The sequence below is a fragment of the Rhinolophus sinicus genome, linkage group LG03, assembly GCF_036562045.2.
Source record: "Rhinolophus sinicus isolate RSC01 linkage group LG03, ASM3656204v1, whole genome shotgun sequence".
NCBI lineage: Eukaryota > Metazoa > Chordata > Mammalia > Chiroptera > Rhinolophidae > Rhinolophus > Rhinolophus sinicus.
This window is the reverse complement of record NC_133753.1, coordinates 110,433,914-110,578,092: the sequence shown is the minus strand read 5'-3', so window position 1 is coordinate 110,578,092 and position 144,179 is coordinate 110,433,914. Positions and strand designations below refer to the sequence as shown.

At 44.1% G+C, this 144,179-nt stretch overlaps 1 protein-coding gene across 1 annotated transcript; it reads left to right on the top strand.

Moving 5' to 3' along the window:
• The first annotated feature begins 85,533 nt into the window (after positions 1-85,533).
• On the top strand, positions 85,534-142,330 carry MYH16 (myosin heavy chain 16). The gene is made up of 44 exons (XM_019718314.2): positions 85,534-85,652; positions 87,884-88,156; positions 90,555-90,698; positions 92,987-93,143; positions 93,774-93,801; positions 94,116-94,212; positions 94,847-94,939; positions 95,478-95,541; positions 95,907-96,005; positions 97,463-97,566; positions 98,294-98,432; positions 98,802-99,070; positions 100,693-100,863; positions 102,275-102,457; positions 104,121-104,247; positions 105,068-105,126; positions 106,024-106,111; positions 106,473-106,590; positions 107,719-107,839; positions 109,853-109,989; positions 111,357-111,438; positions 113,540-113,713; positions 115,121-115,348; positions 116,358-116,462; positions 118,475-118,561; positions 118,779-118,924; positions 120,050-120,140; positions 120,597-120,653; positions 121,355-121,441; positions 123,203-123,448; positions 123,655-123,772; positions 125,017-125,144; positions 125,691-125,887; positions 127,167-127,299; positions 128,356-128,572; positions 129,305-129,441; positions 129,534-129,637; positions 131,920-132,112; positions 133,064-133,267; positions 134,252-134,377; positions 136,380-136,550; positions 137,152-137,352; positions 138,411-138,636; positions 141,916-142,330. Exons 2-43 carry the CDS (start codon positions 87,947-87,949, stop codon positions 138,609-138,611), a joined length of 5,841 nt encoding a protein of 1,946 aa, XP_019573873.1. The 5' UTR covers positions 85,534-85,652; positions 87,884-87,946; the 3' UTR covers positions 138,612-138,636; positions 141,916-142,330.
• Positions 142,331-144,179: the final 1,849 nt, after the last annotated feature.

Genomic DNA, 144,179 nt, shown 5'->3' with positions numbered 1-144,179 from the left:
AAATCAAGCAGTGAGAATAGTGAGGGGGCTGGGTAGGCAGATGGAAATGAGGTGCACTGGGTCAATTTAGAAATGAGATTGGGTGGTTATAGGAGAGTCTGGAACACTAGACTAGTCCTTTAAAATCTGATCCAAAAGACAATAGTGACTAATTATTGTTCTTGAGCAAAATAGAATTATAAAAGCTATTTTTAGGTGAATAAATTAATGTGGCTAGAAAGACTAAGTTAGACAAGTCAATTATGATTGTTTTACAATAAACAAAAAAGAATGATAAAGGGCTAGAACAATATGGTGGCTCTAGATCTGGATAGAAAAGTCATAGACAAGGTACAATTTAGAGAAGGAATTGGAGATAATCTCTAATCACAGATGCACTGGCTATTGTCTAATTTGTTTACTTTTATGGAAAATCTTTTCATTTTGCTGATCTTCTTTGGAGCTTACCCCAAAAAAATGGATGAGGGAAAGGGAGATATCTCGAGAGATGTGAAGAAAAAGTATCAGAGATTGAGAAGTAAAAGAGAGTTAGATGTACAGGGAGAGAAAAATATCAAGACAGAAGTGTGAAAAAGCATAGAAAGACAGAGAGAGGCAGAAAAGTGGTGGAGAGGAGAGTAAGATTTTCTTACCCTTCCTCCTCACCCTACCCCCTCCTCCTCCCCCCCCCCCCCGCTTTTTCTGCCCAGGACCTCTGTACAGTTTCTATTTCCTTTTGGGACTCTATTTGTATCTGATACATAAAGATCAGATATACCATTCGAACAAATTGATACCATGTGTGATGAAAGGAAAGTTTCTAAGATAGCCATCACACGCTGAATTTTCCTCATTCCCAGAGATGGGGTTTCAGCTATTGTCTACTATTTGTGAATGTTCTTGTCTTACTAACATCTCTGCGACCAGCAGGCAAACCTCAACTTTTTCTCTTTAAGCCCAGAAAATCGTGTCTTCTGATGGCAGATGTAAAAAGAGCTGAATGCTGCTCCTGCCTCTGTCGAAGGCTGAGGCAGGGACAAGACCAGTTTAATCTGGATATGCCAGTACCTGGTGCTGTTAGAGGCTTTACGGATCCCAGAGAGGTTTCAAATGTACCTGTGGGTTCATTGGATGTAATCCCCTATATGGTAGTAAATTAGGGACTTCATAAATCTACTTCATCCCACTGAGGAAACTGTAGTACAAACATCAAGTACTTTATTCCAAATACTGAAAAAACGAATAGACGGTGCATGGGAGTCAGAACTGGAATCTTGCCAATCTGATTGGAGTCAAGAGCGCCTGCAGTATCACATGAATGAGGGTATGACCTATATGGTAAAAGAGGTGGCAATGAAATGAAGCAAAAGTACCATCTTGGTATAATCATAATGAATTTTTGTCTTTATTTGGAGTTTGAAATGTTGCTTAAGTACAAAGGTAGCATTTTCCTTGTTTAATGTCACTTCATAGTCAGTATAAGTCATTTAAAAATGGTTTTGTTTACATTTTGGTCATCACTGTTCATTATGAATAAGTCTATAAATTGATTTCTTCTAAAATTGTGTTCCCTTTTGAGAAATTAAGAGTTGCTTTCATTTTTACATGAAGCTGTCACAAGATATAAATCAAATACCATATTCTCTATGGTAAAAATAATATTTATTAAACACTTATATTCCATGTAGGCATTGTGTGTATATATATATATATACACACACACACACACACACACACACACCAGGGGTGCCAAAAAAATGTATACAAGTGGACACTTTGGTCAATGTTGCTCAAGCAGTAGTTTGCCATAATCAGAAGTGTCTGGACGCTAATGGTAACCACTTTGAGCACCTCTTGTAACTGCAGAAGTCAAACGTGACTTGTATTCATCGCTTGTTATCGGTATATATAGAATATTACAATTTTAATACAGTTTTCCTTTCTTAAGATGTGTATACATTTTTTGGCACCCTCTGTATATATTTAACATTTAGCATATACATATATTTAGTATATGTGTGTGTGTTTGTGATATATACATATGAATATATAGCCTCAATTATCATTATAATCCAATAAAATAGGTTCTATCTTCTATTATTTTACTTACCAATGAGAAAAAGGAGGCAAAAAGGTGTCATGAACCCAAGTCACAAAGACATTAACTCATAGAGCCAGCCAGTCTGACTCCAGCATCAAAGATCTTAATTATTTCATTTACCTAAAATGTAGCATTTTCTTTGAATTATATATTGTCGTGCTGGTTTTCTTGATAAAATATTCTCATTCTTTCTTCTTTTTTAATATCCTGGTAGAATAGTTGGCATTGTGATTTCTGGGACAAAAGAAAAATCTGTCCTGCTAAAAGATTCTATTTCTAACCAACTGGATAATCTGAAATTCCACACATGAGAGCTTGAATTATTTTATCCTTTATCTTTGAAATACCAAAAACATTGTGGAACACTTTAAATTGTTTCCACTTATTTCAGATAAGTTTTAGGAACTTTTTCCACAGGTTCTTTATGTGGGAAAGGAAGGAAAGCATATGGGAGCACCGTGCACTTGCGATATCTCATTGAGTAGGAGGAAAGGGAGAATGGGGAATGTTTGCTTATATCTCGCCCTAGCTTTGTCTCTGGCTCTCTTATAAACTCATTCTAACACTGTGTAATTGTGTCTCCTATATGCTAAGGTTTACTCATTAGTTTGGCTTCTCAGTGATCTAATATATTTGCCTTCTACTGCTTTGCAAAATGCTCCATAAGGCTCTTATAACTGGAAATTCCAGGAGTCATCACAAAGTGCTTAAAAATTACTACATGTTTAGAATAATTTTAAACTGGATTTTTAGGGGTTAATTTAAGAAGTTAAAACTAATTTGCTAAAACTGAAAAGTAACATTTAGATAAATAGACGTTGAATGCAGTAAAAACATCATCTACAACAACCTTAACTCAAAAAATCTTCAAATATCAGAAAGAAAGAAACAAACAAAAATCAGGAAAGCAAATATAAGTCAAATATATCAATTATGAAACATATAATTTAATGGATGGAATATCTTTATTAAAGACAGAGACCTTTAGGTTTAGATTTTAAAAGGCCATCTACATGCTGTTTCTAAGAGAAGCATGTAAAACATAAATGAGCATAAGTAGTTACACCCATGTAAACTAAGAAATGACAAACATAAAATGAGTGAAAGTGAAAACTTTAAGGCAAAAATCATTCATTGAGACAATGAAGCAAAGCTACCAAAAAGATATGTGTCAGAAATACTTTTGTACCTAAAATACCTTTGAAGTTCATGAAGCAACTTGAACTAGAGAAATTAACAGTCACTATGGGAAGTACTAACACACATTTTCTTTAGGAAAAAAAAAACAGGTAGACAATAAAATAACTGAGGATTTACAGATTTCAAAAATATAGTTAATTAAGAAGTTTAATACAGCAACAAAACCTAAAATTGAAAAATGTGCTGGTCAGCAAAAGATATCATCTGTCAAATTTAGAAAATTGGCTTGAAGAAAATGTTTGCAGCATGAATAATAAAGGAGTAATAGCTGTAATATTTAAAAATCTTTTGAAAATCAACAAAACAGGGAAATATAAAGCAAAATTAAACAACCCTGAGATAAAACTTAATTATTTTATTAAAGATTAAAAATGCTTATAATAGGTAGTGTTATTAGAATGTGGGGAACCATGTACTTATAGACATTAGTAGAAACATTATTTGTAAAGTATCTCAGCAAACATTTGACAGCATTCTTATTTAATTCTGTCCCACAGATATGGTCAAGTATTTGTCAAAAGGTTACTGTCCAAAGGTGTTTGCTTTAACTTTATACAAAATGCAAAAATATGGTAATAAAATATGGAAATTGACAGGGGAAATACTAAAAAAAAGCTATGACCATCCTAAACATGATAAAGAACAAGATAGATCTTTATGAACTGCCATAGAAAAGGTTCAATATTATTAAGTAAAAAGAGCACAATTCAGAAAAAAGGATACAGAATTAATATTTAAGAAAACCTCTAATAATGTAAAGATTTTGTAGGGTGGACACTTGTCTTATTAGGGAGACCACTTCATGAACGGTGTAGATGCCTGATCACTGCACTGTACACCTGAAGCTGAAGCTGAATAATAATGAATGTCAATTATAATTTAATGTATATGTAGTCGCAGGATGTGGAGTACAGCATAGGGAATAGAGTCAATGGAATTGTAACAGCTATATGCAATATCAGAGGGATAGTAGATTGCGGGAAGGGGGTATCACTTTGTGAGGGATGTAAATTGTTTTGTACACCTGAAACTAATTAAAAATAGTAAAAAAAGAAAACCTCTAAATGCATACATGTAAATGTGTTCACACATATCCAGAGACATAAACATATAGATGCAGACAGGGAAGAAGGTCCACAGGGATACACTCACATTAACACTGTTTCTATGTTGACAGGAAATGGGAATATAAAGTGTATGGGCAAGGACTTTTATTGGTATTTTCTTTAAAACTTTTATATTACATTAGTTTTACAAGTATATATGAATTCTGTAAATAATCAAACTAGGAACTAAACTGCATTTTGTGAGCATTGAGCATTCAAAAAGAAGTCCCTCTTTTTATTTTGACATTTAAACTTTTCTCTCAATTAAAAATACTTTTATAGATATATTCTACAAGTGTGTAGAAAAAAGGAGCATCTGGTTCACCTTCATTTTGGACTAACAGCTACATCATTTTCCAGAAGATTGAATCGGTTCTTATCACACTATATGAAGAGCTGTAATTTCTCTAGAAGACTTCTTGGACTTTCCATATACTTATACCAAGTAGCTTCTTATAATTGATAATCAAACAGTGACAAAAACGTTTGAAGTTCTTTATCACACCAAGTCTTTTGAACTGTGTCTTTCATTTACTTGCCTATGAGGCTATGTTTTCTTTGAATCTTTCCTTATTTTATTTTTTGCAGTTACATTTATTTTTTTCAATTACAGCTGACACTCAATATTTTAGGTGTGCAGCATAGTGGTTAGATATTTATATAATTTACAGTTATACATAATTATTACAATATTATTGACTATATTCCCTATGCTGTATTCTACATCCCCATGGCTATTTTGTAACTGCCAATTTGTACTTCTTAATCCCTTCACTTTTTTTCACCCAGCCCCCAACCCCCTTCCCATCCAGTAACCATCTGTTCTCTGTCTATGAGTCTGTTTCTGTTTTGTTTGTTCATTTTTTTTGTTCTTTAGATTCCACATATAAATGAAGTCCTATAGTATTTGTCTTTGAGTTATTTCACTAAGCATAATACACTCTAGGTCAATCCATGTTGTTGTAATTGGCAAGATTTCATTCTTTTTTTATGGCCAAGTAATATTCCATTGTAAATATGTATTACATCTTCTTTATCCAATCGTCTATTGATGGACGCTTAGGTTGCTTCTATATTTTGGCTATTATAAATAACACTGACAATGAACAAAAGGATGCGTGTATCTTTTCAAATTAGTGTTTTGGATTTCTTTGAATAAATACCCAGAAGTGGAATGACTGGGTCTATTTTTAATTTTTTGAGGAATTTCCATACTGCTGTATGGAGCATCTTTTCATATGTGTATTTGCCATCTGTATGTCCTCTTTGGAGAAATGTCTATGTAGGTTCTTTACCAGTTTTTTTAACTGGGTTGTTTTTTTGGTGTTGAATTGTATGAGGTGTTTATAAATTTTGGACATTATCCTCCTACTAGATGTATCATTGCCAAATACGTTCTTCCATTCAATAGTTGTCTTCTGTATTGTCGATGACTTCCTTTGCTGTGCAAAAACTTTTTAGTTTGTACTCCCATTTATTTTTTCTTTTGTTTCCCTGCCTGAGGAGATATATCAAAAAGTATACGACTAAGAACAATGTCAGAGAGTTTACTGTCTATGTTTTTTTCTAGGAGTTTTATGGTTTCAGGTCTTACATTTAAGTCTTTAATCCATTTTGAGTTTATTTATTTTATATTGTATAAGAAAGTAGTTTAGTTTCATTTTTTTTGCATGTATCTGTCCAGTTTTCCCAACACCATTTATTTATTGAAGAGACTGTCTTTACCTCATTGTATTTTCTTGCCTCCTTTGTCATAGATTAATTGACCATATAGATGTGGGTTTATTTGGCGGCTCTCTATTGTGTTCCATTGATCTATGTATCTGTTTTTATGCCAGTACCATGCTGTTTCAATTACTGTAGTCTTGTAGTATTGTTTGATGTGAGGTAGCATGATCCCTCCAACTTTGTTCTTCTTTCTCAAGATTGCTGTGGCTATTTGGAGTCTTTTGTGGTTTCATATAAATTTTAGGATTATTTCTTCTAGCTCTGTGAAAAATGCCATTGGTACTTTGATAGGGATTGCACTGAATCTACAGAAATCTTTGGGTAGTATGGACATTTTAACTATATTAATTCTTCCTGTCCATGAGCACAGTATGCTTCCATTTATTTGTATCTTCTTCAGTTTCTTTCTTCAATGTCTTATAATTTTCTGAGTACGGGTCTTTTACCTCTTTGGTTAAATTTATTCCTGGGTATTTTATTTTTCTTTTTGATGCAATTGTGGGATTGTTTTCTTAATTTCTCTTTCCGATAGTTTGCTATTGGTATATAAAAATGCAATCAATTTCTAAACATTAATTTTGTATCCTGCTACTTTACTGAATTCATTTATCATTCTAAGAGTTTTTTGGTGGAATCTTTAGGATTCTCTATAGTATCATGTCATCTTCAAATAATGACAGTTTTACTTCTTCCTTTTCAATATGGGTGACTTTAATTTCTTTATTTATTGTTTCAGATCTTATATTTAGGTCTTTGATCCATTTTGAGTTAATTTTGGTATATGGTGACAGATAGCAATCTAGTTTCATTCTTTTGCATGTGGCTTTCCAATTTTCCCAGCACCATATATTGAAGAGGCTTTTCATTCTCCACTGTATGTTTTTCGCTCCTTTATTGAAAATTAGTTGCCCATATATACGTGGGTTTATTTCTGTGTTCTCAGTTGTACTCCATTGGTCTGTGTGTCTTTTTTTCTGCCAAAACTATATTATTTTGATTATTGTCACTTTGTAGTATAATTTGAAGTTGGAGTGTGATACCTCTGGCTTTGTTTTTTTTTCTCAGGATTGCTTTGGCTATTTTGGGTCTTTTGTGGTTCTGACAAATTTAATGATTTTTTTGTTCTATTTCTTTGAAAAATGTCATTGGGGTTTTGATGGGGATTGCATTAGATCTGTAAATTGCTTTAGGTAATATGTCCATTTTAACTGTGTTGATTGTTCCAGTCAATGAACATGGAATATCTATTTCTTTGTGTCTTCTTCAATTTCTTTCAAATCGTCTTGTAGTTTTCAGTTTATAGGTACTTCACTGCCTTTGTTAGGGTTATTTCTAGGTGTTTTATCTTTTTATTGCAATAGCAAATGGAATTGTTTTCTTCATTTCTTTTTCTGACATTCTATTGTTAGTATATAGGAATGCAATGGATTTTTGTACATTGATTTTGTATCCTGCAACTTTATTGTATTTGTTTATTGTTTCTAATAGCCTTCAGGATTCTTTATATATAGAATCATGTCATCTGAAAAAAGTGACAATTTTACTTCTTCATTCCCAGTTTGGATATCTTTTATTTCTTCCTCTTGCGTGATTGCTATAGCTAGAACTTCAGTATGTTGAATAGCAGTGTCAAGAGTTGGCATGTTTGTCATGTTTCTGATCTTAGAGGAAAAGTTTTCAACTTTTGACCAGTGAGCATGATGTTAGCTGAGGGTTTGTCGCATATGATCTGTATTATGTTGAGGTACATTCCTTCTTTACCCTTTCTATTGAGAGTTTTAATCTTAAGTGGATAGTGTATCTTGTCGAATGCTTTTTCTGCATCTAATGATGTGATCATATAATTTTTATCTTTGTTAATGTGGTCTATCACATTGATTGTTTTGCATATGCTGAAACAACTTTGAGTCCTGGAAATTAAGCCCACTTGGTTGTGATGTATTATCTTTTTAATGTATGGCATTTGATTTGCTAGTATTTTGTTCAGGATTTTTGTGTCTATGTTCATCAGGGATATTGGCCTGTAATTTTCTTTTTTTGTGTTGTCCTTGCCAGGTTTTGGTATCAGGGTAATGTTGGTTTCACAGAATAAGTTAGGAAGTATTTCCTGTTCTTCAAATTTTTGGATAAGTTTGAGAAGAATAGGTATTAAATCTTCTTTGAATGTTTGGTAAAATTCACTAGTGAAGCCATCCTGGTCCTGGACTTTTGTGTTTGGGGAGGTTTTTTATGACTGTTTCAATTTCCTTACTATTAATTAGTCTATTTAGGTTTTCCAATTCTTCATGGTTCATTGTTGGAAGATTAAAGATTTCTAAGAATTTGTCCATTTCTTCTAGGTTATCAAATTTGATGGCATATAGCTTTTCATAGTATACTTGTATAATCCCAGGTATTTCTGTGGTGTCGGTTGTAACTCCTCTTTCACTTCTGATTTTCTTTGACTGTTTTTTCTTTTTACCTTAGTCTAGTCAGAGGTTTGTCAATTTATTTATCTTTTCAAAAAAACAGCTCTTTCTTTCATTAACTTTTTTCTATTGCTTTTTTTCTATTTCATTTAATTCTCTAATTTTTATTATTTGCTTCCTTCTACTGACTTGGGCTTCATTTCTTCTTTTTCTGGTTCTTTAACATGAAATGTTAGATTGTTTATTTGAGGATTTTCTTGTTTCTTGAAGTAGGCCTGTAATGCTATAAATTTCCTTATTATTACTGCTTTTGTTGTACCGTAAAATTTTTGATATGTTGTATTGTCATTCTCATTTGTCTCTATGTATCTTTTGATCTCGTCTTCTATTTTTTATTTGACCCAGTATTTGTTCAGTAGCATGTTGTTTAATCTCCACATTTTGTGGTTTTTCCAGCTTTATTTTCTGTAGTTAATTTCCAGTTTCATACCATTGTGGTCAGGGAATACACTTGTTATTATTTCAGTCCTCTTTAATGTATAGAGACTAGTTTTGTGCCTCAATATATGGTCTATCCTTGAGAATGTTCCATGTGCATTAGAGAAGCATCTATATTCTGTTGTTTTGGAATGGAAAGCTCTATAAATATTGATTATGTTCATTTAGTCTAATGTGGCATTTAAGGCTGTTTCCATATTGATTTTCTGTTTGGATGATCTATCTACAACTGTCAATGGAATATTTAGGTCTCCTACTATAACTATATTTTTGTCAGTTTCTTCCTTTAGGTCTGTAGTAATTGCTTTATATATTTCGGTGTTCCCAGGTTGGGTGTATATATATTGATAAATGTTATGTCTTCTTGGTGTATTGTCTCCTTTATTATATGAGCTCTGACAATTAAGTTTGCCAACTCGCCACCATGTGCTTACATTGGCAGCACTGTACAAGAGCTCAGTAAGGGTTCATAACCTTGGTATATCAGTGTCTCACAGCTGTGTTTGTGCTGATATATGGTGGTGTCTTGCTGAGTGGCATTCATTATTGCATGTTTTTGTGTGCCGTCATGAGAATGTCTGAGCTTGAATTAGAGCAACGAACAAACATTACATTTCTTGTTAAACTTGGCAAGAGTGAAAGTGAAATCAGGGACATGTTAGTCCAAGTTTATGGGGATAATGCCATGAAGAAAATGTCAGTGTACAAATGGATTAAACATTTTTCTGAGGGGAGCGAACACATCACTGATGGAGGTCAGGGTGGCCAGTAATGAGCAGAACTGACAAAAACATTGCAAAAATTCATCGAATTGTGCACCAAAATCATTGGCTGACTGTGAGAAGCATAGGAGACCAAAGAACATCAATAAAGACACAGTTAGGAAAATCTTAACTGAAAATCTTGGCATGAAAAAGGTGTGTGCAAAAATGGTCCCGAAGGGGCTGGCCTGGTGGCTCAGGCGGTTGGAGCTCCGTGCTCCTAACTCCGAAGGCTGCCAGTTGTATTCCCACATGGGCCAGTGGGCTCTCAGCTACAAGGCTGCCAGTTTAATTCATCGAATCCCGCAAGGGATGGTGGGCTGCACCCCATGCAACTAGCAACGGCAACTGGACCTAGAGCTGAGCTGCGCCCTCCACAACTAAGACTGAAAGGACAACAACTTGAAGCTGAACGGCACCCTCCACAACTAAGATTGAAAGGACAACAACTTGACTTGGAAAAAAGGCCTGGAAGTACACACTGTTTCCCAATAAAGTCCTGTTCCCCTTCCCCAATAAAATCTTCTAAAAAAAAAAAATGGTCCTGAAGGAGCTCTTGCATCACGACAATGCACCAACTCACACGGCACTGTCTGTGAGGGAGTTTTTAGTCAGTAAACAAATAACCGGATTGGAACACCCTCCCAACTCACTTGATCTAGCCCCGAATGACTTCTTTTTTTACCTGAAGACAAAGGAAATATTGAACGGAAGACATTTTGATGACATTCAGGACATCAAGGGTAATATGACGACAGCTCTGATGGCTTTTCCAGAAAAAGAGTTCCAAAATTGCTTTGAAGTATGGATGAGGCAGTGGCATCAGTGCATAGCTTCCTAAGGGCAGTACTTCAAAGGTGACCATAGTGATATTCAGCAATGACTTAGCACTTTTTCTAGGATGAGTTCGCGAACTTAATTGTCAGACCTCTTAAAATGTCCATCTTTGCCTCTTGTTAACTTTTTAATCTTGAAATCTATTTTGTCTGATATGAATATGGCTACAGCTGATTTTCTTTGGGTGCCATTTGCATGGAGCATCATGTTCCACCCCTTCACTTTGACCCTATGTTTGTCTTTGTAGCTGAGATGGGTGTAATGAAGACAACATATAGTTGGGTCTTATTTTTTAATCCATCCTGCTACTGTGTGCTTTTTAATTGGTGAGTTTTGTCTATTTACATCTAGGGTAATTATTGATATGTGAGAACTTTCTATAGCCATTTTGTTTTGTTTTCTGGTAGGTCTCTCTCTGTTGTTTATTTTCCCTTGCATTTCTGTTATTTTAGTTAGGTGGTATTCTATGATTTTTTTCCCCTCTGTTTGTTCTTTTTTTATGTTATGTATCTCAGTTCTTTTTTTTTTTTTTTTTTTTTAATTAAATTTATTGGGGTGACAATTGTTAGTAAAATTACATAGATTTCAGGTGTACAATTCTGTATTACATCATCTATAAATCCCATTGTATGTTCATCACCCAGAGTCAGTTCTTCCATCACCATATATTCGATCCCCCTTACCCTCACCTCCCCCCCCCCCGTTACCCTCTGGCAACCACTAAACTATTGTCCGTGTCTATGAGTTTCTGTTTCTCATTTGTTTGTCTTGTTCTTTTGTTGTTTTTGGTTTATATACCACATATCAGTGAAATCACATGGTTCTCTGCTTTTTCTGTCTGACTTGTTTCGCTCAGCATTACTCTCTCAAGATCCATCCATGTTGTCACAAATGTTCCTATATCATCTTTTCTCACTGCGAATAGTATTCCATTGTGTATATGTACCACAACTTCTTTATCCATTCATCTATCGAAGGACATTTTGGTTGTTTCCATGTCTTGGCCACCGTAAACAAAGCTGCAATGAACATTGGAGCACACGTGTCTTTATCTCTAAATGTTTTCAGATTTTTGGGTAGATACCCAGGAGAGGGATTGCTGGGTCATATGGCAATTCTATTCGTAATTCTTTGAGGAACCTCCACACTGCCTTCCATAACGGCTGCACCAGTCTGCATTCCCACCAACAGTGTATGAGGGTTCCTTTTTCTCCACAACCTCTCCAACATTTGTTACTATTTGTCTTGTTGATGATAGCCATTCTGACTGGGGTGAGGTGATATCTCATTGTGGTTTTGATTTGCATTTCTCTGATGATTAGTGATGTTGAGCATTTTTTCATATGTTTATTTGCCATTTGTATGTCCTCTTTGGAGAAATGTCTCTTCAAGTCCTCTGCCCATTTTTCAATTGGGTTGTTTGTTTTTTTGTTGTTGAGTTGCATGAGTTCCTTGTATATTCTGGATACTAGCCCCTTATCGGAGGCACTGTTTGCAAAAATCTTCTCCCATTCAGTTGGTGGCCTCTTTATTTTGTCAATGGTTTCTTTTGCTGTGCAGAAGCTTTTAAGTTTCATATAGTCCCATTCGTTTATTTTAGCTTTTACTTCCATTGCCTTTGGAGTCAAGTTCATAAAATGCTCTTTGAACCCAAGGTCCATAAGTTTAGTACCTATGTTTTCTTCTATGCAGTTTATTGTGTCAGGTCTTATGCTTAAGTCTTTGATCCATTTTGAATTAACTTTGGTACATGGTGACAGATAGCAGTCCAGTTTCATTCTTTTGCACGTGGCTATCCAATTCTCCCAGCACCATTTATTGAAGAGGCTGTCTTTGCTCCATTGTATGTTTTAGCTTCTTTGTCAAAAATTATCTGTCCATATTTATGTGGTTTTATTTCTGGGTTCTCAATTCTATTCCATTGGTCTATGTGTCTGTTTTTCTGCCAATACCATGCTGTTTTGATTATTGTGGCCCTGTAGTACAAGCCAAAGTCAGGAAGTGTGATACCTCCATTATAGTTCTTTTTTCTTAAGATTGCTTTGGGTATTCGGGGTCTTTGGTTCCAAACAAATCTGATGATTTTTTGTTCTATTTTTTTAAAATATGCCATTGGGATTTTGATGGGGATTGCATTGAATCTGTATATTGCTTTGGGTAATATGGCCATTTAAACTATGTTGATTCTTCCAATCCATGAGCACGGAATGTCTTTCCATTTCTTTGTGTCTTCTTCAATTTCTTTCAAAAATCTCTTATAGTTTTCAGCATATAGGTCTTTCACATCCTTGGTTAAGTTTATTCCTAGGTATTTTATTCATTTTGCTGCAATTGCAAAAGGAATTGTTTTTTGTATTTCTTTTTCTGAGATTTCATTGTTAGTATATAGGAAGGCAATGGACTTTTGTGCGTTGATTTTGTAGCCAGCAACTTTACTGTATTCGTTGATTGTTTCTAATAGCTTTTTGGTGGAGTCTTTAGGGTTTTCTATATATAGCATCATGTCATCTGCAAAGAGTGATAATTTAAGTTCTTCATTCCCAGTTCGGATGCCTTTTAATTTTTTCTCTTGCCTGATTGCTCCGGCAAGGAACTACAACACTATGTTGAAAAGCAGAGGTGATAGGGGACAGTCCTGTCATATTCCTGAATGTAGAGCAAAGGGCTTCACGTTTTCTCCATTAATTATGAGATTAGCAGAGAGCTTGTCATATATAGCCTTTGTTATGTTAAGGTATTTTCCTTCTATACCCATTTCATTAAGTGTTTTAATCATAAATGGATGTTGTATCTTGTCAAATGCTTTTTCTGCATCAATTGATATAATCATATGATTTTTGTCCTTTATTTTGTTTATGTGATGTATCACATTGATGGATTTGTGGATGTTGAACCATCCTTGTGCTCTGGGGATGAACCCCACTTGGTCGTGATGAATAATCTTTTTAATGCATTGTTGTATTCGATTTGCTAGAATTTTATTTAGGATTTTTGCATCGGTATTCATTAGAGATATTGGTCTGTAGTTTTCTTTTTTGTGCTGTCCTTACCAGGTTTTGGTATCAGGGTAATGTTGGCCTCATAAAATGAGTTAGGGAGTACTGTCTCTTCTTCAATTCGTCTTGTAGTTTTCAGTTTATAGGTACTTCACTGCCTTTGTTAGGGTTATTTCTAGGTGTTTTATCTTTTTATTGCAATAGCAAATGGAATTGTTTTCTTCATTTCTTTTTCTGACATTCTATTGTTAGTATATAGGAATGCAATGGATTTTTGTACATTGATTTTGTATCCTGCAACTTTATTGTATTTGTTTATTGTTTCTAATAGCCTTCAGGATTCTTTATATATAGAATCATGTCATCTGAAAAAGGTGACAATTTTACTTCTTCATTCCCAGTTTGGATATCTTTTATTTCTTCCTCTTGCGTGATTGCTATAGCTAGAACTTCAGTATGTTGAATAGCAGTGTCAAGAGTTGGCATGTTTGTCATGTTTCTGATCTTAGAGGAAAAGTTTTCAACTTTTGACCAGTGAGCATGATGTTAGCTGAGGGTTTGTCGCATATGATCTGTATTATGTTGAGGTACATTCCTTCTTTACCCTTTCTATTGAGAGTTTTAATCTTAAGTGGATAGTGTATCTTGTCGAATGCTTTTTCTGCATCTAATGATGTGATCATATAATTTTTATCTTTGTTAATGTGGTCTATCACATTGATTGTTTTGCATATGCTGAAACAACTTTGAGTCCTGGGAATTAAGCCCACTTGGTTGTGATGTATTATCTTTTTAATGTATGGCATTTGATTTGCTAGTATTTTGTTCAGGATTTTTGTGTCTATGTTCATCAGGGATATTGGCCTATAATTTTCTTTTTTTGTGTTGTCCTTGCCAGGTTTTGGTATCAGGGTAATGTTGGTTTCACAGAATAAGTTAGGAAGTATTTCCTGTTCTTCAAATTTTTGGATAAGTTTGAGAAGAATAGGTATTAAATCTTCTTTGAATGTTTGGTAAAATTCACTAGTGAAGCCATCCTGGTCCTGGACTTTTGTGTTTGGGGAGGTTTTTTTATGACTGTTTCAATTTCCTTACTATTAATTAGTCTATTTAGGTTTTCCAATTCTTCATGGTTCATTGTTGGAAGATTAAAGATTTCTAAGAATTTGTCCATTTCTTCTAGGTTATCAAATTTGATGGCATATAGCTTTTCATAGTATACTTGCATAATCCCAGGTATTTCTGTGGTATCGGTTGTAACTCCTCTTTCACTTCTGATTTTCTTTGACTGTTTTTTCTTTTTACCTTAGTCTAGTCAGAGGTTTGTCAATTTATTTATCTTTTCAAAAAAACAGCTCTTTCTTTCATTAACTTTTTTCTATTGCTTTTTTTCTATTTCATTTAATTCTCTAATTTTTATTATTTGCTTCCTTCTACTGACTTGGGCTTCATTTCTTCTTTTTCTGGTTCTTTAACATGAAATGTTAGATTGTTTATTTGAGGATTTTCTTGTTTCTTGAAGTAGGCCTGTAATGCTATAAATTTCCTTATTATTACTGCTTTTGCTGTACCCTAAAATTTTTGATATGTTGTATTGTCATTCTCATTTGTCTCTATGTATCTTTTGATCTCGTCTTCTATTTTTTATTTGACCCAGTATTTGTTCAGTAGCATGTTGTTTAATCTCCACATTTTGTGGTTTTTCCAGCTTTATTTTCTGTAGTTAATTTCCAGTTTCATACCATTGTGGTCAGGGAATACACTTGTTATTATTTCAGTCCTCTTTAATGTATAGAGACTACTTTTGTGCCTCAATATATGGTCTATCCTTGAGAATGTTCCATGTGCATTAGAGAAGCATCTATATTCTGTTGTTTTGGAATGGAAAGCTCTATAAATATTGATTATGTTCATTTAGTCTAATGTGGCATTTAAGGCTGTTTCCATATTGATTTTCTGTTTGGATGATCTATCTACAACTGTCAATGGAATATTTAGGTCTCCTACTATAACTATATTTTTGTCAGTTTCTTCCTTTAGGTCTGTAGTAATTGCTTTATATATTTCGGTGTTCCCAGGTTGGGTGTATATATATTGATAAATGTTATGTCTTCTTGGTGTACAGTCCCTTCACCATTATGAAATGTCCATCTTTGTCTCTTGTTATCTTTTTCACCCTTGAAGTCTGTTTCATCTGATATCATTATGGCTACACCTGATTTTCTCTGGGTACCATTTGCTTGGAGTGTCAATTTCCACCCTTTCACTTTGAGTCTATGCTTGTCCTTGTAGCTGAGATGTGTCTCTTGGAGACAGCATATGGTTGGGTTTAGTTTTTGATCCAATCTGCTACTCTGTGCCTTTTATTGGTGAGTTCAGTCCATTTACATTTAGGGTGATTATTGATATGTGAGGATTTCCTGTCATTCTATCTTTAGTTTTCTGGTAAGGCTGTGTCTCCATTGTTTCTTTTGCCTTTGTTGTTTGTTATTTATTTGTGTGGGTGGGTATTGATGTTTGTTTCTCTGTTTCTTCTTTTTCAGTATATATTTCAATTCTGGATTTATTTTGAGTGGTTACCCTTAAGTTTATGTAAAAGAAAGTTTGATATTTAGAGTATTCCATTTTCTTCAGCACGCTTACTTTCTCCATTCCCATATTCCGTTCAGGCCTTTACTCTCCCCTTTTTGAGTTTTGGTTGCCACAAATTGTCCCTGTTGATGGTGGTCGAATAGCCTCCTTTAGTATTTCTTGTAGTGCAGGTCGTGTATTAGAAAATTCCCTCAGCTTCTGTATGTCTGGAAAGGTCTTTATTCCTCCTTCATATCTAAAGGATATCTTTGCTGGATATATTATTCTTGGCTCATGATTTCTCTCTTTCAATAGTTTGAATATTTGGTTCCACTCCCTCCTGGCTTGTAGAGTTTCTGCTGAAAAATCTGATGATAATCTAATGGGCTTTCCTTTGTAAGTTACCGTCTTCTTTTCCCTGGCTGCCTTGAGGATTCTTTCTTTGTCGTTGATTTTAGACAGCTTCAATACAATGTGCCTTGGAGAAGGCCTGTTGGGATTGAGGTAACTAGGTGTTCTATTTGCTTCTTGGATTCGAGGGTCCAGTTCTGTCCACAAATTTGAGAAGTTCTGATCGACAATTTGTTTGAATATATTCTCTGTTCCCTTCTCTCTTTCTTCTCCTTCTGGTATGCCCATTATTCTTATATTGCTCTTTCTGATGGAGTCAGAAAGTTCTTGTAGAGTTCTTTCATTTCTTTTAAGTCTCAAGTCTCTTTCTTCTTCTCTGTGTCATTTCCAGGTTTCTATCTTCGATGTCACTGATTCTTTCCTCCATCTGGTCAACTCTACTACCTAAGCTGGTTATTTCATTCTTAATTTCTTCTATTGAGTTCTTAATCTCCAGAAATTCTATTTGGTTCTTTTTAAGATTTCAATCTCTTTCGTAAAATGCTCATGCTGTTCTTTGATTGAGTTTCTGAGTTCCTTTAACTGCCTATCTGTGTTTTCTTGTATCTCGTTGAGTTTTTTCAGAACTGCAATCTTGAATTCTCTGTCATTTAAGTCACATATCTCTGCATCTTTAAGTGCCTTGTCTGGAGATTTTTCACTTTCTTTCTGAGCAATCTTGTTGCCTTGGTTATTCATGGCGATTATTGGTTTACTATTTCTCTTCCTAGACATCTACAGGAGTGACTTCTGCAACAGGTTGATAGAAAGCGGTCTTTCTTTTGTTTGCCAGTACTTGTTGGTAGAATGTTTTATTATTTCTCCAACTGCAACTTAGTTTTCTTCTCCCACACGGTAGTGCTATGTTTTCTCTGCACTATTCCAACTTCTCACACAATGGGGGATTCCCTGGGAGACGGGCTTCTCCTCTGTTAATAGTTCGTCTAGGTCACAGGGCGCAGTGTCCTGGTGGGTATGCGGAGAGCTTTGATGTTCCAAAGCTCTTCCAGCTCCTGATTCAGAGCCCGTATGTTTCAGCAGTTCTGTTTACTCCTGCAGGGATCCGCCCAGATAGGTGGGGTCAGGCGGGGTGAGTTGTGAGAGGTGGCCCAGAGCAATGGCGGCACCACCACCACAGCCGTCCTGCTTCCACAGCTCTCTCCCTTTGCTGGAACTAGTTGGGCTGTGAATTTGTGTTTGCAGTCCACAGTTCTCAAAACAGCAAATTTTCTGTTGTTTTGATCTGACACTGCTACTGTTTCGCTTCTAGCACCGGGCAGGTGGGGCGGGCGAGCTCTGGGAGGGAGGGAGGGGCGGCTAGTCTCAGTGCCTAAGGCTCCGCTTCTCTGCTCGGCAGTGCGGGCTTAAACCACCGCTTTTCAGCCTTTTTTCCTCAGTCTTTTCTCCAAGGTCTCTGCCGTGAGCATTGGGTTCAGCCGTGTTATATGCTGTCCCCTCAGTCCTGTGGAGCCCTGGCGGAGCCCTAGCTGTCCGAGTTCTTCCCTCTCCCGCAGCTGCGTTAGTTCCGGGCAGCAGCAAGCTCGGAGCACTGAGCTAGGTCTGCGTCCCTGCCGCTGCTCCTCTCCGCACTTCTCCCTTTCCTCCTCCCTCCACTCGCGAATCTCCCACCTGTAGGTGATTTCAGTCGGTAGTGGGCCTCTTCGTGTTGCCTGTCTGCTGTGCAGGGAGTCCTTTGTGGAGTTTTTGTTGTTCGATTTTGTAAATTCCAGGGAGCTTTACAGAGGCTCACCTCACGCCGCCACAAATTATCCTTTTTATGCTGTGAGTTCATTTCCAAATTGCAGAAGCTATAGTCTTTTCTTAAATGCTTTTACTTTTTTATTTAATGTTATATTTGTTTAATATCCTATTTTGAAGAAGTGTTGTAATTTCCTGCCTCTGTCTGTCTGTCATCTTAGTTGTGTATCCTTTTGTCTCTCTCTCTTTTTTTTCCTTCAGATGGAAGGGCTCCTTTCAGCATTTCTTGTAATACAGGTCTCATGGTGGTGAAGTCCCTAAGCTTTTGTTTGTCTGGAAAAGCCTTTATTTCTCCTTCATATCTAAAGGATAACTTTGCTGGATATATCATTCTTTGCTAGCAATTCCTCTTTCAGTATTTTGAATATTTTATTCCACTCTCCTAGCTTGTAGGATTTCTGCTGAAAAATCTGATAATTTAACGAAGTTTCCTTTATAGGTTACAATCTTCTTTTCCCTGGCTGCCTTGAATTTCTTTGTCATTAACTTTTCACAGCTTCAATGCGCCTTGGAGGTCTTTTTGCATTGAGCTAATTAGGTGTTAGGTTAGCTTTTTTGATTCATGGGTCTACCTCTTTCCATAGGTTTGGGAAGTTCTCAATGATTATTTGTTTGAATAGGCTCTCTGTTCCCATCTCCCTCTATTCTCCTTCTGGTATACCCTTTATTTTTATATTTCTCTTTCTAGTGGAGCCTGATAGTTCTTGTAGTTCTTTCCCTTTATTTTTACTCTCAATTCTCTCTCCTCTTATACCTGAGCCACTTATAGATTTCTATCTTCAAGATCACTAAACTCTTTCATCTGGTCTGCCCTATATCCTAAGCTCCCTAATTCATTCTGCATCTCATTTATTGAGTTCTTTAGCTCCAGTATTTGTTTTTTGTTTTTTTATAGTTTCAATCTCTTTGGTAAAGTACTCCTTTTGTTGATTTTATTCCTGAGCTCATTGCACTGCCTTTGTGAGTTTTCTTGCATCTCATTGAGTTTTTTCAGGACTGCCATCTTGAATTCTCTGTCATTTAAATCACAATCTTCTGTGTCTTTGAGTTTATTTTCTGGAGATTTTTCATTTTCTTTCTAAACTAACTTGTTACCTTGGTTGTGTATGGTACTTGATGAATTATTTTCTCTGCTGGGGCATTTGAGGGATTGAAATCTTTTTAAAGTGTGGTTGCCTTTAACTGTTTAGCAGTTAATAAGTACAGGTCTTTCTCTTGCTTTCCAATAGATGGTGCTATAATACAGTTTTTGTTTTCTCTTACCTGCACTACTGGGACTTCTGGGATCTCTGCGAGGCAGTGTCGCCCGGGCTGTGAAAAATGTAATCCATGTTTGATCAGCACCAACATATAGAGTTGACCCATCTTTGACTCAGCTTTGTGTTTTCTCTTTCTCTGTTCAACTAGCCATTAGTGATGTCCAACCCCCAGAGATTATTGGCAGAAGACAATAGTCACTAGTACAATAGAGGTAGATGACATGGGGACAGGAGGTCTGGGATAATTTTCTGTAATTTACTTATGTCCTCACGCCTAATCCCAAATGTATGTATGAATCCTGCCACACAATCAGTAGCTGCTGTGCCCACCTAAGGATATATGGTCATGTAGACTTAAGAGCTCACAATTTGTGACTTTGGTGCATAGGCATTGGTGTCTCAAGACCAGATGCTCAGTCTCTACCAGGGCCTAGTAGTATGCCAGGAACTATTTTCTGGCATAGCTTTGCTTCTAAGTCCTGGAGGGGTGTGCAAATGTCCTATTGTGGCATGCCAGAGACTCCATTTTACATTGTCATCTATCCTTAATATGTCTAGCACCATGGGAAATTCTGGGTCCTGTGGCCCCAGGGGCATCCCACTTGTACTGCATAGACTTCCATTGCTCTGCATCCCTCTCAAAACTTGCAGTAAAAAATAGATTGGAGCAGTATTCTCAAGGCATACATAACACCTCCAAAACATGAAGCAGATTGCCAAGCTCTTTCTTAGTGATAGGTGATATGAGGTGCTCTTGACCTTAAAGGTAGTGTCACAATATAACCAAGACATTGAAGTTATTGAGAATGTAGCTGTCTCTGTTTTACCCAGAATGCTGTATTATTGTGATTAATTATCTCCATCACAGGTGACTTTTGGAGCACTCTACTTGCAATGCCCTACTACAATAGCTCTTATTACACAGGACAAGGAACCAATGTGAGAGTTCTGCAAGATCCTAAGTATATCCATCCTGATTAGACATTCAGAAAATGACCAGCAGGGGAGTTTTGGCATCCAGTGGCCTCATTATGAGATGAAGCTGGCCAGGACTTTATTACTTGGCCTCCATATACCCTTGAATAATAGGGGGGCTATGACAGCATTTGGGGCCCTTTAGTATCAGTGATAGATCAGATCCTGTATACAAAAGCTTTGGAAAGATCTAGACACTTTTTCCAGTATTCAGTTACTTGGTAAGTGATCATCAATCCCCTTTTATAACGATGCCCACTTTCATTAGTATTAGAGTCTATCCTTAAGCTTTAATCCTCTCTTGCAATCAGTGAACAATGGCTCTGAAACCTGCTCAGGAGTGGAAACTGAGCAAAAAAGGCATTGTGATTCTTTCTATTAGGAGAATGATATCAGCCTGTATATAATAAGAAACAACCTTCTTGGTTTCCCATCTGTCTTGCCCTTGTGTTTATTAGCCATCATCATGAATCTCCATGGGTCAAACAATCTGGCCTTGCTGCCAGCTCCAGTAATTACATCAGACTTGAGTTTTTTTTATTAAGTACTGTTATGTGGCCTCTTCTATTCCAGAATCTTCTCATCTCAATTGTCAGAGATCCCAGTTCTGTCACACTATCCTTACCATCAATTTTGTCCAGCAGAGGACAGCCATTACTAAGCTCAATAATGCTGTGACCCCTTCATTAGCGTATTTCTTTATGTGTTAGTACAAGGCGTGTTCTGCTTGTTCTCCTGGTGAACATGGTCATTTGATGTTCTTTAGTCTTACATAGTAGATCCATTCAAGGATACTGCACCTGTGAGCCTTTCATTCCCTTTGCCAACAATGCCAAGGCAGTTCTAGCACCTTTACCTTATCAGAACCCCCTTTAGGAGTTGTTGCAAGTACATTGTTTCTAAGTCATGGCAGCATATCCTCGATCAGCAAACTCCATTATTCAGCTATATATTGTACTCCCATTTAGTCCCCTCAGGTCCCATTCCCAGGCATATTCTCTGGGTTCCTTGTGGAACCTATTTACCAGGTCCTGCAGATTCTTATATAAATAATCCCTTTATCTTTTGGTAGGGTCAGTATTTTCCCAGTTGGGCTATGCTCAGGTTTTGATCCTAGTGTTGGTATATTAGCCAGGAGAGGTAAGGCACATTTTGAGGCTACTTTCTTACAAGACATGTGCCTCAACTGAGGCTTATCCATGCAATGTAGTGTGTGTGTGTGTGTGTGTGTAGGAGGGGACTGCCTGCAATCTCCCAGCCTGTTGTTTTGTCAGCCCACCTGTTCCCCTTAGTTAAAATTCTTGAGATTATATGGGATTGGCCCAGCCCCAATTTATAAAACTCTCTAAGTCAGGTATGACCAGGAAGGCATAAACTTGACATGTGGACTCAACAGTTCAGCAGAAAAATGTATACGAAAGCTCAGTTCTAAAGAATTGGGCGTTTTGGCTTGGCTAGCACCTTGAAAGCCTGAGACCATTTCACAATGCAGGCACACCTAGAAGCTCCTTTTAACTACTGTACTGAGGTAAAGGGAGCAAAATGGGGGATGTTTGATGTTTCTATTCTTTCTCCGAGATATTAGTGCTTGGTAACTGTGTAGGTTCTGGGGTTTGTTCTGAGTTCTAAATCATGCCTATCATTTTTATTCTGTGTATTAACATTAACAAAATGAAAAGCCAGTGAAAAAGACTTTGAAGTAACTTCCAACTAGGTTTATAATGCTTGAATGACCTTACGGTAAAACAGCTTTTTTTTTTAATTAAAGTTTATTGGGGTGACAATTGTTAGTAACAGAGCTTATTTTTAAAAATACTTTTGAAGTAGTCATAAAACAGATTATTTTTTTCTTAATTCCTCAGTCTTTTTGTGTTGACCCATTCTTTTTGGTTGTGAACCACATTTAGCAGTTTCTCAGTACACCTGGCACCAGGAGGCAACTTGTAAAGTGGTAAAGAGTCTGAATAAGAAACTGTGTTTTATAAGTTCTTGAGCTATGCTTTGCCTTTGACCATCTGGGATAAAACAACAGATAGGTCCTGCAGTCAAGGAGAGAAGTGCTTTCCAAGTGAAAAACAGGAAACCTGGTACACATAAAAACCATACGGAATAGAAATACCAGAAATCAACTTTACAGATGAATTTTAGCTTATTGATAGAGTTCCACTTTTTTCCCTTCCTGTTTTTTTTTTTAAACTTTTTAAAATTTTATTTTAAGTGTGTTTTTCCAGAACCCATCATCTCCAAGTCAAGTAGTTGTTTCAATCTAGTTGTGGAGGGTGCAGCTCACAGTGGCCCATGCGGGGATCGAACCGGCAACCTTATTGTTAAGAGCACCGCGCTCTAACCAACTGAGCTAACCAGCCGCCCCTTTTCCTGCTGTTTTTAAGGTGACTAGAATATAAGTAATCCAATTGAAATTCAAAACTAAAAAGCAAAATTTTTCACTGTCTATTAAACAATAATTGGATGGTCAATTTTAACTGCTTGTTTACTCTCAAACTTCATGGCAGATGACAGCCCTGATAGTTTCTCAGCAGTTACCTATTAGAGCTCCTTCTGGTTAAAAAAGTGAATGCATTTAAAATCAAATTTCTTAGTTTTCATTTTCTTCTCTAGTAATTAAAAGATGGTATTTGTATGTCCTTAGACCAAGTGTCATTTTGTAGAGTATAAATACTTATCTATTATAGAGATGATATAACATCTACAGAAATTCCTCAATTTAAAGATTTTCAATATATGTATATTTATTTTTAAACTATACAACATATAGATATATAGGTACAACCTAGGGGAAGAAAGTCTCAGCTTTGGAGGTAGACAAATTTTTTTAAATCCCAATTCTGGGCTAACAGAAAACTACACTGCTAGCATTCTATTTAGAAAGAAATGTATGGAAGAACATCAAGCCAGGTATTTAATATGCTCAAGGCAAGGAGAAGTTGTCATTGTAAAACTCTCAGTATTTGTGATATACCTGAAGACAGTCCATCAGAGGTGGCTCAATCTATGGTTTAAAGGAGTACAAATGAGTGATTTTTACATATGTTATTGTCTATGCCCGTGGTTGTCAAATATTTGGTCTCAGAACCTCTTTACACTCTTAAAAATTAATAAAGACCCAAAGAGCTTGCTTTTCAAATGGGGTGGGGATGGGGGTACAACGCAGACCAAGAAAGCATATGTTTATCTCACAGAGCTGGGGAGTCTTGAGCACACCAGACTTTGGGTCTCCTGAGTATAGTCTCCTGCTGACACACCCTGAGGTATTATTATTCTAGTCTCAGGAGTTCAATTATTCTAGTCTCAGGAGTTCAATTTAGAAGAATGGATGAACTATAGGGCTTGAGGAAGAGGCCAGATTGCCAGGCAAGAAGTTCCCCTGAAGGTAAGGAAATGGAACCTCTTATAGAGGGGCAAAGATTTGCAGAGTGAAGATTAGAAACAGAAGTTACCTCTGACAGACCCTCAGACAGAAAGGTAAAAGCTAGAAAAGGGAAATTGCCCATATTTTTTTTGACTCCCCAAAGAGTCATATTTGAGTTTTAAAAGTATCTCCTTCCTCCTACATACCTTTGTTATAATACTTTGTCAATATTCCTGCTTTTTCAGTAAAGTGGATGTTTCAATACGTTGAGAATGAAGTTCAGGTGTTGAGAGAATTGGCAGCATCTTCACATTTCCCTTTTGCCGAGGTGGGCATGGCAGACATAGTACTGTGTCAAGGAGAGACAGCACTGATGATTCCTGCAAACTCTGTACAGTGATCAAAAAGGAAGAGCTGGCAGCAGTGGGGGTGGTGGAGCACTGTCATGGGGATACTTAATAGTGCATGGGAGGCAAACCCTCTTCCTTTTTCAAATAAACCAAAAGAGAATGACCCCTGACAGATGAGAAGAGGAGCCAGGAGGAGAGCATGCTAGTGCTTAAAATTGTTTTCACTGTCATTCTCCTTAAAAAGTGACTTCCTTAGACATGTGCTGGTAATACAACTAAGTTTGAGAACTCATCCTAGAAAAAGTGCTATACACCTCATTGCTGAATATCACTACGGTTACCTTCAAAGTACTCCCCTTGGGAAGCTATGCACCGTCGCCAGCACCTAGTCCACCCTTCAAAGCAATTTTGGAACTCATTTCCTGGAATGGCCATTAGAGCTGTCGTCGTATCAGACTTGATGTCCTGAATGTCATCAAAATGTCTTCCTTTTAATATTTCCTTTATCTTCAGGTAAAGAAAGAAGTCATTGGGGGCCACATCAGGAGAGTAGGGAGCGTGTTCCAATACAGTTATTTGTTTCCTGGCTAAAAACTCCCTCACAGACAGTGCCGAGTGAGCTGGTACATTGTCATGATACAAGAGCCATGAGGTGTTGGCAAAAACTTTAGAGCATCTTAACTTTTTCACACAGCCTTTTCAGCACTTCCAAATAGTAAACTTGGTTAACTGTCCAGTTGGTGCAACTTCATAATGAATAATCCCTCTGATATCAAAAAAGTTTAGCAACATCATTGCAACAAATTTTCTAACTTAATTGTCAGAACTTTGTATCTTGGCAGTTCAAATCAGTGTTATTTATTGGCCTTTAATGCAGATCTGAGACCCACAATATTGAACAATATGAAAAATCTAGCATGGTTTTGAGGGATTTCTCTTGCATCTAATTTTCAATTGATTGTCCTTTTTCAACTGTCCATTGAAATGCTTTGGTCTCTCAATTATAGATCTATTGAAATGACAGATAAATTTGTTCAGTATCTGGGTTAATAAGAAAAATAACAGAGCTACTGATCAAACTATTTTAAAAACTCTAATTTGTGAGCTAGTTCTTTGTTCTTTCCTAGGAACTGCCCTCTATCTTCGGTTAAAGGCAATGTGATTGATAGATATAAGGATAGCTACCCTAACATTTAATAGTAATAATGTTAATTTATATTAATTTAACATAAAGATATAAATCTTTAATTTACTAAATATATTTACATGTCCTTTTTAATTAAAGGAGAGTGTCTGTAGGTAACACTCACTGTCAGGAAACATTCTATACCTCATTCAGTACCAATCATTCAGGTCTTTCATCTCTCTAAAAATGTACTTACTAATCCAGCTGGCATTTGGAACAGATACTATAGCCACAGCAGTCTAGTGCATTCTGTTGTATCTATTAGTCTTTTATGCAGCAAGTTTAAAAATTTGCTAAAAAGAAAGTATTCTTTACATGTAACTGAAGTATAAGTCATTTATTTTGATATTTCAGGGTGCATACAATTTAACAATTCTCCTATGTAGAGTTCCATTTTTAATTTTAAAATGTTGTTTCAGACTACCGTTAGAACTTCTTTTTCCACAGCCTCACTCACTCTATTGGTGCCCTCTTGTACTTCTACTACACATGGTATACGAATAAGTGAGAACGATTTCTTTCCGTTCCCCTTCTTTCCAGTGATCCATAGCAGGAGTTAATCATAAAACAATGGTCTCTTTAACACTGCAAAATACTTTAATGAGTCAAGACCATTCAAAACTTCAAATCCTTTTTCAAATGATGTATAGTATAAATAAAAACACTCAAGACTACATAGATGGCAGGATCACGTTCGTCACCCATTATTAAAATTCTTCACCAATTCGCAGTGCTTAGTGATGACATTCAGTACTTCCTTTATTTTCACCAAACTATGTACAAAAGCTTTTGCTGTGAGATTTTAATTAAGCGATTAGGAAACCAAGCTAAAAGCTGCCATACTTTCCCTCAGAAAGGGGAATATTATTAATAAAGTCTTAGATATATCAAAGATGAAGAATGATTACCTTTCATGGAATCCTCTGTAGCAGTTTAAATAACTTTTTCTCCTGTAAAGACTAAAATATCACAGGATGTTGAAAGTTTCTTCACTGTTCTTTGAGAGAAAAGCGGGAAGCAGAAAAGTATTAGCAGAGCAACTAAAAATCATACTAATACCATGTTAATAGTTTATCAAAATGATATTCCTGCAATTTGGACATGTCTATAGAGTTATCAGCAAAAAATATCTACTTAGAGTGAGGGCTGATTTTGTCTAAAATCTCATGAAGTTTTTTGGGGTAATCTAAGCATAATTGTTAAGAACTAATAAATTAAATAGAATTAAGTAGAATAAAAGGTTTTTAGGTGAAACTTTTAGCAATATTCTAATTGTACAAGCTTTGTGAAAAGAAAACTTCGGAAAATTTTTAATGTGTGGTCAAGCTGGCTAAGATTAATAATGGATCTAATTATGTAAGTTGATTTAAATATCAAAAGTAAGCTGATGCAAAATTAGAGTTTGTTTCTCTTGCTATCTGCTAAACAGACTAAGCTTTCTTGGACTGTAAGTCTGCTCCTGATAAGATATTGACAGCTATGGATAGATCATCCAAACAGAAATCAATAAGGAAATATCAGCCTTAAATGACACATTAGACCAAATGGACATAATCGACATTTATAAAGCTTTTCATCCCAAAACACCAGATTATACATTCTTCTCTAGTGCACATGGAACATTCTCAAGGATAGACCAAATTTTGGGACACAAAACTAGCCTTAATAAATTTAGGAAGATTGAAATTATATCAAACATATTCTCCAGCCACAATGCTTTGAAATTGGAGATCAACTGCAAAAGAAAAGCAGAAAAAAACCCACAAATATGTGAAGATTAAACAACATGCTACTAAAAAACAACTGTGTCGAAGAAGAAATAAAAGTAGAGATCAATAGATGCATACGCCCAATAAACTTTAACTTAAAAAAAAATGGGAAAAAATGCATAGGAACAAACAAGAATGAAAATACAACATATCCAAAATTTGGGGGTGGTGCAAAAGTGGTAATGCGGGAACTTTGTATCATTACAGGCCTATCTCACAAAACAAGCAAAATCCCAAATAAACACCCTAACATTACATCTTAAAGAACTGAAAAAACAAATGAAGCCCAAAGTAAGTAGAAGGAAGGAAATAATAAAAGTTAGAGCAGAATTAAATGAAACAGAACAAAAAGACAATAGAAAAAATTAATGCAAAAAAGAGCTGGTTCTTTTAAAAGATCAATAAGGTTGACAAATCCCTGGCTAGATTCACTAAGGAAAAGACACAAACATCAGAAATGAAAGAGAAATTATGACAGATACCACAGAAATACAAAGGATCATACAAGAATGCTATGAAAGACTACATGCCACCAAATTCAATAACCTAAGAGAAAACGGAAAAGCTCTTAGAAATATATAACCTTGCTAGACTGAATCACGAATAACTGGAAAATCAACAATAAGGAGATTGAAAGAATCATCCAACACCACCCCAAATCAAAAGTCGAGGACCAGATTGTTTCACTAATGAATTCTACCAAACATTCAAAGAGGCTCTAATACCAATCCTCCTCAAACTCTTCCAAAAAATTGAAAAACAGGCAATACTTCCTCACTCATTTTATGAGGCCAACATTAACCTTATACCAAAACCTGGTACGGATAACACAAAAAAAGAAAAGTACAAACCAATATCTCTGATGAATACAGACATAAAAATCCTAAATAAAATACTAGCAAATTGAATACAACAATACATTAAAAAGATTATACATCATAATCAAGTGGGGTTCATTCCAGGGATACAAGGATGGTTCAATATCCGCAAATGGATCAATGTGATACATCACATGAACAAAGGATAAAAATCGTATGATCATATCAATAGATCAAATGCAGGAAAAGCATTTGACAAATCATAACATCCATTTATGATTAAAACACGAAAATAAAATGAATATAGAAGGAAAGTACCTCAACATAATAGGCCATATATGACAAACCCTCAGCTAATATCATACATAATTGTGAAAAACTGAAAGCTTTTCCTCTAAGATTAGGAACAATACAGGAATGCCCCCTCTCACCACTGTTATTCAATGTAGTATTTGTAGTCCTTGCCAGAGCAATCAGGTAAGAGAAAGAAAAAAAAGGTATACAAATTGGCAGTGAAGAAGTCAAATTGTCACTTTTTGCAGATGACATAATTCTGTACATAGAAAACCCTAGACTCCACAAAAAAAACTATTTGAAACAATAAACAAATACAATAAAGTTGCAGGATACAAAATCAATGTACAAAAATCCATTGCATTCCTATATACTAACAATAAAATATCAGATAAAGAAATGCGAAAAACAATTCCTTTTGCAATTGCAACAAAAAGAATAAAATACCTAGGAATAAACTTAAAGGTTGTGAAGGACCTATATGCTGAAAACTATAAGACATTTGAAAGAAATTGGACACACAAACATACACACACACACACACACACACACACACATACACACACACAGAGAGAGAGAGAAATTGAAAAAGAGAAAGAAGTGGAAAAATATTTCGTCTTCATGGATTGGAAGAATCAACATACTTAAAATGGCCATATTACCCAAAGCAATATACAGATTTTATGCAATCCTCATCAAAATTCCATGATGTTTTTTTAAAGAAATAGAACAACAACAACAAAAAAATCAAATTTGTTGGAACCACAAAAGACCCCAAATAGCCAAAGCAGTCCTGAGAAAAAAGAACAAAACTGGAGCTATCATACTCCCTGACTTCAAAGTATACTACAAAGTGACAATAATCAAAACAGTATAGTATTGGCAGAAAAAAGACACACAGACCAATGGAACAGAACTGAGAGCACAGAAATAAACCCACATGTATGTGGGCAACTAATTTTCAATAAAGGAACAAAAAGCATACAGTGGGAAATGAAAAGCCTCTTCAATAAATGGTGCTGGGAAAATTGGAAAGCCACATGCAAAAGAATGAAACTAGACTGCTATCTGTCACCATATACTAACATTAACTCAAAATGGATCAAAGCCCTAACTATAAGACCTGAAACAATAAATTGTATGGAAGAAAGCAGAGGTACTAAATGTATGGACTTTGGTTTCAGAGAGGTTTTCATGAATATGTCCTCAAAGTCAGTAAAAGTATAAGCAAAAATAGATGAGTGGGACTATATATCAAACTAAAAGGCTTCTGCACAGCAAAAGCAACCATCAATAAAACAAAGAGGCAACCAACAAAATGAGAGAAAATATTTGTAAACAATATCTCCGATGAGGAGCTGATATCCAAAATATATAAAGAATTCATATAATTCAACAACAAAAAAGCAAACAATCCAATTTAAAAAATGGGCAGAGGACCTGAACTGACAATTCTCCCAAGAAAATATACGAACGGCCAACAGATATGATGAAAAGATGCTCAACTTCACTAGCTATTAGAGAAATGCAAATCAAAACCACAATGAGATACCAACTCACACCTGTTGGAATGGCTGTTATCAACAAGACAAGTAATGACAAGCGTGGGAGAGGTTCTGGAGAAACAGGAACACTCACATACTGCTAGTGGGAATGTAAATTGGCACAGCCACTATGGAGGTTCATCAAAAAAGTAAGATTAGAATTACCATATGACCCAGCAATCCTCTTCTGGGTATCTACCAAAAAAATCTGAAAGCATTTATCTGTAAACATATATGTACCCCTATGTTCATTGCAATATTATTCACAGTGACCAAGACATGGAAACAACTGAAGTGTACTTCAACAGATGATTGGATGAAGAAGATGTAGTATAAGTATAAAATGGAATACTGGTCACAAGAAAAGATAAAATACTGCTATTTGCAATAACATGGATGGATCTTGAGAGTATCATGTTAAATGAAATAAGTCAGACAGAAAAATTCGAGAACTATATGATTTTACTCGTATGTGGGATATAAAACTGAAAGCAACAAATGAACACTCATAGATGCAGACAACAGTTTAGTGGTTACCAGAAGATAAAGGGGGAGGTGGGTGGTAGAAGAGGGTAAAGGAAGTCAAATCTATGGTGACAAAAGAATTGACTTTCGGTGGTGAAGACACAATGCATTCGTATATATAAAGGATGTATTATAGGATTGTACACTTGAAACCTATAGTTGTACTAACCGATGTCATCTCAATAAATTTAAAAAATGATATTTTAACAAGTTTTCTGCCTAGGAAACAAAGGTTGTTTTATCAAAATAACTTTGTGTTTTATGTTGTCTTAATCACGTCTTTGATTACTTAAGAAACTGAATCTTCTCCATAGGAAAGCTAACCTTTTAGGAAAAGGCAGCAGCAACAAAATGAAGTCCGTTCTACTTCAGCAAAAATGACCCCTATTTGCCAGACTTTTGCCATCCTGATGTCCTTGTAACATGGCAACAGTCTGCTCCTGAATCAGGGAAATTATGATGGGTAAACAGTGGCTGTAAATTAAATGAATAGTTCGGGCTATGGGAAACCCAGTTTGGCCCATGGTTCTCCCTGGCAAACCCCATTTTTCAGTTTTTTGCATTCCTTCACTCACCATAGTGCATTTAAGCTGGGATTCATTCAACTGCCACTTGGTATGAGTTATCAGCATGTTTTTGTTGTTATGTGTATATTTTCTGGATGAGTTGAATCCTTCCTGTGCCACAAGGCCGATGCCCTCACAATGATAAAGAAGCTGTTAGGAAATGTGTTTCCCAGTTGAGGGGATACAATAGCTTCCAAGTGCTCCTCAGCTATTTACCGTAGCCCCACCATATGCCATGGGATGGTGGCTCAGGACTGTCACTGTTTTCCTTCCCAATCTCTATGAAATGGACTCATTTTACTAATGACATAATGTTAACCTGTGAAGATTTCCCTCTGCTACAGAAAACCCTGAAGGCCTTGTTGAACCACCTGCAACACAGAGGATGGGCAGTAAATCCACAGAAAATTCAAGGACCAGGCACCACAGTAAAGTTCTTGGGAGTCATTTAGTCAGATAAGACCCATGTTGTCCCTGAGACTGTCACAGACAAACCTACCTCATACCAAAAAATGTGAATGAGGTATGGGCTTTTGTGCAAGTTTTGGGGTACTGGCAAACATTTATACCCCATTTAGTGCAATGCTTTTGCCCATTATATTGCCTACTTAAAAACGGCCATATATAGGACTGGGGAGACAAACAACAGGCTGCCTATGAGAAAGCAAAAATACTGGTCCAACAGATTAAAGACTCTCCCAGATGGGGTTGCCATTTGAATTAGATGTTTCATTTACCCTGGAAGGCATGGGCTGAGCATTACGCAAAAAACACCAAAGAAGAGAGTTCCTCTTGGATTCTGGTCCCAATTGTGGAAAGGGGCAGAAATCAGATACACCCCAATAGAACAGCAATTATTGCCAGTGTATACACTGCAAGTAGAGCCTCTTCCCATGAGCAGCCAGTTACAGTAAGAACTTCCCTTCCCATCAAGGAGGGGATCGACAGGCATGTGCCCCTGCCCTGCCTCTGCCAGGGCTCAGACTCCCGCACTCACTAAATGGCATGGTCACCTCCAGCAGAGAAGTACTGCCCTCCAAATGTGGCTGCTCCTATCCCTGTGTCAGGCCCTGCAACGAAAGAATAGGGGTTCTTCCAGCGACAACCTGGTACACCAATGGCTCCATTCAGGGTAATCCATCCACCCACTGCAACTACGTGGATGGAAACAGGAACAAACCACAGTTGTCAACTGGCTCAATTAAGAGCTGTCTGGTTGGTGATCCCACGTGAACCTTGGCTGCTGACCCTTATACCGGCAGATGTAAAGGACTGCCTTTATGGCTTGGACAATGGGAATGGAGGGGTGAATGACTATAACAGACCTTTATGGGGACAAGAGATGTGGAAAGATATTTGGACTCACTTGCAAGAGCCCAAGGCAGATCTTGTTGTCCCTGCCCCTAAGCTGTCTACACCTCCAGGTAACCAGGAGGCAGGTGCCTTGGCAAAAATACACACTTTAGCAACTGACCTGTCAGTTAACACTGCAGATTGGTAAGCCAGAAGAGGGGGCACTGTAGTGCAAATAGAATGGTGCAGACCTAAGGAGGCAGGGCTGTCTTTAAAATACAGTGACCTGGTCACTACAGTTATGGAATGGAGGTTCTATATCCCATATAACCCACAGGCAGCTGGGTCGGTAGAATGGAAAAATGGTGTCCTTTAAACAACAAAGTTATTAACTGGAAAACCTACTTTGGCCGGGTGGACAAAGGTGGGTTCCCAAGTATTAATATATTCAAACGACCAATCCGTGGGGCCTATTGCTCTATATGCCAGGCTGGGAATTCAGACAGAGGCATCCAGTGCAGTAAAGTTGTGGAAAACAAAGGACACAGCAACAGTCCCCATGCTTGCATGGGCCATCGAGCTTTGATAACGAGGGCACCAAGCTCTACTGTCTATGGAACACGGACCATTTACTGGAATACACAATGGGACCGTCTGCTGGGATGAGTTGGTACTGCATGCCCTTGCGTGGGGAAGAACTGCTCAGTCTGGCGGGCCCCTGTCATCCTAATGCAGTCGGGACCATGGAGACAGGCTATATATAAAGCAGTACGTGCACCATTACAAGAGGGGAGGAGGTAGGAGTGCTGTTCTGGCGTATTCCTTCCCCTGGCCAGAGTCGCATGGTTGCAGCTACTTTAACATCTAAAGATCAGGCTACAAGTATACTTTTCAGAGACTCTGCTAAATGTTTCTCTTTCTGATCTTAGAAAAATCATGCTGTTCCTGCGCCATCCCATTATGGAAGGGGGAGGGCACCTATGCCATATCCAAACTGAATGCTGTGTTTTTATACCAGATAAATCTGCTACTATTTCTTACTTATTCACACATATGAAAACTGAAGTAAATGCCTGAAGTGATCTGACCCAAGCTTAGGCCACCTACTAAACCACTAGTTTAGAGCCTGAAGGGCATGACGGGAAAAAATTGTTACTAATATTTGGATGCTTCTTTTGCTTCTTTTCTTTTGTGTGTCTGTACTGTTGCTGCAGACGGTCTCCAATGTGGCCAGTTAGCAGCTAAGCATGCCACCTCCCTGCTACTGAAGCCCCTTGCTGACCATTTGGCACCTCACAGAAGAGAGGGGGCATGTAAGATTCTAAGAAACAGTCACAGGGGAAGGCTGTTCCATGGAAAGACCACTCTCTGTCCCTCAAGCTGCACCCAGGCCAGAATAGAGGTTGCTTTCCACAAACCTCCCATAGAGACTGTCTGATCATAATTGAGGTTCATTCTGACATAAGTCAGTACCCCCCTCCCTTGCCTCCTGCTATGTGCCAGTTCCTAGAACAGGCCGCTGTTTTGACCTGGTCAAGCATATAATTTTCTGTACCTGGTAGCATTTACGTCCTAGTAGCCATGACTAACCCCCCCTTACCCTACATAATACTTTGGTGCCTGCCAAGCGGCACGGGGATCCATTTTGTCTTGCAGCCGCCCAAGACACACCTCAGACGTAAGTTTCCCTTAATAAACTCCATTACTTACCAGACTGGAGTGGCCAGCCTCTTTCTTCAGTCTAGGGAGGGAGATTTTCAATCTTGGGGATTTTCCCTGGGCCTCCATGTATGAGCAAGGGTCCAGGCTATCTCCTTCTAGCTGGAGGATTGGGGTGCATGGGGAGCCGGGGCAGCATGCCTGCATCAGGGGCCACCTGGCTCCGGTGAGCCAGGCCTATGATGACGATCCCCTCAGTGCAGAGAGAGCATCTGGAAGAACAAGGCGAGACGTGTAACCAAGTACATATTGCGACTTTTATCAGAGTGGAAGGTGACAATCACAGCCAGGTCTGTGCCTCCCAAACATTAGTCGTGCTATGCTGAAAGCTCTCTGGAAGCCAGGAACAATGATGACACTCATGACTCTCATTAATTCAGCATATCCAGGGCTGTCTATATAGCTTGGAGGTACTTGCCCGCCTCCCAAAAATTCTGGCTCGAGTGAGATAGAAGTCAAAGAACATCTTTATCCAGAAATGATGCTGTCCCTTTTATATGCTTACAGTGGGAAAACTGCTAAATTGATTGTAGTGTTTATAATGAATTTATGTTTAGCACCAGTGTCAAGCCTGCATATTAAATTGGAGCTAATGAGAATCCGATGGCATTTGTTGGTGTATTCACAAACCCCCTCTCATTAACACTGAAGATCTCTAGGATAGGTCTATAATTGGGCTCAAGACAGCTGTCCTAAGAGGGCTGACTGTGGATTTATTTTGGTTTCTCTGCACTGCAGTGGCAGCCCAGTGCAGCCCATCAACAGTTCTAGAGTTTTCCTAGCCTATTATGCTAAGTATCTGCTATTCAAGTGAGAGGTGGAAACAGTGCTATAGCCAATCATAGCCTTACCAGGACTGGAAATTTGGCCCCAAAGCCCCACGATAATTTCTTATATTCTCTTCACATCCTCCATGCCCCCACCTCTATCCCCACACTAACCTTGACATCTGAGGAATACTATGCTAATCTTGAAATAAATGATCACTAAGGTTTGCATAATATACATTATTAAGCATAGAAATCGAAAGGGGCTCCCACATTTTAAACTACATTTTCAAGAAGTATATTATATAAGAACTGTTTTGTAACATAGCAAAGTGCTAGATATTTGTTTTACTTTCTGTTCACCTATATCTGAAGTAGTCTTAAACAACAAACTGGGGAGAAAATAAAAGGGAATTTCCTTATATACCTGAGTAAATACCCAAATGTTACACTGAGCTTTACATTAATATACACACATCCTGCATCAGCCAACTCATTAACATCTACATGCATAGACCACTAGAAGGCTACAGAAGAGTAGTTCCCTGGGTGGAGGGATTATAGAGAACAGCAGAGGCATGCAGATGATAAGCTTTGCTCTATGTAAAGGATTAGACATGACTGTGAAAGAGCTGGGGGTGGGAAAGAACAGAACTTGCTAAAGTGAATATGATTCATAGACTCTAACCTGAAGGCTCACAGAAAGACAGACGGGACCTGGAACATTTACCGAGACACTGATTTCCAAGCAGGTCATGAGCTCAAACAGGCTGGGCAGACCCCTCGTGTCAGGCACTTGGCACTCATGGCAGCCATCGGTGAGGCAGGACAGGACCTAGCAGGTGTCTTGGTGCTGGAAGAAGATGGACATTTGCTTCACTACTTTTTCCCAAGGTTATACAGTACAGGTTCTTGTTTCGGCACAGGCTGGACAAGGTCCACATGATGTTCCGCAGAAATGTCATCTGTAACAAGGAGACTGCTTCCAGCATCAGGTGCAAAGAAATGTGAATGGCAGTGTGTCCTTGCCATCTGTGATCAATATTACCCATCAGTGTGAACCTCAAAGCGTTTGAGCTTCAAACAGGCATTTGTCCTAGGTAGTGATATATGCAAGGGACACAGAGAATGAGCTTTATCTTTCATATTCAAATGTTAGGTGGAGGTTTCCCTATGTTCTTCAAAACATCCTTCCCACTTGACTCAATTGATGACCTAATTTCATTTTGCACTGGCAAAACAAAGGTGAAGCAGGAGTTACTTTTCCTGCCCATCAGTCTGTAACCAGCATGCCTTAACCACATTTCTGATCTTCTATTCAAGCGTCAGTCTTCCTGCCCCACGTCTGGATCCCATTACTTTTTGCTTTTAAAGATTCTGTCCCCAGGATCACCTCTCCCCCCTGGATCACTCCCACCAGTTTAGAAACATACTCTGACCTTCCACCCTTACCCTTGGCACCTCTCCAGTCATCAGCCCACTGCTATTTTTCAGAGTCTATCATCAACGAGGCATCATCGACCCCATTTGTTCTACTTCTAGTCTGGTTCCTGCCCCCACTTCTTTGTAGTTAGTGATGAAATCAGCTCCTTCCAAGTCACCAAATCCCACAGCTGCTTTCCCGTCCTAAGTCACTGTCCCTCTCAGCTGTTTTAGTAGCCAGTCATTCCCTTTTGAAAAACCTCTTCTTGGTATCCATGACACCAAACCTAGTTTTCTATTGCCAAGTGGGCTAATTCTTCTCAGTCTTCTCGGCAGGCTTGCCTGACTTCTGAAGTCAGAGCCCCCAGGACTTGGTCCCAGGCTCTCCTCACAGTCTAGGTCAGGGGTTGGCAAACTTTCTGTAAAAGACCAGATAGTAAACATTTTCAGCTTTGTGGGCCCATAGGGTCTATTACAACTAGTCAACTCTGCCCTTGTAATACTACAAAAGCCTCAGACAATATGTATATAAATGAATGGTCACAGCTATGTTCCAATAAAACTAACCAAAGCAAGTAGCTGCTGGCCAGGTGGGCTTTGCTGACCCTGCTCTCGTTGGTCTTGCCCATCTGGATGACACACGTGTGCACAATCACCTAAACCTGTACATGCATCTACCTGAAGTTGCTGAAATGGTGCCCCTCGCTCACTTCAACTTAACATGTATGAGTGAGGCGGTCACTGCTCCTTCCCTCCATTTCTCTAGAAGGACAGTCATCTTAACAACCTAACCCAAACCTGGGGTCCTCCTCGTTGGTTTCTGTGTCACTTCCACGTCTAGCACAGCAGCATCCAGGTCCATCTGCTTCACCGTCTCCTTCTGCTATAATCCTACAAGCAAAAAGAAGCGTCTTTCTGAAAGATCAGGCCATGACACTTCCTGCCTCGAAATCCTCCAAAGGCTTCCCTTTACCCCCAAGATGATGTCTAAGCCCCTTGCCATCTTACACTGCTCTCTCCTTGCAAATTCCCTTAGTCATGTCAGCCTTTTTCTGCTTTAATGATGTCAGGTGTTCTCCCACCTTGAGTGCTGGGTGTGTATTCCCTTGGCTTTTGGAAGCTACCTTCTCTTCATTTTTGTTTGAAGCAAAGGTAAAACCCAAATTTAATTCCTAATCCAGGGAGTCCTCTGTTGTTGCCACATAAATCAACTTTGACCCTAAGCTTCAAACCTAGAGCCTACTACCCAGGAACAGAGCTGGTGAACCACTACTTCTGTCTGTGCCCTTGAATGGAGAGCTTAGTCATCTACTTTTGCAGGATTATAGGCTTAGAAAAAATTTAATGGACCCTCTCCGATGCCCCCAAAAGAAAGATAAGAACCCCTGCCCTGAGGACAAATTTGGATCAAACTCTACCCCAAGTGATATTCAGTCCTAGGTCTTGTTTATAATTGCTGTCATAAGAGACCAGGCAGCAACCACATTACCTAGCATTTATTTAGAAGTACTTTCCCCATTTCCCAACTTTAGGAACTTGTTACCTAGCTAGGTTTTCAAGTTTAAAGACACTCACTGTTATGGTTGATGAAACCGGGGCCAACAGATGTGGGATGGCATTGCTCAAGATCATGATGTCTCTGAATTCTGGACTGTCACCTACAAATGGATAAGAACCTGACATTCAAAGGGGGAACAAAGAGAATCCTGGGGTGGGTGACTAAATTTTTAAAAGTCTGTGCAAAGGGCCAAAACTCATTCCTGGGTTGAGCAAATCCTTAGTACAGTCATGAACTAAATGCTGGGTCTTCAACATGTCAGTTGGGTGGATAGACCTGATGTGAAAAACAGGCACCTCACAGCATCAATTGCTATAGCAGAGTCTGTGGATGCATAAAGGAGCCAGCCAACTGGGCCTCCAGCATTTCACAGCATGGTTCTCAGGAAGATTAAGGCCACTGCAGGGAGAAAAAAAAAAAATTGTCTTTCCAGAAGACATTAGCATGGGGCAGGAATTTCCAAACGCAATTCAGAACACAGGCTGGAAGATGGATAGGTGCTAGCCATCAGTTATCTGCTAGTTTGGCTAGAATACCAATTTTGTAAGTCTTTTGTAACTTACTTTAATTCTTCAGCCATCAGGCAAGGCATAAATTACATTATACCACCCAATTTTGCCCGTTCCTTGCTGAACCAAGCAAAATGAGAGGCAAAGTCTCTACAATAGGTGCTTTACTTCTGCAAGCATTTAAACAGCCGACTTATTTTATATTCTGTTTGCTAATCCCAATATCTGAAGTCCTTGGAGGTCTAATCATACTATTTGTTTCTGCTGACTCAGTCATGGTGGGTTATTGATTCTCTGAACTTGAAATTGCTAATATTTGGCTTATCTTAACTTGTCAAAATCTTGCAAGGCCCAATTGAGTTTGTTTTCCCCAGAAAGCATTGTATTTGTATTCAGCCAGGAATCCAGGACCTTCCCAACCTGCAGCACTAACTCCTCAGCATGTGCTTTTCTGGACCACACAAGGAATAGAGCATCGGGTCTCGAATCCAACAGGCCAATCTTAAGATTGCACTTTTAGGGGAGACTTTTTCCTTCAGCTAAGGCAAATCGTTGTGTATGTTCCCTTGGCAACTTCCACTGGAGATAGAGTTCTTTTAGGGTCCTGGGTTATGTAAGTTTCTGTCATAAACCCTCACACTACATGGGCCAAAGATTTGTCTTTTATTCCTGAAGCCATTAAAACCTAAGGCTGTAAGACGCTGGTATTGGCCGGTGTCCCTAAGCAGCCTGTAGCTTTAGCACATCCTGCATCATCTGGTTTCAGCTTTAATTTCTGGCCTCTGAACTTGACTCTAAATCTTTAAAAAGTCTGTTGTGCTTTTCCCAGCATTTTTAGGTATTCATACTTAGAGGACTGAGTCTACACTAGTACTCAAAGAACTCCCATAGCATGTCACGTGTCTGGCCCATTGTTTTATTAGCCCCCCCCCCCCCCCCCGCCCCGAGGAACCAGGCTCATCGGCTATATTACCAAGGGTCCACAATGCCTGTTCATACCCAGTCATATGCAGGGAAGACAGGAACTCAACCAAGGGCTGGGTGGCCCCCTTTCCACAACAACTCAAGTCTGCTTCAAAACCTCTGAAGTTATGTTGGTTAGAGCCCAGGCTGCCTCAAACTTCATTTCCAGGCTGGTAGAGTTCTGAACTGATGACTTCAGAATTCCACCAGCCTGGGAATGAACCTGCTTCAATCATTTTTAGAGGAGGGTTCCTTTCCCAGGATAGTCTTTTCCTTTGCAATGGAAAAGAAAAAACAAAAAACAAGTCATGTGCAGCAGGTATTAAAAATCCCCTTTACAAATGTTCTTGGCATTCCTAACTATCAAACGAGACAAACAGCTGGGCTAAGAGCTACTTAATATTCTAGAGTTTGGCCTATAGTGATTTGCAGTGATAAAGCAACATTTTTCCCTTCAAGTATTATCTATCACTGAGATTCCTGTAGAGGCCAATTTAAATTAAGTAATTCATCTCTGACAACACTTAGATTCCTTAAGTTGCTCAAGGACAGTATAGAGGAGATATTTAGTCTCATTTTTGGATAGACTAGCCTTTTCTTATATTGTGTGGGCATTTTTCCACAGCCAAAAAGCCAGATAGTCCACTTGACCTCATTTCTAGCTTTGAACCTGTAAATAGCAGAAATCTGGTGGTACGTGGCTGCCTGGGTGGCCTGGAAACATAGGTCTGGATCTGAGGCATTCACACCGTTGATTATTTCTTGCATGGTGAGGCTGACCTACAAGGAAGGAGAGGTGCATTCAGGTCAGTCTCTGCCAAAAGGAATTGTGAAAGTCATCTAGTCTAGCCATCTATCTGATTAGAACAGGCTGGCTTGAAAAGCATGTCCCAATCTGCACGTTGGTCTATATTTGGGGAGGGTAGAACATTTAGTGGTCTTGTAGGTCTCACACATATATGGATACTCCCCACACTCTGGAGGAGAGATAATTCCTAGTATCATTTGGATTCCCAGCACCTTTATCTAATGCAGCAAGAACATTACTGCATACTGCATACTGTTTGCTAGTGAAGATCAGCAAACTGACAGAGTAATAAGGACCTCCAAAAATTCCCTCCTCTACAAAATCAACAAGAAAACCTACCAAAATAGCCATAATCACCTTTTTCAGAACTCTAGGAACTGACGAAAGGCTTGCAGCAATTTGTTTTATTCAAGCCAAAAAGAGTTTATTCAAGAAAACTGTCAGATTTCTGGTCAAGATGGCAGAGTAGGTAAATGCTGTGCTTGCCTCCTCCCATGGTCACAGCAAAATTACAACTTAATTATAGAGCAACCATCATTGAGAACCACCTGAATACTAGCTGAACAGAATTCCTATAACTAAGGATACTCAGATACAGAAGCCACATCAAGACTGGTAGGAGAGGCAGAGACACAGGACAGGCAGATCCCATAGCAACAGTGTGGCAATTAAGAATCAGGAGGGATATCTTGGCTGTGGAGGTCCCTCTGAGGAGAGAGGGGTAACATTCCCACACCAGGCTCCCCTACCTGGAGCATTAGTGCTGGGAAGAGGAATCCCCATTATATCTGGCTGTGAAAATCAGCATGGATTTTGTCCAAGAAAGACAACAGGCTGCTAGAGACCGAGGTGCTGCAGGGGCCATGCACAACTCATTCACAAACTCACTCAATCTAAGTTTCAGCACAGGGGAAGGAGCTCAAAAAGTGCCAAGGACATATGGGGAGGAACTAAGTTGACTAATTTCAGGGTGAGGGCTGGAGGGGCAGGGGTCAAGGCAACTCTATCTGTGGACTGAAGTGCTGGCAGGTGCCACTGTTCCTTTATTGAATTCTTCTCTCACCAAGTTGGCCCGACCTAGGTGACCACCAAATCTGAACTAGGCTAATACCATTCACTCTGCTCTGTTAATCCCGAGATTCCACCTCACCCAACTCATCCATCTGGCCTGAGCCTATTCCAGTGGCTCCCCAAAATAAGTGGCTTGCCTCAGCTCATGCTGTGGACTTTCCCAAAGTCTCTTAAAGGTCCACAAACCCCAAACAAGCAGCAGTCACCCTCAACATGTCTTGTAGCTCTTGCTAAGTTGCCCAAGCCCAGTACAAGCAGCAACTGGTCTCAACTTGCATTATACCTCCCATCAGGTGCCCCCAAACTTGGCATAAGAGGTGGCAGTCTGGCCTGAAATGTAGTTACAGCTAAGTGGCCACAAGCCTGGTCTCAGTTTATATCGTGGTGCCCACCAAAGGGTCCCAAGCCCCACAGTAACAGTCAGCCTTGGTTCACAACATAGCTTCTCCCAAGCACCTCCAAGCCCAGCACAAGTGGCAACCAACCACAGATCACTTTGTCACCTCTACCAAAAAAGCCCCAAGCCTGGCATAAGCACCAGCTGACCTTGGCCTGCACCAGAGCCCCTCCCAAGAGGCTCCAGAACCAACACACCTAGTGGCCAGCTTCAGACCACATGAAAGCACCACCCGACCAGCTCCACAAACAACACATCTTAAGGGTGAACACTGTTGGCACCAGAGCCCTGCTTAAGTGACTCCTGATCTGTGGAGTCTGCCCCTGCACAACAACTCGTCTTCTGTAGTCATGGCCGGCCCTCAGAACCAGTCAGCCTGAAGGTCAAATCCACTCCCTGGCATGCCAACCGCAACCAAGGCTCAACCACAACAGGCGGGCACACACAAGCTGCACAAGGGACACCCCTGGAGCATCTAGCTCAGGTGACCAGGGAGACTGTGCCACTGGGCCCAGAGGACACCTTCTATATAAGGCCACTCTGTCAGAACCAGGAGACACAGTAGATCTACCTAATACATAGAAACAAATACAGGAAATCACCAAAAATAAGGAGACCATATCATATTATATATATGTGTGTGTGTGTGTGTGTGTGTGTGTGTGTGTATGTATGTATATGTATAAATATATACATATATATGTGTATATATAAATATATATTATACACATATATATGTATGTATATATATATATATATACACACACACTCACACACAAAATTAAAGAATAGGATAAAACTCCAGAAAAAGAACTAAGCAAAGTGAGAACAAGCAATCTACCAGAATGCAGAGTTCACAACACGTTATAAGGATTCTCAAAACACTGGTTACAGGAAGAATAGATGAAGTCAGTCAGAACTTCAACAAAGAGGTAGAAAACATAAAAAAGGAGATAGAAAACATTAAAAAGAACCAGTCAGAAATGAAGAATAATTGAAATGAAGAAAATATTAGAGGTGGGTCCATGATGGTAGCATAGGTGGATGCTGAGCTCACCCTCTTCCAAAAACACATCGAATGTACACCCATATTTAGAGCAATTCCTCCTGAGAGACAATTGAAAAAGCTTCTGAAAAGCCAACTGAACAGCTTCTGCACAATAAGAAAGAGGGACCGCATATGGAAAGTCAGGGAACCACAAGAGCTCTCCAGGAGCTCAGGGGAAAACTCAGGACCAGAGGAACTGCTGGGCACCATTGTTTATGTTTCCCCTGAGCATGGATAGCAGGCAGGAGCTCCATCCATGTTCTCTGGCCAACCTGCAGGGTGTGGTGGCATGTCCCCAGCCACCACTCCAGGACAGAGATCCAGCAGAAACAGGAGGGTGCCATAGCATGCATACAAAGGGATTGATCCAGTGGGTAGAGCAGGGTGCTGCTTCATGCACCCACTGGGCAGTGCACACAAGGGCTTCCCTGCCTGGAGAGAGTATGGAAGTAGCAAAACATTTCAGTACCTGCATGCAGGACTGCCCCATCCAAAGAAAGTGCAGAGGTAGTGGGGCCCTGCTGCATGTTCACATGGGACTGCCCCACCCAAAGAAAGCGTGGAGCTAGCCAAACTTTACAGCACCCATATGCAGGGCTGACCCATGCAGAATGAGAGGGGTTCTGCTGTGGGCTCACAAGGCTGCTCCACCTGGAGAAAGGGTGGAGCTAGTAGGGCACTGAGAAGCAGGCACATAGAGCAGCCCCACACAAACTGTGCTCTAACTGCAGACAAAGCAACGGCATGCACACAATGCTGCCAGTATGGAGTAAGAGGGGCACAGTTGAGCACACAAGGAACTGCACTGCCTAGTAGAGTGAGGCTGTGTGTGTACATAGGCCTGCCCCACTTGGAGAGAGGGTACAACTAGTGAGGCTGAGACACAAGCACCCAAAGCAGTCTCACCCAGACCCCACTTTGCTCACAGAGAGTTAAAGTAATGGGTACCTAGCATCCCCGTCTACATCAGGCAGCCCCACCTGGATTAGAAGGGCAAGGAAATGCACACACGCACCAGGCTGCCCCACCTGGAACCCATTCTTTCAGGCCAGGCGCACATCAGCCACGGCACCTGCCTATCCTGACTACAACTGGCCTGCCAAAACTATTCAACACACAGTCTACACAGAGACCACTCTTTCAAGACTGGGAGGGACAGCTATTCTAGCCAACTCATAGGAACAAATACAGAAAGTCAAACAAAATGGGGAGACAGACGGCTATGCCCCAAATGAAAGAACAAGAAAACACCCCAGAGAAAAACACTAGTGAAACAGAGATAAGTAATTTGCCTGATAAAGAATTCAAAGAAACAATCATAATGATGCTCAGCAAACTTGAGAGTACAATAGAGGAACTCGGAGAATACTTCAGCAATGAAATAGAAAATGTAATAAAGAACCAATCAGACATGAAGAGTACAATAACAGAAATGAAGAATAAATTAGGAGGAATTGACAGATTAGTTAATGCAGAATGGATTAGCATCCTGGAAGACAGAATAGTGGAAATCACCTAATCAGAACAGCAAAATGAAAAAAGAATTTTTTTTAAAATGAGGTTAGTATAAGAGATCTCTGGGATAATATCAAGTGCCCTGATATTTGCATTATAGGGATTCCAGAAGGAGAACAGAAAGAGAAAGGGGTGGAAAGAATATTTGGAGAAATAATGTCTGAAAACTTTCCTAATCTGGGGAAGGAAACAGATATCCAGGTGCAGAAAGCACAGGAGTTCCAAATAAGATGAACCCAAAGAGACGCACACCAAGACATATTGTAATTAAAATGTCAAAAGTTGGACAATCTTAAAGGCAGCAAGAATGAAACACATCAAGCCACATACAGGGGAAACCCATAAGGCTATCAGCTGATTTCTCAGAAGCAACTTTCCAGACCAGAAGGGAGAAGCAGGAGATATTTAAAGTGCTGAAAGAAAGGCATCTAAATCTAGAATATTATATCTGGCAAGGTTACCATTCAGAATTGAAGGAAAGATAGAGTTTCAGAAACAAGCGAAAACAAAAGGAGTTCACAACCACTAACTCATCCTTATAAGAAATGTTAAGGGGCCTTCTTTATGCTGAAAAGAAAAGGCCATAATCTGAAATAAGAAAATACAGAAAAGAAAAGAAAAAATCACTGGTAAAGGCAAATATATAATAATCACAGTGAATCCACTTAAAAAGCTAACATAAAGATCAAAAGACAATAGTAGCATAATTAACTATAACTACAATAAATAATCAGGGATACACAAAACAAAAAGACATAAAACATAATGTCAAAAACATAGAGTGGAGGGGGTAGTAAAAATGTACCACTTTTAGAATGCAATTAAACTTAAATGCCTATCAGCTTATACTGCTATAGATATAAATGGACATATATACCATGTTTCCCGAAAATAAGACCTAACCAGACCATCAGATCTAAAGCATCTTTTGGAGCAAAAATTATTATAAGACCAAGTCTTATTTTACTATAATATAAGACCGGGTCTTATATTAATTTTTGCTCCAAAAGACACATTAGAGCTAATGGTCTGGCTAGGTCTTAGTTCTGGGGAAACACGGTATGAACCTCATGATAACCATAAACCAAAAATATACAAAAAATAGAAAAGAATCCAATTAAAACACTAAAGAAAATTAACAAATCAAAAGGAAAGAGATCAACAGAAGAAGGAATAAATAACAATAAAAATATCCAGAAAACAATTAATAAAATGGAAATAAGCAAATACCTATCAATAATTACTCTAAATGTAAATGGACTAAATATTCCAATCAAAAGACATAGGGTAGCAGAATGTATGAAAAAAAAAAAAAACCTCAAAAGACACATACAGACTGAAGGGATGGAAAAAGATGTTCTGTGCAAAAAGAAAAAGAAGTGAAGGGATGGAAAAAGATGTTCTGTGCAAACAGAAATGAAAAAAAGTTGGAGTAGCAATATTTATATCAGACAAAATAGACTTTAAAACAAAGAATGTAAAAAAAAAAAAAAGCCAAATAGGATATTACATAATCTGAATGCGGTCAATCCAAAAAGAGAATACAACAATTGCAAATATCTACACACCCAACATAGGATCACCCAAGTGTATACAAAGCAAATGTTAATGGACATAAAGAAATTAACAGTAGTACTATCATAGTTGGGGACTTTAATACTCCACTTACCTCAATGGACAAATCATCCAGACAGAAAGTTAATAAAGAAACAATTGCCTTATATGCCACATTAGACCAGTTCAACTTGATAGACATTATAAAGCATTTCATGCAAAAACTGTTTCATTATAAAACATTTTTCTCTAGTGCAGATGGAACATTTTCCAGGATCACATACTAGGCCACAAAGCAAGCCTCAATAAATTCAAGAATATTGAAATCATATCAAGCATATTTTCTGATCACAATGACATGAAACTAGAAAATCAACTACAGGAAGAAAAAACACAAATATGTGGAGATTAAGCAGCATGCTTCTAAACAATCAATGGATCAAAAAGGAAATCAAACATGAAACCAAAAACTGCCTTGAGAAATAAAAATGAAAACACAACCTTACAAAAGTTATAGGATGCAGGAAAAGCAGTGATAAAAGTTTATAGAGGCCTACCTCAAGAGTAAGAAAAATCCTAAATAAACAATCTAAATTTACACCTAAAGAAACTAGAAAATGAGCAACAAACAAAACCAAAAGCAAGTAGAAGGAAGAAAATAAAGATTAAAGTGGAAATAAATGAAATAGAATATAGAAGTGCTATAGAAACATTAATAGAAAATACTAATGAAACTAATAGCTGTTTCTTTGAAAGGATAAAACAGACAATCCTCTAGCAAGACTCATCAAGCAAAAAAGAGAGAACACAAATAAATAAAATCAGAAATGAAAGAAGAGAGATTACAACTGACACCACAAAAATACAAAGCCTCATTAAATTATATGCCAAAAAATTGGGCAATCTAGAGGAAATGGATAAATTTCTAGAAACATACAACCTTCCAAGAATAAACCAGGAAGAAACAGAATCTGAACAGACCAATGACATTGAAACAGTAAGCAAAAAACTCCCAGCAAACAAAAGCCCTGGACCAGATAGCTTCACAGGTGAATTCTACCAAAAATTTAAAGAAGAATTAGTATTTATCCTTCTCAAACTATTCCAAAAATTTGAAAAGGAAGGAACTCTTCCAAACTCATTCTACAAGGCCAGCATAATTCTGATACCAAAATGAGGCAAAAACACTACAAAAAAAGTAAACATTAATTAAAGGCCAATATTCCAAATGAACATGGATGCCAAAATTCTCAACAAAATACAAGCAAACTGAGTTCAATACATTTAAAGGATTATACACCATGATCAAGTGGGATTTATACCAGGAAGGCAAGGGTGGTTCAAAACCCACAAAACAATTAATATGGTTCATCACATCAACAAAACCAAGGATAAAAATCATATGATTATCTCAATAGATACAGAAAAAGCATTTTCCAAAATTCAACATCTTATGATAAAATCTCTCAACAAAGTGGGTATAGAAGGAACTTACTTCAACATGAAAAGGCTATATTTGACAAGCCCACAGCTAATATTATACTCAATGGTGAAAAGCTGAAAGCTTTTCCTCTAAGATCAGGAACAAGACAAGGATGCCCACTATTACCACTTTTATTCAACATAGTATTGGAGTCCTGGCCACAGTAATCAGATGGAAAAAGAAATAAAAGGCATCCAAATTGGAAAGGAAGAAGTAAAACTGTCACTATTTGCAGGTGACATGATAGAAAACCCTAAAGAATCCACGAAAAATAGAAAAAAATAATTCAGTGAAGTAGCAGGATACAAAATATACAGAAATCCATTGCATACCTATAAACTAACAATGAACAATCAGAAAGAGAATTTAAGAAAACAATACAATTTACAATTCCATCAACAAGAATAAAATTTCTAGGAACAAATTCAGCCAAGGAGGTGCAAGAGCTGTACTCTGAAAACAATACATTGAAGAAAGAAATTGAAGAAGACACAAATAAATGGAGGAATATACCATGCTCATGCATAGGAAGAATTAACATTGTTAAAATGTCCAAACTACCCAAAGCAATTTATAGATTCAATGTAATCCCTATCAAAATATAAATGGCATTGTTTACAGAACTAGGAGAAGTAATCCTAAAACTTATATGGAACCACAAGAGACCCTAAATAGCCACAGCAATCTTGAGAAAGGAGAACAAAGTTGGAGGTACCATGCTACCTGATATCAAACTATACTACAAGACTATAGTAATCAAAAGATCATGGCACTGGCATAAAAACAGACACATAGATCAATGGAACAGCATAGAGAGTAATAAACTTATATCTATATGGTCAATTAATTTGTGACAAAGGAAACAAGAATATACAATGGACTGAAGACAACCTCTTCAATAAATTGTGTCAGGAAAACTGGACAGGTGCAAAAAAAATGAAATTAGACCACTTTCTTACACCACATACAAAACTAAACTCAAAATGGATTAAAGATTTAAATGTAAGGCCCAAAACCATAAAACTCCCAGAAGAAAACATAGGCAGTAAACTCTTAGACATCATTATTCGCAATATTTTTTTGGCTATGTCTCCTAAGGTAAGGGAAACAAAAGGAAAAATAAACAAATGGGATTACATCAAACTAAACAGGGTTTGCACAGCAAAGGAAATAATTAGCAAAATAAAAAGAACTTACTCAATGGAAGATATTTGACAATGATAAATCCAATAAGGAGTTAATATCCAAAATATGTAAGTAAATCATACAACAACTTAACACACGCATAAAAAAAGCGAACAATCTGATTGAAAAATTGATAGAGGACCTGAATAGATATTTCTCTAAAGAGGACATGCAGGTGGCCAACAGACATATGAAAAGATGCTCAATGTGACTAATCACCAGGAAAATGCAAATTAAAACCACGATGATATATCCCCTCACACTTGTCAAAATGGCCATCATCAAATCAACAAACAAGTATTGGCAAGGATGTAGAGAAAAGTGAACCCTCATGCACTGTTAGTGGTATTGTAAATTGGCGCAGCCACTATGGAAAGCAGTATGGAAATTCCTTTTAAAATTAAAAATAAAACTACCATATGACCTAGAAATTCCACTTCTGAGTATTTCTCCAAAGAAATTGAAAGCACTAATTCAAAAAGATAAATGCACCCCTATGTTCATTGCATCATTTACAATAGGCTAAGAAATGGAAGCAATCTAAGTGTCCATCAATAGACTAACAGGTAAAGAAGTGGTACATATACATGATGGAATATTACTCAGCCATGAAAAATAATGAAACCTGACCATTTGCAACAACATGGATGGACCTAGAAGATATTATGCTATATAAAATAAGTCAGGCTGAGGAAGACAAATATCATATGATTTCACTTATATGTGGAATTTAAAACACAAAATAAATGAATAAAACACAAACTTATAGAAACAGAGAACAAACTGATGGTCACCAGATGGGAGGGTTGTTAGGAAGATGGGTGAGAAGGATTAAATACAAATTGACACTTATAAAAATAGTCATAGGGATGTAAAATACAGCATAGGAAATATAGTCAATAATATTATAACTATGTATCTTGCCACATAGACTTATTAGGGTGATCACTTGGGAAGGTATATAAATTTCTAATCACTATGTTGTACACCTGAAACTAATGTAATATTGTATATCAATTGTAACGGAAAAATAAATGTTTAGATATACATTTTTTATTGTAACTCTTTATCTGATTTAAAAGACAACTGCACCAAGCAATAATTACAAATTTATATTGATGGGCACACAATTTATAAAGCAATAAGTTGTATGAAAATAAGAGCAAAAGGGGGTAGGGAGGGAATGAAGCTATATAGGAGCAATGTTTTATATACTTTTTATTGTATGTATTGAAATTAGTTTGCTAGTACTCAAACTAGATTGTTATAAGATGTTAACTATCCCCAGGACAAAAACTAAGACAATAATTCAAAAAACTATAGTAAAAGAAACAACAAAGAAATTAAAATATTAAACTAAAAAATATCAATTTAGCACAAAAGTAGATAGTAATGGAGGAATAGATGCACAAAAATGACATAAGACATATAGATAACAAATAGCAAAATGGCCAATGTAAATCCTACTTTATCAGTAATTGTATTAAATGTAGATACATTAAATACTCCCAATAAAAGTCAGTGATTGGCAGAATGAATTTTTAAAACATGATCCAATAATATGTAGTCTACAAGAGACACACTTTAGATTCAAAGGCACAAATGGATTGAAAACAGTGTACCATGGAAACAGTAACCAAAGAAAGCTGAATTGGGTATACTAAGATTAGACAAAACAATGACAAAAATTGTTACTAAAGATGAAGAAGAACATTTTATAGTAGTCAATTCATCTACAAAAAGATATAATAAATTATAATATACGTGTATGTACCTAACAGCCACCCCAAAAATGCATGCAGCAAAACTGACAGATTAAAGAGAAAATACAGAATTCAATAATAAAAGTTGGAGATACTGTACTTCCCCGAAAATAAGACCAGGTCTTATATTAATTTTTGCTCCAAAAGATGCATTAGGGCTTATTTTCAGGGGATGTCTTATTTTTTTCATGTATAACAATCTACATTTATTCATGTACAAAAATCTACATTTATTCAAATACAGTCATGTCATCTTCTTCTGGAATATTGTCGTATCCCAGAGTTCTGGAACTCTCCAAACCCCAAATTCCAGCTTGAATTTCTTGCGACTCCATTTCCTATAGAACCATTGGCCCCAATCTCTCATGTCCAGCAATAGAGCTCTCCTTAAATGAGCACTTCTTGTCCATGTAGACTGTTAGTAGTGCATTGGTAACACGGCTGTCAGTGATTTTCTCCCATGAATTCTTCACCTAAGTCACAACTTCTTGCAGGCTAGGCTTCACAAAGTTTCCACACTGATTTCTCTGCATTCTATTTTCAATGTAGTCATTGATTTCCATGTACAAATGGTCCTTGAATGGCTTATTTATTGCAATATCAAGAGTCTGGAGATAGGCAGTCGTTCCTGCAGGAATCATTATTTGATCTATTCTTCTCTCTGCAAAGAAGTTCTTCATGGTGAGTGCTGGCTGAATCCCAGACTAGCAGACCTCTTTGGCCACCTCACAAAACAAGTGGCAGCATTAAATAGACGCACTTCCTTATAACTGTTTGTGTGCAGCAGGCTTTTTCAGTTTCAAGAACTTAAATGCCTGAAACATGTTCAACCTTATCTATCTTGCCCTTAGTGATGATTACAGGTGGGGCTTTCTTTCCATCCAGATGAATTGCCAAAATACAGGTAACATGTGCACTTTCATAACCAGTGGAGGGAATGTAGATTGACGAGGCACCCCTCTGATCAATTGTCGTTTGGGATCCTTGGCCCATAAACACTGCAGTTTCATCCACAGCAATCATGTTGGAGAGTTGTTATTTAGAAAAGTCGATGCCATCAACAAAGGACTTGAATGGAAGTGCACGTTTTATAACTTCAGTATCTTCCAGCTTGAACAGTGTTGTCGATCTTAGAGACAGTTCATATAGCTGAAGGAAGCCATCCAGCCAATGTTGTGATGCTTTGAATTTTTCTGGGGATATTTCTAACTGTGGTGCCATTGCACAGGCAAATGCTTGAATATCAGCCCTGCGCACAACCAAAGACTTTGCTCTCCTGTCAGTAATCCATTCACAGATGATGTCTTTCAGCTCAGGAAATAATGGTTACCGACCTGATCCACACTTGTGCTTCTTAGCATTTCTCTCGTCCACCTTTTGACTGAGGTCATCATACTCTGCTTGCCATTTTTGGACCATTTGGAGATCCAACTTCTTCTCTTTGCAGAAAGCCATAAGATTCTTGACCCCGGAGTCCTCCACCATTCCTTTCTTGTACTCGACAGGATAGCTCTTTAATTTGCACTCATCTTGTCTGGGGGTCAAAATACTATTCCCTTTAAATCTACCATTAAATCAAGTGTTAACTGAAGACTTACGAGACAGGAGTGGCAACAAAAATGATGACAGTTAAGAATGATGGTCCAGCTGACACCATCAAAATGGTGGCGTGAGGTGAGCCTCTGTAAAGCTCCCCTGGAATTTACAACTAATCAAACAATAATAACTCCACAAAGGACTCCCTGCACAGCAGACAGGCAAGACGAAGAGGCCCACTACTGAATTCACCTAAAGGTGGGCGAATCATGAGAGCGGGGGAGGAAGGAAGGGAGAAGTGTGGAGACAGAGACACGTGGGCATAGGACACAGACCTGGCTCAGTGCTCCAAGCTCACTGCATCCCGTAACTACCGCAGCTGCGGGAGAGGGAAGAACTCAGACTGCTAGAGCTCTGTTTATGGCCCACAGGGCTGAGGGGACAGCATATAACACGGCTGAACCCAACGCTCACGGCAGAGACCTCAGAGAAAAGACATAGGGAAGAAGGCTGAAAACAGTGGTTTAAGCCCTCACTGCTGAGCAGAGAACGGAAGCCTTAGGCACTGAGACTAACCGCACCCTCCCTACCCTCCCAGAGCTTGCCCCACCCCCACCTACCTGGTGCTAGAAGCGGAACAGTAGCAGTGTCAGATCAAAAGAACAGAATATTTGCTGTTCTGAGAACTGTGGACCGCAGACACAGATTCGCAGCCCAACTAGTTCTGGCAAAGGGGAGGGAGCTGTGGAAGCAGGACCGCCTGTGGTGGTGGTCACCGCCATTGCTCTGGGCCACCTCTCACAACTCACCCTGCCCCTGGCCCCACCTATCTGGGCGGATCCCTGCAGGAGTAAACAGAACTGCTGAAATATACATGCTCTGAATCTGGTGCAGGAAGAGCTTTGGAACTTCAAAAGCTCTCCGCATACCCACACGGACACTGCACCCTGTGACCCAGGCGAACTATTAACAGAGGAGAAGCCCGTCTCCCAGGGAATCCCCCCATTGTGTGAGAAGCTGGAATCGTGCAGAGAAAACATAGCACTACCGTGTGAGAGAGAAAAAAAAGGCTGCAGTCAGAGAGAAAATCAAACATTCTACCAACAAGTACTGGAAAACAAAAGAGGGACCTCTTCCTATCAACCTGTTGCAGAAGCCACTCCTGTAGATGTCTAGGAAGAGAAATATTGAATCAGTAAATGCCATGAATAACCAAGGCAACAAGACAGCTCAGAAAGAAAGTGAAAAGTCTGCAGAAAAGGAACTTAAAGACATGAAAATATGTGACTTAAATGACAGAGAATTCAAGATTGCAGTTCTGAAAAAACTCAACAAGATGCAAGAAAACACAGAAAGGCAGTTTAATGAACTTAGAAACACAATCAAAGAACAACATGAGCATTGTACCAAAGAGATTGAAGTTTTAAAAAAGAACCAAATAGAATTTCTGGAGATTAAGAACTCAATAGAAGAAATTAAGAATGAAATAACCAGCTTAGGTAGTAGAGTTGACCAGATGGAGGAAAGAATCAGTGACATCGAAGATAGAAACCTGGAAATTACACAGATGGAAGAAGAAAGAGACTTGAGACTTAAAAGAAATGAAAGAACTCTACAAGAACTTTCTGACTCCATCAGAAAGAGCAATATAAGAATAATGGGCATACCAGAAGGAGAAGAAAGAGAGAAGGGAACAGAGAATATATTCAAACAAATTGTCGATGAGAACTTCCCAAACTTGTGGACAGAACTGGATCCTCGAATCCAAGAAGCAAATAGAACACCTAATTACCTCAATCCCAACAGGCCTTCTCCAAGGCACATTGTATTGAAGCTGTCTAAAATCAACAACAAAGAAAGAATCCTCAAGGCAGACAGGGAAAAGAAGACGGTAACCTACAAAGGAAAGCCCATTAGATTATCATCAGATTTCTCAGCAGAAACTCTACAAGCCAGGAGGGAGTGGAACCAAATATTCAAACGATTGAAAGAGAGAAATTATGAGCCAAGAATAATATATCCAGCAAAGATATCCTTTAGATACGAAGGAGGAATAAAGACCTTTCCAGACATACAGAAGCTGTGGGAATTTTCTCATACACGACCTGCACTACAAGAAATACTAAAGGAGGCTATTCGACCACCATCAACAGGGACAATTTGTGGCAACCAAAACATAAAAACGGGGAGAATAAAGGCCTGAACCGGAACATGGGAATGGAGAAAGTAAGCATGCTGAAGAAAATGGAATACTTTAAATATCAAACTTTCTTTTACATAAACTTAAGGGTAACCACTTAAAAAAAATCCAGAACTGAAATATATACTGTAACAAAAGAAGAAACAGAGGGAAACATCATAGAATACCACCACCCAGAAATAATAGACAACAACAAAAAGGCAAAGAAACAGTGGAGATACAGACTTACCAGAAAACTAAAAATAGAATGAAAGGAAATCCTCACATATCAATAATCACCCTAAATGTAAATGGACTGAACTCACCAATAAAAAGGCACAGAGTAGCAGATTGGATCAAAAACTAAACCCAACCATATGCTGTCTCCAAGAGACACATCTCAGCTACAAGGACAAGCATAGACTCAAAGTGAAAGGGTGGAAATTGACACTCCAAGCAAATGGTACCCAGAGAAAATCAGGTGTAGCCATAATGATATCAGATGAAACAGACTTCAGGGTGAAAAAGATAACAAGAGACAAAGATGGACATTTCATAATGGTAAAGGGACTATACAACAAGAAGACATAACAGTCATCAATATTTATGCCCCCAATCAGGGAGCACCGAAATATACCAAGCAACTACTAACAGAACTAAAGGGAGAAATTGACCAAAACACAATTATACTAGGGGACTTAAATACATCATTGACAGCTATGGATAGATCATCCAAACAGAAAATAAATAACGAAATAGCAGCCCTAAATGACACATTAGATGAAATGGACATAATTGACATATATAGAGCACTTCATCCTAAAACATCAGACTATACATTCTTTTCTAGTGTACATGGAACATTCTCAAGGATAGACCATATATTGGGACACAAAATCAGCCTCAACAAATTTAAGAAGATTGAAATCATACCAAGCATATTCTCTGATCACAAGGCTTTGAAATTCGATATCAAATGCAAAAAGAAAGCAGGAAAAAACAAAAATACATGGAGATTAAACAACATATTTTTAAAGAACGACTGGGTCAAAAAGAAATTAGAGGAGAGATCAAAAGATACATAGAAACAAATGACAATGAAAATACATCCTACCAAAATTTTTGGGATGCAGCAAAAGCAGTTTTAAGAGGGAAATTTATATCATTACAGGCTTATCTCAAGAAACAAGAAAACTCCCAAATAAATAACCTCATGTTATAACTTAAAGGACTAGAAAAAGAACAAGTGAAACCCAAGGTCAGCAGAAGAAAGGAAATAACAAAAATCAGAGCAGAACTAAATGAAATAGAGAACAAAAAGACAATAGAAAAAATTAACGTGACAAAGAGCTGGTTCTTTGAAAAGATTAACAAAATTGACAAACCCTTGGCTAGACTCACTAAGATAAAAAGAAGACACTAATTAACAAAATCAGAAATGAAAAAGGGGAAGTTATCACGGACACCACAGAAATACAAAGGATCATCCAAGAATACTATGAAGGACTATATGCCACCAAATTCAATAACCTAGAAGAAATGGACAAGTTCTTAGAAACATATAGCCTTCCAAGGCTGAACCATGAAGAACTGGAAAATCTAAACAGACCAATCACCAGTAATGAAATTGAATCAGTCATCCAAAACCTTCCCAAAAGCAAAAGTCCGGGACCAGATGGCTTCACTAGTGAATTCTACCAAACCTTCAAAGAGGATCTAATACCAATCCTGCTCAAACTCTTCCAAAAAATTGAAGAGACAGTACTCCCTAACTCATTTTATGAGGCCAACATTACCCTGATACCAAAACCTGGTAAGGACAACACAAAAAAAGAAAACTACAGACCAATATCTCTGATGAATACAGATGCAAAAATCCTAAACAAAATTCTAGCAAATCGAATACAACAATGCATTCAAAAGATTATTCATCACGACCAAGTGGGGTTCATCCCCGGGGCACAAGGATGGTTCAACATACACAAATCCATCAATGTGATACATCACATAAACAAAATAAAGGACAAAAATCATATGATTATATCAATTGATGCAGAAAAAGCATTTGACAAGATACAACATCCATTTATGATTAAAACACTTAATAAAATAGGTATAGAAGGAAAATACCTTAACATAATAAAGGCCATATATGACAAGCCCTCAGCTAATCTCATAATTAATGGTGAAAAACTGAAGCCCTTTGCTCTACGTTCAGGAACATGACAGGGCTGTCCCCTATCACCTCTGCTTTTCAACATAGTGTTGGAAGTCCTTGCCAGAGCAATCAGGCAAGAGAAAGAAATAAAAGGCATCCAAATTGGGAATGAAGAAGTTAAATTATCACTCTTCGCAGATGACATGATGCTATATATAGAAAACCCTAAAGACTCCACCGTAAAGCTATTAAAAATAATCAACGAATACAGTAAAGTTGCTGGCTACAAAATCAATGTACAAAAGTCCATTGTATTCCTATATACTAACAATGAAATCTCAGAAAAAGAAATACAAAAAACAATTCCTTTTGCAATTGCAGCAAAAAGAATAAAAACCTAGGAATAAACTTAACCAAGGATGTGAAGGACCTATATGCTGAAAACTATAAGACATTTTTGAAAGAAATTGAAGAAGACACAAAGAAATGGAAAGACATTCCGTGCTCATGGATTGGAAGAATCAACATAGTTAAAATGGCCATATTACCCAAAGCAATATACAGATTTAATGCAATCCCCATCAAAATCCCAATGGCATTTTTTAAAGAAATAGAAAAAAAAATCATCAGATTTGTTTGGAACCACAAAAGACCCCGAATAGCCAAAGCAATCTTAAGAAAAAAGAACAATACTGGAGGTATCACACTCCCTGACTTTGGCTTGTACTACAGGGCTACAATAATCAAAACAGCATGGTATTGGCAGAAAAACAGACACATAGACCAATGGAATAGAATTGAGAACCCAGAAATAAAACCACATAAATATGGACAGATAATTTTTGACAAAGAAGCTAAAACATACAATGGAGGAAAGACAGCCTCTTCGATAAATGGTACTGGGAGAATTGGATAGCCACATGCAAAAGAATTAAACTGGACTGCTATCTGTCACCATGTACCAAATTAATTCAAAATGGATCAAAGACTTAAGCATAAGACCTGACTCAATAAACTGCATAGAAGGAAACATAGGTACTAAACTTATGGACCTTGGATTCAAAGAGCATTTCATGAATTTGACTCCAAAGGCAAGGGAAGTAAAAGCTAAAATAAACTAATGGGACTACATGAAAGTTAAAAGCTTCTGCACAGCAAAAGAAACCATCGACAAAATAAAGAGGCCACCAACTGAATGGGAGAAGATTTTTGCAAACAGTGCCTCCAATAAGGGGCTAATATTTAAAATATACAAGGAACTCATGAAACTCAACAACAAAAAAACAAACAACCCAATTGAAAAATGGGCAGAGGACCTGAAGAGACATTTCTCCAAAGAGGACATACAAATGGCAAATAGACATATGAAAAATGCTCAACATCACTAATCATCAGAGAAATGCAAATAAAAACCACAATGAGATATCACCTCACCCCAGTCAGAATGGCTATCATCAACAAGACAAATAGTAACAAGTGTTGGACAGGCTGTGGAGAAAAAGGAACCCTCATACACTGTTGATGGGAATGCAGACTGGTGCAGCCATTATGGAAGGCAGTGTGGAGGTTCCTCAAAAAATTACGAATAGAATTACCATATGACCCAGCAATCCCTCTCCTGGGTATCTACCCCAAAAATCTGAAAACATTTATACATATAGACATGTGTGCTCCAATGTTCATTGCAGCTTTGTTTACTGTGGCCAAGACATGGAAACAACCAAAATGTCCTTCGATAGATGAATGGATAAAGAAGTTGTGGTATGTATGCACAATGGAATACTATTCGACGGTAAGAAAAGATGATATAGGAACATTTGTGACAACATGGATGGATCTTGAGAGTATAATGCTAAGCGAAATAAGTCAGACAGAAAAAGCAGAGAACCATATGATTTCACTGATATGTGGTATATAAACCGAAAACAACAAAAGAACAAGACAAACAAATGAGAAACAAAAACTCATAGACACAGACAACAGTTTAGTGGTTACCAGAGGGTAAGGGGGTTGGGGGGTGGGAGATGAGGGTAAGGGGGATCAAATATATGGTGATGGAAGGAGAACTGACTCTGGGTGGTGAATACACAATGGGATTTATAAATGATGTAATACAGAATTGTACACCTGAAATCTATGTAATTTTACTAACAATTGTCACCCCAATAATTTAAAAAGAAAAAAAAGAAGAAAAAAAAAAGGATGGTCCACACAAAAGCAACAAAAAATTGCAGGCACTAAAATTCAGAAAAAGTTTCTTTATTTCACATGAGTGCACTAAGTATGTCTGTTACAACACACGACGTATTGAATTATGAAGATTCATATGAGACACAACCACATCCATTCATTATCAAGTGCTCATGTTATTCGTGTGTTGTATCTGTACTCTGCTTGGTCATTCGGCAATAAGTCTTGAGGTCCTGCTTGGGTATTTACAAATACTTAATTATAATTTACATTATCATTTATTTTAAGTATTAATGTCAATAATATTTATATTTAATTGTATATTAATATTATTTCATAATTCAATACAACTGTCGTGTGTTGCAACAGATGTGCTAAATGCATCAGTCTGGCTGATGATATTAACTGGGGCTTATTTTGGAGGTAGAGCTTATATGGTATTACAAGCATCCTGAAAAATCATGCTAGGGCTTATTTTCCAGTTAGGTCTTATTTTGGGGAAAATACGGTATCAAACCCCACATTTGATAATGATGGAAAACTAGGCAGAATATCAACAAGGTAAGATTTGAACAACACTAAAAATCAACCACATCTAACAGATATCTAAATCAAGCAATAGAATATACACATTCTTTTCAAGAGCACATGGAATGTTCTCCATGACAAACCATGTGTTAGGCCATAAAACATGTCTCAACAAATTTAAAAGGACTGAAATCATGCAAAGTGTATTCTCCAACAACAATGCAATGAAATTAGAAAACAATAATAGAATAAAACTTGGGAAATTCACAAATTTGTGGAAATTAAACAACACACTTCTAAATAACCAATGGATCAAATAAAAATCCCAAGAGAATTAGAAAATACTTTTAGATGAATGAAATAAAAACACAACATACCAAAACTGATGAGAAGAAACTAAAGCAGAGCTTAGAGGGAAATATAAAGCCATAAATACATACATTAGAAAAGTAGAAAGATCTCAAATCCATAAACTAAATTTAAACCTTTAAGACTAGAAAAATAAGAGCAAACTAAATCCAAAACAAGCAAAAGAAAGAAATATTAAATACTAGAGTGGAATTAAACAAAACAGAGAATGAAAAATTAAAGGGGGGAAATCAATGAAACCAAAAGATTGGTTCAAAAGATCAATAAAAATGACAAATCTTTAGCTAGACTAACCAAGAAAAACAGAGAAGACCCAAGTTATCAAAACTAGCAGTGAGGGGGCCGGCCCGGTGGCTCAGGCGGTTAGAGCTCCATGCTCCTAACTCTGAAGGCTGCAGGTTGGATTCCCACATGGGCCAGTGGGCTCTCAACCACAAGGTTGCCAGTTCAATTCCTCTAGTACTGCAAGGGATGGTAGGCAGCGCCCCCTGCAACTAAAATTGATCTGAGCTTTCGCTGAGCTCCCGGATGGCTCCGTTGGTTGGAGTGCGTCCTCTCAACCACAAGGTTGCCGGTTCAACTCCCGCAAGGGATGGTGGGCTGTGCCCCCTGCAAGTAGCAACGGCAACTGGACCTGAAGCTGAGCTGCGCCCTCCACAACTAAGACTGAAAGAACAACTTGAAGCTGAATGGCACCCTCCACAACTAAGATTGAAAGGACAACAACTTGACTTGGAAAAAAGTCTTGGACGTACACACTGTTCCCCAATAAAGTTGTGTTCCCCTAAAAAAAAAAAAAAAAAAAAAAACTAGCAGTGAAAGTGGGGACATTACTACTAATCATAGAAATAAAAAAGATTAGAGACGATATGAACAAACTATGCACACAAATTAGATAATCTAACAATGGACAAATTCCTAGAAACATACAAACTATTAAAAGTGACTCAAAAATAGAAAACCTTAATAGACCTGTAACAAGAGATGGGATTATTGACTTCATTGGTGAGTTTTCCCAAACATTTAAAGAAGCAACCCTTCACAAACTCTTCCAAAAAACAAAAAAGAGGGAAGTTTCTAGCTCATTCTATGAGTCCAACATTACCTTGATACCAAAACAGACAAAAACATTACAAGAAAAAGTACAGACCAATATTCCTCAGAGTATACACGCAAAATCCTTAACAAATTCTAAAAAACAATATGTATCAACATATGAACAGGATTATGCATCATGACCAACAGGCATTTAACCAAAGAATACAAGGGTAGTTCAACATGTGAAATCAATATATCATATTAATAAAATAACTATAGAGGGAAAACACACATGATTATCTCAACAAATGTAGGAAAAGCATTTGACAAACTCCAGCACCCATCCAGATTTTAAAAAACATTCAACAAACTAGGAATAAAAGGGAACTTCCTTAACCTGATAAAGTCATCAATATAAAACCGACAGCTGGCATCACACTTAATGGCAAAAGACTGAAAGCTCTCCCCGTAAGATCAGGAAACAAGACGAGGATATACATACTTGCCATTTTTATTCAACATAGTATTGGAAGTTCTAAATAGGTTAATTAGGCAAGAAAAAGAAATAAAAAGCATTCAGATTGGAAAGAAAGAAGTAAAACCGTCTCTATTTGCAGATGACATAATCTTGAATGTAGAAAATCCTATGGAATCTACACACACACACACACACACACACACACACACAGCCAAAATAATCTTGAAAAAGAACAAAGTTGGAAGACTCACACTTCCCAATTTCAAAACATAGTACAAACCTACAGTAATCAAATCTGTGTTGTGCTGGCATAAGGATAAACATATAGATCAATGAATGAGAATTCGAGTCCACAAATAAACCCCCATATGTATGGTCAACTGATGTTTGACAAGGGTGTTAAGACCATTCAATGGGGAGAGAATAGTCTTTTTAACAAATGGTGCTGTGACAACTGAATGTCCACATGTAAAACAATAAAATTGGACCCCTACTATTTACAAAAATTAACTCAAAATGGATCAATGACATAAGAGCTAAAACAATAAAACTCTTAGAAGAAAACACAAGTGTTCATAACCTTGAATTATACAATGGATTCTTAGATATGATACTTAAAGTACAAGCAACCAAAGAAAAAAGTAGATAAATTGGACTGTTTCAAAATTTAAAACTTTGTGCTTTCAGGATTCTATCAAGAATTAAAAAGACAACCCATAAAATGGGAGAAAATATTTGCAAATCGCATACCTGAAAAGAGTCTAGTACCTAGACTATATAAAGAACTCTTACTACTCAGCAAAAAGACACATTACTTGATTTTTAAAAAGTAGACAAGGGGTTTGAATATATTTTTCCCGAAGAAGATATACAAATAGCCAATAAGCACATGAAAAAAATGTTCATTATCATTAGTCATTAGGATAACATATCAAAATTACAACAACATAGCCCTTCGCACCCACTAGATGGTTATAATCCAAAAATGGGCAGTAACAAGTGTAAGAATGTCGGAATATACAATGGTGCAGCTGCTTGGGAAAACAGTTTGGCAACATATTTGTGTCCTATTGCTACTATAAAATTACCACAAATGTAGTGGCTTGAAACAACACAGACTTACTCTCTTACAGTTCCGAAGATCAGAAGTTTATAATCAGTGTCACCGGAATACAGTCAAGATGTTAGTGGGGCTGGTTCCTCCTGGAGCCTCTGAGTTGAGAATCCTTGCCTTTTTCAGCTTCTAGTGGGAACACCTGTGTTCCTGAGCTTATGACCCCTCCCTCAAAGCACAGCATACTAATCTCTGCTTCTGTCTTATCACCTGCTCTGACTTGTCCTGCGTCCTTCTTATTATAAGGATCAATGTGATTACATTGGGCCCATCCAGATAATCCAGGATAATCTCCCTGCGTCAAGATCCTTAACTTAATCATGATTACACAGTCCCTTTGTCATTTCAGGTAACATTCACAGGTTCTGAGGATTTGAGATGAAGATATTGGTGGGCAGGGATTATTCAGCTTAACACAGGCAGTTCCTCAAAGAGTTAAACATCGTTACCATATGGTCTGTCACTTCTACTCCTAGGTATATGCCCAAGAGAACTGAAAATATATCCACATTAAAACGTGTACACAAATGTTTATAGCAGCATTCTTCATAATAGCTAAACAGTGGAAACAACCCAAATGTCCACCAACTAATGAACAGATAAACAAAAGGCGGTCTATCCATACAATGGAATATTATTCAGCCATAAAAAGGAATAAAGTACTGACACATGCTACAACATGGATGAACCTTGAAAACATTATTCTGAGTGAAAGAAGCCAAGCACAAAAGGCCATATATTATATGATTCCATTGATATGAAATATTCAGAATAGGCAAATCCATAGAGACAGAAAGTAGATTTGTGATCCCCAGAGGCTGGGGTGGTGGGAATTGAGGAACAACTGCTTAATAGGTACGGGGTTTCTATTTGAGGTGATGAATATATTCTGGAATTAGCTAGTGGGGATGGTTGCACAGCCTTGTGAGTATACTAAAAACCACTGATTATATACTTTAAAAGGATGAATTCTGTGGCACACGAATTGTAATTTTTTAAAATCCATGCTAATGTAGGATAAAAACACAAGTCTTTAGTTTCATAGTTCCATCTTCCCTGGGTGGGGTGAATCTTAGGGACTGTTCTAAACTAACGAAACTAAGTAGAGATGTGCTTCAGAGTCGTATGGCGATTCAAGGAATGATTACAGCCCCTCTATTTGCTGGCCGGGAAAACATCATCAGCTCCACTTGCTCAGACTGAACCAATCTCTGCCCTCTGAGAGCCCTAAGCCTACTGGGGTGCAGTGACGCCCATAGATAGTTAAGGTGGGACATAGACAGTGGCGAATCATAAAACCCATGTAGATACAATGCTATTGGAGTTCTAAGGGAAACCGCCTGGTCAGGGCATTCTGGAAAGGATTCACAAAAAAACGGTATTGGCCTGGAGGTTAACCCAAGATCTGTATTTAGTGCGGTTGGGGTGGATGGAAAAGGGAAGATAGAAGGCAGCGTTCAAGTCCTAGGCAAGACCTTACATGTCGAATGACTAGATGCTTCTACTAAGAGATAACATTTGGCCCCTCGTTTCCTGTTTCCAGATGAGTGGCAGCAAGTGAATTTTCAATTACAAGCAGCACCTTCTGCCATTAGAACATAACGCCCAGACTCGCAGCCACAAAGGTAATGACACATAGCTTTCTGACAATACCAATCTAGCTCTAACCATGATCTCTCTACCCCTTTCCTTAAAGACCCTCAATTAGAGCTTGCAAGTTCAGAATCTATTAAATATTTTCAAGCCAGAGAAACTCAATAAGGATGTATTTTACCACAACTATTCTAAATACCACATTTTGGATGTACCCCTTTGGTGGGTTGTTCAGAAGCTGGGTCCGGGGCGAGATTGGTGATATTTCTTCTCATTAAGTCCTGCTCATCTTGGCCTTATTGAGCTCTAAGCTGACTGCCAGCCACTGTTGCCACCTCATCTAGTGAGGAAAAGAAAGAATAGGAGCAGCTAGAGCTGGGCCATCCGGTTGTCACCACATTTAGCCTTCAGAACACACATCAAAGCACCTGGTTTCTTTCATAGATGCAACAGCCTGGGAGAGTTAAGACCACACAAACAGTAAATAGCCTTGACTCAGTTTACCGCCTCTGCTTTCTCCTACCACATCACATCTAGAAAAATGGTCAATCTTCCTCCCAAAGGAAAGGAAAATCATATACACCCTTGGCAGGCCAGGATTCTCAGCTGTTGAGTCATCTGAGCAAAGCATCCCATTTCCCATTACCCCAAGTGGCTGAGTGGGTTGTGGTCCCGGGGGTAAGGTGTCCACGACCCTGGGAGCTGGAAGATGTGTGGAGCCAAAGGCAGAGTAGACGTGCTTTATTCACAGGCTTTCTGGGCACAGCCAGGGTTCCTCAGGGTCCAACCAGCAGCCTCATTGCTGGTCCCATCCCGCAGCACAGCACAGTACGGCACACGGCAGCCCCATGTCTCAGCGGCAGCCCCCACAGCAGCCAGCCTCGTACAATGGCCAGACCCCTTCAACCATACAGAGACAATAGTGGCACACAGCCAAGGTACTTACATAGCATATACAAACGACAACATCTACAGGACGGACAGCGCCTGTGCAATATTCTATGTCATGTGCCCAGCGGGTCGCAGGGTCAGGGTCACCAGATGGCTGGGGCAGGGGAACCCTGACTAACTCTTTTGTCCCTACACCAAGTCAGAGCACATCTTTGTTGGTCATTAGTTCCTGAAGAGCAGGCCTGAGCCTTCCAGGTGTGGACCCAGGTGGGGCTGGAGACTATGAAGGGAACACCCCTGCCCCAGCTGTCCCTGACCTTTTCTACTGTTAGGGAATCAGTCTATAGGTCACTGAAGCATTGATCCAGGCCCAATAATTTTATTTGGACACCAGACTTAAGGAGATTAAAAATAAAAACCCTTTTCTCTTTATATCAAATAAAACTCAGACTTTATCATATTGAGAACTCTAGGGAAATGATCTTTTATAGATAAAAGAGTTTTAGGTTGAAGACCTTTAAGTACTAATTATAAGTTAATATGTATTAGATACTTCTGCTTCCTTAAACAAGCCATGTAATTCTTGCTTGAAAATAGGGTCTTCATGGTGTTATCTGGCAAGGCACACACACCCAGGTCAGGCCAGCTCTCCTGGTCCACATAGACTGTGAGACCCTTGCTTTATGTCAGGTGGCCCAGCCAAGGACCCCTGACCAAGTCTTGGCACTGGGTCTCTTTCCCTGGGTGCGGCATTACAGCCCACTCGGGTTTTTCCTATACTTTCTAGATCTAGCCAAGCTTTGACTGTGAGCATCTTTCAGGAACTATGTTAGATTAAAATATACTGTATCTCTGTATCCAGGAGCTGGCTTCTCTAAAGCAGTATTTTTCTGATTTTACATTAACACATACCCACAACTTAAGAAAATGAAATATTTCAGAAATGTGTTGAGCATTAACTCCCAATAACCCCACTCATCCTCCAAATTAACCTTTAAATACTCGTACCGCCCTCCATGAGCCCCAGGCACTCTGCATAGGTGCCAAAGAGCTAATTACAGAACAGGAGCTTGATACACGGTTTGGGGACACATTTCTCCACCTACACCATGGACATCTTTTGATGTCAGTAAGTTCAGACCTACATTACTAACAGTCACTTCAAACAAAGTGGGGTTTGTTTTGAGCTAAAACTACATATGGGGTTGAAGTAAGTGAGGCTTATTCCCCAGGAAAGACTGAGCCAACCTCTGCTCCAAGGTGCATAGGTGAACAAGTAGATAGTCCTGGGGCTAGGGTGGAGCCCCAGGGGAGGGACACAGGGCACCACCTTGGCATTCTTTGACTCCCCAAAGGGTTTTATCAACATGTGCAAGACATGTCCAGACACCACATTTGATGCAGGAAGACACACAGCCAGGCGTCCTCCCAGAGGGGAGGCAAAAAGGAAGCAGGAGTGTCATGCGCGGTCTCTGGTCTGGTTCCATGCACAAGAACGCAGGACATGTGTCGTGCAGAGAGACCCGCGGGGTCTCTGGTCCCGCTCCCCATACAAGAACGCAGGATATGGTGAGGCCAAAAAGGAACACCCACGGAGCCATAGGTAGGGGAGTCATACCACTATATTCTCTCTGGCGGCACTATACTCTCACTGGAGGCTGGATTCACACTGTCCGCAAACCGCCATCCACGCTTGCTCAGGGCACCACCAGTACTCCTGGGCACTGCCAGACTTCCTGGACTTCTTAGGGTACCACTAGTTTCCCGGGCACAGCTAGGATTTCTCAGGGCACTGCCACTTTCTCTGGGAACAGCCACACTTCCTGGACACAGCCAGGGCTTTCAGGGCACTGCCACTCTCTGTGGGCACAGCCACACTTCCTGGACACAGCCAGGGCTCTCAGGGCACTGCCACTCTCTCTGGGAACAGCCCGACTTCCTGGGCACAGCCAGGGTATCTTCAGGGCTCAGCCAGACTTCCTGGACTCAGCCAGGGCTCTCAGGCACTGCCACTCTCTCTGTGCCTCTCAGGGTACCCTGCTGGAACAACAGCGACTCACAATCAAGGTGCTTACATATTCTCAATGGCGGCCAGTCAAGAGACAAAAGCAAATATCCCCCAGTTCCACTAACAACAGTTCCCAAACAAACAGTCAAGCGGTCCATTAAATTAGGGATGGAAGGCAATTCCCCATAGTCCATAGTCATTCACCAGGGCTGTCCTGGGGGTGAGGGACGACCTTGACCTCACCCTCATCTCCCACGGAGGACTCAGCAAGCGTTACCTCCTGGGACTATAAGTCCTGCATCCGGGCTGCCTGAGCAGGAACTTCCCCGGCCCACAGGGCTGCAACGACCTTCGCTTTCTCCGGCCTGTGCTGGTTGGGGAACCGTCCACATCTTTCCACCTCTCCACGGGGCTCCATCTCTGCAGCAGCTGCATGGCTTTTCCTGTGCTGGTGGGAGAACCGTCCACATCCTCCCACCCCTCCACGGGGGTCCAGCTCTCCGGCAGCTGCTCCTCCTGGTCTTCCTCAGACTGGGTGTTCACATGCACAAACTGCTCCACCGTCCTTTGGAGAGCTTTGGCTGGCACCATACCCTGCTCGCTGCGCCATTTGTCGTGCAGAGAGACCCGCGGGGTCTCTGGTCCCGCTCCCCATACAAGAACGCAGGATATGGTGAGGCCAAAAAGGAACACCCACAGAGCCATAGGTAGGGGAGTCATACCACTATATTCTCTCTGGCGGCACTATACTCTCACTGGAGGCTGGATTCACACTGTCCGCAAACCGCCATCCACATTTGCCAGCCCAGCCGCCATCTTCTTGCTAGCCCCCATTCTTCTCTCTCCCCTCTCCTTCTCCTAGCATAGCCACAGCAGTTATATTAGTGGCCAATGGCTCACTGGTTACAGCTGACGGCCAACTAGCCACAGCTGATGGCCATGCAATCACAGTTGGCCATTTACTACCTGAGCCAACACCTTTCTATGTGAGGCCGAGAGCCTGGAAACTTCTTTCTGGGGCTCCGCCCCCACAACATGGTGAGACCAAAAAGGACACCCACGGAGCCATGGATGGGGGGTTCATACCACTATATTCTCACTGGCGGCTGGGTTGGAGACACAGGAGGCAGGCTCCACACGATGCGCAAGCTGCTGTCCGCTTCTCTGCCAACCAACCAACCAACCCCTTGCTAACTGCAATCTGCATTTGCTAGCTCAGCCACGGCAGTTATATCAGTGGCCAATGGCTCACTGGTTACAGCTGACGGCCAACTAGCCCCAGCTGATAGCCATCCAATCACGGTTGATGGCCATCTACTACCCAAGCCAGCACCTTTCCATTTGAGGCTGAGAGCCTGGAAACCGCCCCCACAAGGAGACCAGGCTTTTGTGGGAGGGGGCAGAATCACCTGGACAATTACCGCAGATGAAAATGTCCCAAGGGATATTTCAGGGAGAGGGAACACAAGCAAAGCCATAGGGCACACAGATCCATAGGCTGTGTGGTTAGACACAGCTTCTTGCACCCTGAAAACCCCCAACTGGGCTCTGCAGAATAAACAGACACCTAACATCTGCCACATCGTCCTTACACATCCTGGAAACAAGCCAAGAGCCACTGAGCACAGTTTCTGGAAACCAAGGCAGAATTCAACAAGGACGGATCCAGCTAAGGCTGTCTGGGAGCTGCCCCTCCCGGCAGACCACCAGCTTTGGGGCGGGCGAGACCACAGCAGCCTCATTGGGCCCCCCATGTCTCTGTGGCTTGCTCCCCAAACAAGAGCAAGGTGTCTGGTCAATACCCAGACAGAGCACTGGGGGAGGACATGGCCACACCAAAAGCCCCTGCCACCCTCAGCACGAAACCGGGCCACCATCCATTCCTCACTCACCTGGCTGGGCGCCACGGCCTCCAGCCCCACGGTCAGCCTTTAATGCCTTTAGGAGGTGCAGGTGTTTCTGGGCATTTGGCCCTTGCCCACAGGGCTGGTTTCTGACCTCAATCAATGTTCTTAGCCCTGAATATACATTGGAATCACGTGAGGAGCTCTGAACACCTTGCGCCTGGGCCCCAGCCCAAAGACTGAGTTGGTTTGGGGGAGGCCCAGGTCTCCACGCGATTCTCATGTCCCAGAGAGGTACAGGAGGTGCCACAGACCTTCAGGCTCTGCAGCAGCAGCCTTTTGAGACCCTCAGATTAACTATCAAAAGGCGAGGGGCAGGGATCTCCATCCAGGGAAGGGTTTGTATTCTGGGTGTTTAAGGCCTCTGGGATCTGGCTACATTGAGGGGCTTCATCCTGAAACTGGAGTGTTAGACTTAAAGCTGCTGTTGAACAGTTAAATGTTTATTCTCAAGGCTGGCAAGACAGTTGGGTGGTGGTGAGAATGGATCTGCTCCATGTTGAAATTGATGTTCATGTAACCCAAGAGGGGTATGGATGGGGCCTCTGGCAACGGCAGGAGCGTCTCCGGTTGCCAGTGGGATTTTGGTCCCAATTATGGAAAGGAGCGGAGGTCCGCTACTCTCTAATAGAGAAACAGCTGGCTGCTGTGTATGCAGCCCTAGTGGCCACAGAAGCCATCACAGGAACGGCACGTGTTGGTTAGAACAACCTATCCTGTCCAGGGGTGGGTCCGTACGTGGACCCAGGGACCCAAAACGGGGTGGCACAGACCACCACCTCGCCAAGTGGGGTGCCTACTTGGAGCAACGTAGCACCCTTAGTTCAAGCCCTTTGAGCACAGAGCTACAACAGGTCCTGGGGCCTGTGGAGCTTGTAGCCCAGGCTGAGCCAAGTGCTCTGCCTAGAGGGGAGGACTTGGAGCCCTCGCCCTACAAAGAAGGACAGTCCCCAGTACCTGAGGATGCCTGGTTTACCGATGGTTCTAGCCGAGGGGCTGCAGCTGTTTGGACGGCTATTGGTGTGCAGCCCAAAACAGACACCATTTGGTTTGATACTGGATGGGCCAGAGTAGCCAGTGGGCTGAATTACGGGCTGTGTGGATGGTGATCAGCCACGAGCCTGGGCCCCTAGTTATTTGCACTGACAGCTGGGCGGTGTTCGGGGCCTAACGCTGTGGCTGCCTACATGGAAACACCAAAACTGGTTGGTGGGACACCGTCCACTGTGGGGTCAAGCCATGTGGCAGGACCTCTGGGACCTAGGGCAGAAAAAGGAGGTGACCTTAATGCATGTCACAGGTCACTCCCCTTAGTGTCCCCAGGTAATGATGAAGCAGACGCCCTAGCACGGGCGATGGTTAGAGCGGGCTCCTGCCACTGATGTGGCCCATTGGCTGCATAGGAAATTACAGCACGCTGGAAGCCGAACCATGTGGCAGGTGAGCAGACGCTGGGGCCTGCCTTTGAAATGGCAGGAGATAGCAGATGCCTGCTATGACTGTGCCGTCTGTGCCCAGGACAGCCCCCAAAGGCGGAGGCTCCCTGGGAGACACAGCAGATTACGCGAGGGAGGTGCCCTCACTCGCTGGCAAGTGGATTACATTGGACCCCTGCCTAAGGCCCGCAATGCGATATATGCATTTACAGCAGTGGACACTGCTACGGGGTTGATGTTTGCTTGGCCCTGTCCGGCTGCGGATCAGCGGCATACAGTGGTCGCCCTTACACGACTGTGCGCCCTCTATGGGCGCCCCCAAGTCATTGAAAGTGACAGGGGTACCCATTTTACGGGGCAAGAAGTGCAGCGCTGGGCTGCCAGGATGGACGTGCAATGGTTGTTTCACACCCCGTACAATCCGCAAGCAGCTGGCATGATTGAACGTTATAATGGTCTTTTGAAGCAAGGTCTCCGGGTGTCAAAACACCCTCCCACGATGCGTGACTGGGCCTCGCGTCTATGGGACGTCCTGAGAGTCCTGAATGAGAGACCACGGAAGGGAGGGCCCGCACCAGTAGAAGCTCTGCTACATCGAACGGCCGCTCCCATTCAATTACAAGTTACCACCAGTGAGACTCTGTTAAAGCCAGGCTACGGCAGAAATGGGAACATTTTGCTGCCAGCACCCACATGCTTGAAAGCAGGGGAACGGCAGCAATGGACTTGGCCCTGGCAGGTCAAAAGCCCCCACTGTCGGTGGTTGGGTCTGATAGCCCCATGGGGGGCCGGTTTGACTCATGATTTGCAAGTGACGCCAGGGGTGGTGGCTGAGTGGCCACCACAAGTGACTGTAGTATACAGAGGTCCCGATACCGGGATGATTTTGCGAGGAAACTATGTGCTCTCACTATGGCCTATTATGGGGTCCCCTGTTCTGTTACATGTTGAAACTATGCAAGGGACCCCAAGCACTGCCATAAAGGTCTGGTACCACAAACCGGGAAAGGTGCCAGTGGCAGCAACCCTCCTTTCCCAGGACAAGAAGCTGGCATGTATTCTCCCAGATGGAAGGGATTTGCCATTGTTGGTTCCTAAGACTACCGTTTCTTTTCGTCCGTAGGTGTCAGTAGGCTAATATGGCACAGGGACCCTCGCGGAAGACGCTTGTCACCTGGATTTTGAGGCGAGAACCTGTAGGGGTGGAGTGTGGGGACAGAGCCCCAGAAAGTAGTTTATAGGCTCTCGGCCTCACGTGGAGGAGTGCTGGCTCGGGTGGTGGATGGCCGTCAGCTGTGGCTGATTGGCCGTCAGCTGTAGCCAGTTAGCCAATTAGCCGCTAATATAACTGCTGCGGCTACGGAGGAGAGTGAAAGAGAGTCGCCGGTGGGTTGCAGACAAAAGGGACAGCAGGTCGCACGTCCAGTGAACCCAGCCTCCAGTGAGACTGTAGTGGTATGACTCCCCTGCCTATGGCTCCGTGGGTGTTCCTTTTTGGCCTCACCATATCCTGCGTTCTTGTATGGGGAGCGGGAGCAGAGACCCCGCAGGCTTCCCCGCACAACACCATTCATCCTCCAAATTAACCTTTAAATACTCATACCGCCCTCCATGAGCCCCAGGCACTCTGCATAGGTGCCAAAGAGCTAATTACAGAACAGGAGCTTGATACACGGTTTGGGGACACATTTCTCCACCTACACCATGGACATCTTTTGATGTCAGTAAGTTCAGACCTACATCACTAACAGTCACTTCAAACAAAGTGGGGTTTGTTTTGAGCTAAAACTACATATGGGGTTGAAGTAAGTGAGGCTTATTCCCCAGGAAAGACTGAGCCAACCTCTGCTCCAAGGTGCATAGGTGAACAAGTAGATAGTCCTGGGGCTAGGGTGGAGCCCCAGGGGAGGGGCACAGGGCACCACCTTGGCATTCTTTGACTCCCCAAAGGGTTTTATCAACATGTGCAAGACATGTCCAGACACCACATTTGATGCAGGAAGACACACAGCCAGGCGTCCTCCCAGAGGGGAGGCAAAAAGGAAGCAGGAGTGTCATGCGCGGTCTCTGGTCCGGTTCCATGCACAAGAACGCAGGACCTGGTGAGACCAAAAAGGAAACCCACGGAGCCATGGATGGGGGGTTCATACCACTATATTCTCGCTGGCGGCTGGGTTGGAGACACAGGAGGCAGGCTGCACACGATGCGCAAGCTGCTGTCCGCTTCTCTGCCTGCCAACCAACCAACCAACCAACCAACCCCTTGCTAACTGCAATCTGCATTTGCTAGCTCAGCCACGGCAGTTATATCAGTGGCCAATGGCTCACTGGTTACAGCTGACGGCCAACTAGCCCCAGCTGATAGCCATCCAATCACGGTTGATGGCCATCTACTACCCAAGCCAGCACCTTTCCATTTGAGGCCGAGAGCCAGGAAACTGCCCCCACAAGGAGACCAGGCTTTTGTGGGAGGGGGCAGAATCACCTGGACAATTACCACAGATGAAAATGTCCCAAGGGATATTTCAGGGAGAGGGAACACAAGCAAAGCCATAGGGCACACAGATCCATAGGCTGTGTGGTTAGACACAGCTTCTTGCACCCTGAAAACCCCCAACTGGGCTCTGCAGAATAAACAGACACCTAACATCTGCCACATCGTCCTTACACATCCTGGAAACAAGCCAAGAGCCACTGAGCACAGTTTCTGGAAACCAAGGCAGAGTTCAACAAGGACGGATCCAGCTAAGGCTGTCTGGGAGCTGCCCCTCCCGGCAGACCACCAGCTTTGGGGCGGGCGAGACCACAGCAGCCTCATTGGGCCCCCCATGTCTCTGTGGCTTGCTCCCCAAACAAGAGCAAGGTGTCTGGTCAATACCCAGACAGAGCACTGGGGGAGGACATGGCCACACCAAAAGCCCCTGCCACCCTCAGCACGAAACCGGGCCACCATCCATTCCTCACTCACCTGGCTGGGCGCCACGTCCTCCAGCCCCACGGTCAGCTTTTAATGCCTTTAGGAGGTGCAGGTGTTTCTGGGCATTTGGCCCTTGCCCACAGGGCTGGTTTCTGACCTCAATCAATGTTCTTAGCCCCGAATATACATTGGAATCACGTGAGGAGCTCTGAACACCTTGTGCCTGGGCCCCAGCCCAAAGACTGAGTTGGTTTGGGGGAGGCCCAGGTCTCCACGCGATTCTCATGTCCCAGAGAGGTACAGGAGGTGCCACAGACCTTCAGGCTCTGCAGCAGCAGCCTTTTGAGACCCTCAGATTAACTATCAAAAGGCGAGGGGCAGGGATCTCCATCCAGGGAAGGGTTTGTATTCTGGGTGTTTAAGGCCTCTGGGATCTGGCTACATTGAGGGGCTTCATCCTGAAACCAGAGTGTTAGACTTAAAGCTGCTGTTGAACAGTTAAATGTTTATTCTCAAGGCTGGCAAGACAGTTGGGTGGTGGTGAGAATGGATCTGCTCCATGTTGAAATGGAAATAAGAACAAAATTTCATGTATTTATTCAACAAATATTTATTGAGTCCTTACTGTGTGCCAGGCCCTGACATGCAAGGGTGAACAAGATGACCTTGTCCCCAGGCTGCCTTCAGGAGCAGAGATGGGCGCTCCCAGCAGAGTGGGAGCAGGACAGTAATTGGGATGACACAAGGCACAGGTAGTAAGGAAGGGTTTCCTGGAGGAGATGATACAGAAGCCAAGTCCTCAGGAAAAAGCAGGAGTTAGCAGGTGAAAAATTGTGAGAAAGATGCTTCAGGCAGATGGAACAGCATAGGAACAGGCACTGCATGGTTCCCCTGGGAACAGAGGCTGTTCAGATTGCGAGAGGGACAATGGGATCAAGTGCCAGGGCAAAGATGAGGTGGTATACGGAGGAGGAGTCAGTGGGAGCCATTGTGGGGACAGAGCCAGCAGTGCAATTTCCAGGCTCTCGGCCTCACGTGGAAAGGTGCTCACTCGGGTAGTAAATGACCATCAACTGTGATTGGATGGCCATCAACTGTGGCTAGTTGGCCGTAAGCTGTAACCAGTGAGCCATTGGCCACTAATATAACTGCTGTGGTTACACTAGCAGCAAATGGGGGCTAGCAAGAAGATGGTGGTTGGAAAGTGCAGACTGCAGTTAGCACGGCGGAGTGCGGGTTGCAGATTGCAGAGAAGTGGACGGCAGGTTGCAGATAGTGTGGCTCCTGTTTCCTGTGTCTCCAACCCAGCCGCCAGCCAGACTACAGTGGTGTGACTCCCCTATCTATGGCTCCGTGGGTGTTCCTTTTTGGCCTCACCATATCCTGTGTTCTTGTGTGGGGAGCGGGAGCTGAGACCTTGCAGGCTGCCTTGAGTGACAAATGGCGCAGCGAGCAGGGTCCCCCGCACGACACCGTCCACCCTGGTCCAGGCAGTAAGGGGTTGCACTATCTGTAGGGAGTTTTAAACCAATGATAAAACTGACTACAAGTCTGTTTGCCTTTGTTATCATCCTAAACCCGGAAATCAAACGGTGTTAGTGAGCAGCACCCACCTTGTTCCTCACTCTCTGACAGTGTTTGGCCTTTGTCCCGAGGGCAGCAGGGAGCCCTGAAGGCCTCAGCAGGGGTGTGCTCCTATTTGCATTGTTTCTACTTTTTTATTATAGAAAGTTCCAAATCCCTAAAAATAGAACAGTACCAAGGAATCCTCAAGTACCTGTCACCCAGGTCCAACCATCACCAACACCATCTTCTTTCTTCTCCCCTGGCCTTTTTCATTTTGTAGTATTTCCTGATTTTTGTTAGTGTGTTTTAAAGAAAATCTCAGACATCCTATCATCTCACCCATAAACGTAGACTGTAAAAACTGAAACCTGGGTCCGGCACTGTCGTGCGGGAGACCCTGCTCGCTGTGCCATTTGTCGTGCGTGGAGGCCTTCTCGCCGCGCCATCTTTCAGGCGGGGAGGCCTGCGGGGTCTCTGCTCCCGCTCCCCACACAAGAACGCAGGATATGGTGAGGCCGAAAAGGAACACCCACGGAGCCATAGGTAGGGGAGTCATACCACTATGGTCTCACTGGAGGCTGGGTTCACCGGACGCGTGACCTGCCGTCCGCCTTTCCGCCAACCGACCGACCGACCGACCGACGACTCTCCTCCACTCTCTCGACTCTGTTCCTCTCTCTCGGCCCTCCTCTTCCGCTCTCTTCGGCTCTGCTCAGCTCTGCTCGGCAATCCTTCGTAGCCGCAGCAGTCATACCAGCGGCCAATCGGCTAACCAGCCACAGCCGACGGCCAATCAGCCACAGCCGACAGCCATTCACCACCCGAGCCAGCACCCTTCCACGTGAGGCCGAGAGCCTATAAACTACTCTCCGGGGCCCTGTCCCCACAGGCACGGTGGCTCAGGCAGTTGGAGCTCCATGCTCCTAACTCTGAAGGCTGCCGGTTCAATTCCCACATGGGCCAGTGGGCTCTCAACCACAAGGTTGCTGGTTCAACTCCTCCACTCCCGCAGGGGATGGTGGGCTGTGCCCCCTGCAACCAACAAAGGCAACTGGACCTAGAGCTGAGTCCACAGCTAAGATTGAAGGGACAACAACTTGACCTGGGAAAAGACCTGGAGGTACACACTGTTCCCCAATAAAGTCCTGTTCCCCTTCCCCAATAAAATCTTTAAAAAGAAAAAAACAAAACAAAACAAAAACACTGAAACCAAAATACCACCATCACACCTAACAAAACCAACAATCCTGAGTATGTGGTTTCGGGATATTTCAGCTAGCCTTGGGGGAGGTAAGAGGTGGGTTCTTTCCCAGGCAGGGCTGGAAGGAAAAGGAGCACATAGGAGGCAGCCTGCACTGGTGTCAGGCAGCGAGAGTGAGACAGGAGGGCCTGACCCCAGGACACTCTGCAGGTGAGAGGTGTGGAGAAGAAGGGCTCCGAGTAGGAGAAGCAAGAAATTCAGGGGGGGTGGGGGGGCGGCCCCATGGCTCAGGCCGTTAGAGCTCTAGAGCTCCATGCTCCTAACTCCGAAGGCTGCCGGTTCGATTCCCACATGGGCCAGTGGGCTCTCAACCACAAGGTTGTCAGTTCAATTCCTCGAGTCCCTCAAGGGATCGTGGGCAGTGCCCCCTGCAACTAAGATTGAACATGGCACCTTGAGCTGAGCTGCCACTGAGCTCCCGAATGGCTCAGTTGGTTGGAGCACGGGCTCTCAACCACAAGGTTGCCGGTTCAATTCCTCAAGTCCCGCAAGGGTTGGTGGGCTCTGCCCCCTGCAACTAAAAAAGAAAAAATTGAACATGGCACCTTGAGCTGAGCTGCTGCTGAGCTCCCTAATGGCTCAGTTGGTTGGAACGTGTCCTCTCAACCACAAGGTTTCCAGTTCGACTCCCGCAAGGGATGGTGGGCTGTGCCCCCTGCAACTAGCAATGGCAACTGGACCTGGAGCTGAGCTGCGCCCTCCACAACTAAGACTGAAAGGACAACAACTTGACTTGGAAAAAAAAAAGAAAAGAAATTCAGGTGGGGAGGCAGCAAAGGCCAGTAGGTTCAGAGCGGGGCAGATCTCGGTGACATGGGAGGCAGTGGTGGGTGACAATGACAGAGACTCATAAACCGATGCTGTGGTTTCAAGCTGACATGACTAGTGAATGGTGGTGTCAGAAGAGGGGGGTCAGGGAGACTTATGGGGGCCTGACCCCCAGAATCCAAGGCTGTCAGAAGGATTGCCTCAGGCCTCACTGTTCTGCCCACAGCATTTGAGACAACCCGCCCCTCTCCACCTCCACCTGCGACCCAGGCCCCATGGTGTCCCTCTCACCTCACCCCAGCTGTCCTTACTTTGGCCTATGTCCCTTCAGGCTTTTCCACCACACAGCTGGAGGGATCTTTCCAACATTTAAATCAGGTTATACCACTTTGTTGCTCAAACAGTGCTCCCCAACATCCCACAATCGCCTCTGAGGCCCTTCATGCTCTGCAGTGGCCCCCATCCTGTTCCTTCTGACCTCACTCCTGCCACTCTCCTGCTCCCACCACCCCAGCTTCCTCACTGCCCCTCAAACACATCAGGCCCCTGCTGGCTGGCCTCAGGGCCTTTGTACCTCATATAAGTGGAATCATGCAGGATTTGTCCTTTTGTGTTTTGCTTATTTCACTCAGCATAATGTCCTCAAGGTTCACCCACGTTGTAGTCTGTGTCAGAATTCCCTTCTTTCTGATTTCTTTCTGGAAAACAAAAAATGCGTTCTCTGAATTTCTGTAGTATCATTAGCACTGTTATTTACAGTGGCATTCCAAGTACAAGGCACAGAGTGTGGGGAGCGGCCTGGCAGGAAGGAGTATTCATCATGGACGTGGTTAATGGCCAGCGCCGGGCAGTAACAAAAGCAGACTGATTTCTGCACAGTTTTCATTATTGCTTTTAAATCCGTTACAGTCAATGCACCCCCTTGTTGCCCACACCCCTAGCCAACTACTCCTACTGTCCCCCCAACTTGGTACCTGACTGGTGATTTATAAAAGCTCATTCTTTATATTATTAATATTTAAAGTATTAAGAGAAAAAGAACCCCAGAATTGGAGAGTTGATATCACAATTCCTCAGGGGATTCAGGGAAGGTTTTGTGACTGAGGTCAGTCTTTGGGAATCCACTGGCTCCTGACAAATGCAGCTGTCAATATCCTTGGCCTCTGCATGTGTGAGTGTGCGCGCGCGTGTGTGTGGTCTCTTTGTGTGTGTGTCTGTGTGTCTGTGTGTGCTTGTGTGTGTGTGTGTGTGTGTGTATGTGTGCATGTCATCTCTGTGTGTCATCTGTGACTGTGTGTCTCTGTGTGTGCATGTGTGTGTCTGTGTACGTGTGCACACAGGTGTCAGAAAGTCCCAGGGCCTGGGAGGACTTTAACTTCCCGGATGCTGACCCCTACGGAGCTAATTTTAAACTTTGGTCTAGAACCAAGAAATGATGAGAAAAGGGAATATTAAGGAAAAGGTTGGGGTGGGAAGGTAGCAAAGGAAAACGCAGGCTGATTATTGTTCAGGTCTGTGGGCTTTCTGGTAAAATCAGAACCTGGATCCCTCAATACAGTAGTTTTTCCCAAAAAGTGTGCTCTGTTTTATGGGCTGGTTCAGCACCATCACTCCGAGGCTTTTCTCGCACCTGATTGTCCTAAGTGCTTTCTTTTCTGGAGGTGTGAAGGCAGGCTACAGAATTTTCTCCTAACTGGGGCCTCTGAACAGCAGAAGCACAAATCGCAGCCAGAGTCCACAGTTATGTGTGGCTTTCTCCTGATGCCATGTTTCCTCGGGAGCTGGGCCATGGACAAGGCTCCATCCAGGAGCAGCTACTGGGCACCCACTCTGTGCTGGCTCTGCGGGTGCAGGACTGAACTGGACAGGGTCCTTGCTGCCGAGGAGCTTAGAACTCACAGCTCTCATCGCTTGAACACCTAGGGTCTAATAACCACATAGGGCCTTTTTGTATGTAACAACCTGGTGAGATAGATGCTATTACATTACCCTTTGGGGTAAGGAAGTGAGGTGGGTATTCAAAGACAGCACTGAGTGTCCAGTAGGATGCTCCCACTCCCTGCGATGGCTCCGTGGGGGGACATGCTGTCCTCACAGAGTGCACAAGAATAAGACCAGGTTCACCCCAGCCAGGCTCCTGGCCCCAGAGAGAATGCTGTAAATACGTGCTGGACCAATGGATGGATGGATGGACTGATGGATGAATAGATGATGGATGATGAAGGGATGCATGGATGAATGAATGGGAGATTACGTAGGTGAGCTGGAGTTTGAATCCACCTGAGCTCTTCAAACATCGGACTTTATTTGACCTTGGGATATTCACAGAAAGTAAAGAGACTCTCTTCTTTGTTAAAATAAGAATAAATATTTCTTGGGCGGCTGGTTAGCTCAGTTGGTTAGAGCACGGTCCGCTTATACAATACAGTTGCCGGTTCGATCCCCACATGGGCTACTGTGAGCTGCACCCTCCACAACTAGATTGAAACAACTACTTGACTTGGAGCTGATGGGTCTTGGAAAAACACACTTAAAATAAATAAAAGTTTAAAAACAATAAGTATTTCTTGATGAAGAAGAATGATGCTGGGCAGGGGGAATGAAAGTTGGAGAGATTTTTAGCTATTTTCAAGATAAAATAAAAACAGCACTTCAGTGCAAAATAATATCAAACTGACATGTAAGTCTAAATGCAGTACGAAAAAGAAAGAAATGCAGCTGGAGAAATAGATTTTCGGCCGCCTTGACTGCTATATTTCTGGGATCCCATAGAAGTCATGATTAATTAGGAAGTCTCCAGTTGGCTTGGAATCAAAGACTTTTCAAGCTGGGCTGAGTTTAGGGAACCCCTCGTCCAGGTCCCAGGTTGTCTGCCCCACTTCCAGAGCATTGTGTTCAGAGAAGCACGTCCTAGGCCTCACCTTCCGTTTCAGAGCCTGTGAGGAAGCTTCGGGCAGTGGCCCGCTGGGGCTCTCCCCTTCCTGCAATGACCCTGCAAAATTCCAAGGATCTCTGGGGCAAGGGGCTATTTTTGAGCTCAGGCTCGGTGTCCATGTTTGGTCTTCAAGGAGCACACTGTGAACTTTCTTCCATCTGCCAAAGCTTCATCCCGCAGTCCTCTTGGGAGGGCACCGATCCCCCTTTCTCCAAGGTGGCAAACAACAGCTGGGAATGCAGCTTCTGGAACACATCAGGAAGGGACCCTCCAACCACCACCCTGGAGCAAAAAACCAAAGAGAGCCTCTTGAGATACATCAAACTGGCATTTCTTTACTTTTTCCCTAAAAAATAGTTTCAGATTTTAAAAATAGTTTGTATCATTGAAAAGAACTTCAGCCAACACTGACAAATGTAAGGGTTTAACAAAAAAGTCACCTGAAATCCCACCACCCAGAACCAATGGGTATGATGACCTGGCTGAACATCCTTTCAGTTTAGCTCTTGGTACATCTGTTCGCACAGGTGCCATTTTGCAAAAATGGGCTCAAGCTGTTCTATAACCTTTTTTAAAAAAAACCCAACAGTATAGTTGCTCTGTGCCAACAAATACGAATTTACATTGTTAGTTTAAAAATATCCATGTACCTTTAACTTTATTTATTTCACTTTATTAACTAATCTCCTATGGATGGACATTTAGGTTGTTTCCAACTTTTCATTCTCACAATTTGTTGGACCACCCCAATAACAGTTTCTTGCAGAATGTTTCCTTTTCTGCTCCCTTCTATGGAAAGCCAGCTTAGAGCTGCCTGAAGGAAGAAGGGACAGAAAGGAGAGAGATAGGGAGGAAGGAAGCCTTTAGAAGTCTTTGGGCTTCTAAAAATGTCCCCTAAGAAGCTGAGGTGGGAGCCTGGGGTGGGCAGTGCCTGGTGGGGAGCTGTGACAGGCACATGGGAGAGACCAGAAGCCTCAGGCTTGCCTCAGCTGCCCTTCTCCAGATCAGAGGGTTCCAGAGCCTGAATGCCCTAGAGGCGTGGGTCCAGGCTGTCCCTGCCCCAGCAACCTAACAATAACCTACACCTCCAAACTGTGTGGAATGTGGAGCTGGGATGGTCAGAGAGGCAGCAATGAGTTGCTCCCGTGGGGGGAGGGGTGTCAGGGGACAGGCTGCTGAGGACATAACCCTGCAGAAACCAGCTGAGGAACCAAGGCCGGATAAGCATATTCCGATTCTGTTCCCTTCCCTACCTCCACCAGCCCTGAGCCAAGTTATGGCTCCTATGGCCAAGAACTCATGGCTCCTACCCTTGACCTTGCTCAGAGGAGCCCAAAACGCTCCAGGGAAGCAGCTCAAGAGAGAAGCATAAGTGGATGAGGTGGAAATTTTTGGAAATTCTGAGTCGTTTGGGAGACCCTTAACATGTAAGCAGCATATTGCCACTTAAAAGCATTTTCAAGACAAGCCACAGACTAAAAGAAAATATTTACAAAGCACATATCCAGCAATAGCCTTGTATCTAGAATATATAAAGAACTCTCAAAATGTAACAATAAGAAAACAAACTACCTGATGATAAAAAAATAGGCAAAAAGATCTGAACGGACATCTCACCAAAGAGGATATGTGGGTGGTAAACAAGCATGTGAAACGGTATTCAACAACATTAGTTGATGGTAATTAGCAACAAATTTTAAAAAATATTTTCAGGTCCATAATCCCGTTTGATTACTTCATCAGTTCTGTGAGGTTAGTTGTTGCTGTTGTTAGTATTATTATTACTATTACTATTGTATAGCAAAAAAAAAAAAAATGGTGCTCATGGAGGTTAAGTGACTTGCCCAAGCTCAGAACTGAGACTCAAAACCATGGCATTTTTTCCACTTGGGAGGTTTCTGCATTCTAAGAATGTTCGAGAAGCCAACACTTAGTATCCAATTGGACAAGGCCACACTTCTCATTTTAAGCAGAGCAACAAGCCCACGCCCCACACACATACTCCCCACCATCCTGACCAACTTCATAAGCAGTAGGACCTTGTGCAGGGCCTGCCCCTGTTGGTTCCCGGTAAAGTATAGAGCAACTGAGCGTTCAATACCAAGACTCTCATCGGCTGGGAAAGGCCTGCCCTGTGGACCTTCCAGAGCTGGTCCAGAGTAACTCCCTCCAGGAGCAACTGGTCGGAGGCCCAGTCATGGCACGCAGCAAGAAACCTGTAGCTTTGGCTTCCTGGCCCTGGATCTGGACAGGGATCTGATGTACTTAAACATACCTTGACTCAGAACTCAGTTCCAGATGAGCTCCTGGCACTGGAGGGCCGTCCAAGGGCACTGAGTGTGGGGCTCCTCAGGCTGGTGGGAGGCACAGAGGGCACAGGATTGATTGTGGCCCCACCCTCCACCTTTACCTCCCGTATCTCCTCTGCCCTCCCCAGTCCATCTCCCGTATAGCGCTCAGCACAGTGTTTCCCCACCGGAGTCCAAGAGGCAACACTGCAAAGTCCTTGAAGGCAGAGAAAGTGTCTAGTTAATTGTATCTTTACTAGGGTCTAGCAAAGAATTTGGTATAGAGTTCAAGGAACTGGGGAAAGAGATGGAAAGGGGGAGGGGCCAGGAGAGATTGACACATAGGGCTAGCAGGCCTATTTCCTAAGCCAGCTGTTTGGAGGCAGGGCCCAGCCCTCTATGCATGCCAAGTCCAGGGGTTTCTGGATATAGACACAGAAAATAACTCCCATATGCTACCACCCGAACAGAATACTTTGCTTGGAGTCATGGCTCCCACCACACAGTTCTGGCTCTCATTTATTCAACAAATATTTATTGATCATCTAATAGATGCCAGGTACTTTACATATGTGAACTCATTTAAATTTCCTAATAAGCCTATTTGGTAAGTACTACATTGTTCCCATTTTACAGACAAGCAAATTGAGGCACAGACAGGTCACAGAGCTAAAAAATAAAGGGCAAATCCAGAGAATCTGGTTTCAGAGTCTGAGTTCTTGACCACCATACTCTACTGCCTCCCAGTAAAGACAATAGACCAAGCCGCTATCCTCACCATGCTTACATTCTATGAGGGAAAGAGCCCAGAAATCATCTAGTAGATCTATAATGCATTTTTGGATAGTGATAAGTGCTAGAAAGAAAAATGAAGCCATGTCTCAGATGCTGACTTGCTGTGTGTCTTTGGGCAAGTTGCTTCACCCCTCTGAGCCTGTGTCTTATCTGCTAAAAGCACGTTATTACCCATCTGTTCCACCCACCTGCCCAGGTTCTTGGAAGGATCAGAATGAGTTAATGGACGTGGGAGCTCTTTGTTTTTATTTTTTGCACCAACACAAACCCATGACTCCAGCGAATAGAGTCATGAAAGACATCACTAAACTTCCCCCAATATCTTTATGAGCCAGATGATTCTAAGTCCAGTGTGATTCTTACTGCATTTTTAAAAGCAGAGAGCATTGCATGGGCCCACCTACTCTTGGGAAGTAGTAGTCACCTGACAGTTACTTGGAGGGCCTCCCTCAGACCAAGCACACTTACTGAAATGGAACTTTCTGGAACACTGACTATTAAAAACTCCCTTATGAGAAGCTCAAACCATGGGAAATGCAGGGGCAGGTGCTAGATATCCAACAGTTGCTCCAGTGACCACCCTGCCATATGTCCCAGTAGGCCGAGCTCCACCAGCTGCCTCCCCAGATCCCTCTTCTGTGGCTGCTGGTTGGTTTTAGCCACAGGAGATGTGGGGAGGAGACGAGCAAGCAGGCAGAAGAGGCAAGCAAGCCCCCAACCTGGCTGGGTCTGGTTGGGCTATGCCATCCCCCTGAGGGTCACACTTTCTCCACAGCCCTATCCAGGGTGGGGTGGTTTTCCTGTCGCCTCTGTGGGGGTCGGGGCTGGGAGTGCCTCACCCTCCCCTGTTGGTTTCCCTTAACCCTGCCCCATTAAACCTAGGCAGTGACCCCACTGGAGTGGGCTCTTTCCTGCTGGGGCCTAGATGGAAAACCTGCTGCTGGTGAGTATTTCCTCCCAGAATCACGGTGGAGCATGGTCCCGTTTCTTCTCACTGGCCCTGCTCTCATTAACCAGAGGATAAGATCGTGTGAGAGTAAGCCAGAGCACCCCAAGGCCCAGGCTTTGGGTGGGGCATTTCAAGGATGGACTCCAGACCCAGCTGCCAGGGGAGGACTCTCCCCACAGCCTCTCCTGGATATCTGGGCACCATCTTTAAGGGCTCTCTCTCCTGCTCTACCTTGAGAAGCTCCACTTTTATCTGTTTACAACCCAGACTTCTGTCCATGAGAAGTTCTGCTGCTAGAGAAATTAAAAACAACCCCCCATCAGGTGGTCAGAATTTGGGGAGCAGCAGGCTGGAGAGAATGGCACCTCAGATTTGACAACAGCCACGCTTGGAGACATCTCAGCCAAAATCTTATTTTCCCTTTGAGGACACAGAGGCCCAGATGGGAGAAGAGAGCTTCCTCCCCAGGCGAGAACTATTCAGGTAGAACAGGTGCTAATAAAGGTCAATGTCATAATTGCTTGTTTTATACGATCTTCCATTGCTGTTCCAGTTGTCACAATACAATAACATTGTAGGGATCAGATGATAATAGAAAGCATCTAGAAAACATTAACATATGCTAAGTCAAATGTTCTTTGGGTTTAAAGTAGCTGCTTCCCAGGGCCAAACCCAAAGAGACAAAAAAGGAAATCAGCTCTGTGCTCAAGTAGGTTCCTTTTTCCTTTATGAGTGACTTGAGTCCTCAACGACCTAAATATAGAAGCTAAAGCCATACAACTCTTAGAAGAAAACACAGGGGCAAATCTTAATGACCTTGAATTTGACAGTGGCTTCTTAAATATGACACCAAAAGCACAACTGACAAAAGAAAAACACAGATAAATTGGACTTCATTAAAATTAACTTTTGTGCATTGATGGACATTATCAAGAAACTGAAAAAGCCTACAGAATGGGAGAAAATATTTGCAAATCATATATTTGATAAGGGTCAAGTATCTAAGATAAATAAAGAACTTAAAGCTCAACAATAGAAAGATAAATAACCCAATTAAAAATGGGAAAAGGACTTGAATAGACATTTTCCCAAAGATATGCAAATGACCAACAAGCACTGAAAAACACTCAACATCATCAGTCATTAGGGAAATGTAAGTCAAAACCACAATGCAATACCACTTCATACCCACCAGGATGGCGACAATTTTAAAAATGGAAAATAGCAAGTGGTGAGGATATGGAGAAACTGGAATTGTGAATTGCTGGTGGGAATGTAAAACTGCTTTGAAAAACAGTTTGGTGGTTTCTCAAAAAACTAAGCACAGAATTACCAAATAATCCAACAATTCTATTCCTAGGTAAATATCTAGGTAAATATCCAAAAGAATCAAAAATGGGTGCTCTGACGAATACATGTACACTTATATCCATAGCAGTACTAGTCATAAGAGTCAAAATGTGGGAACAACACAAATGTTCACCAATGGACGAATGGATAAATAAATTTAGATAGATAGATAGATAGATAGATAGATAGATAGATAGATAGATAATGTTATTCAGCCATAAAAAGGAATTAAGTGCTGATATATGCTACAACATGGATGAACTTTGGAAACATTATACTAAATGGAAAAAGCCAGGCACAAAAGATCATACATTGTATGATTCCATTCATACAAAATACCTAGAATAGGTAAAACCATAGAAACAGAAAGCATATTGTTGGTTGTCAGGGGCTGGGGGATAAACTGTTTAATAGGTACTAAGTTTCGCTTTGGACAGATGAAATGTTTTGAAATTAGATAGAGGTAGTAGTTGCACAACAATGTGAATATGCTAAACGCCAGTGACTTAGTTGCTTAAAATGGTTAATTATATCTTATGTTATTATTTTCTCAATTAAAAAAAAAGTGAATTAGGGGTGGAGATAGGAGTGATGGCAGATGCCAGGAAGAAAGTCCCCCAGACAGTTCTCCCTCTAGACCCAGAGGCCATCTCCGAGCTTGAGAAGGGCACGAAGCACTCTGAGAGTCCATTTATCCCATTTTACAGATGAGAAAGGCAAGCCCAGAGATGGCAAGGACTTGCTGAAGGCCCCAAAATGCATGAGAAGCATTCTGAAGTCAAAGATGGCTGTAGAACTCAGAGCTGGCACTGCACCATGGTGCCATATGGCATCTGCTGGCCATGGCGGGCTGGAGGGGGCCCATGGCCATGGTTAGATGAGTGAAGTCTCAGCTTATGATGGCCTTCCATCCTGAGCACGTAAAAGGGACAAAGTCATCAACCAATCGGCTATCCGGGCTCATCCATTCCAAAGACTTTGTTTTGGATGAGTCAACCCAGATCTTCCTCCTTGAGAGTCAGCCGCTTCGTGAGTGCAGTTGACAACTTTAAGAAGAAAACTCATTAGCCAGCTGTTCTATTTCTGCCCACAACCTGCACCAGTGGGCTGAGGTCATCAGTTTCCCCCAAGGGCCATTGGAGGAAGGCAAATGTCCTAGAATTAGAGCATTCACTGATCCCCCCTAAGGGACCCAGGAGCATCCAGTCAGGCCCGGGATAGCAAGGCCAGCAGAGCCACTGGAGCCCTGAGGGGCTGTTTTCTTTTTTAAGGTTTTGCTGGCTCAGACCTGTTGGGCAGGTATAAAAGGGAATGGCCAGCTCTGCTGCGCACCCAGTCTCTCCCAGTGTGGTCTCAGGTGGGTACCATAGGGGATGCTGGGGATGATGGGAAACAGGGAGGGGGTTTGTGGAGGAGCCACCTGAGGAAAGTAAATGCAATGATGAGAGATGGGCAAGGGGAGCAGGGGGTGAGCATTTCTTGAACACCCAGGGGCTGCAGAGCGGGTATCTCATTCAATGTTCCAAGGGACCTCGACCTGCAGGACTCCATTCCACAGTGAGACAGGAGCAGCTGGGATTCAAACCCAGATTAGCCCCACTTCACTGCCCCACCCACCTTCCACCAGGGGATGGAGGGGGTGCTGGATTCATGCTGGGTTCAATGCCACCCTGCATTTCCCGTACTTTGTAATGCATCTTTTCCACCTGAGGGCTCTTTTAGCTTTTGCATTTCAGGAGCTGAATTTTTTATGTTTTGTTGTTCGTGATTTTTTTAAAAACGGTTATCTTGGTTATCAAAGATGCCTGGAAAGAGCTGTTTTCTGAGGGTACAGGAGTGATTTGAATGCAGCAGACTTTGCGTCGGGGTCATAACTGAGAAGGAGGCTGGTAGCCACTGAGTAGGGGGAGCTGGTGTCAGGCCCGTACAGCACTTGGGGCAGTGCCTGGTCCCAGGGATCTGTGTCCCCAGGCCACCAGGCCAGGACAATAGCAATGACACTTTAGCTTGTGGTTCACAGCAAAACCACCATTAAAAAAATACAAGCAGCCTGAGTGGAATAAACAAAGGAGAATTTCTGGTTCTTCCTCCCCCATTAGAACAATTAAAAAGGGACCCAGCCCTCCCAAGCAGTTGTTTTGTTTTAATGATAAGTCTAACGCATTTTAATATGACCTAGCCGATACTTGCACTTTCTTCTTGTGAAGGTTTTGGTCTCATTTCCCTGGTGACTTCCATCTATGTTCAACAGAACCAGGGAAATGAGACAGCAAAAAACTGAGCCGGCAGCAACAACAGGAAGTTTATGTTGAGCAACGCTATCTTGCATAAAGGGCATGGGGGAGGCCCAACGAGGCTATGAGCTGCCAAGGTGACTTGTGACAGAGCTGAGTGAGACACAAGTCTCCTGGATGCTGAATGAAGACTGCTCCAAGCTATGGGCAGAAACCAGGGACTCCCAGTCTAGTGCTCCTGGGTGACAGGACTCAGGAGGGAGTAGGCAAGGTCCCTATCCTGAACTCCAGGATCTTTAGTGGGAGAACAATCCCATCGTGATTTTCGCTGCCTTTCACTGAAATGTACCATTTCCTCCTCTTTTTAACACAGGCACCAAATCACAGTCGTATTTGCAGTAACTGTGACTTGGTCAGCAATGGAAGTCACTGATATTTTTTGTATCATATTACAATCATGGCAGAGAGCTCAAAAGATTCTTAATTCTTGCTGTTGCTTCAAAACAGTGGTTATTAATCCCACAGTTAGGCTGTGTTATTTGATGTGTTCGTAAAGAAGCACATGTATTACCATGTCATACATGCTTAATATTTTGTTAATTATATTTTAATGTCATTTGTTTTCTTGGTGACTCTATGTACTTTATTACCTGAATTTAAAACATTTTGTCCGATGGGACTCCACATACCACCAGATGGCACAGGACCCCCACTATATTCCTCCAATTTGTAATTTCTACGAAATGGACCAGCTCTGGGGTTGGGTCCAACCAGAACTCGCTAAGCCAGACGCCACAGGGTGATGAGACGAGAAGAAAGTGTCGGGCCTTGCCTCCAATGGCATGCCTGTCCTGGCTCAGCCTCTTTTGGAAACACCAGGGTCTCTCTCAGGAAAAGCTGGAGCTCTCCAGAGGACAGCTCATACAGCAGGGGCCCAGGAGCATGGTATGAAGACCGTGCATCTCCAGCTTTCTTATTTAAAGGTGGAGGCTGGACTCTTAGCCTCAAGAACAGCACTGCTGGGAAAGGGTTCTCAGAATAACACCCTCCCAAACCTTCAAGAAGACCTTCACTCCCACTCCCAAAACAAACGGGGATGCCCCTGACTTCTTTCTTTGCTCCCATGAGTCCCCAGTTCTCCTCCTTCCTGGTGGTTTGGTGAAATTGTCTGGGTTAGGAAACCAAGAGGCTCAGGCATGACCCCAGGCTGGCCTTGTCTTATTCTAGGTTATTAAGGCCTAATGGCAGCAAGACACCCAAAGTGACGTGGGAGAAGCAACCCCCTGCCTCTCCAGGGACATTTGCCCCAGCCCACGCATCAGTCCTGGCAAACTGTTCTTGCTTTCCCCTACAGCACCCAGGGAAGTCCTGGTCCCCACCTCGTGCTCCTTCCTGCGCCTCCCTCAGCCCAGCCACCATGCCTGGTGGATATAAAGGTGAATGTGGGGATGATGTGGACCCCATGCCCTTTCTGGCACCTCCCGAAAAGGAGAGGATCGAAGCCATGAACAAGCCCTATGACATCAAGAGGTCTTGCTGGGTCAAAGACGAGAAGGAGGGCTTTGTCGCTGGGGAGATCCAGTCTGAACAGGGAGACCAAGTCACCGTGAAGACAGTCACCAACCAGGTGAGTGGGGAATAATCTCCAGGATGAAACTGAGCTTTGGGAGTAGCCGACACCCAGGCTCTGCTGCCCATGCTTCTGCTCAAGAGGCAGAAAGAGCAGGTGCCTCTGAGTCCTGTGTGCTGGGTTCAAGTTCAATGACAGTCAAGCTGTGTGGCCCTGAGAAAGACACTTACCCTCTCCAAGCTTTGGGTTTCTCACAATAGAGATTCCAATGTGATAAGACATATGAAAGTACTTTGCATGCTCTCAAATAGTACATGTATGTAAGAGATTATCATGAGAGTTACTCATTTTTAAAGTCCCAAGCAGCTCTCATGTGGAATCTATTTTCTAAGAATGAGAATGAGCATCCCACCCGTCAGCAGTTGCACTAGGTGCCCATGATGGCACGAGGAATGAGACCGGGCCCGGAATACTCTGGCAAACCTGGGCGAGCTCTTCAGCTGCATAAGGAACCGATGGTGGGTCCAGAGCCCCTTGCTGCATGGCAGTGATGTGCTGGGCTGGCTTGTCCTGGCTTGTGAGGACACACACTAAACACTCAGGAGCTTTGCAGCCAGTTGTTAAACCCCTGGCAGCTTGATGTCAGCCATGGTGGAAGTACTTACACCATGGGAATTGACAAATGGCACAAATCAGGGATTTTTTCTACTCCATACAGATGGTTTACCAGCGCACCACTCTCTGCTAGTCCCCACTGTCTGAGTGTGAGGGATGACTTGAGAGAGTAGGTAGAAATTTTGGTTTCTTAAACCCCTATCCTGTCACAGACTCCTGGTGAGGCACTGGATGGACATTTTACTCAATCCTTTCAATAATCTCATGTAGTGGGAGGAGGACTTACTGACCCTGTTTTGCAGTAGGATCAGGAGATTTAGGTAACTTGCCCATAGTCACAATCATGAACTTGGATTCGAACCTGGCTGTGTCTGGCTCAAACACCCATGCCCCCTCTACATCACCATGCCATCTGTCCGTGACGGGCTGCAGAGGAGGAGTGTGAGGTCAATCCTGGTTAATTTCATGAATAAGAGAAGCCAGAGACCTTCCATGATCAGGACTTGCAACAGCTGAGCTTTACTTTGCATAACCCCGCACACTGCAAGGGAACTGGCAGGAGAGAGATGAGGCCGTAGTTGGTTTAAGGTGAGTTTGAACATGAAAGTCAAGCTGAATTCTCAGGGGAAACATACTTTTCAGAAGGGTGGAGCATTACAGTGTTGCAAGGAATCATGGGCGAGGGTGGAGCCCTAGAGGCCCCGTTTGGATGCAATTTAAGGACAAAAATGAACTGCCTTGAGCATCCGCAACAGACACACCATCCAGCCAGGTCGGGGACAGAGAAGCCTGACTCACCCGGCTCCTCAGATAAGGGCAAAGGCCTCCATTCCTCTACTGGAGCTGAGAGACAAGTGCTGGCTTATGGGCGAAGCCCAGAGAAATGGACTCTGAATAAAACCCAGCTTGATTCACTAGGGGTGTGGTGCCCATTACTGGGTGAATTTTCCAGAACTGTCAAGGCTTCAAATTATCTGCCTATTGGACTCATACATTACTGAGAGTCCCAGAAATCCCAGTATGTGCTCAAGCCTCCCATCTCAGGCCACAGGCAGCTCAAAGATGTTTGTTTTCTGGATCACACATCTTGAGCTTTGGTCCCAGATGATGAGTTGGTGCTAATTTACATTTACAGATGAAAAATTGGGGTGCAGAGGGAGGACAGGACTTGCCTGCTGTACACAGGAGCTCTGGACTCTCAATACTGTACTATTTTCACCCTGATACATCTTCTGCCTAACACACATTATTGTCGTTTTCTTTGTCTTGCTTGTTTGCTTGCTTTCAATTTTATCCTTCAAGGTGGTTTGGTGGGAGAAGAGGAATTTTATTTTATTTTTTTATTTTTTTGTGTGAAAACATTCATTGCTCTTTAGAAACCACCACTAATTCCCAAAGCAGAGAACCAAGAGTCACATCTCTGTACAGTGTCCCTGGGATCAGTGAGAAAGCTCTGATCAGCTACCAGCACAGACTTGTTGGGAAGAGAAGCATGGGCCAGAGGTGCTCTGAATGTAGGGAGGGAACTTCATAGCTCACAAGGAATTTTTCCATGGCCCCACTTAAGTTCATATTATTCTCCCCGAAACCAGCCATGGGTGCTATTGTCACCCCTACTTCAGAGGGGAAGTGATTACTGCTCACATGGCCTCGGAAGTCCCTCTGCATCCCAAGTCTCACAATGGGACATACTCGACCATGAGGGGGCCCACTGGATACCTGATTCCAGCTCCTTCCAGGACACCAGATTGTGTGTGGCCACCTGTGCCAGATGCTGCTGTGGCTGCCACGGCACTGTTTCCTAATTCATGTGCTACTGTGTCTTGATATCTCCCCCCAGACTGTCACCATGAAGAAGGATGATATCCAGCAGATGAACCCACCCAAATTCTACCAGGCCAGCGACATGGCGGACATGACCTTCTTGAATGAGGCCAGTGTCCTGGACAATCTGCGCCAGCGCTACACCCACATGAGGATCTACGTGAGTGCCGGGGCCGGGGCCGGGGCTGGGGGCCAGGGCGCTGCAGATCTTCTGCCCTCCTCCTGATGGGAGGGGGTGGCTACTCTCCCTTCCCCAGCAACCAGTGCATGTTATGACAAAGAAGCGCACAGGAACCATGTTTTTGACATGTTAGAACTCCCACTCCAAGCCTTCGACATCTCAGGGATGCACCATTTCCACAGGCAGCTGAAATACATTTGCTGCAGCTGTCACCCAGAAGTCTTCCTCCCAACCTGCCCTGCAAAGTCTGCAATCGAAACATCATTTTCCTCCTAGTGATTTCATATGGCTTGATTAGAAGTCCCTCCCTGTCCATCCATCCATCCATCCATCCATCCATCCATCCATCCATCCATCCATCCATTCATTGACCCTTCCTTTCTTCCTATCTTCCTTCCTTCCTCCCTTCCTCTTTTTTGTTCTTTATTCCTTCCTTGTATCCACCCATCCAACCATTCATTCAACAGACATTAAGCAGTATCCAAGGGTGAGCAAAACGGTTGCCATCAGTCCCTTGACTGCTTGGAAATCCTAAGACAGAAGTATAATTTCCTGAAGGTGCTCATGGCTACACTCAACATGGGACGTAAGGAACTTTGGGTGTTTGCCTCTCTAAATGTCTTAACTATAACAGAAAGATGCTTATCTGGTAGGAATAGGTGAGGTAGGAAGGTCAGGGGTGGCTGGAGATACTGCTGACAGCCAAGAGGGCTGCTGTTCGCTTATTCTCCTCAACCTAGGTCAGCACTACTTTAGGTGCAGGTTTAGGCCCCCAGAAATACCACAGCCCCAGGCGGTGATGGAAGAACTTGGGGATATTTGCTGGGCTGGAACATCTTAAGGATACTTGCTGGGCCTAGAGACTAGTGGGAGCATCACTAGACCTCAGGTCTGGGAAGATCCACATTTGCCCCTGGCTGAGCCTGAAGCTTAGGCTAAGAATGTCTGTGTGGGTTCGAGGGCCAAGCTCAGGACTGGGGCTTACTCGGGGCCACTCTGAAGCCAAGCCCTTGCTCCCCATGGGTGGCCACACCATGTCTTTGGGCTAAGGGACTGCAGGCCCCAAGGCATGGAGTCTCCTCTTAAAGCACTTTGGTTGCTGGTTGAATAACTGACAGTTCCGCCTGTCAGTTATTCAACCAGCAACCAAAGTCCACAGCCCCATCTGTTTCTCTTTCATGTCTCTCCTGCAAGGGTTGGGGGATGGAGTGCCTCTCCTTTTCATTCTGACCCAAACAGGGATATAACTGGCTTCCAGGCTGCTGTCTGCCCCGCCCCCACCCTCACTAGAGGGGAAGATGATTCAATGGCTGGAGTCCCAAGATGAGAGACTGTGCATCATACTATCAGCTCTTTATATAAGAGCCCTTTAAAAACTCAGCATATCGCAGCCATGCTGAGGAGAAGCTGGGGCTGGGGGAGGGCGCATTCCCACGTGGACCAAGGCGGAAGGTTTTATAGTGGAATTGAAGAAAGGCACAGAGTGGGAGTGACAGGTCAATGTGAGCATCCACCAAGGAGAAGGGAAAGTTTGGGACCCATGGATTTGGCTCCTGCCCTCCCTTATTCTCCCCTCAGATAATTTCTTTTACTGAGGGGAGATAACCTTGTTGGTTATTCTGGTGTTTGTTTGTTTTTTAAGTGGGTCAGTTTCCTTACAAAATTGATTTGGGATGAAAAGAGAAGTTGGTATCTCTTCTTAAGAGTAAATCCAACCCAGCTGTCCAACAGTAGGAGCTTGCATCCCCACAGTGAGAGCTCTGCAGCTATAAAAACTGCCCCAGAAATCTCTCCATGAACTCTCATGGAAAATCTCCCAGATACATTAAGTGGGAAAACCCAGACATAAAACGGTATTATAAAGTACTATCTACAGTTGTAAAAACAAGGTGGGACATAAGAATGTGCCTCTGGATTTGTTTGTATGTGCATCAAAAACTGTGCAAGTGAGTATTAGAAAGTAACACAGTACTTACCTGTGGGAGGAGGGGGTGAGCACTGAGCAGGTGGGGGAACTTCTTGCTGCATATTTGTCCATACAGTGACCATGTCAAACAGAAAATGAAACAAATATATATTAAAGGGAAGACTTGTTTTGCTTACTGAATAAAGATTCAGACAGATTTTTGCCCCCCAGGGAGCATACCACCGCATCTCTCCAGCTGGCAGTGACCTACAGCCAGGCTGCTCTGTCACAGGCTGGGGCCCGGAAGGAAGGGGGCAGCAGGAGAAAGAGCCAACTAACCATCTTCCTTCCCTCTCACCAGACCTACTCGGGGTTGTTCTGCGTGACCGTCAACCCCTATAGGTGGCTGCCCATTTATGGGGCCCGAGTGGCCAATATGTACAAAGGCAAGAAGCGCACAGAGATGCCGCCCCACCTCTTCTCCATCTCAGACAATGCCTACCACGACATGCTGATGGGTGCGTGGGGTGGGGCCTGCGGGGGCTCTCGTGGAGGGTGACAGAGATTCCTTTGCCATTGTGGTTCCAAATGCATTAGAACTGCATGCTACCCAATCCCAACCCTGACCCCACACCGCCTGTGGAAGTTCTTTGCTAAATGTTGATATTCATACACATTGACGTGATATTAATATAAATTAATGTACCAGGCACTTGCTAAATACCAGCCCCGCCTCACGCCCTATCTCATTTAAGCGTCACACAAAGCAGGATGCTAAGTAGCTTGCCCAGAACTCAGATCATTCCCTGCGTGATCTCTGCTATACAGTAGAGGCCCCATGAAGTGACTTTTATTACCATTTCTCTTTATTTTGCTGATGACTGGGTGGCTTTATGGGATGGGGCTGTTAGGCACAGGGTGGCTGATCAATTCTTGGCTCTTCCTCAAGGATGTGCGCTGCAGAGCCAGGCATACCACCTGGGATGCCTCAGGATCCTGAGTGTTTGGACTCCCCTGGATGCTCTGGCCACTCTCCAAGTTGGGTGGGATGCAGGGAGAAGCAGACTATCTGGTGAGGGTGATGTGAAATGTCTAGTTTCTAAGTGTTTCCTAATTACACCTTCCGGTTGCTGTTTTCTTCCCTGCAGACCGTGAAAATCAGTCTATGCTAATCACGTAAGTGTCCCTTTGTCCCTCGATCTATATACATATAATTAGGTCTGTATCTTACACATGTTCGGAAGCCTCCTTAAATTAATTGGTGGGTCTTTATATGGAAATCTGCAGGCAGCAACAGGGCTTAGCAGGACGAGTAAATCTGCACCTGCTGAACCAAGGGGAGCCTCTGTGTCCCCAAACCCCCCAAACTGTCTGTCCCCACTGAAGGGGGAAATGTGACCATGCTCAGCCTGAACTTTTTATTGCTCGACTTCTCTGCGGCTGCTCCACAGTTCCTGCTTCACTTGTCTGCTCCCGTTTTCCACCCACAGTGGAGAATCTGGTGCTGGCAAGACTGAGAACACAAAGAAGGTCATCCAGTACTTTGCCAATATTGGAGGAACTGGCAAACAGTCCACGGATGGAAAAGTAAGGCCGACTGGGCAGGCTCAGGGTCTGCCATCCCCAGGCTGCCCTGTCTTCGGGCTCACCCAGCAGCGACAGTGTGACCCACAGCTGCTCTGTGGGTTAGGGACATTTTCTAGATAAGAAAACTGAGGCTTAGAGAGAAGCAATTTGGGTGAGGTGACACAGGGAGAAGGTGGCCGCAAACCTGCATCTCCTCCCACCGGATGGACTTTGCTGCCCCAGACTGCATCTTACACGCAGGCCCTGGTGGTCCTGGGGCACAAGTAGCATTAGCTGGGCTATTGGCCTCAGTCAAAAGCCCACAAAGAAATGGAGGGTTGGAAGAGAGATCAGAGATGCCCAGGGAAGGGTGTTCGGCTCGCTCAGGGGTCTCTCCATGAAGACGAAGGGAAGAAACAACAGCTAAGAATCAAGGCCTATCACCTGCCAAGTGCCTCTCCAATGTCAGGGGCTGTGGGCAGACACTCATCAGACAGTGACCCTCCTTCCAGGTCCCCTCCAGCCCCGATTTCCTAGCCTCTCCCAGGCTGTTCCCTTCCTCATTCCTGGCACATAAGCCACTGTCATTGGAAACCCCTGGGTCCCCAGGCAGTAGGCAACAGACTACCTCACCTTGTGTTTCTTTCTGGGGCAGGGGTCCCTGGAGGATCAAATCATCCAGGCGAACCCTGTGCTGGAGGCTTTCGGGAACGCCAAGACCACCAGGAACAACAACTCCTCTCGCTTCGTAAGTATGAGCCACGGCAATGGTGGGCCCTGGGGGGTGGGGGGGACAGCTATCCTCACCCCTACCCAGGTAAGGAAGCTGGGGCTGGTTTAAACATGCCCATGGGATTAGGCAAGTGATGGCGTCTCCTTCCCAGAGATTTATTTCAGTCAGGGTCTATATCAAACAGAGCCCACATCAGTATTTAAATCAGGGAGTTTGAACACAGGAACTTAGGGATGCAGTGATGGAGAGGCTGAGAAATCAGAGAGGGGAGCCAGAGAGTTGCAATGGTTGGAAGCTGTGGGTGCCCTCCCCAATCCTACAGGCTATGCCACAGACCCTAGATTGGGTTCCAAGAGCCATCCACCTCCTCTGCCCATCTGCATAGGACATCCACGACTCTGCACACAGCCCCGTCTGGCCCTGTTACACTCCCCGAAGAGCCCTCCAAATTCAGGGGGCCGTCAATGAGTGACCTCCGCCAAACTGGGGCCACGTGTTGCTCCAGAATTACATGTGTCCTTCCTCACGACCCTGCCCTCTCCTCCCTGTTCAGGGCAAGTTTATCCGGATCCACTTCGGAACGACAGGCAAACTGGCTGGAGCTGACATCGAGAGCTGTGAGTCAGGCCCTTGCAAAGGGTTCTTCCTGGCAGGACCAGCCCCACAGTGTGTGGGGCCCAGTGGAAAATGAAAATTAGGGGTCCCTGGTTCAAAAAATATTAAGAATTTCAAAACAGCAACAGAGGGACATTAAACCACATGTGGGGCCCTTCTGAACACAGCCCTGTCTCACGCCCAGCCTGTCCCCCTCCATCAGCAGTCAGGCCCCCTCGAGCTGTGTATCTGGGGGAGAGGGAAGAATGAATCCATGACCAGTTATGGCACTGGGTTTTATGGAGAGAGGAGCCCTGCTTTCCATGGAACCCTGCACTTTAGGCAGAACACACTGAACTTACGGGCAGTTTTGCTCATTCTTTTCCAGATCTCTTAGAGAAATCTCGTGTCATCTCACAGCAAGCAGCTGAGAGGGGTTACCACATTTTCTACCAGATTCTCTCTAACAAGAAGCCTGAGCTTGTTGGTAAAGATCTTTGTCTGTCTGCCTGCCCCTTAACTTGCTTTTCCTCTGTTTTCAATGACAAAAAAAATCACATATGCAGAAGATCTGTGGTTCTGCATGAATCCCTTTAGAGTTATGTGAGGAGGTTACAGGGACATTTCTCAAAGTTCTACTCACATCTCATCTTCACAACAGCCTTATGAGGCTTAACCCACTGTTGGCCCATTTCACAGATGGGGCTCTGGGGTGCCTGCAACTCATGGCTGAGATGTTGACCTGGGATATGGGGCTTTAGATCCCTTACCCCACCGTGTCTTGGACCTGCTGACTCTGGGCCCGATGCTCAGAGAGCAGGAGAGAGGTCAGCCCAGGACCACAGTTAGCCCTGCCAGTGCTTGCATGTGAAATAACAGCAGGCTACCCTCTGGAGGGACACAGCTCACACTGAGTGTACAGCTTGGTGAGCAGAGTGCACTCATCCACTCAGCTGGATGCCCTTGTGCAAGCACCAACACGCTCAACTGTCCGTGCAAGACTCTGCTCAGAATGTAAGATGGGGGGAGGGATGGAGACTCAATCGTCCGTATGCACACCTTGACCCAGCCAGAGACGAGGGCATTGGACACCATCCCCACTCACAGGTGGGCTTTATTTGTGTTTGACACAGTGTGCTTTTAATTAATGAATGGCATTTTGAAATTAAGAGACTTCACATAAAAACCCAATGTCCTAGTTTCTCTGGAGTAGCAGAAGACCTAGTAGCTATGGGCCTACTCTCCCATATAGCACAAATCAGGGCAGCTGAGTGGTAGTGGCCCCTTTGAAAGAAGGTCAGGCTATCCTGTTTGCCACACTCCCCACCAAGCCCTATTGCTTCTCTGTAGCAGAATGGCAGCTTCCATTTACCTTCCTTCTTGAGTGTAGTCTTTCTCAATAATAGAGACAAAAGGAAGTGAAATTATTTCTTGCACCCATGTCTCTTCCAAAAGTGAAAAAACAAAGACAGACCAAGAGTGACACACATTTAAAGGAAAAAAAAATGTGAGCATAAGTCTTTGTGAAAGTGATAACATCCCACATGTATTATATGCAAGTGAGTGTTATTGCCCGCTGCAATCATGTGTTACCTTCTTCCTTAGAGTCTGACCTGCTCTTTATAGGAGGGAGGAATTTATTTATTCCAAAAATATCTATTGGGTGCCTGCTAGGTGCCAGGTACTGAGCCAAGTGACAGAGGACACAACCAAGCCCCCGAGACACTCTTGCCACGCTAAGGCTCCTTGTGTGACCCTGTGCAAGTCCTTGCATGACTTTGGGTGATCCTAGAGGCAAGGGACCATGTCTTATTCAGCTCTGTAACCCCCACGATGCCCACCATCATGCCTGGCACGTGAGAGGCATTTAGAGATACTGGTTTAAAATGAAAGAAGAAAGACACGTGTCACCCAGCTGTTAACCCACTTTCCTGCTCTCGGCAGAGAGTTTGCTGCTGGTCCCCAACCCCAAGGAATACTATTGGGTGAGCCAGGGCGTCACGATGGTGGAAAACATGGACGACGGGGAGGAGCTGCAGATCACAGACGTGAGTGGGTGGGCGTGGCTGGTGAACCACAGGGGGCGCCAAGACAGAAACTTTGGAGCCCTGCATGCACTGCCATTAGAATTGGGGTGGGGGGGTCCCCACCAGAGCTGTCAGGCAACAACCCAGATTCTTCCCTGAGATTTCTGGGGCTGCAGTTGGCATTTCTCCCCAGCCTGTCGTACCAAGTTGAGTTTGTCTTTGCAGAGCTAAGGGACTCCAAAGGGAATTAAGGGAGTTGTATACTGCACACATTTGTTTCCTTCTCCAATCCAGCTAGACGTTCCCACTGCACCCTCTCTTTCTCCTGCCCTTTTGGCACTGAGCACCTGTGACTTCTGTTAGGAGTATTTGTGTAATCTCTCCTCTTTGACAGCACAAGTGATTCCTGATGCATTTTTGCCTTCCTCTTCCCAATACCTAGCACGAAGCCCAAACAATCATAATGATGATACTAATTATGTATTTCCCACTTATTATTATGTGTCAAGCACTGGGCCAAGCATTTAGACATCATTCTGATTTATCCATATGACCACCTACTATCCCCATTTTGCAGATGACTAAACAGGGGCCAGAGAGGTTAAACAAATGCAATGACTATATTGCAGAGCATGTGGTCTGGGCTCCTTGGCCCACTGGTGCCAACCCACAGTGGCAGTGCCCTGGCCTCCACTCTGGAATGAGAAGCCAGGAGGTTCTCAGCTTTCTATTTCCTGCGACCTTGCAGGTTGCCTTTGACGTGCTGGGCTTCACCGCCGAGGAGAAGATCGGTGTTTACAAGCTGACTGGGGGCATCATGCACTTTGGCAACATGAAGTTCAAGCAGAAGCCCAGAGAGGAGCAAGCTGAAGTGGACACCACTGAGGGTGGGTGTTGGGCCAGGGCCGTTCGGGAAGGAGGAAGCCAGTGGCACGGGTTCCCTGCTTTCCAAGTCTTCATGCACATTTCAGAGACATGTTATAAACCAAGACTGTTCCTTGAAAGTCCAAATATCGATATTCTCAGGTAGACACAACCGAGAGTCAGGGATATGCTTTTGTTTTCTATATTCTGCTTTGCCACTTGACCTTGAGCAAGGGTGGAAACCATCTCAGACCTCTGTTTTCTCATTGGCGACATGGGGTCTCCTCCTCTCTCCCCTCACTCCCTTCCCCATGACAATAGACTGTGCGCGGTTTCTCCTGGTCAGGGCACCATCTTTCTTTCACTCACCTGCTTTTTCCATCCCTGCTCAGTGGCTGACAAAGTCTCCCATCTCATGGGTCTCAATTCCGGGGAACTCCAGAAGGGCATCACCAGGCCCCGGGTCAAAGTCGGCAATGAGTTTGTGCAAAAGGGCCAGAACATGGAACAGTGCAACAACTCCATCGGGGCGCTGGGCAAGGCTGTCTACGACAAGATGTTCAAGTGGCTGGTGGTCAGAATCAACAAGACGCTGGACACCAAGATGCAGAGGCAGTTCTTCATCGGAGTGCTGGACATTGCGGGCTTCGAGATCTTTGAGGTATGCCTGGCCTTGCCTTCCGTTTCTGCTCTGGGGGTCATCTTCCTCTCTCATAAGCTGCTTTCACCGTGGTTTTCTGGTTTCTCACCTTGCACCTGGGGAGGGCCAACCTCAGTTTGCTCCTGGGTCTCTGACTCCAGAAAGTTCTATCTTCATTAATATAATGCCTAGTCATAAAGAATGATGATGGCTAGAATTAGTGGTGTGCTGGAGCCAGCCTGTACTGGCTCATAAGAGCTGATTGTTAGATTTTCTAGAATTTTGTGAGCCAGTTGACATCATATTGATATACGGCCATCGTGTGAATATTTACACCATGGAAATTGGCCAATACTACAAATCAGGCTTCTTCTTCTCCTTCTCCTTTTCCTTCTCCTTAGCGAGAGAGAGTTGATTTAGCAGCACAACAGCTTCCCACTCGCCCGCACAAATGAGACTCAGTTCTCATCACAAGACTAATGTTTTGGGTCAGGAAGGTTTTACCCTTATAATTGGAAGAAGCATAATTAGGAGTTAGTAGACTGGCTCTGGGCTGAGGTTGGCCACCAACCAGTTGTGTGGCCTTAGGAAAGTGGCTATCCCTCTCGGAGCCTCAGTTTTCTCAACTCCAAAATGAGCAGGCTGAAGGAGATGACCTCTAAGGTCCATTTCAACTCTGCTATCCTGTTATTCTGATAGTCTACTAGCTACAGATGGATTTCTTTTAAATAGCTTAGCCCAATTTCTTTCAGGCTCTAAAAGGCTAATTTGGCTGCTGTCTACAATAGAATCACTTAATTTCATAGGTGGAAGAAGCCTTAGAGAGTGTTTCCAAACTGTGCTCCCTGGAGCCTGGGCAACCATTCATAGCCAGCTATGGTGGGACTAGCGAAGGACAGAAACTCTGTGCCAACAGCAGAGTGTGTACAATGGACAAACAGGGGTCGAATCCCAGCACAGCCATTTCCAAGCTGTGTGCACCTCTGTTTTCCTATCTGTAAAGAGGAACACTAGCCATTCTTGCCTTGGAAAGTTTCTGAGCAGGTGCAGCTTAGCCCAGAGTCTGATGCAGGCATGTGCCCCATGAATGTTGCTCTGTAATTTCAATGTCACCTCTACTTAAACTTATTTTTCAGATGAGGCTTCAGAATGGGGTTTCATTCAGAGCAAGTAATGTCTGACTTAAATAAAGGGGGGCCTTATAAACCCCTCAAACCTCTTCATCCTACAAATGAGGATGAGAAAAACTACACAGAGAGCTGTCCAAAGGCAGAACAAGAGTCATATCCATAAAACTTCTCAAATAATTTCCATCCCTGAAAGAAAATGGTTCTTTCCACAAACATTTCCATTAACTACACACAGGGCCTGAGTCTGCCTGGGTTTGGGGTCCCAGCATCAGCGCTGTGTGGTGAGGGTCACGTGCTCAAGCTGCTCTGTCTTTGCAGGGAGAGTAACAGAGAACAGCTTCTCACAGGGCTGATGGGGGCACTGACACGGTGGGCAGCTAAGGCATCCGGGGCAGAGCCTGACACGGGTGACCCTGGGCAGATCTGAGCTCAGCTTATGGCTCATCGCTTGGTCCTGGGAGAGGCACTGTTGGTGTTTGAGCTGAGACCCCTCTGTTTGTCCTCCTGCTGCAGTTCAACAGCTTCGAGCAGCTGTGCATCAACTTCACCAACGAAAAGCTGCAGCAATTCTTTAACCACCACATGTTCGTGCTGGAGCAGGAGGAGTACAAGAGGGAGGGCATCGAATGGGTCTTCATAGACTTCGGCCTTGACCTGCAGGCCTGCATCGACCTCCTGGAAAAGGTAACCTGCTTCTCAAAGGAGGGTCTTGGAGAGAGACGGGGGCTATGACCAGGGCACACCTCAGGAGGGGATGTCACTGGGGTCTGCAGGGAGGCAGCATTTGGATTTGGGGCAGTCAGCAACACTGCTGATGACCTTGATGGGCCAGACCTCTAGCTTCTCTTCAAAATGGTTACAACACTGACTGCTGTGACCATGGTTAGTTGGGCTATTGTATGCCTTACCTCACTGGATCATCACAAGCTACCATACGCCGGGTGCAATTTATTATAACCATTCCACAGATGGGAACATTGAGGCACAGAGAAGGGAAGTCACTTGTTCAAGGTCATATAACCTATGAGTAACAGTCAGGCTCTAAGCCAGGCAACTAATAGTCTCCCCTATCATCACACTATAGGGATGTTTTAGTTCAAGAATAGATATTGTTTGATGAAATGCAGAAAAAGAATAGAAAGAGGACATTAACAGGACAGATGACCAAATTTGAACAAAGTCTGTTCATAGTAATATATCAATGTTCATTGCCTGGATTTCATTATTGTACAGAGGTTATATTAACATTTGGAGAAGTTAGATCAAGGGTATTTAGGAATGCTTTGTGTTATTTTTGCAAGCCTGAAATTATACCCAAGTGAAAAGTCAAAAAATGAAAAAAAAAGAACATATGTTGTCTCTGAGGCTCATCCTTGGGCCCCTCATAGAGAATTTATCATCCAGATAGCAAGGGATCTCCGATGTGGGCCCAGCCTTACCCTGCCAGGAAAACCAAATCTCCCAAACCAGGCTGCATGCGTAATCTGCCCATGCCACAACACCTGCAGATAGCTCGCTGTCCAGCTGTCACACAGCCTGGAACACCCTCACGTTTGAGCTTTAGGATTAAGCACTGCTCTCTTCCAAAAGTTTCCTTTGAAAATCCAAACCCTCCATGGATGCGGGAATATTAAGTCAGTAACAGCACTTATTAGCTCCCCTTTTTCTGTATGAGAATAGACCTAGAACAATATGAGGCCCTTGGGTACCCAAGAATGTCATTGAGGAAGAGGAGCAGATGAAAGAGAATTAAACGCAGAGGTCAGGCGTCATTGTTTTCACCGTTTTTCTGAGGGCCAAGCCTGCTGGTACCACTGTTTGGGTGGGATTAACCTATGGGGAGCTATCGGCCCTCTTCAGCTTTCAGTCTTCTCTTCTGTTGGACTTGCTGAAGTCGAGCTTCTTTCAAGTCTAAATGGTTGTGGCATTCAAAGACCAGACCATGGAGCACCAGGCACCATACTCAGAGTTCCGCTTCCTGACCGGTCACATGGGTGTGCGGGCACCCCTCCCACCACCCCCAGGCCAATACCAGGGTGTCCCCTTTGGCATCCTGTGGCCTCCTTTAACACCCTCTGCTCTTCTTCTCTTATAGCCCATGGGTATCTTCTCCATCTTGGAAGAACAGTGTGTCTTCCCCAAGGCCACCGATGCCACGTTCAAGGCAGCCCTGTATGACAACCACCTGGGCAAGTCCAGCAACTTCCTCAAACCTAAGGGAGGAGGCAAGGGCAAGGTGCCCGAGGCCCACTTTGAGCTCGTCCACTATGCAGGCACCGTGAGTACCACCTTGGCACCCTCTGTGGCCACCTGCTGGCTGCTGTTCCATCCTGCTGTGATAGGCCCATCCTGACACACCCTTTCTGAGGCTTCCTGCCTCCAACTAGTACAGCCATGATCCAACAGCTCACTGAAATGAACTCTGGCTCATACTTTCTCATCACTTCTCCATCGGAGAAATCAAAAGTAATCCATCCAAGGATGCCTGCTAGGGGGCGACGAACAATTTGTACCCTCAGACCTGTCAGGGCCACACCATTGTCTACAGCCCTGAGTTTGACAGCTGAACTTCAATCTTGGTCAGAAAAGACAACACTTGCAAAGAAAAAAAAAAAATTCATGAGCCCGTTAATTATTCCCCAGATGATTAACTCATCCCTCTGACAGCTTATGGCTGCCAAAACCAACAAAGTGACATCCACAGTGGCTTTTTCATTCGTACAAGCTCAGTCCTCAGGGAAGGGGGAAATTAAGTGCAGCCAGGATTCAGATTCTATTTGAATAATTGATAGGGGAGACAACATTTGCCCAGCACTTGTGTTTGGCTTCCTTGAGATGTTAGTATTGCTGTAACTGTCAATATTCCTGTTACCACTAGAGTTTATTGAGCCTCCATGGGTTTAACTGCAGGGAAACAGCAGCCTTAGGACAGAGCTGTCAGGAAAGTGGCTGTTGGACTGGGTTTCAGGACCAAGATATTATGGTCTCTTCAACCAGAACAATGCCAATTACTCGCAAAACGGATTGTGCCGATATCTAGCACAAACAGCAGGTTGGGAGCCAAACTGCAGTGCTCCACCTCATCTCCCACACTGAAATGAGAAGAGCTCCATATTTACAGCAATGGAGTATTCAAAGTCAAGTGGGAGCCATGCACTTCCAAGAAGGCTCTAAAATAAGGCCCAGAGATGACAGACATCTCTGTACTATATAGGAGATGGAAAACCCAAAGGTTTGGGCTTCTCATCTGCTCCCTCGGTACTCTGTGCTCAATGGAAGGATCTGAAAGGCTCCTTGCTCTTTGCCTTTCCAGCGGGTCCACATGGCACAGTGAGAAACAGAAATTCATGGATACATGGAGCTTCCACCCATTACCTGGATGCATGAAGCCCCTAGTTCTGGATGGATAGCACACCCCCTTCCACCAGACAATGCCCCAGGGGATGTGTGCTCCTTAGCAAGGAGAGACTAGATGCCCTTGTAGGGAGTTCTCATATAGCTCAGAAGTCCCCTGGTCAAGGCCAGCCACTGACAGCAAAGGCTGAGCCTGGAAGATCAGCCCACCTGAGTAGAAGAAGACCCAGGGGTCAGGGAGGCTCAGTGTAGCCAGCAATGCAAGACATGCAAGAGAAGGTCACAGCCTGGCAGAGTAGCTGGGAAGTCCTGGTTTGTGGGCAAAGCCCAGAGGTAAGGTGACTTAGACAGGAAAACTGCAAATGCCCAAGAAAACAGATGATGGGCCTCCACCTGGGAAATCCCTAGGAGCAGGGACGTCCCAGGACTCCAGGCACGTCATCAGTAATGAATGGAAGCACTAGGAGATGGGAAATTGGTCCTGGGAACCAAGAGGAGGCAGAGCTGTAGTTAGAGGTTCTAGCTCTGGTGCCTGAGAGAGGGAGGCTGGGCCTGAAACATAACCCCTGGCATTTGCCGCCCTCCAGGTGGGTTACAACATCACAGGCTGGCTGGAGAAGAACAAAGACCCCCTGAATGAAACAGTGGTGGGCTTGTTCCAGAAATCTACCCTGGCGATCCTCGCCCTTCTCTTCAAAGAAGAGGAGGCTCCAGGTATGGCTGACCCTTTGTTGTGTCCACTCTCCCTATGCTAATGCTCTTTAGTGGTCCAAATGGAAAGAAAGAAACAAAGTTTTTTATTCAACTTTTGTTGAAGGAATTATGAATGAATGAATGAATGAATGAATGAATGAATGAATGAATGAATGCAATGACATGACATGTTGTTTGAGGTAGGCCATGGCGCATACTGTGATAGAGGGATATAGATATATCCTGCGAGCTTCCATCAACTGAATTGATCACTGGGCCCTTATCACCTCTAGGTGGAAAAATACTGCTTTGGAAAAGTTGACACCCAAAAGCTCTGTGCTTATTTTCTGCTCCCTGCTCTCCTCTGTCCGAGGCCAATGCCAAGCCTAGCCCTACCTCATACCCAATCAAAGTCATAGCCCATAGGGGAACTCCCTAGGCAGGAGCTGCCCAATGGCGGTGCCGCTCAGCCGAGCAAGAAATGCAAATCTCTTTTGGCTCGGAGACGTTTTCACCACCGACATGCAATTCCACCAGATGGTCTGAGGGCTCTTCCTCCTTCCCAGGCAATGGGAGCAGTTTGTCACCTTGTGCCAGCCCTGAATCAAAGGGCTATACACTCTTCAGGGAGCACAGCACTCCTTTTGGCAATTATGCCACTGTCAGCCCATTCACCCACTCCCTGGTAGATCTCGTTTTCCTGGTGGGAGGGCCCCACCTCAACTAGCCCCCTCAAAAGCCTTTTTAAAACAAGAGAATGCATATCTGAGACAGAGCACTTGATGGGGCTGCCTGCCACCCATGCTGGTGCTGATGTGAAACAAGCTTGTTTCTCCCTCAGCTGGAAGCAAGAAGCAGAAGAGGGGCTCCTCCTTCATGACGGTCTCCAACTTCTACAGGGTGAGTAGGGCTGCCCCAGAGGCCACATTGCGTCCAACCTTCCCTTTCAGTGGTATGGTGGTCTAGCTGCCACCTCACAGTCCAGGATGGGATGATTTCATTTCTATGCCTATGGTTGCTTCTTTCATTTGAGGAGTCTGTTTCCTCCTGAAGGGGTCACAGAACCACAGGACCACAGGGAAGAAAAGACCCTTAGAGATGGTCCAGTCCAATTGTGTTGTCTTAGACTAAAACCCAGAGAGTGATGGGACTTGCCCAGCATGACAAATGGAGATATCAATACCTACAATCTTGTGCTCTAGAGTTGGGTGACAGGTCTGGGCTGGTCATAACGTCCACAAAGTTTGGGCATTACTGGAAACATGTTCTGAAGTACAGAAGTACAGCCAATGGAGAAATGTTGCATGAATAAAGATTTCGATACTTCCCAAGGATCCAGCTGTCCTAAGGCAGAGTGGGTCACCTCATCGGAGGTATCCAAGCAGAGGAGGAGGGACATCAAGTAGAGAGGGTATCAACAGGCAGAGGTTTGTCCATACAGGCATTATGGTTCCTTCTAGTACCAAGATTCTACGATGACCCAGCACTGAATCAGAAGGGGGTCCTGCTGCTTGTAAGCCATGTCACCTTGGGCAAGTCACTGGACCTCCAAAAGCCATGCTATCCAACAGAACTTTGTACAATGACAAAAATATTCTCTTCCTTCCAATGTGGCAGCCACTAGCCATATGTGGCTAGTAAGTACTTGAAAAGTGGCTGGTGTGACTGAAGAACTAAATTTTAATTCAAATTTAATTAATTAAACTCTAAATAAATGGCTCTCCTGAGTGTGGATGTCCTGCAATACCAACACCGAGCTTTATTCACTCTTTCTTTTTCTTTTTCCTCCATCCCCAGGAGCAGTTGAACAAGCTGATGACCACCCTCCATAGCACCGCCCCCCATTTTGTCCGCTGTATTGTCCCCAATGAGTTCAAGCAATCAGGTACATCACGGGGACATGTCTCCCTCTTGGCAGTCCTCAGGATCTATGAAGTTGGTGTTTGCTCCAAATTACGTCCACTTTCAATCACAAGGGATGATTGGGGCAAACCAGGACATAAAAGAATCCCCAACAATGGATCATCCAAACTTTGTGTTTTAGTTGCTTTGTACAGCCAGAAGTCACACTCAGGACAGCCTTTGGGTCTTGACTGGGTTGTGGGAGACTGGGGACGCCTGGGCAGTGATAGGAGGAGATTGGAAGTGATGATGTGGATGGTCAGTTCCGCCTCCTTGAGTGGCAGGGAGTGGCGTGTCCCACCATAAGGGAGTGACTCCCCATCCTGTGCCCTCCCTCTTGGCAGGTGTGGTGGATGCCCACCTGATCATGCACCAGCTGGCCTGCAATGGAGTCCTGGAAGGTATCCGTATTTGCAGGAAGGGCTTTCCAAACAGGCTGCAATACCCGGAGTTCAAACAGAGGTGGGTAATGTCTTCCTGATACCTTAAATAAAGTTCTCAGTTTCCAGGGATTGACTACTGATAAACATTGTCCCACTGTAGCAAGCACAATGGGTGTGATGGCGGCTGCTGGAGCCTGCTTTGTTATTTGGCAGGCTACAAAGCACCAGAAATCAATGCCTCCCCAGGAGCAGCCCTCAATCAATGACTGAGGACAGTTGGTGTATAAATACTTCAGCTCCCTCACTCTTCTGGTGGGCTCACTCTGAAGGGTGCCCTATACTGCCTCTCAGATAGCAGTGTTCCGGTAAATGTTTAACAATGGGTTCTCCAGTTTGTTTGTTTGTTTTTTAAAAAAAGGAAGCCCTGATTTGTAGTGTCTTCCTATTTCCATGGTGTAAATACTCCCACCATGGCTGATTTCAAGCCACCAATGTGGCATCACTGAATGTGGAGTTGGGAAGAGATGCACACCATTGCCTTTTGCGAGCCAGTGGGAGCGGGTTCCAGCACACCACTGCAGTCCTATCGGGATTAAAACCCAGTTGCCTGTTGTGATAACTGGCTTGATAACATGCCTTTTATTGGCTTCCTGCCCCACTTCCCAATTCCGCCACCTCCCAAATAAACTGCTTGCACTTGAATTCTGGTCTCAGGGTTTGCTTCTGGAGGAACCCAAACTAAGGTCCCCATCTTAGGGATTCATTTACTTCTACCCACTCCCTACTTGCCAGACCATGTGGCCACAGATTGATGGAATAGGAAAGGTCACCTAAAGTCATCTTGTCCAAGCCATCTGAAGTCCCTAATTGGGGAAGGACTTGCCCAAGATCACAAAGGGGGCTGCTGACAGGTCAGGAAAAGAGGCGGTTCTCCTCTGCCTGGCAGAAAAGATCAGGAGAATCAAACTCAAGAAAGATTTTGATGTCTTCATTTCTAGAAATGTCTGCCCCTTAAACCCCGGACCCATACCGACGTCCACTCCCCAAGTCTCCTGTCAGTCCCATCCCTCTTCCTGTTGTGGTATCTGTAAAAAAAAGTCTATTCTCTGACTGGAGGGCTGTGTCAAAGGTCAAGAGATAACTGTGATGTGCTTCCCTGCTGCCAGCTTGGGGATGATGATGACTGTTGTCATCCCTCTCCCAACAGGTACCAAGTGCTGAACCCCAACGTGATTCCTCAGGGGTTCGTAGACAACAAGAAGGCCTCAGAGCTGCTGCTTGGGTCCATTGGCCTGGATACAAATGAATACAAAATCGGACATACCAAGGTAGGGTCTTCCAGTTGGGCTCCCTCCCTATACCTCTCAGTCTTGTCTTAAGAAGATGGGCTGCAGGGTGTGAATTCCAGCTCTGCCATTGGCCAGTTGCCCGCCTTGTGCAAGCCCCTCAGCTAACGAGAGCCTCAGTTTCCTACTCGGAAAAATCAGGGCTCATAAGGCCAGTCTCAGGGGATTTGGGGATGATTAGCAGTAACGTACATGAGAATGCAGCTCAGAGTGGTACTCAATAAATGGTAGAATATTTCTTAGCATTGTATGAACCCAGCTTCTAAGAATAAAAGGAGCCAATCAGAATCAAGGTCCTGAATTTGACCAGGGCTCGGCCATCCATGAGTGCTATCGTCTGGGCAGACATCTTGTTATTATTCAAGGGTTTCATTGGTCACCTCAGGTCCAGGGAAAGGCCCAGGGGGTAGCTGTGCTCCCTGAGGACCAGGCAGCTCTGGTGGCTGGGGCAGACCAGAGAACAGGGTGATTCTGCCTGTAAACTAAGTCCTTTTCCCCAGTGTTGGTTCATGTGGGCCCCGCCCCACGCAGCCACGTGCTTGCCTCCACTGGCCCTCAAAGACCAAATCTCAACACCAATTATTTTGAAGTATCAGATATTTTACCCCATGATGGTTAGCATCCTGGGTTTGTTTGTTTGTTTGTTTGTTTGTTTGTTTTGGGGGGCAAGGAGAGGAGTGTTCTTTTCCATTCTTTTCCTGTCGGTATCCATAGCATCCACATAAAGGATTTAGTTGGGGGCTGTGCTCCCTGCCCCCGTGTGTAGGAGCCCAGACTCTCGGATCTGGGAGGACTCAGGCTCCTGCACTCTCACTGCACAGGAGGAGAGTGCCTTGACCAAGGTCACATGGAAATTCAAGGCAGGCTGAGGCCAGGTGCAAGTCTCCTGGCTCCTTCTATGAGTTTCAGTCATGTCCTAATAGAAGCCCATAAAAAGAGGTTACAGTATGAAACACACTAATAAAGTTACCACCCATAAGCCCACTTAAAAACCAAGAACTTAACCTTTGCATGTCTTTCCTTTCTTTCCCACCTTCAGGGGAAACCCTTGTCCAGAATGTTCCCCATCTCTTTGCCTTTTTATAGTTTTATCACATACATATATGGTCCCAGGTTTTGCCTAGTTTGAGCTTCATGAAAGTATCATACTTGATATACTGTTCTGTGACATGCTTTTATCTCTTAATTGTATTTCTAAGATTCATCCTTGTTGGTTGGTACATGGCATCTATTCATTGTCACTGTCATATCATACTGCCTCGAGTAGCCACACCACAATTATCCTTTCAATGCTACTATGAACATCCTTGCAGTCCTATGTAGGAGTTTCTCCAGAGCAAAGTTCTCAACCTTGACTATACATTAGAATCATCTGGGAGGATTTTAAAACTCCAATGCCTGAGCCCCACCCCAGAAATTGTTTGAAATCACCTATGCCCAGGCAAAAGCTTTCCAAAGCCCTCCAGGCATGGGCAATGTGCAGCCAGGGTTGCGATATATGCTGAGGCAGCCGGCTACCTGTTGCAGGGTGTACAAACGTCCACCCTGGCGGCTGGGCAATCACCACAGCAGTGAAGATTATAACGATCTCTCACATTTCACTCAGAGCTTCCCAGTTTACGGACTTTTCCACCTGTTATCTCACTTAATCTTATAGCAACACTCTAAGGAAGGGATCAACATTCTAAGAACCGGGATGTGAAGAGATATATCCAAGGTGACCCTGCTAGTAAGTGCAAGGCCAAGGTTGGAGCCTATAGGAGAATCGAAAGACAAGAGGAAATAGACACTGAGGCTACAGTGGCCCTGCTGTTGGAGGTGTCCAGGCTGGGGCAAGCTGTTTCCGAGGGGCCTCAAACACCAGCACCAGATTGGGTCTCTTAACTCTTGAGAACTCTTCTGAACCTCTGGTGCTTTGATTTTAAACGCCGCCCACAAGTGGCTGCCATAGGTGACAGCTGGGCTCTCTTCAGATGAAGTGTGTCTTTCCCCCAGGTGTTCTTCCGAGCAGGCATCCTGGCCAAGCTTGAGGACATGCGGGATGATCGTCTGGCTAAAATCATGACGATGTTACAGTGTCGGCTCCGGGGTTTCCTCATGAGGGTTGAGTTCAAGAAGATGCTGGAACGAAGGTAGCACATATACTAACACTGAGTGGGCAGGAGCACTAAAGCCACACATGTCCACACAGAATGACCAGGGACCCTGCAACACACACAGTGGTTGGCTCCCTTACAACATGGTGCAGTGAGATGAAGGCAGGGTGCCGACATCTTTGCTGGCCCAGCGAACCCTGTTTGGGTCCTATATTCATTTCCTAAGGCTGCCATAACAAAACTCACAAACTCAGTGCCTTCAAACAACAGAAACTTATTTTCTCACAGTTCTGGAGGTCAACAGCCTGAAATCAAGGTGTTGGCAGCCTATGCTTCCTCCAAAGGCTGTAGAGGAGGATCCTTTCTTGCCTCTTCCAGTCCTGGTAGCCCCAAGCATTGCTTGGCATATGGCTGCATCACTCTAATCTCTACCTCGGTCTTCATAGACCTTCTCTCTATGTCTGTATCTTCCCATCAACTTCCTTCTTCTTATAAGGACACTAGTCATCTTGGGTGAGGGCCCCACCCTACTCCAGTATGACCTCATCTTAACCTAAATAATTACATCTGCAAAGACCCTATTTCCAAATAAGGTCATATTCACAGGGGCTGAGGGCTAGGACTTCAGCATATCTTTGGGGAGGGGACACAATTCAACTCACAGCAGGGACCACCTAATATAAACCCTTCTCTCTACAATATACAAGCCACTTTCACAGCCTCTCCTTCCTTAATCCATATGATGATACTGTGAGAGGGGTGTGGGAGGGCTAGCATCCCCATTTTACAGATGTGGAAACTGAGGTCAGAGGGGTTAAGGAACTGGGCCAGGTTCCTGTGGAACGAGTCAGGATTAGAACCCAGAAATCCTCATTCCAAATCCCTGTGCTCAGAATCCTGGTTCAGCCATCTCCCTAAAATAGTCATTAGAAAATAACTTAGGCTGCCCCGGCTGGCCTATGGCTGACTCTGGCTCTTTGTGCTCATAGTATTAGTAATAATAACCAGGATGAATAAATAACAACTGTCATGAGGTCTTGATATCCCACAGCAGGCCCTCTGTGACCCCAGCTGAAGGCAGGGACACCAGTTGGGGGCTGAGTGGTGGGACAGCACCCCAGTCCAGCCCAGGGTTTTGGTGCACAGGAGATCCTTGGTAAATGACAATGGAATGAAGCTGCAAGGAACAAAGAGGGGTGGGTTCCCAAGATGGCAGATGGATGGGATTTAGTGACTAATGGGTGATTTCTGGTGAGGGAGTGGATGGAGTGAGGGGGCGGGATGCAAGAAGAAATGAGTGGTTTGTCTCAGGCTTGTGCTGTCTGGGAGGAATAGTTCTGTTAGGAAGGCCAGGCCCTGATGCCTGCATCTTAATCCATGCGACCCTGGGTTCTCTTTGGCAGAATTGGCCTGAAAGTCATCCAGCGGAACACACGCAAGTTCCTGGAGCTGCGTTTCTGGGGCTGGTGGAAACTCTACAACAAGGTGAGGCCCGAGGAGCCAGGCAACCAGCACTGCTGCTGGGGGCCACAGTCCTGGGCAGACAGAGGTGCTTCTTGAGGGTGGGAAGCCACGGGATGCTGCAGGAACAGTTTAAAACTGAAAGCCCCTTGGAGACAAAGGAGAAGTCTAGCCTCCTTCCAGACAGGGGCTAATTCCTCCCTGAGAAAAATCATAGTGTGTCTTCCCACCTTTCATCTCACCCCTCAAAATAAAATCCACTTAGGATGGAGAGAGCCCCAAAAGTGTGCTTGGTTCTCAGCGCCTCGTCCCTGGAGGTTGAGGCATCTTCAACTCCTTTAGTGCAGTCCTTGGCTTTAGAGCTGGAGTGACCTCAGGAAATCATTTCCTAGGTTCTTCCGAGACAGCAGTGACGGCTGTGTGAGTCAGTCAAGTCGTGGGGCCCATAGGGGCCCCAAGCGTCCCAGCTGCCCTCAGCCCCACAGGAGGCCATGAACCATGCTACTGCATGCAGGTCCAATCACACTGGGTCCTGGCGTCCCACCTGGGGCCCCCATTACGAGGGAACATGCCACTGGGCGCCAGAGGAGGCCAGATGCAGGGCTGCCACGTTCAGGAGACGGGAGAATGGTTACCTCAAGGGGCAGCCATGTGGAGGATTAGGACAGGCTCCAGGTCATCTCTGGTGGCCCTGAGGTCCTCGCAGCTCACACAGCATCTTCTTTCCCCTCCTGCAGGAAAGAACTTTCTAATGATCAGAGCTGACCACAAATTTGAAGGGAGGGATAGTAAGTTCTGCATCCCCAAAGGTGCCCCATACAGGCCAGACCCTTAAGGGCCTGAGGTTGCAGAAGGTTCTAGATCAGCATTTCTCAGATTTCAGTCATCACCAGCACTTTCCCCACCTATTCTATGACTGATCTTTTTGCTTTATATCAACTCACTTTACGTTGAAATTTTTATTTTAAAAGGAAACTTCATATCCTTAATCCACTTTAATCTCATCCTAAGCAAATGTTATCCATAAGATTGTGGATTTGATAAGTTCTACTTCATTAAAATTTTTTCCAAAATTATTTATTAAATTATTATTGTTAGAAATTATTTTTATTATTCTTGGAAATTATTTTTACAGTAACTGTGTATAACAATTAAAATTAAACACTTTCTATGCAATGCTTGAATCCATCTTACCTGCCCTCTTGGTGCACATATTACCCTTTGGGAAGTCCCAGATCAACAGCCTTTAAGATCCTTTTAAGCAGGAAACAAGCGGCCGCAGATGACAAGGAGACAGAGCCTGGAAACTTCCCTGCTCTTTACAAGAAAGTAAAACTTCACTAATGAAATATGGCAGGGCAAGGTCCTGTCCCAATGAGTAAAAACGTAAAATACAAATCCTTTACTCTTAGTATATTAACTAAGCTCTAATCTTACTTAACTAAGCCAAACTGGGTGAGTCAATGGAAAAAAAAAACACACTTTTTAGTAGGCTTTCACTGAATAAAAAGTGTTATATAGTTGCAAGTTGTGGTGCTTACTATATATAACCTTTTTATGCAAATTTTGCCATTTCAGAGAATAGACACAAGAGAGACAGACATAGAGACAGTAAAAGAGAAACAGAAAAATGGAGACAGAGAGAGAAATAGAGATATACAGAGAGAAAAAGGCAGAGGTAGACAGGAAGAGAGAGAGACAGACACAGAGAGATAGAGATAGAAATAGACGAGAGAGAGAGAGAGAGAGAGAGAGAGAGACCTCAGTGAGGGAAAAAGGGAAGGAAAGCAGAGCTGTGACTGTAGCCAGGGCTCCGAGCACACACAACTCACGGAACAGATACAAGCACTGGGTGCAGCTAGATGCTGAGAACCATCTGACTTTGTGTCTCCCGGGATCAAAGAACATCCTAAGGTTGGATCCTAAGCAAGGATGAGCCTTCTCTGTGGAGGTGAGATGCTTCATGGCCTCTGTGGAGAAGGGCTCCCCACAGCTGCAGCAAGAGCTGCTTTCCACCCCAGTGGGGATGTGAGACCCAGTCTGAGGCAGAGCCCCCACAGCCCACCTCCTGGCCCCCTGGCAAAGCCCACCGCACTAACACTCTATGGTGTTGCTGGCCATCCAGGTCAAGCCACTTCTGAATGTGGCACGGCAAGAGGAGGAGATGAAGGCCAAGGAGGAAGAGCTGAGGAATGCCATGTCCAAGACACAAGAGCTGTTAAACAAGGTCAAGGAAATGGAGGAGAAGACAGCCACGCTCAGCCAGGAGAAGAATGACCTCACCATCCAGCTGCAGGCCGTATGTGGGGAGGGATGGGAGCTGGGGGTCTTAGCAACTGTCTAGACACCCAGGGTCACTGTGAGTCAGACCTAGGGATGAAGGGAGGGTGAGCCTCCAGACCACGGGGAATTCCCAGCCTTCTTTTTTCTTCATTGTAATGTCACCCTTTACGCAACTACAAAAAAGTCTCTATCAAATTCTTATTTGCCCATAGCAGGAGGCTGGGCATGCACATACATGCTGGGCCTAAGGGGACTGTCCAGACCTGGGGCTACAAGATATGGTGGGAGGAGAGCCCCCACAGTGAGCCTGGCTCTGCCGTGGGCCGTCAGGAACTAGCTCTCTTTCCTTTGTCTCCTTTCCTTTCCTGTCAAGTGCAAACAGCACAGGGAGAACAAATGACCTGGTTTCCATGGGTGCCTGATTCAATGCCCCCCATCCCTGCATTCCAATGTGACAACTGCAGTCACTGCCGTGACCCTTCTGGTTTATAAAGGATCCTTCTCGGATTTGACCCTCTCAACCACCCCTTAAGATGCCCAATTTTCATGTGTATCCTACAGGGTAGAAACTTAGTTTGACCAACATTTAGAAACTTGATCAAAGTCTCAAGCCCATCAGTAGAAAACCCACAACTGGGAGGGGTCTTATTCCATCCTGGGTCCTTCCTGCTCTGCCACGGCTGTGTCTGCGAGGCGCTTGTACTGTCTGCGCATTTTCCCCACGCTCTGACATCATTTCTCCACATCCTCTCGATACCCCTGAGAAGTCGCTCAAGCTGCGATCCTTATTTTGTGTTTGGGGAGACTGAAGCTGAGCGAGACCACAGCAATAAAAGAATCTTCCACTTATAGAAGCACCTAGTGTGCTCCATCCCTTTGCACCTCACGGTGATCGTTTCCTTTATTTTGCAGACAAAGAAATGAATTTCAGTAAAGTTATGCCGTGAACCAAAAGTCACACAGCTGGTCCAGTCTTCTGACTCTGTGGCCAGTTGCTATCTTACACCACTAACCCCATCTCAGGGAGACCCCAGTGGACACCCAGGTTGTCCCTTCTCTGCCACTTACTGCCTGTGTGACTTCTGACAGCTCCGTTTCTGCTAAAACCTTAAGGTGCATCTGATTACCTGGGATCTCGTTAAAATGCAGCTTCAGATGTAGCAGTTCTCACATCAGGCCCAAGATTTTGCATCCTAACCAGCTCACAGGTGCTACTGCTGCTGCTGCTGTTCTGGGGCCCACACTCCTAGACTACACTTTGTCACACACATCACAGAGGAGCTCAGAGCTAGCCCATCCCTGCCATCTGTCCAACCCCAGAACACTTTTGTTTGGGGCGCATCAGCCCAAAGACTGTCCGCCATCTTGGTACCTTGCAGATGGCTGGACTCCTGCCTTTGACTGGGGCTCTTTCTTCCACCAGGAGCGAGAGAACCTGATGGATGCCGAGGAGCGCCTGACCCAGATGATGAAGACCAAAATGGAGCTGGAGAGCCAGATTTCTGACATGCGGGAGCGGCTGGAGGAAGAGGAGGGCACGGCTGCCTCTCTGAGCGCCACCAAGCGCAAGCTGGAGGGGGAGCTGAGTGACCTGAAGCGTGACCTGGAGGGCCTTGAGACCACACTGGCCAAGACAGAGAAGGAGAAACAGGTGAGGAGGTCCTGGGCCTGATCACGCTCCTCTCAGGGCCGGGGAACCCCCAGCCTGCTCATCGTGCAGGGGCCACACCTGAAGCTGCCATAGCAGTGCTTCCAGGACCCTAACCAGCATCTACATGGGGCTATTTTAACTTCATTCAGTACAATTTAAAATATGGTTCCTCAGTTGACCTAGCCGCATTTCGAGTGCTCCCATGTTGGACAGAGCAGACTGAGAAGACGTCCATTGTTGCAGAAAGTTCTAGACGGAGCAGCTGACTAAGCGACTGGGAGCTTTTACCATTATAGTGACATCCAGACTCAGGCCTGACTGGTTCTCCTCAAGCCTGGGATTCCAGGCATCTGCACTAGCCTGCTGCCCACTCAGCCTCTGCATCCCTGGGCCCCTCCAGAATGTTCACAGCACCACGTCCACCCTTCCTCCCTTCCCAGAGAGGCAACACCGTCAGTATGGTGGGGCCCCCTGTCGCTGCTGGATTTCTGCCCAAACAGCTGCTGCCCCTACGAGAGGGAGCCCCTGGCTCCTGATGCCATCTGGCTGGCCCTTGGCCCCAAGGTCCCTTCCCACCCTTGCACTTGGGTGGGGTCCATGAACACGGGAAGGTGGATGCTGCCTACACCCATGCCTCTCCAGCTCTGATGCACACACAAACCATTGAGATCCTGATAAGACACGGGTTCTGGATCAGCAGGCCTAGCAGGACCCCGGGAACTACGTTTCTACCACACTCTTAGTCAGTGCCACAGCTGATGTCCAAGGACAAGGCTTTGAGTAGCAACGTCCTGAACTGGTGGCTCTTGCTGCTCCCCTCACCCCGAAGATTCTGACTTGGCTGTTTGGGGTGTGCCCTGGGTGTTGGCATTTCTCAGGCTCCTAGATGACTCTAGAGTAGAGCCAAGCCAAGGACCCTTTCTCAAAACAAGTGCCTCCCCCTCCTGTCCTCCCACCAGAGGGTGTTCCCAGCCTTAAAGTCCTGGCTCTCCCTTTCCCTGGTTTCCAGGCCCTGGATCACAAGGTCCGCACCCTGACTGGAGACCTCTCTCTCCGTGAAGACTCCATTGCCAAGCTCCAGAAGGAGAAGAGGGCCCTGGAGGAGCTGCACCAGGTAGGCACCACCTGCTTCTCCCCTTGGCAGAGCAGGCAGAGCTCAGAGATGGGAGACCCTGGTTCAAATCCCAGCTTTGCCACCCCTCTGGTAGGGACCCTTAGGGAAGTCGCAGACGCTCCCTAAATCTCAATTCATTCGTCAGTGAATGAGCATGGTCACATCTTGATGCCTTCCTTCCAGATTTGTTGTAAGTGGAATCACTATATAATTTGTCACCCAAACTAGAACACTTTAAGAGTGAGAGGGGGACAGCAGGCAGGAGTCAGGATGGTCCCCAGAGTCATAAGGAGGTATGGTCCCCAGAATCATAAGGATGAAATGGGATATATGGAAGTGTCCTGTGAGCTCTAAAACACCAATGAACCCTGATACATCATGGAAACAAAAGGCAAGAGCTCTTGAGGTCATGGGGAGACCCACCGACTGTTACAGGCTCAGGCTCCAAAATGCAGAGCCAGCCAGTGCTGACCAGACACCAGTGCTGACTGTGGCATGGGGTACTTCCTAGCTCTGGGGACACAGATGCAAAGAGTGTGTTGAAGCCCCGGCCTGGACAGTGGACCTTCATCCCTGTTTGCTGACACCATGAATCCACAGCACGTCCCCTGAACTGCCTCTGGAAATGCCTCCCCTTAGACCATGACTCGCAACCATATCAAATCCAGAGCTTCATTTTATAACGAATATGGCCAGTTCTCATTATAAAGTCACCACACACACTGAATTAGCAAATACTAAACCTCTGCTCCTAGGGGAAATTTAGAGTTAGGTTCCTACAAGCTTCTGGTCACAACAATCAATACATAATACATACAATTACGATCAATACATGATGTTGTTTTATATGTGTTTCTGTTTAAAGACACTTTTCTAGTACATATTGTTGATTCCCTAACATTGATCTCACGCTCAGCAGCACTGTCTCTCATGCCTGAACAAAGCTTATCTCATACACACATTTTCTCTGTAAGGCACACCAAAGCCTTCTTGTACTTAGGCTCACCAGACGACACGGTGCTTGGGTACCATTTTATACCATGAAATCACCAACTAAAAACACAAACATGTAAAAACATGGCAGTAAATAGACTGTGAAAAGGATACTTGTTTGCAGTCTGAGCTGAAACAAGAAGGCAGAGCATCCTCTCACTCGGTCTCAGCTGAAAACCAGGCAACTCAAAGTTTTCACCCCTCTGCTCAAGTCCACGAATGGCCATGAAAGCACCACAAGTATTGATTTGGGGATTACAAATAAATTTTAGCAAGTAGGTAAATTGGCAAAAAGGTAATCCACAAATGATGAGAGCTGACTGTAATTTGGAAGGCTCTCTTACTCTCCTGAAATAAAAATTCTAATGATATAACTAATGCATAACTTCAAAAAAAAATCAATGGCATGCCCTTCAATATAAAGGAGAAATGAATGAAAAGTAATTTATAATAAATAATGGGGCTGTCAGTGTGTAAAATCTCAGGCAGATTGACCAGAAGTTGTGAGCAGTGGGCTGTCTGCCCGAGCCTGTCTATAACGGCTGCAAACAGGCACAGAAGGGTTTGAGTTCTAGGTAAAGTGGTAATGGGTCCTAGGTTCAGAGAAGGATAAATGGTTATTTTACTTGCATGAATGCCTGGGTAGGACCTCACGTGTGTGGACTGCAGAATTGTTCTTCTCGGTGTCGGACTGTCCAGAGAAAGACAAGATGTCCAGCATGCCTGGAACCAGTCACTTAGTGCCAATGGGGCCCCCCAATCATTGCGACAACCGGAAGCCCTCCACAGATTTCCATATGCCCTGTAGAGAACAGAAAACCGCCACTGACCCGAGCGCCCCCCTGCGGCTGATGGGGGCTCGGGTCTGCCCTGGCCTCACCCAGCACCCAGGAGCAGGTGCTCAGTAGCTGTTCACTAACGACAACTCACGTCAGCTCAGAAGTGATAGCAGAGAACCAGGTCTGTTCCGGTGCTCCTGCAGGCCTGGGGGGACATACGTGTGTTATCTTTCCCTCCAGAAAACCCTTGATGACCTGCAAGCTGAGGAGGACAAGGTGAACCACCTGACCAAGAGCAACAGCAAGCTCAACACCCAGATCCACGAGGTAACGCCCCAGGGCTGGGCCGATGCTACAGCTTGAGGGCCAGGTCCATCTGGGGCACTGGGTCCTCAGAGGGATTTGGGGAACTGGACTGACACATCCCCCGGGGAAGTGAGAGCTTTTCTGATGTCAAAACTAAGGAGCCAGTCTGGTTCCTTACTGCATTGTGGCCTGACACTACACCCCGCTCTCCTTTCTCTGACTCTTCTTGTCTCTGCAGCTGGAGGATAACTGGGAGCAGGAAAAGAAAATCCGGGCAGAGGTAGAAAAGGCTCGTCGGAAAGCGGAGAGTGACTTGAAGATGACCATTGACAATCTCAACGAGATGGAGCGGTCCAAGCTAGATCTCGAGGAAGTGGTGAAAAAGTATGCCCGTGCCGTCGTTCATTTCTTCCGTAACAATATTAGCAGCATCTAGCACTTCCTGAGGGGTGCCAGGCACCGGGCACTGTGCTGAGGGCTTCACATATATTAATGCCTGTCCCCAGAACCCACTATGTGCCAGGCACTGTACCCAGCATGGAAGACATAGGGAGGAAGGAGGAAGTGCTGCCCTGTCCTCAAGGAGCTCCCAGCCTCACACAAGTCCCGCTGGATGAGGAAAAGGAGACTGTACTAAGCAATGCTTCCACCCCGGAGGGCAGAGTGTTCTTAGAAACCTATAACCTGGGATCTCAAAGATCACAAGGGTTTGTGGGGTATTTTGTCAATAGTAATGTAGAGGAAAGGTGCAGTGGAGAAAAGTTAGAAGCAGGAACACCATAGGAACACTACTGCAATGGTCCAGGCGTAAACCTGAACTAAGTAAGAGGCAGAGTGGGTGGAGGAGATAAGAGAAGGAAACGCTATTAGGGAGTAGGATTTAGACAGTGCATCTGTGAAGTATATTTTGCTAAGGCAGTTTTGAAGTACCACAGGCTGCTATGAGAGGCGTACGCAGCAAAATCTGCATCTCAGCACGTTTCTTCTGTGGCACACACAAAAGATGCGTGTGACTTTACCCTTCCCCCTCATCAGCTTGGTCTCTGGCAAGTTAGCTCCTTGACACATGGAACTCACACATCAGAAGGAGACAGCCCTTTGTGAAAAGTTTTTGGAGGAAAATTTTCCCTAAAAAGGCAAAGCATCAATTCCAGAGCCCCCAGAACATAAGCTGCACTAGAGCAGTGATTTCTGTCTGGTTTGTTCACTGATGTGAACCCCAAACAATGTCTGGCACATAGTAGGTATTCAGTAAACATTTGCCAAATGAATAAATGCACGCGTTAATGAATGAGTGAAAGAATAAGTGAATGACAAATGCGTGGAGCAGATCCTGGGGCTCTCGAGGGTGAGACCTTCTAGGCTGTCATACCCACAGGCCAGAGGTTAGGGGGCAGATGGGTTTCAGCAGGTTCAAGGCCTCCTCCAGTCGCCCAGGCTCCATTGCCTGGCCAGCTTGCTGGTCTCCCCTCAGAGTCTTCCCTCTGGAGATCAAACCTTCTCTTGCAGGAGAGATATGGAAATCAATTCTGTCAACTCTAAGTATGAGGATGAGCAGTCTCTGAATTCCACTCTGCAGCGGAAACTAAAGGAGCACCAGGTATGTCCAGGACCGAAAAGACTGAATTCGCCTTTTGGGATGCACTTTCCAGCACCCTTTCCTCACATCAGCTGATGAGCTGCTAAGTTTTCCTGAGGAGACAGACTGCCACAGGGTCCTTAGAGACTGACCCGTGTCCACCTCACTCAGGGTTAAATTCCAAGTCCTGACAATAGTTACAAGGCCTTCTACAATCTGGCTCCTGCTCCCTCCCTCATCACCCATCATTCACATGCTGTCCAGCCATGCTGGCTCCTTGTGGGTCTGACATTCCCCAGCCTCCATCCTGCCTCGGGGCCATTGCACATTCCTGCTTCCCTCTGCTTTTGACAGTGTCCATCATATGCTTAGCTCCCGTCTACCATTTCCATTTTAAAAAGCCAAGTGGTTCGGTTTCTAACTTCACACAAGAGAAATAATTCCCCCACCCCTTTCATCTGCTTGTTTGTCTGCTAGGCCCGAATCGAGGAGCTGGAGGAAGAACTAGAAGCTGAGAGAGCAATGAGAGCCAAGGTAAATGATATACTTCTGCCTTCCTTGAGTCAAAGGACTAATGCCAGGTACAATCCAACCAACAGCAGAAACTCCCACTCAGGAAACCAACAGAGAGGAGGGCAGGACATTGTTACAGATGAAATGAATGACTACACCGGCATACTTTTTCACCACCTCCTCGTTTTTTCTTGAGCACCTACTGTGTGCCAGGCACTGTGCTACACGTGCACATTAATTACGACATAAGATGCTACTTGTGGTGTCCAAGGAGAGGAGGCTAGCTCTGCCTGAGGCCAGTGGTAGAGGAAACATTACTCTAAAATTGACTCGAAAATTGAATTCAACAGGCTGAGGCAGGGAGGAATTTCTAGGTAGAGGGAATGAAATAGTACCTACCTGCCCAGGGACAAAGGTGTAAGAGGAAGAGCAAAGAGTGGAGGAAGAGTTGAGGGCAGGGATCCTACTGGGAATGAGGCCAGAAAACTAGTAAGAAATGAATCATACGACACCTAAACTCCAGATTCAGCCAAACTGGGCTGGGAGGTAGATGGACTCTAAGGCCCACCAGTGCAGGAAGGAAAACAGACAGCGTCCTTCACTGAGTATGTGGGGTGGCAGGCAGAGTGCAGAGCTCCCCAAGTCCAGGCCCCCGGCCTCACAGGCGCCATGCACAAAGAGGGGCTCATGGATGGCTTCCGTATCATTCAATCTCACCCCAGGTGGAGAAACAACGCAGCGACCTGTCCCGGGACCTCGAAGATCTCAGTGACAGGCTGGAAGAGGCTGGGGGAGCCACGTCTGCTCAGGTACAATTCCTTCCTGCCTGCAGAGAGAAAAAAAAATGTTGGATGATGAACAGTGGGCTAAAGACCAGTTTATTTTTGCTGAATTCCTGGTGCTACCTTGAGAAGAAACCGATTAGTAATAAAGAGTAGGTGAGAGAGGGGCTGGTTCGTCCATGTCCTTCTGGGGCTCCTTAGTTCAGTGGCACTGATGTAAGCAGGATTTGGATTGAATGCAGAGGGTGGGTGTCCTAAAGATACAGTGTGTTAATAGAAAGTTTGAGGCACAGTAAGGCCAGCAGATCAAGAAGGGATTGTCATTGAAGAGCTACACTTGACCCTAATAACATGGGTTGGAATTGAATGGGTTCACTTATATGCAAACTTTTTTCAATTGACCACAGTTCAATTGACCTGCACAGTTCAAACCTGCATTATTCAAGGGTCAACTGTATGTTATGGATCCCAAGAGAAGGGGGTGTGCCAAGCAGGGCCACCCAGGGAAGCACGAGGGTCAGTCAGCAGGCAGACGAACGGGGAATTGTGGGCAAGAGCCGCTATTGTGGTTTCTGATGAAGGAAAAAGTGAGGTGGGGGAGCAGGCTCAGGATTGGCTAGTTTGGATAATTTCTGGTACCTGGCCCTGGCTGATTAGGGCAGGTGGATAGTGACTGAGAGTAAGAGAACTAGATTGGTTGGTTTGCATTTGAAATCGAATTGTTTGCTATGTCTAGGAATTAGCTGACACTTTCAGGGGCTTCATTGACCCTGAATACCAGCATACAGAAAATAAAGCACCAGCATACAGAAAATAAAGACAAGGTTAATATAGTGGGGTGACCCCACTCTCCAAGAACACCCCACTAAGAGGCGAGTGGGGGCTGGAATCTGAATGCATCCAACTCACATGACCAATAGAAGAGACATGAAACTCTTCTTCTAATTCCATGTAGTCAGCTCTCTTGCAAATGCAGACTCTGGGTCAGAGCAGAGAGCAGGAACATGTACGATGTCCCTTATCATTCGAAGGCACCCCAGACTCCATGTCCCACTCCCTCACCATCATGGCCCCAGTCCACAATTTGGGGGAGGGGGGGTGTTGTTACCAAGACCTGAAGCAGGTGCCCAGCTGTGGTCAGATCCTGGAAGGAAACAAAGTCACCCCAGGTGGTTTGAACGAAGGGCATCAACAAAGGTACTATGTCTAGCAGTACAGGGACAGTTAAAAGAACAGGGGGGTGGAGAGCAGGAGCCATGGAAAAGGGGCTGCCTGGTAGGTTCCTTCTGGAGGCTCTGAGGGAGAATCTGTTCTAGGCTCTCTGCTGGCTTCTGGTGGCAACCTGTGCTGGTCCTCGCATTTAGCTGCCTCGCTCCAGTCTCTGCCTCTGTGGTCACGTGGCCTTCTCTTTATGTGTCTCTCTGGTTCCAAATTTCCCTCTTCTTATAAAGATAACCAGTCATTAGATTAGGACCCACCCTAATCCAGTATGACATTTTAACTTGTTTACATCTGCAGAGATCTTATTCCCAAATAAGGTCCCATGCACAGATATTGGGGTTAAGATTTGAACATATCTTTTTTGGGGGGCCATAATTCCACATACAGCACTATCTAAACAAATCCTACAGGCAACTCCCCCACAGGCTTAGGGTTGATATTTCAATCAGGACACCTCATTAGTGGGATGCAGGAACATCAGGGGGCCATTGAGCAGGTGGGCAGTGTCTACCCCAAAGACGCCAGTGCCCGTCAGTCCTGCTAAGCCCTGCTTCTCCTCTTCCCCAGATTGAGCAGAACCGCAAGCGGGAGGCTGAACTGCTGAAGCTGCGGCGGGAGCTGGAGGAGGCGGCCCTGCAGAGCGAGGCGACAGCCTCCACATTGCGCAAGAAGCACACGGACTCCATGGCTGAGCTGACGGAGCATGTGGAGAACCTGCAGAGGGTCAAGTCCAAGCTGGAGAAGGACAAGCAGGTCATGAAGGCCGAGATTGATGACCTCAATGCCAGCGTGGAGACTATGCAGAAGTCCAAGGTGAGAGAGGCCCATCCACAGCCATGGGGAGGTGCCCCGGCTTTATGTTAATAGAATATGGTGAGCCATTGGGGGTTTCCAAGGCAGGGACATCCTAGAACTAGAGGGGGTGGCCTGGGAGGCTGCACTAGGGGAACCCAGGTGGGAAGCAGGAGCGCCTGGCCTGGGCCTCCCCATTCCCCCCCGGGTACCTTCTCCCTGAGCAGACGAATGCCGAGGCCCACGTCCGAAAGCTGGAGGATAACCTAGCAGAAGCCAACGCCAAGGTGGCTGAGCTGGAACGAAACCAGGCAGAAATCAACGCCATCAGGACCCGTCTCCAAGGTGAGCGCACTCCTCCCTGCAGCTCCCTGAGGAGCAGCGCATGCGACAGAACAGGTGTCTGCAAGGAAACTGAGGAGTGCCTGATTCCTCCCCACAGAGATTTCTTGGTCTTGGAAAGTTCACATCCCCTGCAATGGGACAAGGTTTTATCCCACCCGCTGAGTGTTCCAAGTCGTGTCTTTACAGGGTAAAAAAGGGAACACTATTCAAAGCATTTTCATATCAGTTCTCTTGGCCAACCTGTGAGATCAGCGGGAGGGGCAGTCATACCGACGAAAAACGACTATCAAACATTTTAAAACATGATCCACGTATTAGCATAAAGCAAACATGTGTCACTAATGAGGGAACCAGAAACAATGGTCACGCTGCCATTGCAGAGCATGAGGAGCTGAGATGTACATAGTCAGCCAGGAAAGGAATGCTTAAGTAACTTTGCTAAGTTGGATGTAAAATGTTAATGTCCTACAGAATAATAATACTGCAGCGTCTGGGTCTGGTTTGGTTTGGTTTCTACCAGAAGAATACCTGTGCTTCTCTAGGCCAAAACTAATTTGCTTAATCACTAAACAAGTTAACACCTAACTTTGCAGAGACTGGGCTAACCTGGTAAATAGTAAGTCAAACCAAGGTTCATTTCCTGAGAAAAGATAACGCTTCTCAGGCAGTTAGACAAGGCTCCAGTGTGACAGCCGAGAACATGCAGGCATCCTTTGGCCTTAGTTCCCACATCCTCAATACTTTTAAAAATCAATATCTCTATCTGACAGATGAGGAAAGTGAGAAGCTCAGTGAGATAAAGTGACTTACAGAGCAGAACCAGAAACCCTGATCTTCCTCTCTGGCTCATGGCTGGCCTCTGGTCCCAGCAATCAGTCCACAAATGACAGGAGTATATGTTCTGAGACTGTGACAAATACACTTTACAAAGTAAACACTCTACCCCACTGCTTTCTCCAAACTTCTTTGCTGTATCTCCCGCCAGGGTGGGCTTCATTATCTGAATGAAGACCCTTACCCCATGTAAGTCACCTGGGTGTTGGCAACCTTTGGGCACTTGCTCCTCTTATGGGCTAACTTAATTTGGGTGGCTGGCGTGGTGGTCGCCGTGCTCCCCATTTCAGTTCACTCAGCCGTACCGCTGTATTTACTGGGTACTTTGGGAGCAGTGCCCTGGGGGAGCTTATAATCAGGCTGGGCGCCCAGTTCTTCATCCAGTACCTCTCCCATGCCTTCTCACCCAGCTGAAAATAGTGAACTGAGCCGGGAATATGAAGAATCCCAGAGCCGGCTCAATCAAATCCTGCGGATAAAGACATCACTGACATCACAGGTGGATGATTACAAGAGGCAACTGGATGAAGAATCCAAGGTATGTTTGGGGGTCACAGAGCTGCCTCCTTGAAAAAAGTTATAGGTTATGAAGCTATAGAAGGAACATGAAAAATATTTGATTCACTACTAAAAATTAACTGCAAAACTGGAGTGTGCTGGAGAGGATCCAAGATGGCGGAGTAGATAAACGCTGTGCTTGCCTCCTCCTGAGACCACATTAAAATTACAACTAAATTATGGAACAATCAACCTGGAGAACCATCTGAAGTCTAACTGACCAAAAGTTTTATAACTAAGGATATAAAGTAGAAACTACATCGAGACTATGGTTTGTGATCATATGGAAAACAAAACAAAACTGTAGTATACTGTACGTATGACTAAGTGAAACTGTGTATCTTTGTGGACGGTAATTGGAAGATAACAGGGAAAACAAACCATGATGGTTAGGGTTATAGAATTGTGTGTGTTTTCCCCTTTTCTTGCTATACTGTTGATCAAACATTACGTAAAATCTAAGTGCTGGCCGTGGGGACCGTGGAGAGCCCGGTGGGCCTCTGACCAGCTCGTGTGGTCCCCACAGTCTCGCAGCGCAGCCGTGGTGAGTCTTGCCAACACAAAGCACGACCTGGACCTGCTGAAGGAGCAGCTAGAGGAGGAGCAGGGAGGCAAGTCAGAGCTGCAGCGCCTCGTGTCCAAACTCAACACTGAGGTGACCACCTGGAGGACCAAGTATGAGACGGATGCCATCCAGAGGACTGAGGAGCTGGAGGAGACCAAGTGAGTTCACCCTGTGCCAGGAGAGCAGGAAATGCCAAGCGGGTGGGTGGGTACCGGAGGTCTCGCCACTGTCAGCCACAGCTGAGGCCAGGGCCATACCCGGGAAAAGGCAGTTCACAACCTCCTTGTATAAAGGAGGGATGAGTGTCTGGACAGGGGAACCCCCTGCCTACACTGCCAGCCTTCAGGTTCCATCTTCAAGGGTTCTCTTACCTATATTCTCGGCCATAAAGTGCTCCGGCTCAGGAAGGGAAGTCTGGGGCGGGGGCTTCTCCTCTGGGCAGGGCTTCTGTGCCTCCGAAGTGCTCAGGAAGCCCCACAGGCCTGGTGGGTCTGGGGCAAGGCCTTTCGGTGATGCTGGGACTACACAGACCACACTCAGTGGCAAACGTCTTCACTCTGCCTTTCCCCAGCTCTGTGGTTAATGTCCTCAAGTTCTTTGAGCTTTCTCCCTCATTCACAGATTAGAGAACTGGACACTCTGCTTTACGGGCCTGAGAAAATGAGTGGACATGTGAATGGGGCTCTTGCATAAGAAAAAGCTGCTTGGGTACCCCTGGGCCCACACACCCAAGGAAGCCCTGTGCATGAGCCACCCTGTGCCAGGCAGGGAGGGGACCACAGCCTGCTTGCTGTGCCTTCCCCCCACTGGAATTTGTGGTGATGGGATAGCAAAAAGCATTGTGCCTTCCAGCTGAGACAAGTCTTTTATCTAAAGCTCTTCATCCATTGAGCCTGAATCTGCCTTCTATAGCTTCCACCTCCTGCCTTCCAGCTCTTTTCTATTTTCTACTGACCGCTGCCTGCCCGCCGACTCCCACCCAAAGGCTCTCTCCCAGGCTAAATCTAAATCTCAATCCCTCACTCCTTCTGCCTGGAAACTCTGCCCCAAGCACCCAAGGGGGCCCTTGCCCTCCCCTCCCTCAGGCCTTTGCTCATGTGTCCCTCTCCCTGCTTTATTTTCTCCATAGTGTTTATGCCATTTTGTTGTGTATTGTCTGTGCCACACACACACACCCAGATCAGAACTCTCATGAGAGCAGAGATATTAGTCTGTTTTATTCACTGCTATTTCCCTAATGCCTACAACAATATTTGGCACAGAATAGAAACAATAATTTGTTGAAGGAATGAATGGTCAGTGGTTGCTTCCTCTAAACATGCTCCATTTTGTCTGCATCTTTTCCATCATGACACCAGAGTTCAACACCACAGCCTTTGCCCCCTGCCTGTGGTCTCCTATATTTCCTTGATGGGCCCCTCTTACCCTTATCCACAGGAGGAAACTAGCTGCCAGGCTCCAGGAAGCAGAAGAGGCAGCTGAAGCTGCCCAGGCTCGGGCTGCCTCCCTCGAGAAAAATAAACAGAGACTCCAGGCAGAAGTCGAGGACCTCACCATCGACTTGGAGAAGGTCAGAAGGTCAAATGCGAGGTCCCCAGGGCCCACAAAGAGTAGGGTTAGACTATCAAATGTCTGGGGTGAGCAGGAAGAAACAGTGGCCCATGAGGATGGAGGGTTTGTACACAGGCCCACTGGACACAAGCTCCTGCCTGAATATGTGTTTATATATACTCATAATTCTGAGATATTAACACTCAACAAGCCACCATTTAAAGAGGTCCGTGACCAGGATGAAACTTACTCATCCCAGGAAGTCAACATATTATCCCTGCTCCCTTTTCTCTCACACAAACCATATCCCACACACTTTGTGTGGCTAAATATGCCTATCTGAATCCCTGGTTCAGACTGATTTCCCAGTCTCCAGCCGAATTATGTAAGATTCCCACTGGCACACACCAACCTGGTCTTGGTCTAAATAGGACCATGGCTTCATGCCAGCTGTGAGGGTCACACAGGCAGAAGGTCACATCAATGGGAGCAGTTCCGGGGGGAAAATCCTAAAACCCTAAAAGGTTTTGCTCCTCCCAAATTAAGAAATTAAGCTGACATTTACAAAATCTAATATTGCAGAGCCACAAATACATAGTTGCCGGGGAGTTATGAAAAAGATGAAAGGTCTATGAAAAAATAATGTCTTAAGAATAATCAGCTTTGATCCACAAGAAAAATAATACCAAACCCATCTCTGAGTTGGAGAATGATGCGTAATGTATGTTAGTACCTTATAGAGAAATACGTTATGGGGAGTTACGTGAATGTCACAAATCTGGGAAGGATGTTGTGGCCCAGATTGCTCATTTTACACCTGAGAAAATTCTAGGCTGGAAAGACAAGATGGACTGCGAAAGGTCACACCTCTAGTAGTCAAAGTTTGAGAACTGGAATGTAGCTCTCTCCTGACTCCCTATTCTCTGTGCCATACGTGTTGAATTATGTCCTAATTCCCAAGAAGTCTGTAGTCGCCAGAGTCACTGCATTGGAGAAGAAAGGAAGGGAGGGGGCAGAAGGCGGGGAAAGGAGCTGGAAAGTCAGACCCCCGGACACCCTCCCCACCTGTCCCTAGGCCAATGCCGCAGCTGCCGCCCTGGACAAGAAGCAGCGGCTCTTTGACAAGATGCTGGCTGAGTGGCAGCAGAAGTGCGAGGAGCTGCAGGTGGAGGTAGACAGTTCGCAGAAGGAATGCCGCATGTACATGACGGAGAGCTTCAAGATCAAGACCGCCTACGAGGAGTCCCTGGAGCACCTTGAGTCAGTGAAAAAGGAGAACAAGACCCTGCAGGGTGAGCCCGAGGGCAGGCGGGTGGGCCTGCAGGAACGAGGACACAGCCAGGGCTCCCTTCCTCCTGGGACATCGTGGGTTTGAGCACCTGGCACATAGTAGGTGCACGATAAATGTTTATTGATCGGCTGGCAAGCCCTTTGAGCACTCAGCAACGTAACTTAGATGAGTTACTTAAACTTTCTGTGTCTCGGTTTCCTCATCTGTAAAATAGGGTAATAATACTGTCTTCCTTGTAAGGTTGTTGTGTCAATGAAATAAAACGTGTCAAGTCTTTACTTAGTAGAATAAGGGCTTGATAAGTAAGGGCTCAATAGATTTTACTTGAGCCCTTATATCTGTCCTATGTAAATAATATACATACGCATATCTATTTCTCACACATAGGGGTCACGGGCTGGAATTTGCAACCCGGAGGGCGGGACGGGGCATGTGTCTCTGAGAAAGGAAGGCCTCACATGCGGACCTGATAGGCCCTGGGAGGCCCTGAGCACTGGCCCTAAAGCTGCTCTGTGCTTGCTCCATCTTTTCTGGGCCTCGGCCTCTCATCTGTGAAACGAGAAGCTTGGACCCACCACCCGAGCCTGGTGCTCCACGACTCTCCAACTTGGAGTATATTGCTTCTCTTGTGATCCAGTGAGGCTCGGGGTGCCTGCTTCCGGCCCCGATGGAGGAATGTCTGGGAAGCTGGTAGGCCTCATGTACCTCGCTAACAAGAATGTTTTTCTCTCAGAGGAGATAAAGGAACTGATTGATCAGCTGGGCGAGGGAGGACGGAGTGTGCACGAGCTGCAGAAGTTGAAGAAAAAATTGGAGATTGAGAAGGATGAACTCCAGGTGGCCCTGGAAGAAGCTGAGTCTTCCCTGGAGGTGAGCTCGTGGCGTTCTCCTTGGGGACTGAACATTGGTCAGGGACCACACACCTGCTTGGCCAGAAAGACTGATGTTTACATTCCTGGCAGGTTGAAGAGAGCAAGGTGATTCGAATTCAGCTGGAACTGGCTCAGGTTAAAGCTGACATCGACCGGAGAATTCACGAGAAAGAAGAGGAATTTGAAGCCACGAGGTATGGGGCTGACAGGATGGGAGGCTGACGTTGCTAGTGTGATGGAGCAGAGTCCAGAAACCTGGATCTCTGCCACCTACTAGTCCCGTGACCTTGGGCAATTTAGGTGAACCTCTCTGAACCTCAGTTTCCCCATCTGTTAAATGGGAATATGACAGTGCCTTATACGGATAGGGTACTCTCTGGTTTATAAACCCTTTGAAACGTAGTACATTAGTGATTCATTACAAAACTCCATAAGATAATAACCCAAAAATGGACAAAGAACTTGAATAGACATTTCTCCAATGAGTGTAAAATGGTACAGCTGCTATGAAAACCAGTATGGAGATTCCTCAAAAAATTTGAAATAGAATTACCACATGATCTAGCAATTCCACTTCTGGAGATATACTCAAAAGAATTTAAAGCAGGGTCTCAAATAAATATTTGTACACCTATGTTCATAGCAGCATTATTCATAATAACTAAAATGTGAAAGCAACCCAATGGCCATTGACAAATAAATGGATAAACAAAATATGATACATACATACAAAGGAATATTATTCAGCCTTAAAAAGGAAGGAAATTCTGACACGTACTACAACATACATAAACCCTGAGGAAATAATGCTCAGTGAAACAAGCCAGTTATAAAAATGACAAATACTGTATGATTCCACTTATATGAAGTACTTAGAGTAGTCAAAACATAGAGATAGAAAGTAGAACAGTAGTTGTCAGGGGCTGGGGGGAGGGAGGACATGGGGCAGTTATTATTTAATGGGTGCAGAGTTTCAATTTCACAAGATGAAAAGAGTTATGGAGATGAATGGTGGTGATGAAAGCACGACATTATAAATGTATTTAATATCTCTGAACTATACTCTTAAAAATGGTTAAGATAGTACATTTTATGTTATGCGTATTTTGCCACACAAAAAAAACCTGTGAGATAGATACAATTATCCCACCTAACAGATGAGAATGATGACTTCTTCATCACCTCTCTGGGATGTGGTAAAGATTAAATAAAATTATAGACAAGTACATTGGGAGGAGAAGCCTGATGACTCCACAGGCAGCAGACTAAACCCGACCCTCACCCTCAATGTCTAGCTATGCCACTATGTGGCGTGAATGTGTGTGTGTGTGTGTGTGTGTGTGTGTAACAGCTTTATTAAGATGTAATTCACACACCATACAATTTACCCATGTTAAGAAAAAAATTCGATGGTTTTTAACTGTACAACCATCACTACAGTTTTAAAACATTTTCGTCACCTCCCAAAGAAATCCCACATATTTTAGCAGTCATGCCCCACCACCACCACCTCCAGCCTTCAGCAACAATTAATCGACTTTCTGTCTCTTTTGATTTGCCTATTCTGGGCATTTCATATAAATGGAATCATACAATATGTCCTCCTTTGTAACTGTATTGTATTGAATCCCACCTTAACAATATTAAGTCTCCTGATCCACAAATATGAATGTCTTGCCATTTATTTAGATCTTTAATTTTTTTCAACATGTTTTATAGTTTTTGCTTGTATTTATTTTTAAGTCAAAGTGAATCCGATTTTGTTCACTTTTGAGAATGTCATGATACCCTTGCTCCTATCTGGAAATTGAATACATCTCAAGGTGCTGCAAATCCAGCAATGTGCCTGCACATAGTGAGTGTTCAGGGGTGAAGCAGAGGTGAACAGTGTGGGGCAGGTGACAGTATATTTAGATGCTCATCATTTATTTGCCTCAAGAAATAAATGTTTTTTGAACATCTAAATTACCTCGTCTGGTCCCCTCCTGTAAAAGGAGATTAATACAGTTTATATGAGGCCTTTATGGAAATGTTTATTATGTTGATTACAATATAATTAATATATATTAAATACAATCAATTAATGACTGTCGTTTTGAAGAGAGCTATATATCTAACTTGTATCGCCAAAACCCACATTTTGTAATGAAAAAAACAGGGACCTCAGCATGTGGGTTTGAATCTTGACCCCATTCTTTGGCATGTTTTTCATCATTATGGAGCCTCAGTTTCCTTGCAGGGCTGTTTTGTATGATAAATAAATGGAGATCATAAAAGACATGTGGTAAACATTAACCTTCTATTCCATTTCCCAAAGCGTGATGTCCCCTCACTTAGATGCTTTAAAGGAAGATAGTTTAATTTCACAATATGGCCACACCCATGCTGGTGCTCAGAGTTCCCTTATCTAGGAAGGCTTAGCACAGACTGAACAGCAGGTCCAGTATGCCAAGGCCTTCTCTGCTTGGACTTGCAGGAAGAACCACCAGCGGGCAATCGAGTCCTTGCAGGCCAGCCTGGAAGCAGAGACCAAGGGCCGGGCAGAGGCACTTCGGCTCAAGAAGAAGATGGAGACTGATCTGAATGAGATGGAAATCCAGCTGGACCATGCCAACAGGAACAACAGCGAACTTGTGAAGACACTGAAAAGGCTGCAACAGCAAATCAAGGTAATGATCTGGGAGGAGGAAGAACTAATCACAAAGCAAGCCAACCTCGAGCCTGCGGACTTACAAGGAGCCAACTTCATGCATATCTTCAGGTAGGATAAAGACATGAGAGTGAGAACGTGGGCAGCTGGCAGTCCAGGGAGCAGGAGACTTGGAGACGATATAAATGAGAGGCCCCAACCACCAAAGTCCATATTCTGGATCACTGGAATAAGGGAAGAAAAGAGGGAAACAGGAAGTTGGGCCTGTCTTGATTTTTAAAATCATTTTTGACTTACTATAAATGATTTCAGACATAGAAACATAAAGAATATAAACACCAAGTTACCCACCACCCACTCACCTTAAGAAATAAACATGAATAGAGCTGAAGTCCTCCTTTATCGCTCTTCATCACCAGGCTGCTCTTCAAAGCACGCATAGCTGGATCAGTGCATTCAGCATGTGTTTATTGGAGACCTGTCCTGTCCAGGCACTGTATTAGGTGCTAGGGGTAGGAGAATGGACAAAACAACAAACATCTCTGCAGATAGACAGTAAGCAACAAATACACAAAACTGTAGTATAAAAAACTGGGAAGTGCTCTGGGGAAATCACAAGACAGGGGAAGGGAGATGGGGATTAGCGAGTGGGGGTGTAACTGTCAAAGGTCATTGAGGAAAGTCTCCTTGTGATGGCCCTGCTATAAACACCAGGTGCTCCGTCATCAGGAAAGTCTTGACCTCATGCTGACTACCTGCTGGACAAACCTGGGTCACGGCCAACTAGTCCTCAACCAGAATGTAAACTCCCTGAGGGCAGGCCTACACCTCATTCTCTCTTCCTCTGTGGCCTCCACTTCCTGGCTCCTACCCCAGCTCCCTCCTGAGCCCAGTCTACGAAGGTCACAGCACACTCAGGCTGTGCCAGGGCCTGTGAGATGGGCTCAGTCCATGTCCTCTTGCCCCACAGGACCTGCAGATCCAGATGGACGAGGACGCCAGGCAGCACGAGGAGCTGCGGGAACAATACAACCTGCAGGAGCGGCGCCTGAGCCTGCTGCAGACAGAGCTGGAGGAGGTGCGCTCAGGCCTGGAGGGCAGCGAGCGCTCCCGCAAGCTGCTGGAACAGGAGGTGGTGGAGATCACAGAGCGGCACAACGAGGTCAACATCCAGGTAGGATGGTGTGTCCCTGGGAAGTGCCATGTGGATTCACACTCAGGATGGTGCCCAAACCTTGTGGGCTCTCCTCAAAACTAAGAGGCAGCTGGTGTCCCCACTCATCAAGTCCTCAGTACTCATCTGCAGAGTTTTTTTTTATTGTGGTAAAAAATCCGTAACACAAAATGTTCCATCTTAGCCGTTTTTCAGTGCACAGCATGGTGTGTTAACGACATGCGGAATTTTTAAAGACAGACTCTCAGACTCTCCCCTGAAGATGCTCATCCAGTGGATCTAGGGTGGGAACCCAGAAATCTAAACTTTGAGAAACTCCTCAGAAGATTCTGATGATTTATCCAATTTTAAGGAACCCCAGTGTTGTGGAGGCAAGAACTTTAGAACTGGAAGGGATCTGGAATATTCCAAAGTCTGACATTCATTTTACTAATGAAAAACCATTGCCCAGAGAGTTGAGTGGCTTATCCACAGTCAACACTGGCGACCCCTGTCTGCTACTAGTGGTGACACTGCCTATGGCTCACAGTGCAGTCCTTCACCAGCATGGCGTAATCCTTACTCATCATCTCATGTGAATTCACCAAAAGAAAAAATGTGCATGGGACATATAGGGATTGAAATCCCATTTAGAGAGAAGAACCCCAAAGCCTAGAGGGTAAGGAATTTACCCACATAGGTGGAAGGACCCGACCTTGAACATGGGTTTTCCCAGCTCTGACTTTAGGATTGTTCTATGCTGCCATCCTCCCCAGGTCTAAATGATGTTATTCCTGGGCTCCTCGTGATGCAAGTTCTGCTCTAAAACCCAGAGAAGAATACAAGGGAGAGACCCTCCCCCTGAGCTGGGACTCAGGGCCATTTTCTGCTGGGAATGGGGGGCGGTCTGGCAAGCATGTGTGGAAGAGGATCGTTTTCTTTCCTGGACACAGCAGGGCTGTGCAGACTCCTGGCTCACAGCGATGTCCTCACCTCTTCCTCCAGAACCAAAGCCTCCTGGTGGTTAAGCGCAAGCTGGAGTCAGATGTCCAGCGCATCTCCAACGAGCACGAGGAGCTCATCAGTGAGTTCCGCTCTGCTGACGAGAGGGCCAAGAAAGCCATGACTGACGTAAGTGCTGGGCTGCCTGCTGCTGCTGGGCCAGGCTGCCCGCTGAGGACCAGGCTTCCCCAGGCAGGGCGGGCCCACGCTCCCCTCATGAGTCACTATGGAGTCCCGGCACCCTGCAGTGGGGATATGGTCTCTGCTCTGAGGCGTCTAGAGTCTTTTCTGAAAAGCCAAACACATGAAAGTAAGGAAACACATGATCATGTGTGAAATTAGAGTGTGTGACCTGAGGGCATATAGCAAAGGCGCCGTCTCTGTGGGCTCACCTGAGCAGGAGGAGCATCAAACCAGCCTTGATGGGAGGGTTCGTGAAAGGAAAATGGGTGCTATGCCCAGGGGCACAGGGGTGGATGCTGGCAAGATGTGCCCCAAATGTTTTCGCCCCACTGTCACTTTGGGTGCTCACACCAGTCTTGAGTGGTGGATGCATATTGTAATTCTATTCTTAATTTTTTGAGGAACCTCCACACTGCCTTCCATAGTGTCTGTACCAGTTTACATTCCCACCAACAGTGTATGAGGGTTCCTTTTTCTCACAGCTTCTCTAACATTTGTGATTATTTGTCCTGTGGATAATAGCCATTCTAACAGGTGTGAGGAGGTAGCTCATTGTGGTTTTGATTTTCATTTTCCTAATAGCTAGTGAAGTTGAGCATTTTTTCACATATCTGTTGGCCATTTGTATGTCTTTCTGGGAGGTGTGTCTGTTCAGATCCTCTGCCCATTTTTTTTAATTGGATTTTTTGTTGTTGTTGAGTTGTAGGAGTTCTTTATGTATTTTGGATATTAGCCCCAATATCAGAGTATTGTTTGCAAACATCTTCTCCCATTCGGTTGGTTGCCTCTTTGTTTTTTTACCCATTCATTCTTATATTCATTCCACAAATATTCATGGAGGCCTACTGTGTGCAGCATGGTGAGTCTATGCTCTCGGAACCCAGCACCAATAAGACCAACAATGTTCCTGAGCTCCTGCCATTTCAGTCAAGTGCAAGGAGCCTGATAAGAAACGCTGTGTTTCTTCAGCCCTAAAGTGGGATACATAAATCCTTCTCCTGGGTATCTACCCAAAAAATCTCAAAACATTTATCTGTAAAGATATATGTACCCCGATGTTCATTGCAGCATTATTTATGGTGGCCAAGACATGGAAAACACCAAAGTGTCCTTTGATAGATGAATGGATAAAGATAATGTAGTATATATACACAATGGAATATCATTCAGCCATAAGAAAAGATGAAATACTGCCATTTGTGACAACATGGACGGATCTTGAGATTATCATGCTAAGTGAAATAAGTCAGACAGAAAAAGTGAAGAACCATATGACTTTGCTCATATGAAGTATATAAAACTGAAAGCAACAAATGAACAAGACAAACAAAGAAAGAAACAAACACTCATAGACACAGACGATAGTCTAGTGGTTACCAGAGAGGAAGTGGAGAGAGGGCGGTAGTAAAAGGGGTCAAATATATGGTGATGGAAGGAAAACTGACTCTGGGTGGTGAACACATAATGTGATAGATGATGTAATACAGAATTGTACGCCTGAAACCTATATAGTTTTACTAACCATTGTTACCCCAACAAATTTAATTTTTAAAAAAAGCGAAAACAAAAAATGAGTAGGTAAAACAACTTGCTGAAGGCAGGAGGCAGGCCTTTGTCTTCCTGGCCAGACCTGTGATTTTCCCATCCTCTGTGCTGTGCCCCTCTTGGAGGACACAACACAGAGTTTGGCTGGAGAGCACCAGGCTGGCAGACTCCACAGGATGGGGAGGACTGGTTGTGAGTACATGAGCCTGCCTCCTCCCCTTTCACTCAAGGGACACGGGAGTGGGGGGCCCCCTCCCGCAAACCCCAGTAGCATGGCAGTGAGGTTCCTCTCATCAACCACTTGGTTTCCCAGAGACTGGGAGACACAGTTCCTCGTCTCTCAAACGCACCATGAGCCTGGATGGGACCCAGCTCCAGCTCATGCTCTTCTCACTTCCCACAGGCCGCCCGAATGGCGGAAGAGCTCCGGCAAGAGCAGGACCACTGCATGCACCTGGAGAAAATCAAGAAGAACTACGAGATCACCATCAAAGACTTGCAGGCCAAGATGGAGGAGGCTGAGCAGCTGGCTCTGAAAGGAGGGAAGCGCACAATCATGAAGCTGGAATCCAGGGTGAGGACAACACTGAGCTGAGCCCGGAGAGAAAAGGGAGACATGGCCAGGCCCAGGGGGAAGAGCGGGTTCTTCTCCCAAAACTCATGCCCAGCATTTGATGAGGAATGGGGTTCTTCTGCTACTACTAGAAAAGGAAAGGAAATTAGACAACAGCTCTAATTGACTTGTATAAAGGCCTCCTCTCCACCTCCTCCCCCTGTCATCTTTCCCCCAGGATGTCCTCAGCCCCCAAGCAGAGCAGTTGCCAATAATCTTCCAGTGTCTTTGTTTGTAGTCGATTTCCAACATTAGTCCTCTCTTACTACTTACTTAAAACAAGCCTTAGTCTTTACCTCATGGAATGTCGGAGCTGGAAGGGCCCAGTTCACCTTATCTAACCCCTGCCTCCCCCACTGAGGCTCAGGAAACGTGACCAGCTGAGAACCACAGCAGGGCCTCCGAAAGGCAGAGCCTACCTGACCCTTCCGTGCAGGGCTCACCTGCTCACCTCTGGGTCGGAGGTAACCACCGTAGCCATGACACCCATGCCCAAGCCCACTGAGCTCTGAAGTTCAAAACCATATATTCCTTCAGCTGCATTCCTCTCTTCCTTCCTCAGATCAAGGAACTAGAGACAGAGCTGGACGGCGAGCAGAAACAGCATGTGGAGACGGTCAAGACGCTGCGGAAGAATGAGCGCCGCCTCAAGGAGCTGGTCTTCCAGACAGAGGAGGACCACAAGACCAACCAGCGCATGCAGGAGCTGGTGGAGAAGCTGCAGAACAAGCTGAAGGTCTACAAGCGGCAGATCGATGAGGCGGTGGGTACTCGCCACGAGTCCCTAATTCTCCCTCCCTTTCCAGCCTGGGTCTCCAGCCTTGATTATAATTCACCCCAGGGAAGGAACCACGTATCAGTCAAAAGACAATTCCTGTGAGGCTCATGTCCATGGCATTTCATCCTCGCTATCTGTAGGAAGTGGACTGGACACTGGTGACAAGAGCATGTCAAAAAACAAAACTATCCTCTAAGAACGTCCGTGCTTACTGAAGTGCCCACTGCAGAGTGTGCTCTAAAACCAGGGAGGTCTTAGCTCCTCTGTCCTGCTCCACTTTCCCTGTGGCCTCTGCCAGGACAACTTCTCCCTCCTGGTCATACTGTTAAACACCACGTCCCACCCTTATTTGATCCTCCTGATGCCCAGTAGGAAAGCTGATAGTCTTAGTGCATTTCACAGGCGAGGAAACAGCCCAGAGTGGGGCGGGTATTTATGTTATATTAGTAAATGTTAAAGTCAATGTCAAATGGTTAGCAAAAGGTGCCTTCAAGTCTCAACCCTACACCACACACCCACCTACCATACCACCCAGGACATAGATATTTGACTCTGCTGTTTGCTGCCAATTCTGGGGCCACCACAATGAATCCATCAGCCATCCATGCATCCAATGCTCTTCCCAAAAGGCTCGCTAAAGACCAGGTGTACAATACATATGGTCTAAACAAAACAATGCTACAGTTCTACTGGGAAAATGAGGGGATGGGAAACGTGTGGTGGGGGCTGGGCAAAGCCCTAAATCCACATCTTCCACAGTGGAGACACCAACAACTAATGCCTAAAACCACAAATTCTAGAAGCAATGACAGAGCACATTTTATTTAGAAATATGGATGTCAAGGCCAAAAATAATCAGCTAAAATTGTTGAAGGCGGTTGTCTGTAGTGAGCTGGAGGGTGTCCCCGACCCGGGACTGCTATGTTTTTTAACAAGCCTTATAGAATAACTGCACTCTCAGATGTCCATGCAGAACCTATAACAAAGCACATTTCACCAGAACAAACCAGGTTCACAGCCAATTTCCACCCCGTTTGTCACAGGAGGAGCAGGCCAACCAGACCTTGGCTCGCTACAGGAAGACGGTGCATGAGCTAGATGACGCTGAGGAGAGGGCCGGCATGGCGGAGACTGCCCTGAACAAGCTGCGCACCAGACACCGTGTGGCCGGCAAAGGCATCACCTCTGTGGAGATCATCCAGGTGTCCAAGACAGGCTCCTCCAAAACCCTCTCTGAGGAGTGAGGTTCTGTGTCCCAGTCCGCAGCCGGTACGTGTGGATTCCTCTCTCGACGGCCATGCTCTAAGTTCACCTTCCCTCACCTCTGTGCTTCCTGGCTTCCAGTCTGCCATGCCCATATCCCAGGCAATGGGAGCCCCACAGCTTCCCCTATCTCCTCAGCTGCAACACTCCCTCTCTAGAGTCCCAAAGCTCTGGGGTATCACAGGTGCCGGTGGTCATGATGCTTCCCCATCTGAGGGGAAGCTCGTTGAAGGCAGGTTCCATGTCTGGTGGCACTCGACACTAGGCCTGGCAGATCGGTGCTAAGTACACACTTGTTTTCACTAGAGAACCATGGGGCATTTGCAAGCTTATAAGCAGTGTGTATTTAGGACACAATATCATTATTCCTGAGATTTCATCAATACGAGTAGAATTTAGGGTTCTGACATCAAGGAAATAATAATAATTGCAGCTATCATTTCCTGAGCGTTGAGTGCAGGTGGGATTTTAGGGGGACATTTTAAAACAGTCCTTTCTTATTTTCCTTAATTCAGACCCAATTAAAAAGAATACAGGAGACAAATACCTAAGTCAAAATGCTGGTTTTATTGTGCTATGATTGTAATCAGTGTCCATCATGGGCATCCTTGTACTTCACCCCAGAATTAGAGGTACCTGCAGAACTGAACAACCAGAGCCCTGCTCTCTGGGGCGCAGCCTCTACTCCGAGGGGAGGAATGACTAGGACTTACCAACCCTGCAGGTAGATCCATAAGGAGAGATCAGATGGGGCTCATCCCTGCCTTCCTGGTTACTTCTTCTAAACACAGGATGCATTATTCCTCTTCCCATGAGAGGAGCAAGGGCAGGGTGAGGAGAAAGGCAGGGACCCTTCTGGAGCAGTGGTCCCCAAAACTTCACCTGGGAAGTTGTTAGAAATGCAAATTCTTAGGCTTCAATTCAGACCTACTGAATTAGAAGCTCTGGAGGTGGGCTTGGCATCTGTGGTTTAACCAGCCCTCCAGGTAGTTCAGATGTATGATCAAGTTTGAGAACCAATGCTACAGCAGACGTCGACCCTTATAAATACAAAGCCAGGGAACAGAGGTTTCTCCTGCTTTTGCAAGAGCCAGGCTCATGGTATATGTTTCTCACTATCTTATTTATCCTATGAAGTAGGTATAAAGATCTCTGTCAGGTCAGGAAAATAAGCTCTGAGAGTGTGACTTACCCATGGTCATCCAAGCGCTGTGCTATGGACAGGCAAGCTGTCTTATTACTGTGAAGATTGAAAAGGCTGCCCTCTGTTTAGGATTAATCAGGACAACTCAAGATCAAGGACTTGGTTTAGGTTGGGAGGGGCAGGGGGCTGGAGTCCTGGTGCTGAGGTGCTGATGTTCGACTTCCACGATTCCGGGAATTTTTCTGGCCTCATGTTCAAACATCTGGTTGAATCAGCCCTCAGTGAGGGTAAGGTTCCTCACTCACTTATAGCTGTCTCTCAGGACTGGGTCAACTGGGATTTTTAGCCAAAAGTGATAACCCCATTGACATGTGAATTCAAGCTGAGCCTTTTCTTACCATTTACTTACTGAGGAAACAAAAAGTAGGACACAGAATCTTTCTCTTAATTCCTTAACTCTTAAATAATGGTTAGCTCAGGGAGTTAAGGAAACCAGAGGCTTGACTCTGGGTGAGTCCTACGATTAATGTGTAACCATCTCCTTTCAGGGCAAAAACCTGAAAAGAGTCGCTTCTGTTAAGCTCTCACCTTGGCAGGGGTTACTCATGAGGCTTCCCGCGCTACCCAGACTCGGGAAGCATTTCAGCTCCTTCCACCTCCCAGCCTCTAAGAGGCTTAGCTTCTAGGATTAGACACCCTGTAAAGCAGATCCCCTGCCCTGGTTTGGTGACTATTTATTCCTGGGGTCTGCTGGTTCTGGTTCAATAGCTCTCGCTCCACACCACTGGGCTTCAGTCCTGCCAATGGCATGCAGAGGTCATGAGGCTGGGGCCCCTGGGGGCTGCTCTCCAGGTCTTGACCCATCCTCACGCTCTTATCCCATTTCCCCTTGTTGGTCACAAGGCCAGATATGCTACCAGTAGCCATGAGATGTCTTAAGTGAACTAGTATGCATACATGGGTCAGCACTGAGTCAAGACCCCACAGAGTTTAGTTCTCCAAAGTGGCCTTTTGTTCAGTCCCACAAATATTGATCAAGCTCTGGATATGGGCTACACCTGTACTCTGGGATACAGAGATGAGTAAGAAAGAACATCCTGCATGTGGAGCTCAGAATCTGGTGGAGAGGTAGATGCAGACACCAATTGCTACAAGGCTGTGAACAGATGTTCTGTGATGTGGCGTTTACCTCTCATGGGAAAGAATCACAGAGGAGTAGCTGCTTCAACCTGAGGCGGCTGGGTGGAGCAGCTGCACAGAGGACGTGACCTGGACAAGAGTCCAGAGCAGTACCACTCAGCAGGTGGTACCCACTTGCTACCTGCCTAAGACAACAGAAGTACAGAGACTAAGAGGAAGTTTCTAGAAATGTTTATAGCAATTGACATTGCATGACCTCCATGGATATGATCACCGTATTTTATAAAAGTATTAGTCTCTGATATTAATTAAATGAAAATGAAATAAAAAATTAATGGAAATTAAAAAGAATAAAACTGATCCCTCACCAGGTAGAGAAGGAAAAAAGGGAATTCCAGGTAGAAGGCCTAACACATACAAAAGTTACAGAGGTGGGATTCACACAAGGGTGCAGCAAGAGTGGAGAAGAGGGGCTCAGGATAAGCGAGAGTGACGGACAGGGTGGGAAACGAAGCTGGCGGGATTGATAGGCATGGGGTAGGGCCCTGTTGGGTGGAAGTATTCCAGTCTCTCCACAAGGAAGTCTTGTTTCTTTTAAAATGCACTTGTGGGATGTGATGAGCAGTAGCTTTTCTTTCTTGGGAAGACACATCACAACAGCCAAACAAGACTCTCGGCCCCTCACACGACACCACAGGCGTTTGCTCGGTGAGCACTGCATCTCCCAGGATCGCACACTGGCCTCTCAATGGCCTGTGAAGTTCAGACCTACTCGGGCCTGCCAAGCCCAAAGGTTTCTCTACATGCTCACAACCTCACACACAGTGAGCCAGGTCTGACCCAGTGGTGTCCCTCAGGAGGGAAGAAGCCCGTGCAGAAGCAGCAGCATGCCGGGTGCTGTCTTTCCAACAAACAAGAAGAGGGCAAAGGTGTCAGAACTCCCAGCTTTAGCCCACAAGGATTTTCTCACTCTCTCTCTATCTCTCTCTCTCATCTTCTAGGGTGATTACAGATCTCAACAACATACCTCTGAGAAGAAAAATATATGAAAATGGAAAACTGGGTCTATCCGAAGAGTGTTTACTATGCAAAGTGCAAGCCAGAAAAAGACAGGTGCTGAAGAGTAAAGATAGCTGTGGGGGGAAATGGGTTTGGGAATGTAAATCTCCAACCATCAGAGGAATTACAAATCAGCATGGCTTCTCTGAGACTGTGTCAAGCTGTGTAAGCATTCGGATAACAGTAGCAGTAGGTCTGTTTTAGTTGAGATCTTACATGTTCATGTCAAGGACGGAATATGTAATGTCTGTGTGACCCGGCTGTTTGTTCTCTAGAAATAATTCCTCACGTGGACAATTTTAAGCCTTGTCCCAATGCAATTTAAATAAAAGGAACATGAAAAATGTACCAACTAGAGATTGTTTTTAAGTGATGAAATTTTATTTTCCTAAGACTTCCAAATCCCAAGACAATTTTTACAATATACCAGAGTACTGTTGCATCCGTATATACTTCACGGGCTTGTTTCTATTGGAAACCATGAAAACTGTGAGTCTTGGTGAGGTTCTTTGCAAATTTTGAAAGGGTATATCAGCGATATAAAGACAATCTTGGTTTTATAAAGCTCAGGAAGTTATGAATCCCCTGAAGGGATGTTAAGATCCACCCAGGCTAACAATCCACAAGGCCTCCAAGTGACCTACCTCAGAGACTTCCACAGTATTTAGACATGGGCAGGGCAGCTCCATGCAGGCAGACAGTTTTGTGTTTTTTACTCACTGCTGCATCCTCAGCAACTAGAGAGTGCCAGGCCTGAAGTAGGCACACGGTACCTATGTGTAAAATGAATGAAGGAGAATGAGCTGCCTCCCAAGGTAGTCCTTCTAGAAAGTTCTTCCTGAAATCAAGCTGAGACCTGCCCCTGGTGGTATCCACTTGCTAACCCTGGTTTTGATACCCAGGGCCCTGCAGAACAACCTTGATGGAAGACAGTTCTCATGGTCACTTCAGGTTTTCTCTTCTCCAGACTGAGTATTTCAGGGTTGTTCAACCTTTCCAAGTGTGGCAGGGTTTCCACTGTCACCGTCTAACACTCCTCAATCCTGTTCCTTTCCTCACTTCCTTAGTTTTCAGAGTGCAGGGGTGGACAGGGCAGCACTATGAGGGCTCCTTGCCCGTTTACCACCCTCAGAACACACCTTTCTTCAGCTCTCTAGAAATGGTGTCTTCCCTTTGACTATTAGCACTCTGACCGCTCTCCAATCCATTGGCAGACAGAAATCATTGGGCTGACAGAGTAAGAAGGGGAGAGTCATATTCCATTGGTGGATCCCTCTACATCTTTACATAGGCCCACATCACCCTTCTCATGGTTCTAAACTTGGCTGTCTCTAGGCAGCTCCAGAGGGAACCTTGTTTGGTTTCTATGTGCAAATGGATCAAATGTGATGTCACTGCCCTCTGGTGGTATGGTCTCCAACTGCTGTGTGTGAATTTCCTGGGAGACACCAAATCACAGAATTTTAGAATTATATGAGAATTTTAGGGCTCGAAGGGACATTCAGAGGGTGTCCAGTCCAACTCTCAACCAATTGGGGATTCTCCTCCATAACATCCCTGAGAAAAATGGTAATTCAACTTGTACCCAAACCCTTCCAGTGAAAAAAAGGCATTCCATTGCAGTTTTGACAATCATGGTTCAAAAGTCCCAAATAATATTGAACCAGAATATGTGTCCCTATATTTTGATCTAGTATTCACAACTGTAATTACATAAAATAAGTCTAATTCTTATACTTGGAAGTCAGACAGATATGGGTTCTTCTTTCCCAACAGTATGACCTTGGGCAATTTAACTTATCTCAACTATTAAATGAGAAATAACAGCATCTGCCTCAAAGGAATGTGAAGTTTAAACAATTTAACTCAGCCTAGAGCCTATTATGCATGACACCTGGACTCTTGCCAAGATTCTTCTAGCATTCTATAGGACTTCAACATTTGCGCTTTTGCTGGAGAAATGCAAGGGGCTTTCCATGAGGTTTGAGACCTCATCATTGTTTCCTGAATATTCCACCCTGTAGTCTCCCCATACTCAGAGAATTCCAGAGAAGCTCCTCACTTTGCAGGGAGTGTGGGGGGACAGCTCAGTGACTTGCCCAAAACCATTCAGTTAATGGCAGAGCTACAAAGTCTTTGTAGCATGAGATGTGAGATGAGGTGGTTTCTAATCCAGTATTTATAAGAAAATGGACTTCACTTAGTC

Bases quoted from the DNA above. Each gene is read 5' to 3' on its own strand.
- MYH16 (XM_019718314.2), top strand. From the start codon at position 87,947: ATGCCTGGTGGATATAAAGGTGAATGTGGGGATGATGTGGACCCCATG. The intron at 90,699-92,986 runs GTGAGTGCCGGG...CCCTCTCACCAG, and splicing joins ACACCCACATGAGGATCTAC to ACCTACTCGGGGTTGTTCTG. The intron at 105,127-106,023 runs GTGAGTAGGGCT...CTCCATCCCCAG, and splicing joins CGGTCTCCAACTTCTACAGG to GAGCAGTTGAACAAGCTGAT.